Consider the following 144,179-nt stretch of genomic DNA (forward strand, 5'->3'; position numbering starts at 1 on the left):
TCTGTACCCAATTTTCTTGGGGTAATTACATTTAACCGACACAGCCTTTTCTAGTGCACAGCAGGAGTTTGCTAATCTGCCTCACCTATGGCCACGCCTTGCACCCAACAATGCACAGGTGACCAATTATTGCACATATCCTTTGACTGTGTGCAGAGGTGGTTGGTTGCACAACAAGACCTTGAGCCAGGACCTGCACTGAAATGTCCATGAGCACCCAGTCCCAGCTTCAAACAACTGTTAGCCCAGCACAATTAGGACTGTTGCAAGGCCTGACCTATGACCAGGCCCTTTTCTCAACACTTTTCAGAAAGTAAACCCTCACTATGTATGGCCTTTGGCCTTGCACAGCAGGAATGCTCTGTACTGCTCCACAGTTGACAGATAACAAATGGCATATGCCATAACCCCTTTTTTCTGTTTCTTAATGATTCAAAGTGAGATACCAACATCACTATCATAGATGATGAAATCAGTGATGTAATATTTAATGTCTTTGAGATGCCAACACTGATATTATCACATCATGAATGATATAAGAAAGGTCGGTTTATGACGTGGGTGCAAGTTATGGCTAGTTTACTTAAAAATTTGTAACAGATTTCAGTGTTCTTTACTTTTTGCTTCAAAACTATAACTGCACTTTCACTGTGGTTTTATTAGTGAACTCCCGAGTTTTTTTTTTTAAACCAACAATAATGTCTAATAACCAAAACTAACCATAACTTTATTTTAACCTTTTTATTGGGGATTTTCGTGGTTTGCTTGATCATAAACCATATACAACTCTTCCTTGTGCCTAAACATCTGTTTATTGCCAATCTCATCAGTGCACAGACTTCACCATGCACAGTTAGAGTTGCCAGAGGGTTTGGAATTCAACTAGGCTCTTCACACAACCTTTGTGGTGGCCAAATGCCAAGCAAATGGCCTTTGGCAAAGTGCTGTGGGGATTTGGGCAGGGGACCTGGACTTCAACAAGGCGCTGTACTCAACTTGTCATGGGTTGCTAACTTCCCAAAGTGCATCGCTTTTATCCAGGCCTTGAGCTCAAGCCACCTTTAGTGGCTAGCTCCCACCGCACATGGGTCAGCCAGGGTTGGCCAAGCCAGCTATTGTGCACCACATCCTTTTTAAAGTTTTTTTTCTCAGGAATTGCAAATTTTGTAATTATTATTTTTTTCTAATATTAACTTCAATGCTGTGGGAGTTCCTTTGTCATGCCCCCTGCAGAAACATGAGGGTCAGTGTTGGCTCACCCTACAACTTTGTGCCCTTTTTTGTTTTTATTCTTCTCAAAACAGTGCTAAGTGCATTGTGTTGGGTAATGCTAGCCACAACAGAAATTTCTCTGTGATAGCCAATGAGAGCAAGGCAGATTTGCCAAACTCCAATTAATGAATGGAGAAAAGTCTCCCTTATCAAGTGGTGTGTCTCTAATTTTTTAGTTGGATTCATGAATCCGAGGATTTGTTATTGACTTTTAAATTTAGCCTATTCATGTCCAAATCGGAACACTTTTAAATGCTAATATTTCAAAACCAAACCAAGAAAAGGCAATTCCATGAGAATAATTTAATTCTGTATCGAAGAGCAAAGAATCCTTGGATTCACCCCTCTTTTTTGGCACTCGCTTGACGGTCTGTATATTGATAACATTTACTTCACTGACAATGACTTAAATTAACATTTGGAAAGAACAGATAAAATAGTGACCACTCTAGGCAAAAATGAAAATAAGAATAATTGTATGAAAATTATGATTTCTTTCCTTAGTATGACCTTTCACATTCCATTCACATACCAAAACATCAAATATCAAACTAACAATATAAGCCAGACCTATTGTTCCACTGATGCCTCTTTTTGTGTTGTAGCACTACATCACAGTTTTATTTTTTAATAAATATTTTCACATTTCCCGGTCACCTCTGAGTCAGTGTGGGTGACTACCTGAGTCATTTCCCATTGATAGGATTACTTTGAGTGGCTTTAAAGCCGTTGGTGCTTTCCCACTGTGAATACAGTGGGACAGCACACACATCTTCCTACCTATGCCAGTGGTGCCGACCAGTATGTGCACATATGCATACTGGTGTGCCCCCTATGTTCTTCGCCTGCTGTGGCAGGCCTGAATGGGCGCACTTGCACCCATGTGGTGTCCTTTAACTTGGGTCCAGCCTGCCCCCGCAGGCTTGTGCGTGCACCCTGGCACATGTGCCCATGTAGTGAAAGGACAACCATGTGTTTTCACTACACATGAGAGCTGCTCTGCCCATAGGTTAACATGGGGATAGGTTATAATTGATCCTGAACTGCAACAGTTAATTGCACAGGAGCAGCCTCATGGTGTTTAATGTCATTGAATTCACAAGGACAAACCTCTTCCCATGGTCAAGATGATTTTGTCAGTAATGCTCTAGAAATGACACTTCTAAGAAGTGGCATTTCTATGTTCTAAAAACTCTTTTGGTGTCTTTTAATTCAAACCACATCTGTGCATTCCCCAGTGCCAGCCATAAATTTTGGACACCCGGAACCTGGCTGGATAGATTGGAGGGAGAGGTTTAGACACTTGGCCTCTCTGAGCCAGTTCGTGGCCCACCTTTAATATAACAATCTGCATTCCAAGGCTGCATGGCAAACAGGACTGAAATTTAGGGGAAACATCTGTGGTTCATCGAGGAAGCCTTTGAAGCAACTTCAACTTTAAAAGCACACTTCAGTGTATCTACTGGTAACACACGTCAGCAACTTAGAGTTCTGCTCGCACGAACATGGGATAGAGATGCTGGGCTGCGTGGTGCACACTGCCAGAGGAATCTGTGTGCACAAGGAGTACTTACACCCTTCTGACATCGTGGTTGGCCTGCGCAAACTGGTTGCTGCAGTGTGGTACTCTGAAGTGTGCTTTCCAAGGGAACAACGGAATGCCCCCTCTTCTCTTGTGGAGGTCTCGGGAACATCAAAGAACTCCTGTGAGGGACCTACGCCTTCTACTTGTGTGATCTGGCGAGCAGTGCCCTAAAAAATACTTTCATAGTCGGCTGGACTTCATTGGACAGAAGTGGTGCGAGAGCTGAAGCAAGTATACTATCTAGAGGCCGGATTTGCCTGGTGTGGTGCCTTCAAAGTACTGCCTGCATTTCAAGGAGTGTGGCCCTTCATCATGGGGCCACAACACGCAAAAGCAGCTGCTTTGTTGTGAGTGTATTCACTGGTGCAGGACCCCATGTGGCCCACCTTTGTCGAGCGCGTAGCATTTCTCGCATGTGACTCCTGACTGCATGCTCATTGTGTGAGGTGTCTGTGGTAAAGGTGATGACCCTCAGAGGTGTGGGTGTCCCAGGATCAGTATCCTATCTTATGTGGCCCGCTGAACTTGTGTCTTTTGTGTGTGTAGCCAAATCGTCTGGTTGATTCAGGTCATAGCGCACCAGATGCTGTGCCACATTCCAGGAAGGTACGACATTGAGCACTTTGTGTTACCGATCGGGATTTTCTGGTGTGACTCAAATCATTGCATACAAGACTTTGTGCCCCATTCCAGGGAGCTATGACATTGAACACATTGTGTTTGCGATCAGAAGTGTCTGGTACGACTCAAGTCAAGGCACGCCAGACGTTGTGCCTCATTCCCGGGAGGTACAGGAGTGGAATCCTTTTTAAGTGTTTAACTGGATTGTCTGGTGCAGCTCAATTTATTGCTCACCAGACGTTCCAGGAGGTACGACATTGAGCATTTTGTGTGTGCAATCGGAACCTGTCTGGTGTGACTCGTCAGAGGACTTACACGGTTGACATTAGATTTTACCTGTGCATCTCAGGCCGCAGACCTAGTTTAAAGTGATGCATTGCTCTATATGTACATATTGTGCTATCGTACTGAACTGAGGTGCACCCTAGGACTGCATATAATTTCACTGGGGTAATCGCTAAGGTGGGTATCAAGCTGACAACGTTTGGCAACTCATGTGGGTGCTGGGAGGGAATATATGATTTTTATCATGTGTGCATACTGCAAATGTCATTTTAACACAGTTGGGCCTAGTAATGCTGGTGCTGTTTCAAATGGTGATTCCTGCTTAGAGTTACATGTTATTCATGCTGTGTTAATGTGTGTGTTGAATACAAAACTTATTTACATAAACCTCATATGAAGTCTCTTTTGTGATGCTCAGCATAATTGTTGTGTGGTATTGCTGTGCTATTGCTTTACACATTGCCCCTGTGATAAGTCTGACTGCTCTGTGCCAAGCTACCCAAGGGTGAGTGCAGGAATTGTATATGGCTGGGTCCAAACTGGGGTGACGTGCTGAGCAAAATAATGATGGATTAAACTCAGATCTGTGACCGGGGATGAGTCCATCATTTTATTTTGTTGTGTGATTTTGCCTCATCAAACAAAAATGTCATACTTTATATCTCCGGATGATTCTCTTCTGGCTTAGGCCTTGATTGTGAGGTAATAATGATGCAGCTAGTAACAGGCCTGTGCTAGAATGATACAGAGGGAGGACCTGTCTATAGTGCCACCTGGAGATCAAAACTTGCATAGTAACCTTAGTATAGTGTGCACAAAAACACAACCCCTCATGGTATGAAACAGAAACAGTCAATATACAACCAAAATAGCGACTATCTCAGTGGTATAACAAAGGCCCTGCCCCCAGTGCTATAACATAGGCCCCCACAGCCACTGAGGTGCAGGGGCCCCCTCAGCACAATACCCTGGCCTGAAAGCTCCTGAGTGAGTCCGAGAGGTGCCACTCCAAATACTTTGCCGGGGGGCTTCCTCACGTTTCACTACACCACTGAACTACCTTGAAAAAGCTACATGCAGGGAATCACAAAAGCAGGGCCGGATTAAGATCTTTATTGGCCCTAACCACTTAAAAGATTTTGGTGTCCCCATATACAGCTAATTCATAATATAAACAATAATAAACCATCATTTTTGTTTCTCAAAAACTTATAGTAAGATGGAAAATAGTGTTTATTTTTGCATACTTCCACTTTATTATTATTAGAAAAGTTTGTTCCTACTTTTTCTAATTTCAAAGTTTTTGATCAGATCCTCAAAATGAATCTTACACAACACATCTGCTCCTATACTTAGACATCCAGCCTGCCTTGTTGCATTGTTCTGTTGGGATTTTTAATATACTTTAACTGAGAAAATGAACGCTCAGCTGAGCAATTTGTGACTATTAATGTAAAACTTGTATGAAAGCAAATGTCTACATTTGGCAAGGCACACTCAATATTGTCATCTACAATTATTTTTTAAAGTTCAGCATGACTGAATCTGGTTTTTAAATTTTTTGTTGCACTAAACTTATGACACACATATAAGTAAAACTGCTGAAGCTGAGCTGAGAAATTACTGTTCACCTCCTCTAGGTCAGCATCAATCAGCTTTTGACAACACTGAAAATACCTTTCAATTTCAGTAGATGAAGAAGTGACATTGTGTGGCACATCACTTAGAAAAGGAAATATTTCTGCTGTTTCTTTGCATATCTTTCCTCTTCTCATCTCAGTTTCAAGTTTGTCATCAATTGTGTAGAAGGTGGCGATGCTAAATTTATCTCTGACATTCAGATACACTTCTGGGGCAGCATCTTTGTAACTGGGTAGCTTCTTTCTGATACACTTGTGAGTTTGAGCTGCCTTGTAATCAACATCTGGTAGCATTTCCTTTGTACTTGCTTCATATCTTTCGAATTCATCTTGTGAAGTGCACAGTTGCTCAACTAATGATCCATACACACAGATCTGCACGTTTTTAAGTTTGCAGATTCTAATTTTGCTGTATTCCCAAGTTTAATGCACATCATTAAACTCTATTATATATATATATATATATACATATATATATATATATATGTATATATATATATACGTATATGTATAAGTATATATATATATACATATATATATATATATATATATATATACACACATAAACACACACACACATACATAATTATTGTAATTTATTGTGGAAGACCCTTTTTGTGGAACCTGGTTCAGCTGCACCATCTGCAATTTTGCACCATATGGTCCATGGTAAATCCGGCAATGAAAAATGTCTGTGGTGCCCCCCACCTTACACAAAAGTAATGTATGGAAAACTAGCTGCTGTCTAGCATTCCCTGATGTTGGTGTAGCTCTTTGCTCCATTCATTTCAAAATATTCCTGTCAAATGGAGAAAAGAAGCAGAAGGAAATTCAGAACAACCATATGTTTAAATAGATATGCAGGTTGCTTTCTGTAAAAAACAAAACGAAAAAGTTGAGACGAAGGGACCTGATCAAATTGGGACTCGTTATTTTTCTTTTTCGTTGGGGAAATTGTGGGTTAAACGTGGCCTTACATCACATAAATACTGGACACATACCAAACTGTGAAAAAGAAACTTGCATTTATGTAAAGTAAGGCCACGTTTAACCCACGATTTTAGCAACACAGAAGCTAATGAACGTAGCATTCAGGCTAAAATACCCTCTAGTTTAGTTGGCGACAATATAGTAAATGATAAGAAGAGTTTATTTTTCTCTCCTTCAACAGCTATACTAATATAATAGCTTGTTGTTTGTACAGCCTTTACACCGAAACTGTTGTCGTTTCTGAACTATGGAAACCGGTGCTACTAACCAAGTGCTTGAAATAGGAAAAACATGCAGGAACGCACCAAATGTGACCCAAGGGGGCATGGTCAGCAGGTGGATTTATGGGTAGGGCCAGGAGCGAAGCTACTGGGAACCACAGGATTCAGGTTTTTCATGGTGTGAGTTATAACAAATACAATCCTGCAGACTGGAGTGTATTCTGAGTGCTCTCATGCATATAGAAAAGACTTTTAATATTCACTTTCAAATGTCACCTATGTCAAGAATTGCCTCAGCACTAATGTGCTTTCTACTCACCCATTCAAAGACGCAAAAAATGAGATTGCAGACCAGCCCTTCAGAATTAGGAAAAAGTAATTTTTGTTAGACTGGCTACTTCTAAATAACCAAGAAGAAAGTAGATATATTCTTTATGAAAAGATAATGTGATGCTTTCCAAGGCTGGTGCAAACACAGCTCTTGTAGGGGTCACCTCATGAAAAGTACTTCAAGTCCATGGCGTTTTATAACAGCCCAGAGATCTATGGGTGTTGCAGTCAAGCTGTGCCTCCTAAGAACTAATGGGGCCAACACATCTGGTAGCAGTGATGTGTTGGCGAAAAGATCAGAACTTCACTGTGCCCTCGATAATAATAAAATAAAATATCCACATGAGCATGGACCTAATTTAGGGGTCGACAGGGGTCACAGCTGTCTCGGCTGGCTTTGCCCTTGTGACCCTTAAGACTGCCTTTGCGACCCCTGGCCTCAGAAGTGGCAAAGGCAGTGCCTAGAACACAGCCGCAGCTCATATTTAAAAAAATGCTTTCAAATGTATGTTGTGTGCGTGCTTGCAGGTGAGTGTGTGTGTTTACATGAGAGAGTGTGTGTAAGTGTGGCTATGTAAGCACGTGTGTAAATGAAATTTAAGGACAAAGGGAGTGTGATGGGTGAGTGATGTCACTTCCGCTACACCTGGCATTTTGGTGAATTTACATAATGCACATGAGCAGCATGTGAAGGCAGGCGGATGCATATGCTGGGTGAATATTAAGGCACTACGGGGTATTGTCATGTGCTGAGTGCACTAAAACATTGAGCACATTATGGCATCAGAGAGGTAAGGTCGAGTGATGAAGTTATTTTAGAATTAGTAGGGATGGATGCACATTGTTTTGAACCAACAGAGCCATGGGGTGGAACACAATTCAGAAGTCACTATGAGCTCAAGCCCATCATCTGATGGTTCAGTGTAGGTAAAGCAACCCCATCACAAACTAGATGGTGTCAGCAGCACCAGGCTTCTCCTCCTGGGTGATGTTGCAGGGACCGGGTCACTCATTTGCACACACAATTATTCATATAGTACTCAACACTGTACATACCATTATTATTATGCCGTTGATAGAGGTATTTATTCTATTGACATTGAAAGGATAAAAGACTGAGGGGGTGATTCTAACCCTGGCGGTCGGTGTTAAAGCGGCGGCCAACCCGACAACAGGCTGGCGGTAAAAAATATGGGATTCTGACCCTGGCGGGAACCGCCAACACAGACAGCCACTTTAACACTCCGACCGCCACGGCGGTACAAACAAACAGCGCGGCGGTCACCGCCAACAGCCAGGCGGCAGACAATGTACCGCCCACACTATCACAACTCACCAATCCGCCACCTTTTCCGGGGCGGGAGCACCGCCGATAAAAACACGGCGGAAACAGACTATGGACGGGAAAACGCTCACCACTACGCACTCCAGGAGGAAGGAGGACAGCATGGAACCCGAATTTAACATCCTACCTGCTCTCGTCTACCTTCTCATCTACCACGAGTACGAAGTCCGGCGCAGACGACAACGGTGAGTACTGCACCTACGACACACGGGAGGGGGAGGACGAAAGGTTACGGGCACACACATATGCGACCCCCCCCCCCCCAACTATGTACACACCAATGCAGAGCAACAAGTCACAGTGACACCACCCAAACACCCCAGAAAAATGCTAGGACATAATCAAATTTGGAATAAATATTTATGTACCAAAAAGCTCCTGAAAATTATCGTACAACCATGAAAGATATTCACAACAAAACTAATGACATACACATCAGTGTATAACTGAAGTAACAAGTCCTGCACATTCTACGAATTCATCATGTCCGTGGGCCAAAGTTTTGAGAAACAAGGGCAAAGCCCACACAGGAGACCTGAGTCCTTTGGAGAGAACACTGCAGGGGCATCAGATGTAAAAACTACAGGCACCTCAGGGGGAAGGGAAGGGGGGGCACCACAGCCACATGAGTCCACAACGCCAGATCCACGAGGAGCCACCATGCCCACTGTACCATCCTGGGGAGTGCAAAGCCACAGTCTCTCAATGTCTCTACAGTGGGTGGGCTGCCCACTGGACCATCCTGGGGAGTGCAAAGCCACAGTCTCTCAATGTCTCTACAGTGGGTGGGCTGCCCACTGTACCATCCTGGGGAGTGCAAAGCCACAGTCTCTCAAGTCTCTACAGTGGGTGGGCTGCCCACTGTACCATCCTGGGGAGTGCAAAGCCACAGTCTCTCAATGTCTCTACAGTGGGTGGGCTGCCCACTGTACCATCCTGGGGAGTGCAAAGCCACAGTCTCTCAATGTCTCTACAGTGGGTGGGCTGCCCACTGTACCATCCTGGGGAGTGCAAAGCCACAGTCCATCAGGTGGATGACAGTCTCCACTGGTCAAGGAGGAGGCATGGTGGGCACAGTGAACCATAAACAGTGATTGAGACGGCGGTGCCCAGCGGAGCGGTGCTTGACAGGAAGGGCCCAGCGGAGCGGTGCATGACAGGAAGGGCCCAGCGGAGAGGTGTGTGAGACAGCGGTGCCCAGCGGAGCGGTGCTTGAGAAGAAGGGCCCAGCGGAGCGGTGCTTGAGAAGAAGGGCCCAGCGGAGCGGTGCTTGACAGGAAGGGCCCAGCGGAGCGGTGCTTGAGAAGAAGGGCCCAGCGGAGCGGTGCTTGACAGGAAGGGCCCAGCGGAGCGGTGCTTGACAGGAAGGGCCCAGCGGAGAGGTGGAGAGACAGCGGTGCCCAGCGGAGCGGTGCTTGAGAAGAAGGGCCCAGCGGAGCGGTGCTTGACAGGAAGGGCCCAGCGGAGCGGTGCTTGACAGGAAGGGCCCAGCGGAGAGGTGGAGAGACAGCGGTGCCCAGCGGAGCGGTGCTTGAGATGAAGGGCCCAGCGGAGAGGTGTGTGAGACGGCGGTGCCCAGCGGAGCGGTGCTTGAGAAGAAGGGCCCAGCGGAGCGGTGCTTGACAGGAAGGGCCCAGCGGAGCGGTGCTTGAGAAGAAGGGCCCAGCGGAGCGGTGCTTGACAGGAAGGGCCCAGCGGAGAGGTGTGTGAGACGGCGGTGCCCAGCGGAGCGGTGCTTGAGAAGAAGGGCCCAGCGGAGCGGTGCTTGACAGGAAGGGCCCAGCGGAGCGGTGCTTGAGATGAAGGGCCCAGCAGAGCGGTGTTTGAGACGGCGGTGCCCAGCGGAGCGGTGCTTGAGATGAAGGGCCCAGCGGAGCGGTGTTTGAGACGGCGGTGCCCAACGGAGCGGTGCTTGAGATGAAGGGCCCAGCGGAGCGGTGTTTGAGACGGCGGTGCCCAGCGGAGCGGTGCTTGAGAAGAAGGGCCCAGCGGAGCGGTGCATGACAGGAAGGGCCCAGCGGAGAGGTGTGTGAGACAGCGGTGCCCAGCGGAGCGGTGCTTGAGAAGAAGGGCCCAGCGGAGCGGTGCTTGAGAAGAAGGGCCCAGCGGAGCGGTGCTTGACAGGAAGGGCCCAGCGGAGCGGTGCTTGAGAAGAAGGGCCCAGCGGAGCGGTGCTTGACAGGAAGGGCCCAGCGGAGCGGTGCTTGACAGGAAGGGCCCAGCGGAGAGGTGGAGAGACAGCGGTGCCCAGCGGAGCGGTGCTTGAGAAGAAGGGCCCAGCGGAGCGGTGCTTGACAGGAAGGGCCCAGCGGAGCGGTGCTTGACAGGAAGGGCCCAGCGGAGAGGTGGAGAGACAGCGGTGCCCAGCGGAGCGGTGCTTGAGATGAAGGGCCCAGCGGAGCGGTGTTTGAGACGGCGGTGCCCAGCGGAGCGGTGCTTGAGAAGAAGGGCCCAGCGGAGCGCTGCTTGACAGGAAGGGCCCAGCGGAGAGGTGTGTGAGACGGCGGTGCCCAGAGGAGCGTTGCTTGAGAAGAAGGGCCCAGCGGAGCGGTGCTTGACAGGAAGGGCCCAGCGGAGCGGTGCTTGAGAAGAAATGCCCAGCGGAGCGGTGCTTGACAGGAAGGGCCCAGCGGAGAGGTGTGTGAGACGGCGGTGCCCAGCGGAGCGGTGCTTGAGAAGAAGGGCCCAGCGGAGCGGTGCTTGACAGGAAGGGCCCAGCGGAGCGGTGCTTGAGATGAAGGGCCCAGCGGAGCGGTGTTTGAGACGGCGGTGCCCAGCGGAGCGGTGCTTGAGATGAAGGGCCCAGCGGAGCGGTGTTTGAGACGGCGGTGCCCAACGGAGCGGTGCTTGAGATGAAGGGCCCAGCGGAGCGGTGTTTGAGACGGCGGTGCCCAGCGGAGCGGTGCTTGAGAAGAAGGGCCCAGCGGAGCGGTGCTTGACAGGAAGGGCCCAGCGGAGCGGTGCTTGAGACGGCGGGGCCCTGTTCAGCGGTGCTCTTCTCCACGGCGGGCCCTGTTCAGCGGTGCTCTTCTGCACCGCGGGCCCTGTTCAGCGGTGCCTATCTTCACGGCGGGCCCTGTTCAGCGGTGCTCTTCTCCACGGCGGGGCCCTGTTCAGCGGTGCTCTTCTGCACCGCGGGCCCTGTTCAGCGGTGCCTATCTTCACGGCGGGCCCTGTTCAGCGGTGCTCTTCTCCACGGCGGGCCCTGTTCAGCGGTGCTCTTCTCCACGGCGGGGCCCTGTTCAGCGGTACTCTTCTGCACCGCGGGCCCTGTTCAGCGGTGCCTATCTTCACGGCGGGCCCTGTTCAGCGGTGCTCTTCTCCACGGCGGGCCCTGTTCAGCGGTGCTCTTCTCCACGGCGGGCCCTGTTCAGCGGTGCCTATCTTCACGGCGGGCCCTGTTCAGCGGTGCCATGTCTAAGGGAGAGGACTACACTACAGAAAGCGCCCTGGCCTAATGTCACCCACAGCCCTCCTCCCCCACCCAGACGCCTCCACTGCGCAGAAAGATAGGAGAATGTGCTGATACTCACCCCCTTGTGTCTGCTGTGATGTCTTAAAGCGCCCATCCAATTCAGGGTAGGCCACCGCCAGGATCCGGGACATCAGGGGGGTCATGGTGCGACTGGCACCCCTCCTAGGTTGGGAGGCCATCCCCAGCAGTGTTTCTGCGGTCTTCCTTGTTCCGCGGCGGATGTCCTCCCACCTCTTGCGGCAGTGGGTGCCCCGTCTGTTGTGGACCCCCAAGTTCCGGACTTCCTTGGCGATGGCACGCCAAATCTCGATCTTCTGATGGGCGCTGACCTATTTGACATGTACAGGGTGGAAAGGAGGTAATCATCAATGACCTGCATGTTAGATGTGATTGGCCCCCCCCACCAACTTTGCCATATGGCACATGCTCTCATCTGTCGGGCGTTGCACTCCTCATTCGCCCCCCACCCCACCAACTTACATCCACCCCAATCCACACAGGCATAGCCCATTCCATGTGCACCCGGTGTACTCACTTGTTGGTCTGGAGGACCGTAGAGTAGCGCATACTGGGGGAGGACCCCATCCACGAGCTTCTCCAACTCTTCAGACGTGAAGGCAGGGGCCCTTTCCCCAGTCGCAGCAGCCATTGTATCTTCCAGACCGAGGTCACAGCAGCACTTGCAGTATAGGTCCTCTCCTGTGGATGATCAGGTCTCGAGTGATTAAGCAGATAGAAAATGGCGGTCACGCCCGCGGCGGTGCGTACCGCGGCGGTGCGTACCGCGACCGCCGGCGCACTTCGTCATTGGCTCCTGAAACCCATAGGCTTCAATGTTAACCAATGCGGCTTTGCGCCGCGGTCTTCGACCGCCTACCGCCACGGTGTGCCCCGCCAGCGCATTGACCTCACATCCCATTGTCCCACTTCACAGGTCAGGCAGCCGCCAATTCAAGGGCCTACATGGCTTAATTTTGACTGCGACACACAGGCCTAGGCCTTGCATTGCCAAACATACACGCCTTTCAACCCATTGCCATTCTTCAACTGTGCAAGCTGTCTGTACGTACCTGTGGTTTGGCTGACTCTGTGCTCCATGTTGTCCTTCCTAGGCACCGTCCGCTGGGACTTGGGATGAGAAGGAGGAATCCTCGCGTGTACCGACCGCTGGTGGACCTGTCGACAATGGAAGAACGCCATATATTACTTCGATACAGACTTGACTGTGCCACTATCCATGAACTGTGTGCCCAGCTGGAGCCAGCCCTGATGTCCCCCATCCGCCAACCCACAGGGATTCCCCCTCTGGTGCAGGTTTTGTCAGTCCTCCATTTTTTGGCAAGTGGGTCATTCCAGACCACAGTGGCCATGTCATCTGGAATGTCTCAGCCTATGTTTTCAAAGATTTTGAGTAGAGTGTTGTCTGCCCTGATGAAACTCATGCGGAGCTACATCATTTTCCCAGAGGAGGGTGACTTGCCTACAGTGAAGGGTGATTTCTATGCCCTTGGACATATCCCCAACATCATTGGTGCCATTGATGGGACCCATGTGGCTTTGGTACCCCCAAAAGACGATGAGCAGGTGTACCGAAACAGAAAAAGTTATCATTCGATGAATGTCCAGGTGGTCTGTTTGGCTGACCAGTACATCTCCCATGTAAATGCCAAGTTCCCAGGGTCAGTGCATGACGCGTATGTGATGCGAAATAGCAGCATCCCCTATGTGATGGAGCAGCTACAGAGACAACGTGTGTGGCTAATAGGTGACTCTGGTTACCCCAACCTGCCTTGGCTACTGACCCCAGTAAGGAATCCCCGGACCAGGGCAGAGGAACGGTACAATGAGGCCCATGGGCGAACTAGGAGGATCATCGAAAGGACCTTTGGCCTCCTGAAGGCCAGGTTTAGGTGCCTGCATATGACTGGGGGATCCCTGATGTACTCACCAAAGAAGGTGTGCCACATCATCGTGGCCTGCTGTATGCTTCACAATCTGGCATTGCGACGTCAGGTTCCTTTCCTGCAGGAGGATGGTGCAGATGGTGGTGTTGAAGTAGCTGTGGAGCCTGCGGAGAGTGAAGAGGAGGAAGACTCAGAGGACGACACAGACAACAGGGACAGAGTAATAGCACAGTATTTCCAGTAGCACACAGGTAATAATCACCCATGCCATTTTACATTTCCTGAAAGCCTCCTGCATCTCAACTTTGTCGGTTTCCCCCCAGACCTATGAACATGATGTTTGATTTTCCCTTCCCTTTTCTGTGCTGTATGAGCCACTGCGTGACCTCGGCTTGGTTGGCCCATGGACTAATGCTAAGTTACCTCGGTATGTGTAATTCACAATGTTCACAATACGTAATTGATATGTAATGTGTCATACATTTGTAAATAAGACAGGCTGAGTCCTGATTGATTTCAGTGCAATGTGTGATTTATTATTAGTGCATAGATATTGGTACATGATAGTGAAACAGTGATGGGTGGGGGTGGAGTAATGTCCATGGCGGAGTCCAGTTCTCAGTCTCACAGGTGCATTGTCCATATGCCTGTGGCAGGATGGAGCAGGGGCAGTTCAAGGTTTGACAGGGTGGCAATGTGGGACAGTGGGAGGACTTCAGGGGGTATGTGATTCTGGCGGGGGACTTGACATTCTACTCTGTCGTTTTTTTTGGTCTCAGGCTCCTTTTGCGGGGCGGTTGTTCTTCAGCAGGAGGTGGGGTTCTGGTGGGCTGTCGTTGTGGTGGGGCCTCCTGTCCACTAGCACCGGCGGAGGTGGTAGGCTGTTCCTGTTCCTGGCTAGTGACAGGGGCCCTGTGTGATGCCACATGGTCCCGAAACGTGTCCTCTATGCGGTTCAGGGCCTGGACTATGCTCTCCATAGCGGTTGAGATGTTGCTGAGTTGGTCGCTGAACCCCATGTAGCGTTGCTCCTGCTGTGCCTGGATCTCCTGGAACCTGGCCAGTACCGTCGCCATCCTCTCTTGTGAGTGGTGGTAGGCAGCCATGATGGTGGTGAGGGCCTCTTGGAGAGTGGGTTCCCTGGGCCTCTCCTCCCCCCCCTGTCGCACAGCAGCCCTCCGAGTTTCCCTGTTTCCCTGGGCCTCTGTCCCCTGGACGGTGTGCCCACTCCCACTGCCCCCAGGTCCCTGTTGTTGTTGGGTTGGTGGGTTACCCTGGGGGCCCTGTAGTGGTAGACACACCGCTGCTTGACCTGTCCTAGAGACAGAGGCATGGGCCCGCTGGGTGGGAGCTGTGCGGTTGTCCCCAGAGGGGGTTGGGTCTGCAGTGGCCTGTGTCTGGGTGAGGGGAACCGACTGCCCAGAGGTCCCCGATGGTCCGGGCTGGTCGTCAGGTTCCAGGTCGACAGAGCTGCTGTCATCACTAGTGGCCTGTTCCGGGGGTGGGATGGACATTTCTGGTCCCTCCTGACCGGTGTGTTGTTGTTCGGGTCCTGCATGGGGTAAGAGGGTATGGTTATTGTTTCTGTGTGTGCATTAGCTTGCGTTTTATAGGTGCCCTTGTCCCCCAGTGTTGGAATTCCCTTGGGGGAGGTGTTGTGAGGGTGTTTTGTGGGGGGGGGTGATGGGTATGTGCAGTGGTCATGCTTAGGTGATGGGTGTCCATAGTTTGGGGGTGGCATGCAGGGGTTGGTGTTGGGTGGGTTGTGCTGGGGAGACATTCTCAGGGAGGATGTGTGCTGGGGGGTTGGGGGTGAGGGTGGGGGTTAGAATGCTGGGGGGGGGGGTGAAGTGGTTGGCCTTGTACTTACCAGAGTCCATTCCTCCGTGTACTCCAGCGAGGCCATCAGGATGCAGGATGTTGAGTACCTCTTGCTCCCATGTTGTGAATTCGGGTGGAGTGGGTGGGGGTCCCCCGCCAGTCTTCTGCACTGCGATGTTGTGTCGCGAGACCATCGAGCGCACCTTCCCCCGTAGGTCGTTCCATCGTTTGCGGATGTCCTCTCTATTTCTGGGATGCTGTCCCACCGCGTTGACCCTGTCCACGATCCGCTGCCAGAGCTCCGCCTTCCTTGCTATGGTGGTGTGCTGGACCTGTGAGCCGAAGAGCTGGGGTTCCACTCTTATGATCTCCTCCACCATGACCCGGAGTTCTTGGTCCGAAAAGCGTGGGTGCCTTTGTGGTGCCATGGGGTGGTGTGTATGAGGTGTGGGGTGGTGTATGTGATGATGTGTGTGTTGGTGTGTGGTGCTTTGTGCCTCTATGTGGTGTGTGTGATGTTGCGGTGTGCCTCTGTGTGTCTGGCTATCTATTCTCTGATGTGTCTCTCTCTCTCCTTCGTCTCTGGTTTTTGTGTGTAGGGGTTTGTGGGTGATGTGGGTGTGTGTTTTATATGGTATTGGATGTGTGGGAGTGGTGTGTGTATGTGTTTCAGGTGTGTGCCTTTCAAATTGTCCAATGTGGTAGGGGTTTGTAAAGGTGTGTGTATTTTGACCGCGGCGGGGTCTACCGCCAATGGAATACCGCGGTTGAATGACCGCCGCGTCGATTTGCCGGTCATAATGGGATGGGCGTATTTCTGTTGGCGTGGCGGTGGAGGTTTGGTCTTCTCCAGTTTACCGCTGGCCGCTGATGTGGCAGACTGCAGTGGAGGGCGGATTTTCGGAGGTTTTGCAGTTGTGGGTCAGAATGTCCGTGGCGGCTGACCGCGGCCGCGGCGGTATTGTGGCGGCCTTCTGACCGGCGGTAAGCGGCTTTTACCGCCGAGGTCAGAATGACCCCCTGAGTCCACCTTGCAGGGATTCAACAAGTGGCTTTAAGGTCCCAGAAAAAAGTGCCATACCTGCTCAGCTACCCAACTGTTTGATTCTAGTTTTTCAAATTGTCCTGAAATACTGCCTTTGAGCGGCTCCTACACAAAATTACTCATGCAAGACGCAAGTAGTGTGCAAGCACCATAGCGAGCAGATAACGGCCGGACTTCTCTGTAACTTCTTTATTTTTTTTTATTCATCATTTGGCTGATTCTCATGCCCACATTACAAAAGAAAGCCACTCCCCCTCGTTGCCCCTTCATTGCTGGCAATTTCACCCCGTCTATAAGTAATATGTAAGACAGTGGCTGTGTTTACTTGCACTAATGAGACTATTACTATCAAAATAAATCCTTTTTAGTACCCGCTAATATTGCAAGTTTGCATAAAATAATAAGGCACAATACCTATGCCTTGAAATTTGCATATAGTTGTTTATGGCTCATTAATGCCAGTTCAGTGGGGCTGGTTAAACTTTCAGGGTGTGGATGCTGCCATCAATGTTACATCTCTGAAGACAGAGGAATTGTGAAAAATCCAAGCATCATCCAAAAAAAAAAAAGTGTGGCCACATCCATTCAGTGTAAAAGTAGTACAGATGTGGTATGTAACTGGTGGTGCAAGGTATTGTAGGACAATGTAATTTGGATACAGCACAATTAACATTGACATGACCACTAAATTTGCACAGCCATACAGTTTTACTGACAAAATTATACAACGCACCAAGGATAATTTGTGGCAATCCGATTCCAGCCAGTGGCGTAGCCATTGTGTCATTGGCCTGAGTGCAAGGAAGGAAATGGGCTCCTACACTCTGTTTGAGCTGTAAAATAAGCAATAATCAGGGCTCAGAAGCCTCCCCCCCCCACTCCAAGGGCTTTGTGTCGTGTCACAGCACCTGCTGGACCAATTTAATATTTATGTTTGCGCATTACCAAGTAAAGTACTTTGCTGTGCTTTGATACTATTGAAGATGTCCATTACACTTCACAATTACAAAAATAAACATGCTTGCATTTGTGATTTATTAACTCCAAATTTGAAATACAAAATGCAGTTAATTCATAGATTGTTAGACCTGATCGCCATAGGGTGGTTTTCCCCCCATATCTTTGCCTACCTCCTCCATTTTCAGACCTCCTTTGTGCTGGTATTAGGACTCTATGCACCAGAGTTAACTAGTGCTAAAGTGCTTGTCTTCTCTGTCCTAAACATGATGATATTGGTATATCCCCATCTGCATATTTAATTTAATTATAAGTCCCTAGTAAAGTGCCCAGGGCCTGTAAACTAAATGCTACTTGTGGGCCTGAAGCACTGATTGTGCCACCCACGTAAGTAGCCCTTTATCTGTGTCTCAGCACTGCCATTCCAAAGCCTGTTTGTGCAGTTTACACTGCCATGTCAACTAGACAAAATAACCCTTTTGCCAGGCCCAAACCTTCCCTTTTTATATCTATTAGTCACCCCTAAGTTAGGCCCTGGACAACCCAGAGGGCAGAGTACCATATATTTAAACGGCAGGACATGTACTTTTTAGCTGTACATGTCCAGGTAGTGAAAAACACCCAAAAAGCCATTTTCACTAGAGCAAGGCCCATCTCTTCCGTAGGATAACATTGGGATTACCGTAATATGATGAAGGTTGAGGTAGGCATTAGATTATTTTTATAGAGCCCGAATATGAGGGGAGAATATGCATGAGGTGATTGGAGATACATTAGAATTTGGAAAAGGTAAGCCTGTCTGGATCTAAAGAGAAATTTTATTTGAATTATGATCAGGTTGAGGCAATGAAGTAGTAGGGAAAATGTAAAATTTCTTTCAGTAATTTTTTATTATTTTGGCAGTAATACGGAATATTAGGCGAATGAGAACAAAATAGGAACATAAATCGAACAACAACTTGATTTATATATGCAAATACTAAGGTGCAGGTACTTCACATGCTCCATGCTGTAATAACACGGGGACGTGTTAACAAGGAAGGGTTTCACATGTGTGTGCTTGAACATGAACACGATAGGATATCCTAAATACTACATATAAGATTCATCATGTGAGGGGATTAAGATAAAGGTATCTGTTATACATTACTCTATATATGTCTTATGGTGACACAATACATGGGGATGTGGCGAGAAAATTGTGGCATGAATTAATTAGAGGTTCCCACTTGTGTCACAGGGGAGTGGAACATCATTTAGGATAATACTATTGATGTGGAGTAGAAAGTATACAATACTATGTATGTGTGTAATTAAAGCCCTGATGAAGTCACTGGGTGATTTCCCAGATGAAACACGTGTTGGCTGGAGTGGCTGGAGTCTGATCTGAAGCTGACATTCTGATTTGAAGAAGAAAACAGAAATAAACCGTGAAGATTGTAATATTGGACAACTGTGGGACGTGTGCCTTATTGTGTATAATTGGTTATCAATGATCATTTATTGTTGATGTTCAGGGATTTGGGGTGTTTTTCCCTGTTAAGGGCACCGTCTGAAAACGAGACATATATTGGGATATAATGTGAAAACATAGGTGACAGGAAGCACCAATATTTCCTCTCAAACAAGCCATTGATGTAATATTACTGAATTACATCTCATAAGTGTAATTCACAATCAAGAAGAGATAAACATTTCGAGTTTGGTATCCCAAGAATCAACTTAAAATCACAACTTATGGTGAAGTTGGATTTTAAATTCCAATTCTAAAAATGCCACTTTCAGAAAGTTGCCATTTTCTTGCCTTAGTCATTTGGTGCCTGCTGCCTGTCTCTCAACACTTGTCTGTGGAGGGTGACTGCTGGGCTTTGTGTATTCTCTCTAGACAGCCACACACAATGGGAGCTTAGGTGTGACTTGATGGCCATCCTGGGAGGATGGGAGTGAGGATCTCACTGACAGTTGAATAGGCTTTGTCCTGTCCCCACACGAAGAGCTGCATAACCACATGTAGTAAGTCTGGAACCAGGGCAGGAAGGTCAGGATCTCTGTGCACTTTAAAGGCCTGTTGTTGATGTAAAAACTCAGTACACTTCTCGACCTGTGAAGATTCTGCCAGGACGAAGAACTGCTGTGTTCCCGAAGGACTGCCACTCTGCTGTTGTGCTGGACACCTGCTTGCTGTGCTGCCCTGCTGCCTGCTGCTCTCTTGCCTGGGTGAGAAGGACTGAACTGCACCATTTGAACCTTGAGAGACTCCAAGAGCTAGCCGGTTGGCCCTCCTGAACTAAAGATTCAGGGATATAAAAGACTTCCAACAACCCTGCTCCTGTACCTTGACACTCCCATCAGTCAGTATGCCCTGCCAAGTGATGCCACCCCAGTCCTGGGCCCTTGGAAGTGGGCCTAAGGTGTTTGTTCCAGTGGACCCAATGCATCCTCTGCTGCTGGAGCAGAACCAATGCATTGCCACTGCTGCATGGATCAAAACTGGTGCATTGCTGTTACAGAGTGGGTCAGAACTGATGCAACAGACTTGCATAGCCACATCTTCAGACCACCTTTGAAACCACCACTGCACAATGCTTTCCCCAGTGCCAGCTCCTACTATCCCTCGTCTTTGGCAGCCTCAATGACAATGCTACTGCTCTGTGTTTCAGCCTCAGCAGTCTTTGGAACTTACACCTCACCTGCCCAACACATACCTGACACCAGCCTTCACATTGCAAGTTCCATCAACAGGATCCTCAACGACAATGCAACAGGACCTTGCAGCACAGCCTCGTCGCATCTCAGAACCAACTCATCCCATTGGCTGCATGACACATCTGTGTTTCAGATCCAGGCAATGCTCCACAATGAGGATGTAAGGCAATTTGGTTAAGTGGGCCTAACTGGGTAACTGTAGCCAGCCTGCGCTCCATCACAGTCAGTCTGAATTTTGTCCCAGTCCAGTGTGACCAGATATACCTGGTTGGCACTTCTTTCTTTTAAGTGCTATTTTACAGTTTATTCTTTAAAAAGTCATAGCTCAAGTTCTACTTATTGGCTTTTAGTTCTTTTGGTCTTGTATTTATAACACCAAGTTCTAGATTTCTAACATGGCGTGGAATATTTGTTTGTGGTCTTTTCACTGTTTGAAGTGTTGCACAAATACTTCACACATTTGCCGCTAATTTAAGCCTGACTGCTCTGTGCCAAGCTACGAGAGGGTGAGCACAGGTTAATTTAGGGTTTGCCTGACACTTACCATGACTAGGATTGGGGCTGCTGCTTGACCAGGGCTTAAACTATAGTCAACCACCAACCCAATTTCTTACACAGGTATTTACATTTTGTTATGTGTTAGCAAAAAATGACATCTCACTAGCTGCCAGAAACTCTCTCCCTATGCTGTCAGAAAAAAGGCTAACATCAATCTATGTGTTAAAAGCATAAGTAGGAATTTATTAACTATATCATCTCATATTTGACCTCTGTGACAGGAGAAAAAAACCCAACAAATTATCATCTTTTTTGCTCTTTCGTATTCTGAACTCCAGCATGGTTATTTTGGAGGTGCTGCAGCATCCCCACACCCTGTACTTCCAGCACCTATGCCACTTCCCAGGGAAAGGTTCACAAAAATATAAAAAATAAATAATTAAAACCAGCCTGAAAATAACTCAAGAGATTATTCTGCTGCAAGTGCTGGAACGTTGGAGGGACCCGCAGCTGCAGAAATCAAGCCTTGGGTCAGGAACGACCTAGATGGAAGGGGATCCATTTGAAAGAATCTGATTCTTGCTTCCTGGGCCCTGGGGGCCCGGGGTGCTTGGACAAAGTACAGAATTATGAACACCAGGAGACAGATTTATCAGGTATAAAATATTGTGATAAAAAAATATAGTGATCAAAAATATTGTTGTGAAGATAACCTTTTTTAGGGAGTAACATCGTTTTTAAGGATAATATTGTTTCAAATATTCTTTTCAGTGATATAGTTGTAAAAATATTTTTTAATGTGTTTTAGGATTTTTAATATAGTTTGTAAATTTAAGTTATTTGGACTTTTTTAATGTAATTGTTAAAAGTAATATATAGTGTCAGTGGGTTGTTGATTTGTTAATATTAATTATGTGCTTGATATTAATTTTGTAAATTATGTAATACTGATGTATTTTAGTTATATTTAAGGTACTGGGTACTAGGTTTGTAGTGCTTTTATTGGGACATCAATTAAGTAATAATTAATTTATAATTAAGTATTAATTTTGAATTTATAGTTGATTATTAATTATGTAAATTGGATACTACTTACATATTTTTGTTATATTTTAGGCTGGGGTTGATAGGATTGTAGGTGTTTAGGGTGGGGAGTTAAGTGATTATTAGCATTTAATTGTTAATTATCATGAAATGATTATGTAAATTGTGGTGCTGGCTGCTGGGTTTCTGGGGTAAAGGGTGGAAAGTTAAATAATTATTAATTGCTAATTATGTATCAATTACATAATCTGTGCTATATTTATTTTATCTTTATTTTAGGTATGGGCTGCTAGTTTTGAAGAGGTACAGCGCGAAAAGGTTATTAAGTAATAAATATTGTAATATTATTTTAAATAGAAAATAATTAAAATTATTTTTAAAATAGTAAATTATTAAAATAGCAAATGCTTTTTTTAACTTCTAAATAATTGAGTAAGCATGTCAATTGTTTTTTATTTTGTAATATATATTTGTATTACTAAATAATGTGTAATTTAAGAGTTTAATTTTTTTCTAAATTAATAGGGTTATTCAAATATGTAATGAGTTTGATGTCAAGTACTTTCCCTACTGTTGCTTAGAATGGAGTGAGAATAGTAAAGGCAATCCCTATAAATCTAGTGATTTCTCTACTGTTGCTTAGAGTGGAGTGGGAATAGTAAATTTAACCGCTCCAAAATCCAATGTTTTCCTTGCAGTTGCATACAGCAACTGTGTGGTGCCTTGAAAAACATTTAATACGACCTGAGAGTTTAAAGGCCTCTGTCTTTGTTTTCATCTCTGAAGTACAGCCCAACCTTCATGAGACCGAGCAGACCTACAGTCCACAAGAGAAAAGTGAACCCACTCTGCTCGTTAATTTACCAGGTGACCACGTGCTGTGCTAAAGATATATAGAGGGTCATAGGCTAGATGCTTTTATCCTTCTCAGGGATATGTGTCAGAACAATAAGGCAGAACAATGAACAGAATGGGCCCAATTACCACCAGCCGCCATTGATGTCAAAACCCTATGAGCATTTCTGGGAACAACAACCATCCGCTAGGCTGCCCTGAGACATGTGCTTGTACTTTCCTGAGGCCATGGCTCTTGGTACAAGCCGGGGTGACCCTGTCCAGCAGGCCTCTCTCTGGAGTGTACACCCTCATTTCCTCGATTCTTCCATCTGTGCTTGCTTCTTCCTGGTCTCCAGTCAGCTACCCACGGGGCTTGCTGGTCTCTCCCAGCCTCTCCTTCATGTCCTTGCCTTCTGCTCGCTCCAATGGCTGTGACTGCTCTTTGGCTTTACCTTTCTGTCCTCGCCGCTAGTCTTGGAGTGGCCTCCCTTTGCTGCTCCTGCCGCTCTCTCTTCCTGGGTCTTCACCACCATTGTGGATGTTGCTGCCCCCCTTTAACCTGCTCAGGGGAGGTAGCATTCAACATTAGAATACCAACAGGATAGTCAGCAGTGCCTCCGGGGTCCCACTCCACTTTGGGACACATGTCCCCCAGGAACTCCTGTTTTATTAAGTAGTAGTAAAATGATCATTGCCTTCTCTTTAAGGAAAGGATTAAGAATAGGATGCGGAAAAGGAAGATTTAGTGTTTTAAAGAGTACTGCTGAGTAATACAGCTTACAGTTAAGAAATCAGACTTTTACCCTTTCAACACTTTATATATTAACAATCATGAGACTGCATGCATATAAAAATGCATGTTACAAATAATTAATTTACCGTGGTTGGAAGATTCACTGTCTTTACCATGTTAATAATGCTGGTTACTTTGCTTGGTTTCATCTGCCTACTTATCGCAGCTCATTCTCTTTATGAAAGAATATGATTGTTTCAATGAATGTATTGAAAACGTCCCATAACTCTCTAGTGTTTGGCTTGGGCATGCATGAGTAATACAACAAAACTGTGAGATCTGTTTCTGCAACTTCCCTGGGGAGTCAGGGTGTCATTTTTAGGTTGCCACAATCACCTTTCATCCTGACAGGATTTGGGGTGTAGGTGAGGCACTGTGAGGTAGCCAGGAGTTGGGCCAGTGGTTTCCGATGGTGTGGAACAACTCAGTACCCTACATTCTGAAGTTCTTTCATCCTTCATACACAATCCTAATATCTTAGTGGGAACCATATAACAAGGTGCCACCAATGTTTATAGGTCATTTACTTACTTAATGGGTCTCTTGAGTAGTTTTCTCATGTATGCCCTAATACAGAGACATGTGTGGTGTTAGGGATTCTATTCTATTCAGCAGTATAAGAAGCACCTCTATTGATCTGTAGGTTGGTCAATGTTGAACCTTAAAAAGATACCTCACTTTAGTACTTTCCATCTCTGCATTCCTTAACTAATATGGTGAATTCAATGAATATTCTTGCCAATTACAGACATGCGGTTATACAACATTTACTTCAAAATGGGCTAGCTAATGGGGGTGGAGGTGTTACCTTCATGGTTGAGGCACAACATACTTATAAAACTGAAATATTTTATTCATGGGTCACTTTTGTTGCAGTTGAGGCAAATACAAATACATTTCATACATATACAGTGGTGAACATACCAGCCCAATGCAGACCATATCAACTCTTAGAAATACCTTTAAAATTTCAGGATCATCGTAATTGGTTCCAAGGTGCCCTACCACACATTGTAAATAACATTAGATTGGGTCCTCTCAACAATGACAGGGCCACATGGACAGTTCGAGCTGGCCACAGACCATATCCAAACCTATCAAATTTAGCAGTGGATGGTCTGCCCCTTCATATAATGATCTAGTTAGACTATATATACTCTAACACAGTTTGTTATGTGTACCTTAATAACTGTCCAAGCAAGGACTGCTTAAGCTATCCAACCACAATTGGCTACACCTGGAATAAACACAGCAACAATTAATGCTATTATGAGTAAAGTACCCACCAGGTGGGAGGAAATTCTCTTCTGGATTGCCCAAACAACAAACCAGCTTGAAGCAGTGTTTCCCCATATGAGAACCCAAGATAAACATAGAATTCTTGCAATGTTCTTGCCACTTGGGATGGTACGTTTTGTTGAGAATTGTGCCACATGGGATAGTGTCTTTGTTGCTATCTATACCATAACTCATGGTACACCATCTCTTGCTGTTTTGCAAGATGTGTTAAAACTGATACAAAATGAACACAGGTTTTCCCCGGCCCTGGACTTGGGAATGAATCCAATTGGCAACTTTGGGACAGTATCCTCCGTTATTTTAGGAAATATTAAAGGGGAAACAGCAGCACCAGTAGTTCACCAATGCCTCATGCAGGTTCCACTAACAGAAGAGGAGCACAAATTACCAAATATTTTTGCAGAAGCTTATACATCTAAAGTTCACAATCTTGAGGCCAGACCAAATAAGGCTTAAGGGTAATCCTGAAAAGAATAATACCAAGCAAGCTCCAGAGTTTTCTAAGAAATGCTGGGATAAACAAAGCAATAATAAAGAAAAAACAAAAACACAGGGAGGATCTCTGCAGCCGAAGAGCTCTGGTGACCCATGTCTGAGCAAGCTGTTCGGGCTGGACTGTTCCCATGGAAAACAGGGTCAAGACTAATTTGCATATGGCTTGGTCCAAACTGGGGTGGCGTGGTGGGCAAAAAAAAAATGATGGATTAAACACACATCTTTGTGACTGCGGGTGAATGTTAGCACTGTTCAGCATTTAGTTGTTCATCTGTTCTTTTTGCTTTTGTCACACTAAGTGGAAAGAGTATGCCCAGACATGTGTCTTGTGCTCACTGCACCACTGGATTCAAGCAAGTCTGGCAGATGAGGGGTGATACGCAGAAACTGGTCGCAGGATGCTTGTTTCTGATACAGGAAGGACTTGGCCTGGCAGTTCAGTTTGGACTGTTCCAATGGGTAACAGGGTCAAAACTGATTTGCATATGGTTGGGTCTGACATTTTGGCTCTCATTGTACCACTGAGACTGCTGGATTCGGGCAGCAGCACCATCAGGTTGTGGGGAACGTAGTCCAATTCCACACCATGTGACAACTGTTGGCCTAACCCTTTTGGACAGCTAGCAGCACCTCACCAGCACATGGAAGTGGTAGTGATTTGTGGCAGCCATGCGCATGACTTTCTGACTTCTCAGGGGAAGTCGTTGTGGAACAGATCTCATCCTTTTCTCTCAGTTACATCTGTCTCACACATGCAAAGACAAAGAGAAGCAAACATTGGTTCAATATACTTTATTGAATCAATTGTGTTAAAGATAAAATAGCATGTACTGAAATGAATAGGATGATAAAACAATATTAATGCAGTGAGAAGAAAAGTGAAACATAAGAAAAGTCTCACCACAGTGTTAAAAAATAAGTGTTAGTATTCCTACCTATGCCACTAAAGTGATATATTAGAGCACAGCAGTGTTATCCCTAATCCACCCTTCAGAATACCAAGGAAAACACCATCACCCATACCTGGATTTGGTAGTAGCAAAGAGGGCTGTTAGTTTACTGAGCATCCTGTTAGACCTGACAGCCTTAGGTGGTCATCCCCAAACTTTTTGCCAGCCCCCCTCCACTTTTGTGACACTGTTTTTGCTGGTTTTAGGACTCTGCTCACTTTACCACGGCTAACCAGTGCTAAAGTGCATATCCTCTCTCCCTACAAACATGATAACATTGGTTCATACCCAATTGGCATATTTGATTTACTTGTCAGTCCCTAATAAAGTGCACTACATGTGCCCAGGTCCTGTAAATTTAATGCTACTAGTGGGCCTGCAGCACTGATTGTGCCACCACATAAGTAGCCCCTTAATCATGTCTCAGGCCTGCCATTGCAAGGCATGTGTGTGCAGGTTCACTGCCACTTCGACTTGGCATTTAAAAGTACTTGTCAAGCCCTTAACTTCCCTTTTTCTACATATAAGACACTCCTAATGTATGCCCTAGGTAACCCACAGGACAGGGTGCTATGTAGTTAAAAGGCAGGCCATGTACATGTGTGGTTTATATGTCCTGGCAGTGGAAAACTCCTAAATTGTTTTTCCACTACTGTGAGGCCTGCTCCTTTCATAGGATAGCATTAGAGCTAACCTCATATACTGTTTGAGTGGTAGATTATGACCAGAAAGGGGTAACCAGGCCATATTTAGTATGGCCAGAATAGTAATACAAAATCCTGCTTATTGGTGAGGCTGGATTTTATATTACTATTTTAGAAATGCCACTTTTAGAAAGTGGGCATTTCTCTGCCCTTAAAATCCATCTGTGCCTTACAGCCTGTTTCCAATCCACATCTGGGTTGGGCTGGGCTGGTTGACAGCTCCCTTGTGCACTTCACCCAGACAACCACAAACACAGGATACTCAGTCACACCTGCACTCATCTGCATAATGATTGTGTCTTCCTGGGCTGGGAGGGTGGAGGGCCTGACACATATTTCAAAGGCTAGTGGCCTGCCCTCACACAATGGACTGCCATGCCCCCTACTGGGACCCTGGCAGACAGACCTGTACTGAAAGGGGACCTTGTGCACCTCAAAACAATTCTTTGAAGTCTCCCCCACTTCAAAGGCATTTTTGTGTATATAAACTGAGTCTCTGACCCCACCAAATAAGACACTTATGGACCTGAACCTGCACCCTGTCAAGAGGAACTGCCTGGCTGCCCAAAGGACTCACCAGGACTGCTTTGCTGAGAAGGACTGCTGCCCTGCTTGTTGTCCTGCTGCCCTCTGACTTTGCTGAGAAGTGCTCTCCAAGGAGCTTGCCTCCTATTTTCTGAAGTCTCAGGTCCAAAAAGACTTCATCTCTTCAAGGAACTCCTTGTGTGCTGAAAACAGACACACAGCCTGCCGGAAATGATGTACAGCCGTGGTGTGACCGAGAAATTGCCGTACTGCTGAACTGGAATGACGCAGCCTGACTTCCAGAGTGAAGAATTGACACAGAGCCTACGTTGTGACCAGAAATTCAACGCACAGCTGAACCGAAATGATGCAGCCAGACTTCCTGAGTGAAGAATCGACGCAGCGGCTGACGTGCTACAGAAAATTAGATGCATTGCCTACCAGCTGTAACTTCGTTCCACACTCCCAGGATTTCCATGTATCATCCCTGGGCGTCAAAAAGATCCCAGCATTGCAGTGAGGAACCAAGACTGCATGTCGCAAATTGTCGCAAAGCCCCTTGTATTGTGGAAAGAAACTACACATCGTTTGTGCTGAGCCGGAAATTCTGATGCACACCCCATTTTTCAAAGCATCTCCTCCTCTGCGATGTCCATGCATGTTACTTTTAGCGCAAACCAGGAACTTTGTGCAAACAAGAGACAACTGTTGATTTCTTAGATTTAAGACTCTTTTTAATCTTGCAAAAGTGATATCTCAACTTGTGCTTATTGCATCTTTATTGTTTTGACCTTAATTTAACCAGATAAATATCATATATTTTTTTTAAAACCTGTATGGTGTATTTTTGTGGTACTTTCATTGTGTTACTGTATGATTTATTGCACAAATACTTAACACATTGCCTTCTAAGTTAAGCCTGACTGCTCAGTGTCAAGCTACCAGAGGGTGGGCACAGGATAATTTGGATGTGTGTGTGACTTACCCAGAGTAGGATTGTGGTCCCTATTTGGACAAAGGTGAATACCTCTTTAGAGACCCCATTTTTAACACGTCCCCTCTCATGTGGGAAGACATAGACGTTAAGTCTCAGCAGATAACTGCTATGAAGCAACAGCATGCGGTGGCAATCTTCTGGCTGGAACTCTCCCTCTAACGTATAGGGGGCACAGAGATGTTTTATAATAAAACAGCAAATGTTTTAGGAAACTGCCCTAATGTGAAACATGCATGTTTCCATGAAGTAACAAAGATTGCGATGTTCCACTTTGTGCTGGCAACATATTGGAGACATGCTTGAGCAGAGCACAGAAAGAGAATGTCAGAGTACAAAGAATGAAAACAATTTTTGTGCTAAAAGTATACAAGATAAAGGAAAATAAAACAACACTGCAGAAGAAAGCTTCAGCTCCAAAAATAAAAATGAATAAAATGAATTGCAACTAAGTTAAAGGGCACAGGCCTATGGCTAAAATAACATGTCCATATAAAGCTGCTAAGGTAACCTTATGACACCCTCCCCTTGTTGGTTTAAAGTGCAGAGGTAAATTCAATCAAACTACATTAAAATTGCATAAACAATTTATTAAAATATATGTTCAAATGCCCAAGTTGACAAACAAGCATACTTGAAGCAGGCCAAATTAAAAACAGTCAGTTAAAACAGACCCATTTTGGAGATAAAAAGCTTAATGTCAAATTTAAAAGTAAGTGTCATTTTGAAAACTGCCAATTATATCCAGGACAATTGAACCAAGGAAAGATCCCACAAATCAGTGCCAAGGAAAACCAAAGAGCACTTGTGTTCCAAGACTTCAGCTCTTCAGCTCCACCCTCAACGCGCATGTCTGGTAATGAGCCGACATCAACAGCATCAACAGATAAGAGTCCAGTGAAAGTAAGCGCCGCGTAGAAAGACACAGTTGTAGTGCACATTTGCAAAGGCACCAAAAGCAATGAAACACAGGCTACACACAGTCCAGTACCGGTCTGAATGACAGATAACAGTTGCACCACATTTCCTCAAGGAGTGGTGCTCTGAAATTCTGCATCATGTATTCACGACACAGTTGTGTTGGTGGAAGCACCATTAGTCCTCTTCGCTGAGATGGAGAAGCCATGGCGGATGAGAACTAGCAACAGCAGAATGCCTCCAATTAAGGCAAAGTAATTGGGAATCCCCTAAATACACCCAAAAGTATTGAGTTTATGGCTGAAGGTATTTTGCCAACTATAGATGAAAAGGGGCTGACAAATCCAGAACCAACAGCCTGAAAGAAGTGTACAATCCCAGCAGTACTGGATGTATTAAATATTCATTCCACAAGTTTACCAAAGTGTCTTGGAAAGTTTGTGTTTAAAAGGGACTCTATTTCCGTTGAGGACCTTGCTACTTGAAGCGCAACAGTTTTCCGTGCAGATGTTAGCACTTAATCTTTCTGAATCAAAAGAACTTTTAGTCTGCTCAGCTCATCAAAATTTACATTAGAAGTAGCAATATGAGGCCAGATGTCTGCTACTTTCGTCTGTTGCGTAGGGGGGAAAAGGACATTACAGCAACAAGTTACAATTTGGGGGACTGAAACTACGTAGACAATTCTGGCTCGCATTCCACAACAGCTCTCGCTGTTTAGAAGTACATAACTTCCATTTGAGAACACCTAGAATGCTAGTTGAATCAAGGGGACAGGAACTCCCTTCAAATAACATGGTAAGTTTGCTGTCGAAGCGTTACATGCTCCATGCAAGGAAAGCTGTTTACAAACCTTTGAATGGCTCATAGAAGTCTTGCATTTGCTGCTGCTGAGAAAGACCTCTTTCATGCTCTTAAAACATTTGCACAAAAAGGGTAGCTCCCTCACCTCATGAATGTAACTATCTCCCAGTTTTTCATATCTCCCAACAGCAATGTGTTTCAAGTAGGATGTGAATTGAAGTGTTGAAACAAGCAGATTGAAAAACCCATGAATTAGCCAAACTGCAGATGGTATTTCTGCCACAGTAAAAAAGCAACTCTTCTAATTTTTCGATGTTTAGCACAATATATGTTGCTTCTTTCTTAGCCATTATTTGTTGTTGTCGCATCAAATTAAAAGCAGCAAACAGGTCCTTGGCCATAACATAATGTCATGGAATGCAACCATTTTTCAGTGTCTGTAGTGTCCAACCTATTTGCATAATGGACCTAAGTTGACTCTGTTCAAGATGATGAGTTAGTTTGCATAATGTAAATTGCAGAGGAAATTATGTTGTTGAGAGTGTAAATGTGTTAATCCCATTATCTACAATGGCTAATGCTTTCTGTAAGTTTTCCTGATCTATTTGCCTTAACCGGGCTGCAGATTCTTGTTGTGAAAGTTTCCAAAACTCATTGTAAATTGCATGTAAGAAGTGCTTTTTACGTTGTCTTCTGCAGCATAACAGAAAATCTTGTAAGTCTGTGTTATTAAACAGGAGATTGAGGTGTTCTTTTACTGCATCTAATGAGGAACGTTTTAACCATTGCTGACATATTTTTCCTACACAGCATGTTGTCACATTACCCGAATGTTCTGGTGACACAAAGCGAGGGTCCGGTCTATTCACTGTAAACCCCTCTGTGGAGTTTACAAAATGTGCATGACAACCATTTGTGTCCACAATAACCATCCGACAGGACTTGAAAGTGATGAGTGAAATGTTCCATTTTGGACCCACCCGTCGAGCTAAACTTCAATTGCACTAATGCATTTTTTCCTTTTGTAAAATTTTGCCGAAGTGGGAATACTGGGTGCATTTATTCCTTAATTCTTTATAGTTAGTACAATATTTGGAGTCTAGGTAGAAGTTGGAGAGCTGGCAGAGGTCTCTTTCGGTGGCTCCTAGTGGACAATTCTATCTGTTTGAGTTGCGTTTGTGTAGTAGTCTTCATTATTTCTCTTGTTTGTTGTTGTAGATGAGGATAGTGGTACTGATGAAAAAATCATTTTCCACCCTCCCCAAGCTCGGAGAAGTTTCAGCATTGCTGCTTAATATCTGCAGAGGAACAACCTGGTTTGTAGTGAGAGGGATTTGGGAACTACCCAGGTGTCCACTAGGTCTGCTGGGGAGGATTGGCCATGTGGTGTAGCTTAGCATTATCAATGGAGACAAAGTGATTTTCTTTTGATCCAGGCAGCAGTGGTAGAATAACAGTTCTGGTACCATATATTCCCAGGACTGGAACTGGTGCAAGATATGATGGACCAAGCTCCTTTTTCACAGCAATCTTTTCTCGTACAAGATCCCCAATTTTCTGAATCCAGCCAGTTGCTGTTATTGATGCATCCATTAGTCCCAAGGAGGAGGCACAGGCAGATGCATTTTCGCCTTGAAACTGTTGTAATTCCTGTAAGACAGTGACATGTTAATTTATGTCAAAAGGTGTGTCTGTTGCCTCTGTGCCAGAGCCATCAAAATATGGAACATACATTTGTGTCCCAAACAGCACCTCATATGAGGTGCGCCCTCCCAAGGACCTTGTGGGCAGATTATAAAGGGCCCCCTGGACTCCACAGAGGTAAATCAACAATGACCCATGCCGAATACTCTTGCTTTTAAGGATTGCTTTAAGTCTTGATTCTTCTGCTTTACTACACTGTTACCCTCAGGATGATAGGAAGACAAGAAATATAGTAGGACCCCTAACAAAGCCATGCTGTCCCTGAATGCCCTTTAGGCTAATACAGGGCCCTGGTCTGGTCCGAGTGGAAAGTTGCAACTGCATATGTACCAATAAAGACATGCACATCTTTAAAAACAGTTCGAGCATCAGCTGATTTCTGTGGCCATACTCCTAGAAATCTGGAGCATGAGTCAACAGTGACTAAGATGTATTTGTATGCACCATCAGGTGTCAGGGGACCACAATGGTCCAGGTACACACATTGTAGTGGTTTGTTTGAAATTAGAAGGTGGGGGTTTGTGGTGGGTGTTTAATGGTGGACTCTTATATTTGCTGAAGATGTCATAGCAAAGGGAATATTGTTTTGTCTGTTTATATAGATCTTGCCACCAATAGCATTTTTGGAGTAGACAAATAGTAGTTGCCACACCAGCATGGGCAGAAGCAACTCTCTCATGTGCCGCTTTTATCAACTCAGAACTTTGATCTTGGTTGGAGATGACATGATTATCCACCCCTAGCATTGTTACTAAGGCAGTGTTTAGGCTAGTTTTGCAGTAGGAATATTTGTCAGGATATGCCTTTGGTAATGGCTTGCCGTCAGTTAAAGCTTTCACTGCAGCAAGTGTTTCATCATCTAACCTTGTTCATGAACGAGTTATTGTAGCAACAGAAGCTGTAGCTACTGCTAACTTGGCCACTTCATCAGTCAAGGTTTGTGCTACAACGTGTACTCCTACACGTTGATGTCCCAGTGTATGAACTACATGGGCATTGGGTAGCATTTCCTTCACGTCTGCTACTTTCCTGCACAGTAACTTGTATTTAATGATGTTGTCTTTTGGATCTCTGAACCCATTTGAAGCCATTACTGCAGATATTCAATGAAGGACTGAACATCGTAGTACGAATCACAGACTATCAATGTTAGTTGTTCTGGATCCGTGTGTTCCAGTGCCATCACCAGAGCCTTGAGCTTTGCTAGTTGTGTAGTGCAGTCCCCTACGGTCTGCTTGTAAGTATTTTGTGGATGGAATTCACCATATTTCATGCAGTCACTCACAGCCGCACAAGCAGTGAAGAATTGGTGTTTTGTGTCTGTGGCTGACTGGGCTGAACCATCAGTGTAAATGATTGTTTAATATTGATCAATTTGCAAAGTATTTGCTGGGATTCGATATTCTATTTCATAATGAAGGAGTTCTTAAATTTGTAATTTTGGGTCGACAATGAAGTCAACACTAGTGGCCGTCAGAGATGTTGCCCATTGGATCTAACGTGTATGTAATGCTTTTGAATTAGGAAAGCTAGCCTTTGTGACAGCCCGGAGGGCTGAAAGCAGAGACACAACAATAATGTGTTTCCCCTGAGCCAGAGTTCTCTTTTTAATGACAATCATCGGAACAGAAGTCAGAATTGTTTCTGTGGAAGCAAAGAGTTGTTCAGCTGTAGAATACAAGTGTGATTTGCGTAAAATAGGGACTGTGTCATCATCATTAAATTTTACATAGGTGAAACTGATGGCACCAGCTATTACTCTGATGACCAAATGTGTTTTGTTGCCCCTTGTGTGTAAATATTTTGCTGCAATCATGTCTTGCTGTAATGCTCTGAGAATGCATGTGTGTTCGACTGTCCAATATCTGCTTGAAAAGTCAGGGTGTATTATAATTATATGATTTATCGCATTGTACATAATCTGGAATGCAAGTTCTGCCAAAGTTTAAAAGCCTAATAAAGACTGGAGCTTTTTTATTATGTTTGGTGGTTGCAATTGTGCGCATGGGGCGCTAGGCTCTTGCCTTCATCCGATAACTCATATCCCAAAAATATGACACTGAGAAAGGCAATTTTTGTTTTCTTAAACTCAAATTTGTAGCCAAGTTCAGCAAATCCCACAACAATGCAGGCCACCTGTTTCAGGTGGTCAATGAAATCATCATCCATTAGGTAGATGTCATCAACATTGGACAACGCTTCAGGGTCAATGTCGTGTAAAATGGATGTTACTCGTGCTGAAAACAACAAAGGGCTGTTTTCATACCCCCGAAGGAGCCTACAACTTTTTTTTCTGTGAGCCTAAGACACTTAGGGGGTCATTCTGACCCTGGCGGTCATCGACCGCCAGGGTCGACGACCACGGAAGCACCGCCAACAGGCTGGCGGTGCTTCAATGCCCATTCTGACCGCGGCGTTAAAGCCGCGGTCAGAAAAGGGAATCCGGCGGTTTCCCGCCGGATTTCCCCTGCTTGGGCTGAATCTCCATGGCGGCGCTGCAAGCAGCGCTGCCATGGAGATTCCGACCCCCTTCCCGCCATCCTGTTCCAGGTGGTTTTTACCGGCAGGAACAGGATGGCGGGAACGGGTGTCGTGGGGCCCCTGGGGGCCCCTGCACTGCCCATGCCACTGGCATGGGCAGTGCAGGGGCCCCCTAACAGGGCCCCATAAAGATTTTCACTGTCTGCATTGCAGACAGTGAAAATCGCGACGGGTGCAACTGCACCCGTCGCACCCCTGCAACTCCGCTGGCTCCATTCGGAGCCGGCTTCATTGTTGCAGGGCCTTTCCCGCTGGGCCGGCGGGCGCTCCTTTGGCGGGCGCCCGCCGGCCCAGCGGGAAAGCCAGAATGGCCTACACGGTCTTTTGACCGCGGAGCGGCCAAGTGGCGGTACCCGCCCGGAGGGCCTAAATGCTGTTAAATCCTTGCTGTCAGGTACTATATTTTGGCAGAAGAAGCCATTGGAACTATGCAAAGTTGTTTTGTATTTTTTGTGTACTATATTGTTAATGAGTGATATTCTATGTGAATTTTGGATGGCAAATGTGCATGTATGACTGTTTAAGTGTCTGTAATCTAAGACTATTCTATATGAATGGTCTGGTTTTTCAACAGCAAATAGAGGATTGTTCATTGGCGAGACACAGGGCTCAATTACACCTTGGTACTTTAGCTGTGCGAGAATCTCTCTCACAGGAGCTTTAGCCTCATGTTTAATAGGATACTGAGGCTGAGACCCAATTGGCATCATGTGGTAGGGAGAATCCTTATCCCACCAAACATGGTTGGGGTACAGTTTGGGAGCCTGTGATAATGTCTAATCAAATGAGTATGACTCAACTAATTTTATAGGAGCTAGGGGCGACAAGGAAGGCTTAATGATCTGTTCCCCCCTGCAGGACTTCAATGACAAATTCTGGTGGCAAGTCTTTTTCAGCCAACAAAATGCCAGTTAATTATTTCCAAAATATAATGTCAATTGTGCACTCAATGTCTCCCTCTAATTGTATTTTCATTTTCTAACCCTATTGGGAGGGGAGGCACGTATGTCCGCACGCTAGACTTCTATGAAGTCATCAGTTACTTCCACCTCCAGATGCTCTAGAAGATTTCGGCAAACGATTGGGACCTCTGCTATGTTGTCTAGCAGGGCCATGTCCATTTCCTGTTCTTCAATAAAACTCTCATATTGCATGGCATTTAGTGCAGAAATAGCTGCCATCTTCTTCTTTTTAAAGTGGGGTTTTTGTTGTGGAAGTTTCTCTTCTTTTGTTATTGAACATCAGTTGAGCTTTGTGAATCTTTTTTCAGTATCACGTACTCTGTGCATTGTTCTGATCGCCCACCTCTCTCACTACGTTTATCCGGTGAGTCCTGAAAGGAATGAGATTGGTGTGTATCAGTATATTCTTACCTATCAGGAGTTTTTATATTATCCCTATTTCACAGGTTATAACTTTTCTCATGGGTCTGAAAGAGATTCTCCCCTGTCCTTTTTAAATGTGTGTTTTTCTTTATCCCAGTACTTTTAGAACCCTTAGGTGCTTGCTTGGTAGAATCCTCATTGGATTTACCCTGTAGTTGTGGTTTACCAGGTCTGACTCCCAAACTATCCCGACCTATACTTAAATAGGTTTTAGCAATAATTTCAGGCAGCTTGCGTTCTTGATCCTGTACAGGATCATCCCGGACCTTCATGCGCAATGCTAGTGCTACTGCTTCCCCTTTAAGTTTACTTAATATTGTTGAGGATACTGTGGCAAAATTGCCCATCAATTGCATCCCCAAATCCAGGCCCGGGGCAGCCTCATATTCATCTTGAATTTATTTTAAAACTTCCAGAAGATTGGCAAGCGTTGATCTACTGTGTGCAGTATTGTAAAGCGTGGCAAATACGGTGCCCCAAGTGTTGCAGTTATTCACTGCAGGGATCATCCCAACTGGCAAGCACAAAGTGAGAATTCTTTGTTTATCCTGAGGTCCCATATGGGGAAAAACAGATTCCAGTGAGATTATCTTTTGAGCTAACCAAAACAGAATTTCTTCATGTTTTGCAGGTACTTTACTAAAGATTGAATGCACCGTTGCAGAGTTAATGTCTGGTGTGACTGCATGTGGTTGTGCTGGAGCAGGACGTGCTGGATTAGTGTTTAATGTTTGCATGACAAACTGTACTAAGAGTCTATATGTTTCCGCATGCTCAGTATAAGTGGTGAACCTCAGCTACAGCCAAGGTGCCTTCATCTGGATGCAGTGTATATGTGGCCAATAAAGGCTAGGTAGGGCCATCATTGCTCAGAGGACCTAGCCCAACATGAAGTATTGTGTGGGGTAGGATGCCATCAAGCCAGTTCTGGTAGTCTTGAAAAGATAGAGATACCTCTATGCATGTGTATGCTCTGTATTGTGCAGGTGCAATAGCATGTGCATAGTGATGACATGTATTAGTGTTCCCATCAATTGCAGGAAAATTGACCCAGGAGTTGAAAATGTCTGTCCTTTATGCTGGATGAGACTCAAGCACAAATGTAACAGCACCCCACTGGACCATAGGCCCATTAGCTAATAAGTGATTAGTTGGGGGAGGAAGCAGGATTATTGCAATTACCACCAGCTGTGCGTTGGCCATGGTAAATATCTTTTCAGAGATAAGGACACCAATTTGGGATTAATCCTTTTAAGGTTCAAGCTTGAACAACCTTCAGCCTAAAATAGGTACTACCTATCTAGCCGAGGAGGAAATCCGTAATACTAGATATAGCGTTGGGGTGTCTTTAGCACATAGTGAGACAGAGATACTCGGGGAGATCCGCAATTCAGTGCCTGACCCAACGTTGGTGACACCATGAAGTGTTGTCTCGCATTTGTACCAATGAGACTGCTGCATTCGGGCAGCAGCACCACCAGGATGTGGGGGAACTTAGTCCAACTCCACACCTTGTGACAACTGTTTTGGCCAGCTATCAGTGGTCATGGAAGTGGTGGTGATTTGAGCAGCCGTGTGCATGACATTCTGACTTCTCAGGGGAAATCGTGGTGGAACAGACCTCATCCTGTTCTCCCAGTTTCATCTATCTCACACATGCAAAGACAAACAAAAGCAAAGATTGGTTCAATATATTTTATTGAATGAGTTGTGTTCTAGATAAAATAGCATGTACTGCAATGATTAGGATGATAAAACATAATAATAATGCAGTGACCAGAAAAGTGAAACATGAGAAAAGTCCCACCATAGTATCAGAATGTTAGGTGTTGGAATTCCTACCTAAGCCACTAAAGCACTTTATTAGAGCACAGCAGTGTTAGCCCTAATCCACCCTTCAGAATCCCTAGGAAGACACCATTCCCCATACGTGGACTTGGTAGTAGCGAAGAGGGCAGTTAGTCTACTTAGTATCCCCTCTCATGTGGGAAGAGAAAGACGTCAAGTCTCTGCAGACAGCTGCAATGAAGTGACAGCATGCAGTGACAATCTTCTGGTTGCAACTCTCCCTCTAATGTATAGGGGCACAGATGTTTTAAAATAAAGCAGCTAATGTTCTAGGAAAACTGCCCTAACATAAAACGCACATTTTTCTGTGAAGTGGCAAAGATTGCGGTGTTCCACTGTGTGCTGGCAACATATTTGAAACAGCCTTGAGCAGAGCACAAAATGAGAATATCAGAGTACAAAGAAGAAAACAGTTTCTGTGCTAAAAGTATATAAAATAAAGGAAAATAAAACATCACTGCAGAAGAGAGCTTCTGCTCAAAAAATAAAAATGTATTGCAACTAGGCCAATGGCTAAAATAACGTGCCCATAAAAAGATGCTAAAGTAACCTTATGACAGGTCCAAACTGGGGTGGCGTGTAATAAAGATGAATTAAACCAGATCTTTGTGACTGGGGGTGAATGATGGCACTGTTCAGCATTCCATGCATCATTTTTTATTTTTGCTTTTGTCACCCTAAGTGGAAAGTGTATGCCCAGACGTGTATCCTGTATTCACTGTGAGCTCTGGATTAAAGCTAGCCTGGCTGATAAGGGGTGATACCCCAAAACTGGTCCTAGGATGCTTGTTTCCAGTCCAGGGAGGGTCTGGCCTGGCAGTTCAGGCTGGACTGTTCCCATGGGAAACAAGATCATAACTGATTTGCAAATGGCTGGGACCAAACTGGGGTGGCATGGTGGAAAAAAACAAAACAATTATGGATTAAATCCAGATCTTTGTGACTGGGGGTGAATGTTTGCACTATTTAGCAACCCATCCATCATCTGTTCTTTTTGCTACTGGATTGACTTATGTCACATTCAATGAAAGTGACACAGTGCCAATTGCATATTTATCTCATTTACTTTTAAATGCGGAAATGCATTTTGCCTCCACCGAGAAAATTCTGACTGCTGTCCAGATAGTTGTCATCAAGGAAAGACCACTGGCTCAAGGGAAACACATCATTGTCATTACTTCTGTCCCAGCCTTAGATGCGGTCACAAATGCCAGAGTTCCAAGTGTGAAAGCCTTACATCCCAGATGGATACAATGGGCCACTTCCTTGACTGCCACTGATGTAGATTACATTTTTGACCCAACAATACAAACTCACACATTTCTCCAATATGAACAGAAATACCTCATGCCCACTAACATTTTGCTTCTTCATCAGTATAAACACTGATGGTTCAGCTCAGCCTGTAATAGGCACTAAACATCAATACTCCACAGCTTGACCAGCTGTTTATGGAGTAATGAGGGATGGAGAATTCCACCATCAACAAACCTTCCTTATCGATTTCGTACAAACTAACGCAAAACGTCATGCTTGAGCCAACTCTAGAGTTCCAACAGGCTCACAGGATCTGATCCAGACACATGACAAATATGATAACACCAAGTTCAGATATTTTCTTATTCCCTTTGCTACCAACATGTGCATCTGATCATCACAGAAGTAAAGAAAAGGTGGCCCTAGGAAGAACAGATAATATTCATCTTCAAAACATTCTCACAGGAAACACTGCATAGACACAAATGAGCCCTGAAGCTATGGTCCTGTCTCTAGAAGATGGACATCCAATATAGCATGCAAGACCCTAAATCAATGTTAATCAGTCATGTGAACAAGGGAATAAAATATGATGACCCGGGCTAGCTGGAAAGTTTCTTGACCTAATTGTTTGACACAAACATGAATACTTCTAATGGACAAAAAAACCTCAGCCAGCCCCCAACTCAATATGACAGATTCCATTTTCATCAGTTAGTAGATGAAGTGAACTAGCTGGAAGAAGTAACAATGCAATGTTCCATTGGGAACAAATTGAAGCACCAGCAAATGCCTCTTTCATCCAGAGGCAAGTCATGCTCACAGTCAATACCCTCAGAATATGACAAAGGGGGTGCTGCACCTTGATGATTAGGATTCATCAATCACTGACCCTGGGAGGTCACTAGTCAATGAGACCTATCCCCACAGCTCATGTATGATCAGATGCGAAATAGGGAAAGTGATAGAGGACTTCCCCCCACAGTATCACAAGGATCAATGGATACCCTGCAGAGTATTACCAAGTAAACAAAGTTTCTTCACTCTATAAACCCTTAAAAGAGTCACAGAGAAATCACACCCTGCTGAAAGAAAGAAACTAAGAGAAGAAGCTGGCGATCTTACTCCACATGGAGAAGAACATTTCCCGTGTTCCATGGGAATAGCTGTTACGGATCATGGAAAAAGTAGGACTAGGAATGCAAATCATGGTGAGAGTTAAATGGTTATACAAACACCATCCCTTAAATGTAAGTGCAAAGGTTCTATATACATCCTCAGCATTCAGCATCAAGTAGGGATTTAGATAAGGGTGCCCTCTTTCTCTCTTGCTATTTATACTTGGTATTTATACTTAAGCTAGAATCCGTGGCAATGCTACCTGAGATTCTAAAGACAAACAAATTATCCCAATGCCGGGGAGCATACAAGGCACTATTCTATGCAGATGATATACTAGTGACCATAACAAAACTTGCTGGTGTTCCAATTGCCACAATTACTATACATACTCCAACAGCTCTGTGAACATACTATGTTGAATAACCTTGGGTCCACAGATGTGAAGATGAGGGATACAGTAGATATAGTAGCCGCCTGACAGCACAGACAGTTATTGTATGTCACTTTGACCTGTACACAGAGATTACGTATTGATGGACAAAACAGACTGTAACAGCATTAGCCACAGCTGTGGTCCACATCCTTAGACTGTGGAAGACAAAACATAGCCCTACCCATCGAGTCTTGGTTCCATAAAATGCACAATGTTGTCTCTCATGAATGACCAGTTAGATAAAATCCAGGTTACATGGGTTATTTTTGTGGTTATTCTCTGCCTAATCAAAAAATGTACCTAGAATCTATCCCTAGGCTAAAGCTATGTGTTTGATGGTTGCCGAATTTCCTGGTCCCCCTAGAAGGGTAAAAAAGAGAGAGAAAGTGCTTACAACCAGCCCCGAACTAAACATTCTGGGTACAGACAGCATAAACAAAATGAGAGAGAGGTTGCCTTGAACCATCTGTACAAAGTGGTGCTGTGGGTCTCCTGCCAGCAAACGCACCTCAGTAAGGGCACTGGAGAAAGGCAAACTGCATAGAATTAACCTATAAACTGTCCCTAGGCTAAAGATGTGTAGTTAACGGTTGTTGAACATTCTGGTCCACCTAAAAGGGGAAAGAGAGAGAGTGTGCCTACAACCTGTCCCTGAACTAAACCAACTGGGTAAAGACAGCAGAAACAATGAGAGCAAAGTTGTCTTGAAGCAATTGTACAAAGTGGTGCTGTGGGTCTCCTGCCAGCAAACACACCTCATTGAGGGCATTGGAGGATGTCAAACTGCAAAGAATTAACCTACAAACTGTCCCTACGCTAAAGACGTGTAGTAGACGGTTGTCAAAGTTCCTGGTCCACTTTGAAGGGGCAAAAGAGAGAGAGTGTGCCTACAACTTGTCCCTGAAATAAACATTCTTGGTACATACAGCAGAAACAAAATGAGAGCAAGGTTGCCTTGAACCAACTGTACAAAGTGGTGCTGTGGCTCTACTGCCAACAAATGCACCTCAATGAGGGCATTGGAGGAAGGCAAACTACAGAGAATTAACCTATAAACTGTTCCTAGACTAAAGATTTGTAGTTGATGGTTGTCAAAGTTTCTAGTCCATCTAAACGGGGAAAAAAAAAAAAAAAGAGAGAGCATGCCTATAACCTGTCCCTGAACAAAACATTCTTGGTACAGACAGCGGAAACAAAATGAGAGTGAGGTTGCCTTAAACCAACTGTACAAAATGGTGTTGTGGGTCTCCTGCCAGCAAAAGCACCTCATTGAGGGCATTGAAGGATGTCAAACTGCAAAGAATTACCCACAAACTGTCCCTAAGCTAATTCCATGGTTAAATTGCCAAGTCTCTTGGTCCACCTGTAAAAAAAAAGGTATGCCTCTAACCTGATCCTATGCTAATTATGTTGAAATATTCAGGAATACATCTGGATTCCCAGAAAATATACCAAGATACTTTTTGTGGGCTTCCCAGGTGGTCTACAGATTTGGCATACCTTCTAGTCACCGGCTTACCTTAATGATACCTCTTTGACAGCAAACACCAGTCTTGCCTGCAGGGCAACATGTTTGTTCATGTTCTTCTTCACTGTGCCTCATTGTCTTCACAACTATAGTAGGTGTTAAGTGTTTCAATTATCACTACTGTTAAAGAAAGCTTTGTAAATAAAGCTATATCTGAATGTGCTGTTGAGGTGTCAAACACTTGGAATCATAGATGTTGAGATGCCACTGCAGATAATTATACTATAGTGACAGAATTGTGATTGAGGTTACGTTTCTATTCTCCCTCCAGGCTGCTCATGAATATGAAAAGCAGTTTTGGCCTCCCTAAACCCACAATATGTGTATGACTATGCCCATGTCTATGTTTATAAATGTGTGGGTGGTTAAGTTAAATAAGAAACTAATCCCTTACTACCACAGATGACATCTGCACGATACTAGACAGAGGAGACATTGCAACACTCATACTTCTAAACCCCTCTGCAGCATTTGAAATGTTTTTCCACCCTACCCAACATCTACAAGAGATTAGAGTCCAGGGCCCCCTCTACTCATTGGATGCCTGTAAACTCATCTGTGGTGCACCACAAGGCTTGTCTCTAAGCCTGACCCTTAAAAAAAGTGTTTTTGTTTTTAATGTTAGCTTTGAAGTTAGCTGTGAAATATCAAGTGTATAGATTAAAATTGTAGAGCTGCTTTGGCTTAAATGTAACTTAGAAAAGAGAAAAGAAACCCTTTCAACATAACAAGTGAAGGAGTAGTCTTAAGAAGCCTACAGTCCTTAAGAAACTCCACAACATCTGTGAGTTAGTGTTAAAACAGGAATGTTGTCTGCTTATATACTTGTGTGACTCCCTGTCTTGAGTGCCTAACTGTATGTCTATCTAGTATCAAGACTTTTTATTTTGTCTTTGGCATAACCATAATCTGACTGGAGATCAATAGATCAACCTTCTGATCTGAAGAGACAAGATTTTCCATCTGATACTCTTCTCTACCAGGAAAACAGTCACCCAGACCCAATCTCTAGCCGCCTCGACTACGGGAACACAATCTACGCCAGAACCACTAAGCAGCTTACTAACTGCCTCCAGATAATTAAAAAACACCACAGCAAGACTCATCCTCAACCTTCCCTGAATAACTAGCACCACACCACACCTCAGGGTCCTCCACTGGCTCCCCATCCAGCACAGATGTCTTGTCAAGCTCCTCACCCACACCTACAAGGCCCTTCACAACACGAGGCCACCTTTTTCAACAACCGACTCATTTACCACCGAACGTCCAAGGAAGTCCAATCAGCCACCCTCGCCCAGACCTACGTCCCCCGCATCCGTTGCAAACGACTTTGAGGACGCTCCTTCTCCTACCTTGCTGCTAAATCCTGGAATAACCTCCAACTACGCACATCTCCCCGACTGGAGACCGTCAGAAAACAGCTCAAGACCTGGCTCTTAAAACACCACCTCCACAGCGAACGGAGACCCCCGGGTTTACAAGTCAGCGGTCTACAAGAAACTCCTGATTGACTGAATACGAACACCAAGCATGCTCTCTGGGTTGGCTTTAGGGCAGTGCAATCAGTGCCACAACACTGGGCGCAAATCTCAGGGGGCCCTTTGTTTTGAAATATCATATGGGTTTGAAGAAACCTGCTGCAGAGTTTGTTGTGTTTTTCTTCAATCTTTAGGAAACAATAAAAATGTCAAGATAACTCTGTTGGTTAATGTACCTGCTGGAGATTTATTGGAGTTTTGACTAGTAGCAGTTATGATTCCTTATAAAGTTGCACAAATGGTTATTGTGCCTGCTTTAAAGAACGTGTACCATGCTGATCACAAGATTGTATTTCATGTAAATAGCTCAGTGAGTAATTCTATTGTCACAGAAATACTTTTGTTACTGTGCAGTTCTTAAGTTACAACCATAAACTAGCACAGTGAGCTATGAACTGTAATCAAAGTGTTGCTTGCAAATTTAAAGGTATAGGTTAGAATGTTATGTTTTTCCCTAGTCTTTTTCTATCCTAATGTTGCTACAAAAGGTTTTTTTGGATAGAAATAATTATTTGTAAAGTCACCCTCAAACACTGTTACATATTAAAGCACAAGTTTGTGCTTCTCCAAACCAAGCACACCCATAATGCTCTGGATACCATTAGGAATGTCATGAGACTCCCACACCTTGTAGTCCCCATTGTCTTAAGTGACATATTCTATACACTGATTTACACAAGTATGATTCATTGTCAGTGTGTTTGTGAGATATAAGGTGCACTGACACTACCTTGGTATGAGTAGCACTATAAAACAAAGGAACTACATGAGAAAGAGTGGCTATGGAGAGATGAGAAGCACTGTTGGATGGTGGGAGTCAACAAATCTGTGGAGAAGGTCAGTGGCAGCACTAACAAAGACTGTTGTACTTGGCACCAACAGCCCTAAATCCAGCTCTACATGCCTTCAATACTCACAGTGGAATACTGTGCCTGCCATAAATATAGTGCATAGAGCATTGGTGGCATTATAATGTGGTTAAGTGAATAAACAGAATGACCAGAACTTTTCATATGTGTCACTAGGGTTGAGGCCAATGGCCAACCTGTGTAAATGTCTGCTTTTATGATCATGCTCAGAGCTTTGAACCAGGAACAAGTGCAAGTGAAACCTTTAGCTCTCATATATCTACATTTGAAGAATGAACATCAACAGCGTGAGTAATCTTTATTGTTCAAAAAGAAACATTTCCAGCCAAGGTGAGCTAATCTAGCATGCCTATTTTCCTCTCAAAATAAAAATGTGAAAGAGCTGGAACTTTGGTTTGTTCTTTCACAGTTGAAACTTAGCAAACTCCAACATACTAGAATGGGTTTTTCAGACACATCCCAGTGCTCTATTGCTGTATACAAAGAGGGGAATTGGGCTTCCTCTGTCCATATGCTTACCCTGACCAGTATACAAAAACATCAGACTCTGTCCCTAAATCTTGATAAGCATGACTTCAAATTCAGGGAGAATGGTACAATACCTAGCAGTCATTGGAGCAGCTGAGATGAGGGTCAGGTTGTGTGCAGGCCTGACCTAGGTTCATCATTAGGGCAAGCCACTTGCTGTACTGTCTCTGGGACTGTTAGCCACCCAGAGCACGCTTTGTTCATCAACAGCTTTTGTCAAAATACTACTCTTTCCACAGCTCTTGACTAATCCCCTTTCCACACTGAGGCCCCACAATAACTTTTCTGCAACTCTCACCCTCAATCACTTCAGATGTTCTGTTTCTCATACTGCATTCCTTTGGCCCTCATCTCTTGTGTGAAACCCCTTCTCGGTCCCCCATGCACCACAGCCACAATCTCCATGTAAATTCTCTCTATCAACACCTCAATTCTCCATCTTCAGCTCTACCCCCCTTCACCTTGAGCTCTCATGGCAACTACTAACCTCACAAAGGTGGTCATTATGAACATGGCGGTAGCGGTCCATCCACACACCGCAATTTTTGTAGTCACCATGATGACAGAGGAGGCGTCCCACAGGCCGGCGGAAAGGCCCTACCTGCCCACCATATAATTAAACACAAGACCGCCATCAGTTCCTGGGGCGGGAACCACCGCTAGGCAAAGCGTGGCAGAAATGAACAATATAAAAGGACACACTTACCAGAGGCTCACACAACACACCGATGCAGACATGGAGAGAGAGTTGGAAATAATTCCAGTGCTGCTCCTTGCCATATACCTCCACAACCGTGACCGCTGACAAAGACGATGACGGTAAGTACTGCAACCTAGTACACATGGGAAGAAAGGGCACAGTTGCACACCCACCCCACCCACCCTGACACACACTACATACATACTAAAACAAGATGTACTTACCAGACACAAGGCAACAAAGACCTGCACCAAAGTACACACATGTGCACACCACACCCCCACAGTGAAACACTGAACACGTCACTATAATGTGCCAACAGCACTACTGGGCACTCAAATTTATTCATGTGGAAAAAACTTAATGTCCAAATAAGGCCATTGGCCAGTCCATTGTAAATACCCCGAAGGGCCAAAATAGGCCGAACTTGACTCCCACATGTGCAAAGGGTACTCCACTTGAAAGGGCCATCAATGAGGCCGCCAGGCACCTCAGGGAACAGGGGCAGGGGGTGGCGACTGACGTCAGGAAGGTGGGGGGCTTGGGCTTAGGTTTGGGAGGGGGAGTGGGATTGGACCGGTGGGGTGGAGAGGGACTTGGGGCAACACAGGGCTTCTTCCTCCCTGGGGAAGGGGCACGGGAATGGGAAGGGCGGACTGGTGCGGACTTGGATGTGGAAGGAGTGGACTGGGCAAGGAGATGGGCATGTTTAGGGACGAGACAGGGTGGGCCAGTGGGTTCGAACAGGACAATATGGGAGAGGAAAAGCTTCTTTGGGGCAGTTGGAGGGGATTTGGAGGCAGGTCTGGGAGTGGAGGTTGAAGGAGTTCTTGTATCAGGTGTAGATATGCCGTACATGGATGCAGGTACCTGTAAAGTATGCTGATGTGTAGTGGATGTGTGTGGTGCGGATGTCTGCAAACGTTTGAGTGTTTTGGGAGGAAGGGGGTGGACACAGTGGGACAAGACAGGCTGCCAGTGTACATGGATGTTGTCTGGGTGTCTGCAGGTCTGGTGAGTGTGTTGCAATGGTCTGTAAATGTAGTTGTGGTGAGTGCAGGTGTGGTGTCTGGGGTGCATGTCTGGATGTCAGATGTTGTGGTGACTGCATGAATGGGGGCAGCAGCAGTGACTGAGGGTGCAGTGCATGTGGGTGTGCATGGTGAGGTGACAGACAGGGTGGCAGGAAGGTTGACACACTGGGGGAAGTGGATATTGTGTGTTCTTTGGTATGTTGGGTTAGTGGCTGCCTGTGGTGGGAAGTGTGGTGCTTGCATTTGTCTGTGTGCTTCTTGTGTGCTGATGTGTGTGCATGGTTGTCTGTACATGTGCTTGGGATGGGTGAAGGGAGTGGGGTGCTGGAAGGGGTAGAGGTGGTGGGACGGAAAGACCAGGGAAACTGTCTGCCATCAAAGAGGAGGCAAGGGCCTGAAAAGATCTCTGTAGGCCAGACATGGCACCATGAATGCCTTCCAGGTATGCATTTCTGCATCTGGGATGCTAGCCCCTGGATGGCATTCACAATGGTTGTCTACCCTACAGAGATGGTTGTCAGGAGGTCAATAGCCTCCTCCATGAGGGCAGTAGGGCTGACAGGGGCAGTGGATGAGGTGCCTGGGGCGAAGGAGATGCCCACCCTCCTTGGTGAGCGGGCACCGGAACTGGGTGGGGAGCAACTGTTAGGGCAGTGATGGCGGAAGATGGCATAAAATGGGTGTGCCCAGTAGGGTCCACCACCACCAGGTAGCTCCCATCGGGGGAGGTATCAGAGTCACTACCGCCAGTGGTAGTTGCCTCCCCCATGGTATTCCCCTTGCCCGCCAACCCACTGATCCCCTTGGCGTCGCTCGACTCTGCCTCCTTGGAACCGTGGGCTGCTGCATCCCCACTCGTCGGCGCCTCAGCTCCCTCGCCACATGATGCTAATGTACACAGAGGACACAAGAGCATAGGGGTGGGGAAACAAAACGAGGGAGACCTTTGTCAAATGCTGAATAGATGTACATTTTGGCTCACGCACACTCCCATCCAGGTCACGCACCTACACGCAGCACCTAAAACATACGTCATGACTGTGCCCCGGACTAGTGGCCAGTACCCCAGAATACACCACAATTACCCACAGAAAACATGGACCTGATACACTGTGTGGAGTACACCAATGAGAGACCATGCCCAGCCAATGCACTTACAAGTCCATGAGGCCAAAAAAGCATACCAGATGACAGAAAAGAGACCCCCTCCATGTGCCTATGGAGACTGCCCAAACTAGCCCTCACACCATTCCAGGAACTTTGGGGGGGGGGGCAGGACTGTAGGAACACACCTGTCCAAGTGCCTGTCACTAGAATGCAAACATACCACAGCACCAACATCCATCCATTAAAGCAGTATCACAACAGTGTTGGTACTCACCCCCTTGTGGCTGCTGTGTTGCCTTCAAGCGCCCATCCAAATCCGGATAGGCCACCACCAGAATGCGGGCCATTAGGGGGGGGTCAGTGTCCAATGGACACCTCTTCCTTGTTGGGTGCTCCACCGGTTGCAGACACCCAGGGTCCGCACCTCCTTGGTGATGGCTTGCCACAGGTCTTTATTTGATGGGCACGGACCTACATGGGACACACAGAGCAAAAAAAAAAACAGATGTCAGTATGTGTGCACCGAATACAGGTAACATATTGTTCCCTATGGAATGGCCATTGTTGAAAGGCAAGTTATCAACTCACATACAGTACATGCCAGAGGGTCTATGGCTGTGCAGTCACACATCAAACCCACATGCATACAGGCATCCACCACAATCACATACATCTAAGGATGACAGATGCCAACTCACCTGCTCCTCTGGTCGCCCATACAACTTGGCATGCAGGGGTAGGACCCCATCAACCAGCTTTTCCAGCTCCTCTGCGGTGAAGGCCGGGGTCCATTCGCCTGTGGCCCACGTCATCTCAGGGTCCAGAGTCCCTGAGCAGCACACGCAGTGGAGTACTACCCTGCAGGTGAATCAGGAGTCAAGTGTCAAGGGTCTGACGAAATGGCGTAGGTACTGTGGTGGTGTGCTCCGTCGCTGCTGACGGTGATCATGATTGACCCAGGGTCCCCATTGACAACCATGTAACCCAATGATCGGGTGCACGGCGGTGAACACCGCCTTCTGCCATGATGACGAATGCAAGCGGAATGTAGTCACTTCCACTCTTTCATACCTAGATGGCAGGAGGCTGCCATTTTGCTACCACCATGTCACCATAGCCTGGCCAGAGGCCTCATTCATGGCCTCAAAATATCCAACCTTAGTCGCTTGCTGACATGAGTCTAGGATCCTCATGTACACCCATCTTTGGAATTGTGTCCACACTGGGATGCCATTATGACAGAGTAAACTCAGCACACATATGCCTCACGGTGTACTTCATACTTGGGTCTGTGTGTGTTACCTACGTGTTGTACTTACAGAGATACATTGACATCATGTGATGCAAGCGTATGTTTATACTCAATATGTGTTCTTTCCTCCCCAATAGGTACAGGCCCATGTGGCAAGGAAGGGCCCCATCTGTTTACAGACCTGTGGTTGATTTGGAAGCTATGGAAGAACATCACATCATTGTCACCTACAGACTCAATAGAGATACTGTCCATGACCTCTGTGCATTAATGGATCCTGTACTGACACAAGCTAATCGAAATCAGCATGCCATCCCTACAACTGTGCAAGTGCTATCTGTACTCCATTTTTTGGCTACAGGCTCATTTCAGGTGACAGTGGGCATGGGTGCAGGGGTTTCACAGCCAATGTTCAGCCTCATCCTGTCAAAATTCCTGGATACATTCATCCAACACCTGCAAACATATGTCCAGTTTCCCCAAAGGGCTGAACTTCCTGCCATCAAATCTGGATTTTATGCCTTTGCCAACAACCCCAATGTGATTGGTGCCATATATGAAACCCACATAGCTCACATACCCAAAAGAGTGAATGAACAGGTATACAGCAATCGGAAGAACTATCACTCCAGGAATATAGAATTGGTGTGCACTGCTGACCAGTACATATCACATATCAATGCCAGAATCCCAGGCTCAGTCCATGATTTCTTTGTCCTGAAAGACAGCGGTGTACCACACTTGATGAAACAACTACAAGGTGACAGAGGATGGTGCATAGGCGAGTGTGTATGACACTGGATCTGTACATATCTGACAGCCAGCCAATGTGCATGTGAAGTCAGTGTCTTAAGGTCCTGTTTCGCCCACTTTTGCAGGTGATTCTGGATACCCCAGCTTGCAATGGCTCCTGACACCTATGAGGAATCCCAGAACAGATGCAGAGAGGAAGTCTAGTACGTCCATGGGCCTCATTATGAGGGTGATTGAGCGCACCATAGGTCTCCTGAAGGCTAGATTTTGTTGCCTCCATCTTTCTGGGGGATCCCTATGCTATGTCCCGGACAAGGTGTGTAAAATAGTGGTGGCCTGCTGCATGCTGCACAATTTGGCTGTGAGGAAAGCTATCCCCCTTCTGGAAGAGGAGGGTTCTGTGCAACCAGCCCAGAAACCTCAGAGAGGGGATGAGAGTGATGGTGAGGAAGAAGAGGGGGAAAGATATCAACTCCAGAAACCAGCTGATCAGCCTATACTTCCAGTGACGATAAGGTACTGTTCAATGATGCTGATGTCTTCACTGCATAGTTTCAGTCTGACTAACGTAATTGGTAATGTGGTGTCTATAGTCAGTGACACTTAACTGATGACTGAAGTGGCATGTGGCAGGTAACAATATTATGAACAGTGTGACATACTTCAGACACTACAGTGTGTTCGATCCCCTCCTGCAATAAAGGTATGATTATCAAATTGACTGACTAATGCATACACACTCATAATTGATTTCTCATATTGACGAGGGACATACGATTTGAGTGCATAGGTGTATTCATTAAGTGACAAAATATACATATTTCATGGGACAGTGATAGGGAGTGGGCACATGGTACATATCCATACTCGGGTACATTTGCTCAGCTTTTGGTAGCACTGGGTTTTGTTCCATGTGGCAATTGGTAGATGGTGTGATGGCAGTGGCAAGTCAACAAGGGAGCACAGTGGCACACAAGGGTGACAGTTCAGGGCACAGTCACTTCCTAGCAGTGGGCTTGGTCCTGGTTGGTGTTTCATTGGCATGTCTGGGTCTGAGGGCACGTTTGCGTGGCTGGAGCTGGGCTGCAGGGGTAGGGGTGCTGATTTCCTGTGTGTCCTCTGGCAGTGCCACCAGTCCTGTAGCTGCTGCAGATGTAGAGGGCAGGGCAGTGTCCTGGCTAGTGGTGGGGGCTTGCAGGTGGGTGGAAGACTCAGGCTGGCTGTGGTACTGGTGCTGCAGCACCCCTGCAATGGGGGCCATGGGGGCATTAAGCTGTTTCCATTACTCCATGGCCTCCTGGTGGTGTGCTACCTGTAGCCTTTGATTCTGCTCCAAAGTGGTTAGGATCTGGCCCATCCTCTCCTGGGTATAGTGGTATGCTCCTAGGAACTCGGATATCACCTCCTGGGCTGCCACATCTATCCTTTGGCCACCCCCCTGGGGGCAATGGATGTCCTCCCACTGGCCCTAGCCCCCCTGTGCCTGTGTCCCACGCACACGCCTGGCAGTCCCACTTGCAGTTGGCCTTTCATCATCCTGCCTGTTGGTGGGTGGAGACTCTGGGCTCTGTACATGTCTGCCAGTCTGTGGCCAGGAGGCACTGGTGTGGGGTTATTTGGCCAAAGCTGATGATGGTGGCTGGGAGGTAGGGCTGTCATTGGTATCCTGGGTGGGACTGCTGGAGGGTGACAGTCCAGGACTGGGTGATGGGCCAGGGTATTCCTCAATTTCCAGACATCCCTCTGCACTCTCCTGAATGGGGCCTCTGTATTTGTGTGGGGCGCTGGCACTCCTTGACGTTTCCGTCTGGGTGGCATGGGTGGTGGTGCCTGGGGGGGCAGACATGTGGGTGTAAGGGACTTTTCCGGCAATTGATGCACTGCTCTGCCCTATTTTGTGCTTATATTCCCCTGTCATGGCATGCAAGGTCCCTTTGTGTACTCTTCTTTGCATTTTATGTAGGGTGTTAAAGTGCATTGTGGGTGCTGTAGTGCCACTGGGAATCCATGCAGGGGTAGGTGACTGTGCACAGGGGGAAGGATGGCGGTCTGTTTGTGGGATAGTGGCCATGCAGGGTAGTTGGATGTAGGTGTCGTGCACTGGCTGAAGATGGGGTCCTGGTGTGAGTGAGAGGGGTGAGGTTATGGATGTGGTGGATGTTTTGGTATAGTGGTTGACTTACCAGAGTCTAGTCCTCCAGTGAGGCCAGTGCGGCCCTCCGGGTGTAGCATTGCCAGGACCTTCTCCTCCCAGTCAGTGTATTCGGTGGGTGTAGGTGGGGGACCGCCACCAGTCTTTTGTATGGCAATGTTGTGCCTGGATGCCATTGACTGAACCTTCCCGTGCAGGTCGTTCCATTTCTTCCGGATGTCATCCCTTGTGCGTGGATGGTTTCCCACTGCATTGATCTTGTTGACAATCATCTGCCATAGCTCCATCTTCCTGGCCACGGGTGTCTGCTGCACCTGTGCCCCGAATAGTTGTGGCTCGACCAGGAGTATTTTGTCCACCATGGTCCTTAGCTCCCAGTCTATAAAGCCGGGGTGCCATGGTGTGTTGTGGGTCGGGTCTATTGGTGAGTGCTGTTGTGTGTCGGTGTGTGTGGCTTATAAAAGTGTTTGGGGTTTGTATGTGTTTTGGTGGTGTATTTGTGTGTGTGACTTGTGTTATGTTGTGTTCACTGTATGCGTGTTGTGTTGTCAATCTCGGTTTTGCTATTGTCGATGCAAAGGATTGTGGGGTATGTGTGTGGGTGGGTGTTTTATAGTATTGTGGATGTGTGTCAGGTGTGTGGGTTTCAAAGTTGACAATGTGTGCATTTGATGTTGGTGGGTCCCATTGCTGGCTGTGGCGGTCCATACCGCCAATGGTCGTTTGGTATCCACCATTCTCCACGCTGATTTGTGCTTCATTATTTGGTGGGAGGAGGATGTCTGCATGGTGGTGGCAGGGTGGGGTGTACTTTCTGCCATCATGGGCCCTGACAGTGGGTGGAGATTGCAGGATTTGTGGAGGTTTGACTTTTTGGCATCACAATTTGGCGGTGTCCAATCTACCGCCACTGGCGGTCTTCTGTTTACCTACGCCACAGCAGTAGGCAGTGATTGCCGCCAAGTTGATAATGAGGGCCAAAGTGATTACCCAGTAATTTATTCTTCTGAAGCTCTATCTCTACCACTTCTTTCAGCTGTCCACTCCTACTACAGTCCATTACCAGTCGACTGGATCTTATTTAGACACTTCTCATGCAGCTGTCCTCACTGTGTCACTTGTCCTATAACTGTACTCTCCAGCAATTTATGGGTCAGTGTGCTTTGAGACTCTAGTTTTGCACTTACCTTGCAGAAGCTTCTCTATGACTTTTCAGTACACAGTGGAACAGGATGACTGTAATCATTGGACAAGGCTTATTGCAGTAGGTTTTCTTCCTCTTGATCTACGCAGCTGCAGCAGCACCACCCTCTGTAAATGCTAGTGTAGGAGAGGTAAACCTCAGCTCAACAAGTACTTTTTAGCAAACTACCACAAAAAAATACATTTTCGGATATCAGTGAAACTGCAGATGCATTCTGAAAATTATTTTCTAAAGCAGATTCAAAACATTTGTCTGTGGAAGACAGTCACAAAAGAATGCAAGGTGCACCTTCCAAAGAATAATTTTGGAATTATAAAAAAATATGGAAAAATTATGTTTAATCTGTCAGGAAACTAATTTTAGTCGACTCTTGCCAGATCTTCTACAAAAGTGTGTAAGTATGAGAAGTGAGAATTTGTATGTTGCTTTTTTAACAAGGATGAGCTCCCATGCCTAGACTTACCATTTCAGTTTACCCAGGTTCTGGACATTCTGCACACGCACACTGTGTGGACACACTCAAAATGCCCTCCAACTCGCTTACACTCTCCCAAAAGACTCAGAAAGCCCTTTGACACTCTCCCAACTTGCCCAGACATTCACAGTCTACCAGCACATCCTAGTGTTCTGCACATGCAAGTTCATTCTACACCTTGAATTGCAACTGCCTCCATCCAGACACTATATATAACTTCTGCAACCATATAACATCCTAGAAGGTTAGGTTAGGATAGGTTACACACACCAGTCAACCCTATAGTGCCCCAAAAAGCTTGAACAAATAATCCTCATAAGGCAACATTCCAGATCCCCTCAAAACTCTGACACTCAAAATGCATCAAAGGCACTGTTACTCCCCTGGTCACACCTAGACACCCCCATAACGTACCCATACACCCTCCTAATGCCACTCAGGAATTCACAGTGAGCCTATACATCTTCAAAGCACTGCAGAAACACTCAACATGCACCCAGTCACCCTCAAAATATCCACAGGCACTCTACCAACACAACCAAACATCCTCAAAACTTTGCCTAACATTCATTCCGCTCCAGCTTGCAACATTCCAGAGACTTTGAAATCCCCCCAAACACTGACAATAACACCCACCCGCCAAGTGAAAATATTCACACCACATACCCTAAAAAGCTAATAGTGCCCCAATTGCCCTGAGGACACTAAGAGCCCAGACACCTCCTTACCCTCACTATCCAATGTACTCCCTCTTCCAAACCAAAACTGACAGAAAGCCACAGTTACCTATCCATACACTCATAGAAACCCTCATACATCAGAAAGTACAAAGGCCAAGGCCTCAGACACGACTAACACCATCACAGACACCAGATATGCATATACATACCCATACAGTTTAACAAGTTTAACACACAGTTTAACAAATCACAAACCAGTATATAGAAAGCAATACTTATGGAGATTCAGATACTCTCACAATACATATACCCTGCTATTCATAATGTGAATCACCTCCCACTCTCTGCCTGTGTCAGCAAAAGGGGAGAAAGAGGTTAACGGGGAGGGACACAAGATTACAAAAGAATCCCATGAGTGGTAAAAACCAGCTGCCTTTTCACCAGACTCTCCTCTCTCACCCTTATAATTACACTGCTTTCTCCAACAAGGAGGTCTGCAAATTTTAGTCTGTGAGGTGGTAGCTAAGGATGTTTGATTTTTGCAGTATTCTCCCAATGCCCATATTCATCTGATAAATGGTAGGTAATAGAAGCCAGCGCTGTGTAGCTTCACTGGTCTTGTCATGATGTTTTGTATAAGAAAACTATTTGGAGCTGCTAAATGGTGAGAGCTTGTGATTACTCAGACCTCCTTTCACCTACAATCAAGGCAGGGAAACAGGCATGTGATGCACTATTTCAGAAACTGGCTGAGCATTCTATGCCATTTTCGTTCCTCATCCGGTATCAGGGACACCGCTGCCTGTCACTGGGTGCAGGACTCTGACACTCAAGTATATATTTCATACATATTGCATTACTCAGCCCACCTCAGTCTCCAAATCCTTGCCCAGCTTGCCTGAGCCTGCCACCTTCCTACCCACGTCAACGCACTAATAAAGTAATCTTTTTCTAACAAATGTTGTCTGGAGCCTATCAAGAAACAGGGCCACAGCAGGAAAACACTTGCATTCATCAATCCATTCATCCATCCTGCATAAAAGAATCAAAATTTGTTACCTTTCCACATAGTGCTTATGTTGCATACTGTTGGAGGGAAAGGGAACTGCCTCTCAAACTACAGCTGCTGCAGAGCATTCATTTGCTAAAGCTGATTTATAGGAAAGAATATTTGCCTTGCACATTACGAAGCCGCAAATTTTGATATATTTTCATTTCAAGGTCATGCATTTTCCAGTGCACGGGAGATAAATTTACTCAAAGTTTTTTTAATTTTTTTTAATTAATAACTGTCTGAGAAGAACTGATGGGGAAGAAGGCACAATCAGGGGGCAAGGAGTTTGCAACATAGCTGTCACACTGAGTTGGTTGGTGTGTTACCCCTAGGAAACCTAGATCCAGGACCATCTGGGACCAATCTATGGTGATGGGGTGTCCGGTCTTTCTCATGTGTGTTATTTCCTATCTTGTCTGTTTGTAAGGATGTATAGTACTTTTGGCAAAGTGTTGTAGCTTGTGGCATGAACTAGAACTGCTCTGACGTACATCAAATACATTTGGGCTTTTATTCTACAGAAGAACAGGCATAATAGGCAGTGAGCTATGTCTGGTGGTACTTTCGTATAGTATAGTCTGTCTGAACCAATAGTGTGGGGAATCAAGGAGCACACAAAGCATGATTTGTGGCTTCTGTGCCTATTTCTGACATGCTGATACCACACATTGTCTGACAACTTAGCATGAGCGTTAGGGGTCACATTGTTGCTAGAGAGCTCTCTTCAGACAAGAAAGATATTAGAATTTGGGAGTACTTTGCTAGCAAAGAGGGATAGATTTAAGATTTAAAAGAGAAACACAAAAATACATATATCTTTGGCATTCAAAAGATAGTCCAAGGAGGGCTCTTTCAGGGTGATAATATTCGCCCCCCCCTCTTGTTTAATTTGAAATGTCCATTATTTTTGACAAGCAGCTGGGTCGAGATGCACATGGCTGTGATGGATTCCAGGCTTCTTACAATCCACTTTGGGAGCTGTATAACCATACTTTACTGAATAAGGGCCCTCTAAAAGTTTCTCTTTCCATTTGCAAACAAAGTTCTGTATGAACACATGATCTTCCACTTTTACTTCCAGGATTTAGACCTCTGCATTGGCGCACTTCTCTTTTCCTTTGGTTACGGATTTGGAAATGAACTTTACACATTTTGTTAATTCACACAGAATACATATGCATTTCATCACTCAGTGCTTGGGATGAACTTTCTCCTTGAATTTTATTTCTAGTGGCAGGGATCTGGATATTGATGGATCTTCCTGTCACTACTTGGTGGGGAGTCAGGTGATGGTATGAGCTCGGGGTATTCCTTAGGGAGAACAGTGCTGTCAGCAAGCACTGTAGCCACTTTTTAATTAAGGTGGCACACAACTTGCTGATTTTACGCTTCAAGAAGCCATTCAGCCACTCTGCGATACCATTACTTTGTGGGTGATATGTGGAACAGACAATTTGTGCTTTATCCCTAATAGTGTTGTTAGGTGTTAAAAAATTGTGTTAGAAGAATGAGTACCATTGCCAGATCTTATGGCTTCTGGGATTCCCCATCAGGGAATCATTTCCCGAACTAGGAGTATGGCTGCTGATTTGGCATCACATCGGATGCATGGTCCTGCCTCAATCCACCTGGAGAACTGGAAGACCACTACTATGAGACATCTGTAGTTGTGCACCAGTCAATCATATCCACAAAGTCCAAGTGAAGGGCCCTAAAGTGACCTTGTGGTCATCGAATGGTGGCGCTAACAAATTTTAGAGTGGGAAGGGGAATACTGCTGACAAATCATGCAGGTATGTAGGTACATGGTTATAGTATATTTCAAATGGGGACAAACCAGTCTTGCTAGATTTGGGTTGCCAAATGGCCCCCGGAAGTGTGAGCTCTTAAATGAAGCTGACCAAGGGCAATTGCAGGCAAAGCCTCTGGCATAACTGGCTTTCCCATAGGTAGCCATCTATACACTAAGTTGCTCCAGGACTGGACACACTCTCTATTTTCCTATAACTGCTTTTCATGTGATGATGCAGCTTTCTGTAATTTCCTCAGGTGAAACCTTGCTGACTCAGTGTAGTGGGGTGAGTCCTGGTCTATGGTAGACCTTGCGTCAGCCCATGGGGGCGGGGTGGGGAGTCTGAGCCACCAGGACAGTGGCAGGTTGTAGGTCTGATGGCACCTTTGGGGCATACTTCTGGCTTCATCCTTAGCTGCCGGATCTGCCAGCGCTTTACCCTGAAACACAAAATCCTTTCCGTTTGCATGCGCTGCACATTTCACAACCACCAGTGCCTCTATTAGGGCTTCCAAGAGTTGTCTATGCATCACAGGACTAGTATCTGCTTTAAGAAACTTTTGCCTACTCCATGTCATGGTATTCGAGTGCACAGTGGTTGTTACCTATGCAGAGTCTGAGTATATTGTCACTATTTCTTTTGCACCTGACTTAAGGGTCACTATTAATGCTGTTAGTTCTGCTGCCTGCACCAAATAGGTTTTGGGCAGTGGTAATTGTTCTGTGACCTGTAGTTTAACGGTCCACAATATAGAGAACGCTGTCTGGCATAGGGTCCTCCTCTAAGGTGTGACTACTGACTATCTGTCCCACAGTTGTGTTCGCCCTCCTCGGGGTTTAATACTGGGTGGGTGAAGAATATTGCAGGATTGACCATATGACACTTTATAACCATATAACACTTCATGACCTTCAAGGAAGGTAGTGACAGTATAACCTCATATCCTGACACTCTGAGTAGTCAGAGTGGTCTTGGCCTTCTGGATTATACAAACACTGCATGTTCTGCATAGAGTGTCATTGGTGCCCCCTGTACTAGCGAGCACTTTTGTGTGAGGATGGCTGTCATCACCTGGCCACTGCAGTGGCAGAATAGGTAGAATTCCTTGGTGTAATCTCGAGTTTCCAGGACAGGAGCATTTGTTATCTAATCCTTCAGTTTTGGGAAATTTTCCCTCATCTCTGATGTCCAAATTATCTTATCCTCCCTATCTTTTGCCTGCTTGATAGCCATCAACAATGATTTTATTAGAGTGCAATAATCAAATACCCATTGTCTCACGCAATTAGTGAGGCCCAGAAACTTCTGCATTGCTCTGACTATTTTTGGCTCTGACATTTGCCGAATGGCGACTGCCCATGTCTACCAGATGTTGATAGCAATTGTTCTAAATACTGGACTTCTTCACTGCAGTATTTTCCCCTTCTCGATTTTGTATCCTCTCGGAACAGGCATGGTTAGAAGCGAAATAGTGTCCCTTCTACACTGTTGCTTGGTAGGACTACAAATCAATATGTCAGCGGCATATTGCAACAGAGTGCTGTCACACTGAAAATTTGACAGACCATTTTTTATTGCTCTATTGAACACACTGGGGATTCACAATATCCTAGGGGTAATCGAGAATACAAATACTTAGTTCTGCGATGTAAGAATACTGTCCGATAGTGACTATCTGGATGAGAGGAATGCTGAAGAAGGCATTCTTAAGATCGATACCTGAAAAGTACCCAATGTCCTGCAGGATGTTTGTGAGGATGATGGAGGAGTCTGGGACAATTGGGTAACATAATATTGTTAAATGGGTGTAGTTTTTGAACTATGTGCCAAGTATTGCCTTTGGCTTTCTTAGCCTTGTATTTATGGGTGTTACAAGGTGACACTTCAGGGTAAATTACTCCTTGTTCCAGTAATGCCTGTATAGTGGGGGCAATGCCCTTCTCTGCCTCCTTGGACAAGGGGAACAGTTTTACTCTGGGTATGATGGTACCTCCCTTCAATGTAATCTGAAGTGGTGCGGCAGTGAGGGTTAAGCTGACATCATGAGGTCCCTTTGTCCACAGGACGTCTGGCACCTGTGACAGATTGGCTTCTTCTATTCAGTCCAAAGCTCTGCTCGGTGTTGGTGTTCTGACTTCTAACACACTTCTTAGTGGTATGTCATCCTGGAAAAGTAGAATCCCTTTCAAGGCACCATAAGTGAGTGTTAGTTCCAAAGCCTCTATCTGCAATCTTACCCCTGCTTTTGATAATCCAGGGTCCTGTCCTTGCTCCCTAAAAAGGAATTCTTTAGGCAACTGAACCTCCCTCCCCAATAACTCTGGTATCTCTGTTGTGATGGTGTATACTGCTGCAGTAAATGCCTTTATATCAGAAGATAGTGCTGTGGTCTAGTCTCTACTAGAAGAGTCTACTGTTTGTACCATGACTCTGGAGGGTGGAACTCCAGGTGTGTAGCAAACCATGCTACCGCCTTGCTTAAAATTAATGGTCATATTCAATTTTGCCATCAAGTCTCTGCCTCATAAATTCACTGGGGCAGCTGATGAGAACAGTAAGCAGCCGTCAACATGTCTCTCCCCCTACTTCCATTTCCACTGGTTTGGTAAAAGGAACCCTTATAATTTCCCCAGAGAATCCCTGTATGTCTATGGTCAATTGGGAGTCCTCTCTCTTTAATATAGGATTTTGTTTCTCTGATATCTATGAGGAATGCATAGCTCTTATTATTTAACACAGTCACAGTGGGTTTGTCATCTGGTCTGTGTGTCACTGACAAGCTTAGGCACACAGAAATCCTCTGCTGGCATCCTTACTGTGTGTATCTTCCCACAGGGTTCACCTGGAAAGGATTCCCCTCCCCCTCACTGCCACCCCTCCTTGTTCAGGTTGCAGTGGCATTTCCCTGGAAAGTTCTTGATAGCTCTGCTGAGGCAGTCCTTGCTGTGCTGGTGGTATTCCTAGTGAATAAACATTTTTTGTGGGTGCTGGAGTATATATGTGATCTGTGAATTCTGTTGTGGCTTCACTGTCTTTTTCCGGATGGACCATCATTTCTCTTTATTCCATTTTGCTCATCCCATCTCCTCATGTTACAGTCTCCAATAAGATGCCCAAATTTCTGACAATAACATCATACCTGATCTTTTCTAGGAGTACCTATCCTACCTCTTCCTTCTCCTCCTAGTCCACCTCTACTATTTCCTTGTGTCCTTATATTGTCCTGATGCTGCATGTGCTGTTGTTGAGTGACCCCTGGGACCACTTCCGCATTTTTGCAGTCATCAGAGTGGCCTTCCATTGCTCCCTTCTTCGCCAACGTCTGCAGCACCAACTTGGCTGCAGTTTTCTCTGCTACTTCCTCTTTACTTCTCTCCTTTTCCTGCTTCTTCTTGCAAAAAAGGATGATGTGTGCTTGAATTTCAGTCTAGGGCTCGGCTTCCAGTGTTACTATGTTATCTAAGCTATCCTGTACGTCAGAAGGTAACCCCTTCTTAACTAAACTGGGTGTGTCGGTTGTGGAGAGTAATTTGTCCCCTCACTTCACTTGATCCCATTCCAGGGTCCGGCAGGCCATGGGTGCTTTGGGATTGTAGTAGCTCAAGCGCTGTAGCTCGGGGCTTCCTGCGTCTAGGGGGCACATCTCGTTCTCTTCCCCTTGTATCAATTGGGTTAGGCAGTCTCCATGTGCCACTGGTGCAATCTAGATTAATTCAATGGGTTATCTTTCTACAAGACCGTAAATATAGTGGCTTGCTTCTTGGGCTTGGAGAAGTTCACCAATGCTTTCCACACGCTGTCATATGGATTCTATCCTTTCTGCTAATTTCCCAGGGCTCCTCTGAGTTTGCTCTGTACAGTCATCTCCTTACTTCACTTCTCTCTCTCTCCTGTCCTCACTGCATGATAGCTGGTCCTGCACACTCTGTGGTGTGACTACTATGCCCTCCCTCTCCTTCTGCCAAGGTGGTGGACTACTTTCAGTCTTTCTTTGAACCTGTTACCTTCCTTGGGATGTAACTTGTCCTGCCATCTCTACAGCCCCAGTGTTTTGCTTTACTTCAGACTGAGAAAAGACCAAATGAAAGCAATGCCAACACTTTAGCACTCTTAGTCTGAGTAATGCATTTATTAAAAGCACTTTTCAAGGTTTTATATGGGGAAAGAGTGCAGATCAAACGCAGAAACATGAATTCACGTCTGAAAATCACAGCAGTAGATCTTGGAAAAAAACAATGAAAATACACTACTTCAATCATGGATACTATATATACATAGACAGTAATTATATATTCATTCACAACACAAAGCTAAAAATAAGAATTAAAAATGCATCACCATGGGGTGAGGTCGGGACATCATCTCTTTGCCAACTTCAAGTCAAGAACCCAGACGACTGCTGAAAAAAGAGAAAATGACCCTCAATGGGAACCGGGCAAAGGCTTCCCTTTCTCTGAATAAATTCTGTCTAACCCCAGTCGTCAAGTTTCTCTCTTAAATACCTTAAACAAGCTAGAGAGGAGAATTCTAGAAACTCCCCCCTCCCATATTGTAAGTTGTTGTTCAAACGCTGGCTGTACCAGTCCGTGTTGAAAGAGCACGTTAGAGATTGGCCACATCCAGTGCTTAATTTGTAAAGAAAAAGGTCCCGGTGCGCAAAGCCCTCCCTGTAAACATGCAGCGGCTGCAATTAAATGCGTGAACATGGAATACTGAGGCAGTATAATCCTGAAGACATCTCGCACTTCTTCAATCCATATAAAGCCACTCGCTGCCCCTTCAGATCACTCTTGCAGCTTTCTACTTTCTCCCTTTACGATACTTTTTCGTTTTTCTCTTCCTCCGTCTTTTCCATATGTGTCTTTTGCTCGCAGCAAATGCTTGAGGCAGAAGAATAAGCCCTGGCCCTAAAAAATAAGTGCTGGTGCTCAGCACCGGAAATAACAAGCAAAAATTAAGCACTGCCCACATCCCAAGGTGCGCTCCCAAGACCGAACTGTTCCCTGTCGTACCATAAACATTCTTCTGGTACATCCTTATCTTTCCCTCACTCCTTGTTATGTTCCAGCCTTGGTGAGTAAGAGAGCGAAAACATGTTGCATAGGCTGTGTGCAGAAAAATACCGGACAGTGACAGTGTATGAAGCTAAGTTAAACACAAAATGAAGTCCATGGTCAAGATGGAGCTGGTGGTTAAACACGAATAGCGTTACACCCAGGCACATGGTCTCTCCAGCCTTCATTCCCTGCATCCATTAGTTTTGGGGTGGAATCTTGTCTCCCAAATATCTTACCTAAAGTGTCCCTTTTCTGAAGCAACTGTGACATTGCTGATGAAATATGCGATTGGTCATTGCTATCCCCTGAACTCTGCTCTTTGCTTTTCTCCTCTTGGGAAAGATTGGGCATAGATGCAGTGCGAACTGTGCCTCCAATTGCCATGAAAATTGCGGATCCCCTATCCTGGTTTGCTATCAGGAGTGCTTGCCCACTTTGGTTTTGGTATTCGTGGGGCCACCTTTGGGGTCCCCTTAGGAGAGTCTGAAGGGTTTTCAATTTCAGGGTTTTCAAATGCTACTGCGGCTTCTTGCTTTTGCACTAATGGTTAGATGCTGGGCACTGTGGGTGTAGTGCTTGTAGGGTCATATGGAGGTGGGGGAACAGAAGGGGTACTTGAGTTCTGTTCCTGTGAGTATTCTTGAATTTTTACTAAATAATTTACATAAAGCTCAGGTGGTTTCGCTGTTCTTTAGTTTGACTCTTGCATTTTATTGTGAAAGGTGTGTCACAACATGCTCAATTGCTGTATCATTGAACGTTCCTTCTTTTGGCCAAGGATACATATGCTTTTGGGTTGCTTTAAACCACTCTTGGTTATACTTATGTAATTTCTTTCTATCACTGGGGAATACCATCTGCATGTGTTGTAAGGGAGTCTCCATTTTCAGGTGTTCTTAATCTTACCTTTTCTTCTACCAGTTTAAAGTGCACACACACACAACCTTTCTGGTGGGAAATAATGTTGCCTACTTTTTCTACTGTAGCTTTTTTTTTTACAATAGGTTTTCAGTTTTATTTATCCAGTCTTATGGGCCACATTAGAATTCAATTTTCCATTACATGCAATGTACATAAAAAAAAAACAGTTTGCATATTTATACAATAGCTCACAACAACATCATACTTTGGTCACGGTTCATTCTAGTGCACGCAGTCGCCTTCAGTCACTCAACAAATCAAAACTTCAATAAAGATGGCTTACATATGTAACCTTACGGCCTTGCTTATTCACAAAGAAAAAACATAAAATCGCACACAAATGGCATGGGTTACATTTACGGCCTTACTGATTCACATAGAAAAAAAACACAAATCACACGTGTTACCCTTGCAGCCTTTAGGACTTAAAGAAAAAACAACAAAAAACAAAACACACAAATTGTATGCAAGTCATAGGCGTTATCTTTACGGACTTGCTGATTCCCAAAGAAAAAACAAATTGCATGCAAGTCAAATGCGTTACCTTATGACCTGACTGAGGTACAAAAAAAAAAAAAAAAAACCTCCACAAATCGCATGCACTTACATTACAGTTACCTCCGAGTTTAGTATTACAAAGAAGAGCGTCCTTATTTACTAGGAGGATCATGATTCGTTTTGTCCTCACGTTTAAGGGGATTGTGGTCCCTGGAGCCTTTCCAATCCCCCCATGCACAGGCAAAACTTCAAATAACTCGGCTTCTGCTCACCTCATCAAGTTTGTGCGTTTTGGTCTCTCTGCAGTGAAGGGCAGTCTTGTGGTGCTTACCATCAGGTAGGGGCACAGTGGAACTTCCTATCTGGCTTGCCAAATATTGCAGGGTGAACAAGTATGCACAGAAAGGACCACGCAGACTCTTCTTAACAGTTCCAAAGACAGTGTTTACTAACTGCCACAACAAGGGAGAAAAACACTGCAGACTGTACTTCAGCTCTGCACAACCTGCCTCTACTGTTTTTCTCACATGCCTGTTCACAGACAGGCTCTTATATACAAATCAGTACAAGACTTTATTTCATATGATTTACAAGTGATAACGTGCACGTTTACAGATTACCGTGGAAAACATTTGAAACCATGTGACCCCCATAACCCCGAATTTCTAGGTTAAGACACTGCTCGCTCTTTATTGTACATTCAACAAAGGTTTATTACTGAGCATTCTTTGGCCTATGAATGCGTAAGTGCTCTTTTGTAAATGTTATTTATTTGAAGTGTGTGCTGACAGCATTGTGGGTCCTTGAATCCCGAGCGTTTGGAATTTGGTTTCTTCCCTGCGCCCATTGTAAATTGCACATCTGTGTGCTTTGGGCTAATTCAATTATGTGACCAATATCCAATCAGTCATTGATCTGTTTGTAGGCACAGAGGGTGTGCTGGGGACTCATGTGCTAATGTCGTAAATACCTGCAGGTTGGTCACACATGAGTTGGCCTTTAACAGATGAACCGTTCATGTTTTCACTAAACTACATCCTTGAATGAACCTTTCACAGTGATGGTGTCAGTGTGAGAGTTTGGCCTAGACCATTTTTTCATTCTGAACAGTGGTGTAGCCTCCATTGATGCTTGATGTTGCACAATGTTTTCATATTTTCTATTCGCAGTAATGCATTTATTTTTCACATTTCCTACAACGTCCTCTTACACCCAAGATATCACCAGAAAGGCACAATTTATTTGGTGCATCATATCCAAATCTGCTATTTGTTGGGCTCTCCTCTGAGGATCCACCTTAATCAAGCCGTAGTCTTATCCAGATTACTTTAATGCTCATCCACCTTCCTCAATGCTCGAGTGAAGACTCAGACTAAAGTGCAAAATTAATCACAGATGGCATGAAAAATACAAGTACATTTCACCTTTCAAAGATAAACTAGTTGGCTTCCTGTGAGTGAACAAACCAATCTAACACCCCTATAGTTCAGTTGTAAATTACTCATCTTCAGGGTTGGACTGGGTAACCAAAAGCAACCGTGACAAAAATGCTCAAACACGCCCCACTCCCTTTCTGTCCTCATGTAATCTTTCTATCCATCTACACACTCTTTTCCCTTCTCTCCTCTCTATTCTCTCTCTCTCTCTCTCTCTCTGATCAATTGTTCTCTGCCTTCTCCCTCCTTCTCACTTGAAGCAACCCTGTGCCTGTTGCAAATAAGCTCAGAGTGCTGAGGAAATAACAGAGGCAACAGGAAGGCAATAGGCTTTCAAAACCACCATCCAAGGGCTCCAGCCCACCGGGGTAATGTCCGGTGGAATAAAAGCCTTCCCACAAACTCCTAGTTGATGTGTTTACCCTAAGTGGAAAATAAAAGAAGAAAGTGAAACAATGCAGAACTCCAATAAAAGTTGCTACCATGTATAGGAAATATGAAATGGGAGACTCTGAGACAGGACAGAAACAGGAAGTTCTGAGGAAATTAAGTCCTCTTATTCATTCTGGGAATGGGAGGAATTAAAAGTTTTTTTGGCAAGGGATTAATGAGAATTGCCTGTGGGGTAAATGGATAGGAAGTGAATGAAGAAGACTGAAATGGTCATTAGAGATATTTAGAGGTGTGGGTGTGTTCAGCCTTGTATTTCTTTTGATAATTTATTTATAAGGTGACACGTGTAGGGCAACCATCAATTACCCTTGGAGGTCGACGCAAATCTTTGGACTTAGAAATGAGTGAGATACCACTCTAACAGTCATCATCAATAAGATCAAATCAATAAGTATCACTTTCAATATTGGAGTCAGTAATGTATATGCACCATGACCTATGTGGTCATGAATCACCACACCAGTTTAATAAATTTCAAGCATTTGTTGCCATTTAGATTAACAATGCTAGGATCACGTAAATCAAACCCAAGACCAAATGATAAAAGTACAGAAACAATACAGGCTCACCAAATCTTCAAAAGAATTTTAACCTAAACAGAATATTTATCATTAAACATTTAAGAACCACCATGCAGAGTAACAACAATAATAGATGAACGATAGAGACAGAATACATTTAGTTATTGCAGATGAATTGTTTACAATCAAATTATGTGAAACAGTTGAAGTTAGCATCCTTAACTATTAATCTGATTCGATAAGCATGTTTGGGCTTCATGCAAAAAAGAAAAGAGGGCAAAAATGAATTTGGAAAACACCTGACTATGGTGCTAACCAAAAACAGCTGTTGGGTTTTCTAAAAGTGAAAACATAACAATCTGCAAGAAAGACCAATACACATTTGGTTATACTTCTCCTAAATGGAACAGCAAGCAAAGTTGTCTTCGTCAGAGAAGCATATTCTGGTCCTCTTCATTGGGTAATGGCATAGTAGGGAACAGTTCAGTAATGTTTGGCCTTAGTGCATCTGAACTGACAGATTCATAGACAAAAAGCTAAGAAAACAGGAGCAGATCATGTTGCCAGCTTAATAAAAGAAAATCTGCCCTTTCTTCACCTCAGTTTTGCTATATTAAATCCCTAGAAAGCGACTAACTAAGCTTCTAGTGGTCAGACTATGGGGTGGTTTAGTGCTCAGCCAATAACTATTGATCCATGTTTCAAAAGTATATTTTCTTCATTTTCTGAATTCATGATTGGCTCATCTCTCACTGTAGTCACCTGTTTCCGCAAAAGAATACAATTGTTGCAGGTTATTCATGAGAACTGAAGAATATTGTTCATGGATACAATTATCTCATTCCAGGAAGACAGACAAATGTTACAAAATAAGAACATAACTTTTTCACAGTGAGCAACTCTCCTTGATTCCACAGGATTTTGACTTTGACTTGATGTACTTGCAACATTAGGTAATTCAGGAGGAGTCAAATCTGCATAACTTTGATTCAAGTCCATCGTCAGCTGATTCGGGAAACGTGATTTGTTTCAACTGATTATCCAAATTGTCTGCTTCTGGGAGAGTCTTCCTCTGACTTGACTCTACTGCTATATTTGCTGATGCTTGAGCAACTTCAGAAAATAGAGGTTCCTCTATTTCATCTCTCAGAGGGGCACTATCTCTGTGTCTGTCTCCACAGTCTCTCTTCTTGCTCCTTGAGACAGTATAGTAGTTGTTGGTGCTCTCAACAACTCTTGTTCATCTTTCAAACAAAAAAGGCACTTTTGGAGTGTGGCTGGCATGAGTCCAATTTGGAATCCCAGCACACTTCACAGCAGTTTTTTGTAACCAGTATGAATTAATAGGGCTCTTTCCACCTATGAGCCAGGCAAGTTTCTCACATGCTTCTTGATGACTACCCAGTCATCAGCACGCAGACTGTGACATTGATCTTGGGATGGCAGCACAGCTGTAGCTTGCACCTGGTGAGAGAAAGAGCGAACCAGGTCAGCCAAACTCTTGCACTAATCCAGCACCAGATCATCAGTTATATTAACAAGAGCATTTGCAGGAGTAGCTGGCAATTTCATTGCTCTACACATGAGGATTTCATGGGGAGAAAGTCCAATCTTCCTTTCAGGTGTGTTTCTCATGCTCATCAAAACCAAAGGCAACACATCAGGCCACTTCAGATTTGTAGATGCACACATTTTTGCAAGTCGTGCCTTCAGAGTACCATTCATTTGCTCTACTCATCCAGAAGCTTCAGGGCGATAGCTACAGTACAACTTCTGCTCAATGTTTAAGGCTGAATATAGTAATTTTCTCATTTTTCCAAGTGACTTCCTCTGACTGATTCTAAAAAGGCCAGACACATGAAGCGAGGAATTAACTCCCTAAGTAAAAGCTTTGCTACTGTGAGACTATCATTTCTACGTGTAGGGTAGGCTTCAATCCAATGACTAAAAATACAGACAATCACCAATACATCTCAGACCACAACACAGGCATCTCAATAAAATCCATTTGCATTCTTTTGAATGGACCTCCTACTCTTCCAATGTGACTCAAATTGACAATTGTGCTCTCTCCCAAGTTAATTTGCTGGCATGTAACATCTGTGACAAATTGCTTCAGTAACCTGTCTAAACTTTGGAATGAACCAGGACTGTTTAAATGTGTGAATCATTGCATATCTGTCAATGTGTGCTTGACCACAATAGTATCTTGCCATTTGCGTCAATAAACAGGTTGGTAAAACCACTTGCCCTTCATTTGAAACCTTTATTTCATCAATGTCTCTTTGAAAACATTTAAATTTTATCCAACCTTTCTTTTTGTCTTCAGAAACATATTCCTGCAAACTTTTAATTTCCTCCCATGTATTAATCAATGTTAACATTTAGGCCCTCATCATGACATTGGCGGTAAGTGACAAAGTGGCAGAAATATCGCCAACAGGCCGGCGGTAATTACTGTCAAATTATGACCATGACAGTGAGAACTCTCATAGACGGTCAATGTACCACACCATTCACCAGGGCGTTAACACCAAGGACGCGGTCGCCATCAACAGCCATGGGGAAAACAAAGTACCGCCCATCATATTATGACACAGCAAACTGCCAGGATTTCCGGGGCTGTACCAACGGCATCAAAAGCCTGGTGGAAACAGAACACAAAATGAAAGACTCACCAACAAGTACAGAGAGGACTCTGCTGCCGCCATGGAACTGGAACTTCAAGTCTTCCCGATGCTCTTCTACGCCATGCTCCACCAACAAAGATGCTGAGTACAGCAGCCTGGCACACAAGGGAGGGGGAGGAAAACGAGAATCACACACACACACACACACACACACACACACACAACCAGTTGCAGAGGAAGAACAATGGCACACAACACAATAAAACAAGGACCAGATTTCAGAAGTACTGAAAATGTTTTAGCAAGGGAAAAGCCACCACATGAACCAGATATGTACAAATGTCCACAAAGGGCCAATGCCCAGTACAAAGGGCCTACATGGCCACAGGGCACAATCCAAGGCCCAACTTGTCTCCTGACATCAGCTGCATAGAACTCTGCAGGGGCATCATTTTGCAAGTGGGCAAGCACCTCAGGGGGATGGTGGTGGGGGGCACCTCAGCTGAATTCGGGAACTTTCCCACTGGTTCTGGAGGGGGCTCCATACCCATTTCTCTGTGCTGGGGAGTGCAAAGCCACAGTCTCTCAGGTGGGTGACTTTCCCACTGGTTCTGGAGGGGGCTTCATGCCCATTTCTCTGTGCTAGAGAGTGCAAGGCCACAGTCTCTCAGATGGGTGACTTTCCCACTGGTTCTGGAGGGGGCTCCTTGTACAGCAGTCCCAGGAGGGTAGCCTACATGCCATCTGCTGGAGGCGAGGGCTGCACTATGTCAGCGGTGAAGGTGCCTCCTGGGCAGCCTCTGATGGAGGTGAGGGCTTCACTGTCTCTGCAGGGGAATGTGCAGCCTCTGCAGGTGGAGTGGGCTGCACTGCCTCAGCTTGAGGTGAGGGCCTCGTGATCGGTGGTGATGTCACCCTGCCAGCCTCTGCTGGAGGTGGGGGCTGCACTGTGTCAGCAGGTGAAGGTGCCTCCTAGGCAGCCTCTGCTGGAGGCGAGGGCTACACTGTCTCAACAGGTGAAGGTGCAGCCTCTGCAGTAGGAGTGGGCTACACTGCCTCAGCTGGAGGTGGTGGTGGTGTCATCCTACCAGCCTCTGCGGGAGTCGAAGGCTTCTTCCCCTTCATGGCAGAAGTCGAGGGCTTCTTGCCCTTCATGGCAGGAGGTGCAACCTTCTTCCCCTGCATGGCAGGAGTCGAGGGCTTCATCTCCTTCATGGCAGTGGCTGTGGGATCCTTACCTTTCCTAGCTGGTGGAGTGGGATGCATTAGCTGGGCTAGATAGTTGGGACCCTGCTCTTATGGGCAGGATGGGGGGGAAAGGGAAGATATCAAGTTGGGAAAAGAAGAGCTTTTTAGGGATGGTGGGGCGGGAGGAGGGATGTGAGTGGAGGTTGAGGGAGTGGTTTTTGGACTTGGGTGGTGGTGCATGGTGAGTGTGCTGATGTGAGGTAGATGGCTGTTGGTGTCTGAGTGTTTGCGTTTGTGACCTCTAAGAGGGGTGTCAGACAGGGTTGGAGAGGACACAGGAGACGCGTGCATGGATGTTGTGGAGGTGTCTGTGCTGCTTGGTGTGGTGATGCTGGTGGTGGATGTTGAAGCAGTGCATGCAGGTGTAGACGTGGATGTGGTTGTTTCAGCAACTGTCTGGTGTTTGCGTAAGTGCTTGTGTGTTGAAGTGTTGTGCCTGTGTTTGACTGTACCACTCTTGTGTGTTGTCTTGTGTGCATGCTTGTCTGTATGTGCATGGGGTGGGTTGGGTTGAGGAGACTGGGACTGGGAAGTGGTAACTGGAGGGGGAACGGTAGGGACAGGGACAATGGCTGCCATCAGAGAGGAGGCCAGAGCCTGAATCGATATCTGTTGGGCCGCCAATCCACCATGGATGCCCTACAGGAATGCATTGCATTGCTGCATCGGGATGCCAGTCACTGGATGGCATTCACAATGGTTGACTGTCCTACAAAGATGGATCTCAGGAGGTCAATAGCCTTCTCACTCAGGGCAGCAGGGCTCACTGGGGCAGGGCCTGAGGTGCCTGGGGCAAAGGAGATGCCCACCCTCCTGGGTGAGCAGGTACGGGCAACTCGCTGAGGTGCCTCTGCTCCTCTGCCAGATGATGCTAATGCACAGGATGACAGATGATAAAAGGGAGGGAAAAGAGAAAGGGAACACTGGGTCAATTACTGCACCAACACCACAGTTGGCATACACAGCCCCATCACACACAGGGATCAAGATTGAGCACTATGCATTGTACTGCTATTGATTTGGATAGATGCCACAGCAAGATGAGGGCCAAACATCGCCAACTGCACACCTCCTGGGACCCACTAAGCCCCGTCGGACATGGAATTCAACCTCGCTAGGTTACCTTGTTTCCCCTTTCAACCAGTACCCTGGAGCTGGATCACACTGCAATGTATGGCCTGGCATTAAGGGGCACCCACTGACAGACACACACCACCCAGATCCCATGCCAACTACAAATTATTGTTGTAACGGACACTGTACTCACCCCCTTGTGGCTGCTGTGATGCCCTCAAGTGCCCATTCAGCTCTGGGTGAGACACTGCCAGTATGCGAGCCATCAGGGGGGTCAGGCTCTGAAGGGCACCCCTTCCTCATTGGGAGGCCATCCCCCCCAGATGGGCCTCCGGGATCTTCTGTGCCCAGCATCTCAGGTCCTCCCACTGTTTCCTACAGTGGGTGCTGCGCCTGCTGTAACCCCCAGGGTCCGCACGTCCTTGGCGATGAAATGCCATAATCCCTTCTTTTGATGGGCGTTGACCTGCAGAGGCGATACAGATGGGAGGACACCATTACACATACAATCCAGCCTGTCACACATATGGCCCACCAATCCCGCTTCCTTCACCATTGGCACACACATCGCCCAGTGAAAACTATGACCATCACATGACATCACCCCCCCGGATGACACGATGCTTGCACACACATCTCCATGCATCCTCCTCACACGCATCGTGCTCAAGGTGTTCTCACTTGTTAGTCTGGAGGCCCATACAGCAGTCTGTACTGGGGGTAAGACCCCAATCACCAATCGCTCCAACTCCTCCGAAGTGAAGGCAGGGGCCCTTTCCCAGGTCACAAGGGCCATGGTAGTTTCCAGACACAGGTCACAGCAGAACACGCAGTGTAGGTGTTGTCCTGTTGAAAGTAAGGAAACAAGTGAGGACTCCGATAGAAAATGGTGGTCACGTCTGAGGCGGTGTAAACCGTCACTGCTGGTGAAGATCCCTATTGGCCACTGTACTCCATAGAGCCCCATATTATCCAAAGAGGAATTGCATGGCGGTGCAAGACTGCCTTCCGCCGCGATGCCAAACGTCAGCAGAGTTACCTCACTTCCACCTGTCCCTACATACAGGACGGGCAGTCGCCATGTCATGGTGATGGACAACCATCAGATTAACCTTTACTGCATCACTGCCTAGATTTGCACATCCCTTGCCATTCCCACTGTCCCATCACATAAAAGCAACATGTACACTGAGGTTGTGGTTCCATTGTTCAAATTGTGACAGCCTACTTACTCTTGTGTCCCTTCAATACCGGCCGCTGCAGATGAATGGGAGGAGCAGAATAACCCCTGTGTACAGACCCCTTTTGGACATGGCTAAACTGGAGGACAGGCACATTGTACTGACTTATAGACTGGCAGGGCCACAATCACAGTGCTGTGTGCCCAATTGGAGCCTGGCCTGATATCAGCTATCCGTCATCCCACTAGGATCCTCCCTCTTGTGCAAGTGCGATCAGTGCTCCAGTTCCTGGCAACTGGTTATTTCCAAGTGACAGTGGGCTTGGCAGCTGGAATGTCACAGCCAATGTTTTCTATCAAGCTGGCAAGGGTCTTGTCTGCCCTAGTGAAACACATGTTCAGCTACATTGTTTTCCCCCAGGTGGAAGATTTGGCCATTGTGAAGGCAGGATTCTAAGCAATGGGCCATATCCCCAATATAATTGGTGTGACTGACGGTACACATATTGCGTTAGTTCCCCCCGCCAGAATGAACAGGTGATCAGGAATCGTAAGAGTTTCCACTCACTGAATATGCAAATGGTGTGCCTTGCGGACCAGTACATCTTTCACGTCACTGACAAGTATCCTGGGTCGGCGCATGACGCCTTCATCCTGAGGAATAGCAGAATCCCGACTACAGAGGCACAGGGTGTGGCTAATAGGTGAGCCAGATCCCCCCCCCCCCACCTACTGTATGTCAGTGTATGCCTTCAGATGTTCTCCCCATAGGATTGTGTAAGGCTTAATGTTGTACCTCAATACTTGCAGGTTACTCTGGCCACCCAAACCTATTGTGGCTGCTGACCCCTGTGTGGCAGCAGTGGACCCGGAGGACAGTGAGGATGAGGAGGCAAAGGATGAGGACAACAGAACATCAGTTATATACGACAATACTTCCAATGACATACAAGTGACCATTAGTCGGACTATTGATTTATCTGTGTGCTTGTAGCATGATGGTATTCACTTCCTTTGCATCTCAATTCACTGTCACCTATGGCTTCTCATTTTCCAGATGTTGGTGATATGACAACATTGTCCTGATGTGATCACTACAGACAGTTGCAGGTCATTTTTTTTTTTAGCTATCACAGTGTTTAGATAATTTGCACTCGATGTGACTGTTCCCACAAATGCACATTTAAGACACATAAAACAGTGTTACTCAAATTGTGTTCAAAGGTGTTTCTTGTAGTGCTATAAAATTGAGGGTAAACTGCAATGGAATGGAGTGATGGTGGAGGAAAGTTCAGGGTATTGTTTGTCTGTTTGTAGCACAGGTCAAGTGTCCAAGGGGTCATAGGAAGGGGAGCAAAGGCAGTTCAAAGTGGTCAAGTTGACAGTCTGGGACACAAAGGGGACAATCAGGAGAGTCTCAATTCCTGGCAGGGGTCTTGGTCTTGGCAAGTGTCTCTGGCTTCTGTCTGGTTCGCAGGGAATGTTTGTGGGGTGGTTCACCTTCTGCTGGGGGAGGGGGTGCTGGTGGCCTGTGAGTCATGTGGCGGGCCGCCTGTCTACTAGCTGCAGCGGATGTGGTGGGCTGGTCAGTAGACTGGCTAGTGGTAGGGGCCTGCTTCTGTGCAGTACATTCCCTCATGATGTTGGCCATGTCTGCCAGGACCCCTGCTATGGAGATCATATGGTGTTAAGGGCCTGCAAGCCCTCCCTGATCTCCTGGTAGTGTTCCTCCTGCAGCCGCTTTCTCTCCTGCATGCTGGTCAGGATCTGACCCATCGTGTCCTGGGATTGCTGGTAGGCACTAAGGACATTATTGAGTGCCTCCTGGGAGAGTCAGTTCCCTGGGTCTGTCCTCCTCCTGGCACACGGCGGTTCTCCCAGTGTCCCTGCTGCCCTGTGCCCTTGTCCCCTGAATGGTGTGCCCATTGCCACTGACCCCAGGTCCCTGATTGTCTTGGGTATGAGGTGTGGACTGGAGTCCCTGTGTAGGTGGGCACACTGCTGATTAACATGTCCTCAGGACAGAGGTGTGGAGATACTGGGTGGGTGCTGTGGTGTTGGTAACTGATGGGGGAGGCTCTGTGGTAGACTGCGAGTGGGCTGGGTGACCGACTGACCAGTGGTTCCCGATGGGCCAGGTTATTGATACAGATCCTGAAGTCCAGAGTTACTGTCATCACTGGGGGCATCTTCTGTTGGGGGACTGGATAGTCGTGGCACCTCCTCTCCACTGAGATTGGCTGGGGCACCTGTGCGGATGTAAGTGATGTATTATGCTTCATGCTGGTGACATGTTGTACTTCCCTATTTTCCCCCCCTATCATTGCTGTTGCCCTGTCACCTTTGTTTGTGTATGGTGGTGTATTGTGTGCTTGTTGGTTCTCCATGCTGTGCATGCTTTTGTGATGGGTGTTCATGCAGAGCTGTCCATGCAATGGTATGGCATGCAGGGCTTGGCATTGGGGTTAGTCATATGGTGTAGGTGCAGTGTGCGAGATGGAATGGAGTGATGGGAGTGAGGGTGGGTGTGTGAGATGGCATGCAGGTATGGAGAGTGATAAGTGGTAAATGTAGACTTATCAGTGTCCAGTCCTCCTGCCGCTCCAGCGAGTCCCTCAGGATGCAGTAATGCCAAGACTTTCTCCTTCCATGCTGTGAGCTGTGGTGGAGGAGGTAGGGGTCTACCACCAGTCCTCTGTATGGCGAGCTGGTGCCTTGCTGCCACAGAACGTACCTTCCCCAGTAGGTCATTCCACCTCTTGCTGATGTCGTCCCAAGGATGCCTTTGTGGGGCCATGGGTGTTGTGTGGTGTGTAAGTGTATGGGTGTTGGGTGGTGTGACTGGGTGTGCATAGTGGAGTGCATGAGGGATGTATGGGTGTGTGTATGTAGTTGTCCCAGTGGTCTTGATGTCTGTCTGGTGGCAATGATTTGTATTCGTAAAGGGTTGTAGGTAATGTGGGTGTGTGTTTTATAGTGGTGTGAGTGGGTGTGTGTGTGTGTGTCAGGTGTGTGTTTTTTTAATTGGCCAATGTTGCGTAGTTTAGTATTTGGGTGTCCATTCTGAGCGCAGTGATATGTACCGCCAATGGTTTACCGCCGTTGAAAGTCCGCCATGGGGATTCATGGGTCATGATGTAGTGGGTGGTATTCTGTTGGCGTAACGGTATAGGTGATTGTACTGACAGTTTACTACTGACCTTTGGGCTGGCAGATTTATGTATGCGGCTGTATTCTGTCGGTTTGGTGTGTGTGTCATATGCTGAGTGGATATTCGCCACCACAGCGGTATGTTGGTAGCCGTCAGCATGGCGGTAAGCGGTTTTTACCGCCAATGTTGAAATGACCACCTTAATTTGTATTCACTTCATCATCTTTTAGTCCTTTCCATTCTTCATTAAAAGAAATGCAGTTCAATTAGCAAAACCTTGCGACTTGATCCGCATAAGCATTTCCCATTGAAACAAAACCATTTGATTTCTGATGTGCACTGCATTTAACCACAGCAATCCTGTAAGGTAATTGTAGGGCTTGCAACAAATCATGAATTATATCACCATTTCTAATTGGTGAGCCAGAAGAGGTCATGAAACCCCTCTGTGACCACAACTGCCCAAAGTCATGCAATAGACTAAATCCATATTGATTGTCTGTGAAAATTGTAACTTTAAGCTGCGCAGAAATACAACATGCTCCAGTAAGAGCCACCAATTCAGGCACTTCTGGAGAAAATACTCTTAACCATGACGCTTCGTGTATACCAGAAATTGCGCACACAGATTATTCAGATTTTAATGTTCCCACATTACCTCTTAGACAGGAATCATCGACACAAATAATTTGATCATTTTTGTCTATCAGGGTATCCTGAATATAAGGTCTGGGTTTTGTGCACAGTTCAGTAACCTCCAGACAGTCATATTGAACTTCTTTCAGTTTCTCAAATTCAACATGGTCTACTGGGAGTAAGGTTGCTGAGTTAAGCATTGTACACCGCTTCAAAGTAACATTTGGCGAGCCTATAATCAACAGCTCATACTTTGTGAGCCTTACATTTGTCAAATATTGGGCCTTTGTTTGGGTGAGCAAAACCTCTATAGAATGTGGGATAAGGACAAATTTAAGAATGTCCCATCACAATACACTCACATTGAGTGAGTGACAAACCAACTGCTGCCACAGTCCGCAAACAGCCAAGTAGAGCTGCTGCAACTGGGTCCAAAGTAAAAGAAAAATATGCTACAGGGCAATTTACATCAGCATGTACCTGTACAAGAAATGAAAAGGCACAAAAATCACGTTCATACAAAACAACAAAAATAGTTTTAAATAATCAGGCATTCTCAAAGCTGGCGCTCTGCACACACTCTCTCTCAACTCAGTAAAAGGTTTCATACATGCTTCATCAAAAGGCACTGGGCCCTTTATATCTTTGTGGGTCAGTCTCTGCAATGGCCTTGAAATAACAGAAAATTGGGAATCCACTGACGACAGTAACTCACCATTCCCAAAAACATCCTGACATCTTTGTGTAACTGGAAGATTCATTTGCAAAAAAGTCGTAACTCTTTCTCTGGAAAAACTTTCCTTGCACGTTTTTCTATTTGGTGTCCCAAATATTTCACTTCTTTCTGGCAGTACTGTAATTTCACTGGGGACACTTTCGGCCACAGTACGACTTTGGCGGTCTTTTTGGAAGACTGCCATGGTGGCAGCTGTCAAAAGACCGCCATGTTGGTAGTCTTCCAACCGCCATATTACAATTCAAACCGTGAATACTGCCAAAAAACAGCCACAAACCGACACAGCCATGAGATAGAAGTGCGGGAAAGAGGCGGTTCCACCACCAGCACCTCCACGCCGATAAAAATCCACCCACCAGATTAGGACCCTCAAATCAGCCAGCGATTCTTTCATGGCGGAACACCATTGGCGGTGTGAACCACAGTGGTCAAAAACCACTACCGATAGAACACACCACCACATTGAACAGTTTGAATACCCCACACCTGACACACAAACACACACCTGACACACCTACCCACTGCACTATATAACACACACCAACATAACCCTTTGTGACAAAAGAGATACACACAAACACAGAGAGATGCAAAATACACATATATAGCACCATTACTCCATAGGCACATATACACATCTCATTCAGCACACACCACAAAACTCCACTACCAACACAAAACACACACAATGAGCACACACACTCTCCACAACTGTTCATCACCACCAACACCCCATCAACTACCCTACACTGCACCCTTACATACGCACACACCACCCCCCACACTCTCAACACAACCACCACCATGTCCCCACAAAAACACCCATGGTTCACAGACGAGAAGTTGACTGTCATGGTGGATGAAACCATCAGGGTAGAGCCCCAACTGTTTGGAGCACAGGTCCAGCAAACCCCATAGTACAGAGACCTGACTCGACCCCTCACACCCCAGACAATGAAGGTCCTACAGACACTGGGAGTGGGCACACCATGCCTGGGGTACAGGCATCTGGGGACAGGGGGTGTAGAAGGGAAGTTGTGGGCCAGAGGATGGTGCCTCAATGGGACTCCACTGACCAAGAAGCCATCTCTCAAGTCCTGGGAGCATACAAAAATTCCAAGACAGGGTGGGCAAGATCATAACCATGTTGAGGGAGAACCAAAGGCTGTAGAGGGAATTCCACCAGGAGGCTATGCAGCAGTGGCAGGCACACAATGCCACCATGGCCTCAATTGCAGGGGTGCTCATGGACATCAATACCACCCTGCATGCTTCCTCCACCCACCTGCAGGCCCCTTCTGCTAGCATCATAACATCTGAGCCATCCACATCTGTGGCAGCTAGTGGAATAGAGACCCTGCCAGAGGAAGCACAGGCCCCAGACACCCCTCCCTCTGTAGCTGAAACCCCCCCTGGAAACTTAGTCATCCACCTAGAACAGATGCCAAGACCCAACTGAGTGTGAGGTGTGTCACCTGTTTTGCCTCCCTTGTGTGTCACCGAGACACCCTGTTGACTGTTTAATGACACAACTCTATCTTCCAATTGACACATGGACAGTGGACCTGTTCAACCAACTGCTATACCACCTACTCCTGATGATTCAACTACAATGACCCCATTCATCACCTGTTGGACAACGTACGCACCATATTATATTGTCACATTTTACATAAGCACTATAAACACAAATGGAACACAGCTACTGTATGTGTGTCTTCATTACAATATCAACAAATGTCATGAATCCTATTACAGAACTGGTTATGCCCCCCTCCACATCCAACAGGCAGTGGAATGGACAGCAGAGGGAGCCTTCCTCAGCAGGACACAAAATACAACAGATATGTCCCAGGATGGATGTCAAGCAGTCAAATAATCCAGGCCCCCACAAGAGTACAGTCAGCATTCCAACCTGCAAAATTATAATGACGGAGAGTACCATCAGATTGAAGTCATGGAGCCACAGGAAGCACTTATGCAGTACATAGGTGTCGTACCCAGTGTAGGATACCTCCTAAGCAGGGGCCATCAGAGAATACCTATACATCACCAGTATATACATCTAAACTCTCTTTTGCTGCCATCTGTCAGGTACATCCCTCTATTCTAAAAGTAATCTAGCAGTGGTTAATGACTGAATGCCTCAAGCCATAGGTAGCCGAGGCACATATTCCAATACCACAGTCAGGGGGGTGGACTTACATGGTAACAGGTGAATGGAGCTCACATTGCTCAATAGTGGTCTACACATTGGGTCTGTGTATCTGGGTAACCTCAGTGAGTACACTTGCTGGAGTTTAGACACTTGTATTGTGCAACTTACAGGCAGGCAGTCAGCTCCCCCAAAACACACACATGGATAGGACCACATTCCACCCCCACTATTGAGTCTACTCAGGATGACTATTGTCAGCAAATCATGTGGATCTACAACACTTGCAAACCCACACTCAACATACCTGTATGTCACTGGAAGTACTGATTGATTAGCTCAGTCCTAGAGTTAGCTGCACCTACCTCCTCATCATTTGCCAATGTCAGCATTACCAGCTACTTGTCCAGCGGCCCCTACTCATCAGCTAGCAATGGAATCTGATGTCTCAGGGCTAGATTGTGGAGCATGCAGCAGTCAACTATTATCTGCATACGTTTTGGGGTGGGTAGAGGAGGGTACCACCAGATAGGTCCAGGCACCTGAATCTGGCCTTCAGGAGGCCCAATGTTCTTTTGATTACATGCCTCATCCTCCTGTGGGCCTCACTGAAACGGAGTTCCCCATCCATGTCAGGGTACCTCACTAGTGTCAACAGCCAGGGAAGGTTAGGATAGCCAGAGTCACCAGTGTGTATAGATATAGGTCCAGTGAATTGACAGGTACAGTGACAGGGAAGATTGTAATGACAGGAGCCATCATGCATACACAACTGCATATGCATACATACCAACGAGCCGGGCCCTCTCTCTGTGTAGTCGTCCCAATATGTGTGGGGCATTGCTGTTCCTCAGATCTAGCATACTTGGTTGTGACATGTGAGATGTGCTGGTCTGCCAAACACACCACCTGAACATTTATAGAGTGGAAATTCTTCCTGTTACTATACACCTGTTCATTGGCACTGGGAGGAACCAGGGCTATAGGGGTGCCATCAATGGTCCCTATCACATAAGAAATGTGACCCATATCATAAAAGCCAGAGTTCACATGGGCCAGATCTGCACCTTGGGGAACCGGGTGTAGCTGTCCAGGTGTTTCAAAAATACACACAGTACAGCCTTCAAGACAAGACTGACCATGGGCTGCGACATCCCTGCTGACAGGCTGTAAGGAAATGCCTCCTTGGCATGGTTACCCCCTGACTTTTTGCCTTTGCTGATGCTATGTTTTGAATTGAAAGTGTGCTGAGGCCTGCTAACCAGGCCCCAGCACCAGTGTTCTTTCCCTTACCTGTACTTTTGTTTTACACAATTGGCACACCCTGGCATCCAGGTAAGTCCCTTGTAACTGGTACCCCTGGTACCAAGGGCCCTGATGCCAGGGAAGGTCTCTACGGGCTGCAGCATAGCTTATGCCACCCTGGGGACCCCTCACTCAGCACAGACACACTGCTGCCAGCTTGTGTGTGCTGGTGAGAACAAAACGAGTAAGTCGACATGGCACTCCCCTCAGGGTGCCATGCCAACCTCACACTGCCTATGCAGTATAGATAAGTCACCCCTCTAGCAGGCCTTACAGCCCTAAGGCAGGGTGCACTATACCATAGGTGAGGGCACCAGTGCATGAGCACTGTGCCCCTACAGTGTCTAAGCAAAACCTTAGACAAGTGCAGGGTAGCCATAAGAGTATATGGTCTGGGAGTCTGTTTAACACGAACTCCACAGCACCATAATGGCTACACTGAAAACTGGGAAGTTTGGTATCAAACTTCTCAGCACAATAAATGCACACTGATGCCAGTGTACATTTTATTGTAAAATACACCCCAGAGGGCACCTTAGAGGTGCCCCCTGAAACCTTAACCGGCTATCTGTGTAGGCTGACTGGTTCCAGCAGCCTGCCACAACCGAGACATGTTGCTGGCCCCATGGGGAGAGTGCCTTTGTCACTCTGAGGCCAGTAACAAAGCCTGCACTGGGTGGAGATGCTAACACCTCCCCCAGGCAGGAGCTGTAACACCTGGCGGTGAGCCTCAAAGGCTCACCCCCTTTGTTCTAGCACCACAGGGCACTCCAGCTAGTGGAGTTGCCCGCCCCCTCCGGCCACGGCCCCACTTTTGGCGGCAAGGCCGGGGGAAATAATGAGAATAACAAGGAGGAGTCACTGGCCAGTCAGGACAGCCCCTAAGGTGTCCTGAGTTGAAGTGACTCTAACTTTTAGAAATCCTACATCTTGCAGATGGAGGATTCCCCCAATAGGGATAGGATTGTGACCTCCTCCCCTTGGGAGGAGGCACAAAGAGGGTGTACCCACCCTCAGGGCTAGTAGCCATTGGCTACTAACCCCCCAGACCTAAACACACCCTTAAATTAAGTATTTAAGGGCTCCCCTGAACCTAAGAATTTAGATTCCTGCAACTTACCGAAGAAGAAGACTGCTGAGCTGAAAACCCCTGCAGAAGAAGAAAGAAGACACCAACTGCTTTAGCCCCAGTCCTACCGGCCTGTCTCCTGCCTTCTAAAGAACCCTGCTCCAGCGACGCTTTCTCAAGGACCAGCGACCTCTGAATCCTCAGAGGACTGCCCTGCTTCAAGAGGAACAAGAAACTCCAGAGGACAGCGGACCTGCTCCAAAAAGACTGCAACTTTGTTTCAGAGGAGCAGATTTAAAGACCCCTGCAATCCCCGCAAGAAGCGTGAGACTTGCAACACTGTACCCGGCGACCCCGACTCAACTGGTGGAGAACCAACACCTCAGGGAGGACCCTCCGGCGACTCCGAGACTGTGAGTAACCAAAGTTGTCGCCCCTGAGCCCCCACAGCGACGCCTGCAGAGGGAATCCCCAGGCTCCCCCTGACCGCGACTGCCTGACTCTAAAATCCCGACGGCTGGAAAAGACCCTGCACCCGCAGCCCCCAGCACCTGAAGGATCAGAACTTCAGTGCAGGAGTGACCCCCAGGAGGCCCTCTCCCTTGCCCAGGTGGTGGCTAACCCGATGCTTGTTTCTACACTGCACCCGGCCGCCCCAGTGCCAGAGTCCCAGAGCATTGGTATTATCTCTTTTTGCCACTATCTTACCTCTAAGGGGAACTCTTGGACTCTGTGCATACTATTCCTTACTTTGAAATAGTGCATACAGAGCCAACTTCCTACACAGGCCCACTGTATTCTGAAAGGAGCCTGCAGCTAAGAAGTGTAGCACTGACAGGACCTGTACTGTGGGAGGGGTGCAATAGGGATTGCGTATTGCTGGTAAGAGATTAGGCACCAACTGTGTACAAAGATCCAGGATGGTCTAATGATAGGTTAGGATGATATGCCTCTCCTCCATGGTGGCAAGGTCAGCTAGTGGACGGTACACTGGTGATTGCCTCAATCTCCGCATGCCAGGATATCTAGGATAGAGAGGAAATAATGTACATTATGTATTACACTTCACACATGTATGCAGGACAAGTCAAAATAGCACACACCTAACACTGTAGGACAAGCGTTGCACTCCTGACATACTATAATGTGCATGCAGAAGCGCTTTGGACACCAGCCTTGATGCACAATGCTGAACCTGTAAGTCATATAGGACAGATATCACATGGGTAGTGTACCATATGGGGCAGACTGGGCTGTCCTGCACCTATCATTACAAAAGTAATGGGATACTTCAATATAGTGCCAGCACCAGTATGCCACTGAGCATCTAAGCAAGACCATCAACAGATATACTGGCATGTCACCTCACTGTGTTCTGCATGTCACGCATTCGCACCACCATGATGGCACACCATGGGGGGTACACCCCAATTTGGTCAGAAATGTGTATGGTACACATATTGGTATATCAATAAATCAGATGTGCACAAAATGGCATAAAAGGTACAAGGGTCCAAACGGGGAACTTCCTGTAGAGAATGCCGTTTTACAAGGCTGTGGGAACTTGTCACCGAAGGGCCTGGGCCCTAGCCCTCCTCATGTAGAAGTACTGTACTATAAAATGGTGAGAAACCCACTTAGACAGTGTCATAAGTCAAGTTCAACACATTGTTTATTGTGGAATATAGAGGCAATTTCTTCTTTAACACTTAATTATTCAGCCAGTGTTCATCGAAATGTCAGCCAACACGTGTTTCGCCCCTTATTGCAGATACGCCAGGGCTTTCTCCAGGCAAGTCGTATAAGGTAAGAACATCCTCAGATACAAATATCACTTTTGTTGATGGTAATCGGACTAGAAGTGGGAAAAGACTTTCTTTGCGTCCCGCGGTAAATCGCACACAATGGCAGCCTCCAGTCCTGCAGCACTGGATAGATGGAAGTGACCTAAGTCTACCGGCATAGGTCGTCATGGCGGTAGGCGGTCACAACTGCTGTGCAACTAGTCATTGCTTTACATTGCTGCCTATGGGTGATTGGGGCCAATGGAGATGACCGTCAGTGGAAATGGTCCTCTACACGGTGGCCGTAACCACCATTTTCTGCAGCCTTGCTCACTTGACTCTTGACACTGTTGTTGGCAATACCTCCACAACCTGAGCTGCTGTGTACTGTCTTTGGGAGCCCTCATGCCACCTCTTGCAGGTGATAGGGCCCCAGCCTTCACCCCAGAGAAGCTGGAGAAGCTTGTGGATGGGGATCTACCCCTGTATGGACAGCTGTATGGGGGCCCCAAAGGAGCAGGTGAGCCCTATGCCATAATCATGTGTGATAGTGGTGTGTGTGACAGTGAATGGTGCAAGTGAACTGGTGAAGAAGTAGAGATGCATGCAGAGGGCATCAAGTTAAGGTGTGTGGGCAGAAAGGATGTGTATGTGTGGGCACTTGGTGGGTGGGATGTGTATAGGGCACTCCTGTAGCTATCTAGCCAGTGTACATGACTCTCTCCTTTTGTTTGTCTTATCCATGTAGGTGAAGGCCTATCAGAAGAAAGGGATCTGGCATGCCATCGCAAAGGAAGTGCAAACCCTGGGGATTTATAGCCGGTGGAGCACACACTGTAGGAAGCGGTAGGAGGACCTGAGACGCTAGGCCAGGAAGACCATGGAGGCACAGATGTGGATGTCCTCCCAAAAAGGGAGGGGTGCCCATCAGAGCCTGACCCCCCCCAATGGCCTGAATTCTGCAGCATGTATGTAGACTTGGGGTGGAACAGGTAGTAATCACCCTGGCTGACTATTAATTGTAGAAGTGTATTGATGATTTGCTGTCAGTGGAAGTACATCTCCATACCCAGACTCTCCATGTCTGCATTGTGGAGACGGTCTAATCCCATTGGCACATGTGCAACTCCATCCTGCCTTTACTATGGAGGTGAGCTTGTGTATCACCCGACCCATTGAGTAGGACCAGCTCCATCTATCAGCATTTGGTCATTTGTTGCTCTAAGGTGTCCGTCAACGCCCATGTGTAAAGCACACTTATTAATGCAACTGTATGACATAGCTCATATCATTGGGACTAGGTACTGGTAATGTGGACTCTGTGTGAGGCACCCTTTACCTTTCCAGCACAGATATGTCTTGTATAGGACTGGAGTAGTGGATTCACTGTTGTATCCCCATATATTGGTTTTCTATTGGGTATGTGAAGGTTGCTCAAGTAGCCTCTTTTTCTATGTACCTTTCATATGTTCTGATTGCAATAATCATGCATTTCTAAGTGCTAGACTTGTGGGGTGGTAATGTTTTTACGCAATGGATGGTACTGGAGGTGGCAAGTGCCTAGACATACCTCATCTTGCACAGTATGGTAATGTTAATGCCATGTATGCCACTGTCCTAGCAATTCCAGTGCAACTTAGCTTATCAAATGCCTACATCATGTCTCAATGGTTACTTGGGTGGCACATCTGATGGTGTGGGAAAATGTTTGGCAACCTTGGCCTGGCTGAAGAGGGTGATTAGGAGAGGAATGGGCATAGTATGACTTATGAGATTTGGATGTGAAATTAATATTGTATTATCTCTTCTGAGGCTGCCCTATATAGAAGTGTAATGTGTTGTCAGTGCAAATGCAGTGGTGTTGGTTCATGTTTAAATAATGCTTACATGCATGTTCCATCTGAGATGCATGTTGTCTGGACTATGAGATATTCCCAAATATGGAATGTGTGAGTGAGGGTGGTGCCATCCTGTTGAGAAGTGCTACTGGTTATACTGCGTGTGTGCTGGTATTATATGTGGTCTATGATGGCATATGTGTGGAACTGATATTCATCAGTTGTTACACTGCACTCAGTGATTGGCTATGTGACATGAGCAATATGGGCCATTGTAGATGCAGTTCGATAAAAGAATAGTGGTGATAAATTTGTGTTTGGGCCAGACTAATCACATTCCTATTCCCATGACTTTTATAGTTCGCATCAGATGTCACCTGTATGGCTGTCTAACTTGTAGTGCCTTAAGCACTTCTTCGGTCTAAATAGCCAGTGTGTGTAGTAGGATTCAATGTGATGGATATATTTAAAAGTAAATGGACTGATTGGTTGTTGAAACAGTGCAGGCCTGATGTGTTTGGATCAGTCAACTGAACTTCCAATAGGTGATAGGAGTACGGAGTGGTTATATGTGAAATCAGGATGACATCTGTCCTTTATCCAGTGCATGCAGACATGGCTATGGTGGTAATCATGAGGATGACTCCAGTCATGCAGGCTTACTTGGATGTTCATGTAGGTGTGAGTGTCGGCACACAGTGGTGGGCAGTGGTGAAATGTTGCGACACAATTTAGGACATGTGTATGGTCAACTTAAATAGCCTAGGCAGGATATGTATTGTCACAGATATGCATGTTTACAAGTGTGTATGTGTTGTACAGGGAGTGCAGAATTATTAGGCAAATGAGTATTTTGACCACATCATCCTCTTTATGCATGTTGTCTTACTCCAAGCTGTATAGGCTCGAAAGCCTACTACCAATTAAGCATATTAGGTGATGTGCATCTCTGTAATGAGAAGGGGTGTGGTCTAATGACATCAACACCCTATATCAGGTGTGCATAATTATTAGGCAACTTCCTTTCCTTTGGCAAAATGGGTCAAAAGATGGACTTGACAGGCTCAGAAAAGTCAAAAATAGTGAGATATCTTGCAGAGGGATGCAGCACTCTTAAAATTGCAAAGCTTCTGAAGCGTGATCATCGAACAATCAAGCGTTTCATTCAAAATAGTCAACAGGGTCGCAAGAAGCGTGTGGAAAAACCAAGGCGCAAAATAACTGCCCATGAACTGAGAAAAGTCAAGCGTGCAGCTGCCACGATGCCACTAGCCACCAGTTTGGCCATATTTCAGAGCTGCAACATCACTGGAGTGCCCAAAAGCACAAGGTGTGCAATACTCAGAGACATGGCCAAGTTAAGAAAGGCTGAAAGACGACCACCACTGAACAAGACACACAAGCTGAAACGTCAAGACTGGGCCAAGAAATATCTCAAGACTGATTTTTCTAAGGTTTTATGGACTGATGAAATGAGAGTGAGTCTTGATGGGCCAGATGGATGGGCCCGTGGCTGGATTGGTAAAGGGCAGAGAGCTCCAGTCCGACTCAGACGCCAGCAAGGTGGAGGTGGAGTACTGGTTTGGGCTGGTATCATCAAAGATGAGCTTGTGGGGCCTTTTCGGGTTGAGGATGGAGTCAAGCTCAACTCCCAGTCCTACTGCCAGTTCCTGGAAGACACCTTCTTCAAGCAGTGGTACAGGAAGAAGTCTGCATCCTTCAAGAAAAACATGATTTTCATGCAGGACAATGCTCCATCACACGCGTCCAAGTACTCCACAGCGTGGCTGGCAAGAAAGGGTATAAAAGAAGGAAATCTAATGACATGGCCTCCTTGTTCACCTGATCTGAACCCCATTGAGAACCTGTGGTCCATCATCAAATGTGAGATTTACAAGGAGGGAAAACAGTACACCTCTCTGAACAGTGTCTGGGAGGCTGTGGTTGCTGCTGCACGCAATGTTGATGGTGAACAGATCAAAACACTGACAGCATCCATGGATGGCAGGCTTTTGAGTGTCCTTGCAAAGAAAGGTGGCTATATTGGTCACTGATTTGTTTTTGTTTTGTTTTTGAATGTCAGAAATGTATATTTGTGAATGTTGAGATGTTATATTGGTTTCACTGGTAATAATAAATAATTGAAATGGGTATATATTTTTTTTTGTTGTTAAGTTGCCTAATAATTATGCACAGTAATAGTCACCTGCACACACAGATATCCCCCTAACATAGCTAAAACTAAAAACAAACTAAAAACTACTTCCAAAAATATTCAGCTTTGATATTAATGAGTTTTTTGGGTTCATTGAGAACATGGTTGTTGTTCAATAATAAAATTAATCCTCAAAAATACAACTTGCCTAATAATTCTGCACTCCCTGTATGTGTTAAGCCTCTCTCTATCTCTCCCTATTTTTCTCTCTCTCTTTCTGTGCATCAGCACTGGCAGGAAAAGGAGACTGGGTACAGGCAAGTGGGGCTGCTGCAGGCCACAGGACCCAGAGTGCTGCCACCAGTGACTGCAAGGGACCCAGGAGCATGGATGCCCCTCTACCTGCCAAGAAGTCAACCCCTTCCAAGCCCAGGGACTCCCCCATCCCCCAACCTCTGAGATGCCTGCCTGCCCCTTTGATGCACTTACCATGTGGAGGTCATATAGCAGTCAGGAGTCAAGTAAGGGCACACAGAGGTACCATCTGTGCCTTTGGAATGTTGGACTTCGAACTGACCAAGTGCCTTATATTCGTACATGGTTCCTTATTTATTTATATGCTTTTTATATTATATATGGGACAACAAGTTGTTTAGTTCAATTGTAACATACTTGTCCTGGCTTTCATTCCACATGCTGTTGTGTAATTAGATGCTTTGGTTTGTGTGCTTGACATTTGTGTGTGTGTTGGTTGTGCTAGCTGTTGTGTATGGGCTGCATGTGTATGTGTGTGTGTGTGTGTGCCCCTACCATTTGTGCTACTGTGATGGGTGTGTAAGTTATGTTTCTGTTTGGTACATGCATGTATGTAGATGAATTGTGTATTGTTTGTGTTGACATGGGTAATGGTGGTATTGTGTGCCCTTGTGTGGTTGTGTGCATGCGTGTGGTGACGGAAATATCAGATGCATTGTGTGTTGTTTTAGTGTAGTATGATGATTGTTTCATTGTATGGCCATGTGATTATGCATTTTGATTGTTGGGTGTTGTTACGTGCTGTTGCATGTATGTAGTGTTATGTGGCGGTGTGTAATCTATTGGCTTGCCGAAGCATTTGTGTTTTAGTGTGGCTGTGGTGTCCTTGTATGGATGTGTGCAGTTGTGTATTGTTGTGTTGGACTGTGCATCTGCGGGTTGTTGTGTGCATAGCATGTAAGTGTTGGCCGTCGTGTGTGTAGTAAGGGTGTGTATGTGGGTGTGGGTGTTTGTATATGGATGAGTGGTTATGTACATGTGTTGCCGTTGATGGCCAACCTGGATGTGTATGTTGTGTGTGCATGTGTACTTTGGGTTGTCCCTACAGTGTCAGGTAGGTGTGTGTACTCACGGTTGTTGTCTTCATCACCGTCACTGATTCCGGAGTCGTTGTGCAAGCAGGAGCAGTGGGAGGACTTTCAGTTCAGGTTCCATGGTGGTTCTGGGCAGGTATGTGCTGCAGAAGGTGAGAGTCTCCTTTTAAAAAGTTGGTTTCTGCCAGGGTTTTCTTGGTGGTGCGACCACAGCAGAAACCTTGGCAGTGTGCCGCCCCGTAATGAGCCCGGCGGGAACATGGTCCCCGCCGGCCACCACTGTCCGTGGCAGCCTGTCCGCACTGGCATTACTTACGGTAGTTTGGTTGTCTTCTGTTGGGAAGACAGCCATGGTCATAATTTGGAAGTCTTCTCCACCAGCCCGTTGGGGGTACGCCCCCTGCCGCCACCATGGCAGTCCTGGTACCGCTAAAGTCTTAATGACCACTTTATATCCGTTTTTATGCAAATGATTCAAAAAGGCAATACTATCATGCCTGCATGTTTCCTTTTATCTTTGAAGCATCCAAAAGATCAATGTACTGAACTAATGCTGATTGGAAAGGCATTTCCAAGGACTCCAAATTATTTTTCAATGCCTGATTAAATATGGACGGAGACTCTGAGAGCCTTGTGGGATTCTTCACCAGGAATATACACAATTGCAGATTTTAAAACAGAAAACAAACTGACTATCTTCATGAAGAGGCACTGAGAAAATGCTTGTGATAAGTCCACCACCGTAAACCATTCTAAGTCACATGGATCTGAAACAAAATCACTGATGGATTAGGTACCACTGGACAACATTTGACCACTGTATCATTAAATTCCCTCAAATCTTGAATAATTCTAAATTTCCCACTTGGTTTTCGCAAACCCATAATAGAAGAATTACATGGGCTGCTCATTTCTACTTTTAGAACTCCCTATTTCACAAAATCTGCAATTACAGGAGTAACTCCTTCAGTTAGATCTGGTGCCATATGATACTGCAGAGTTTTCGGAAAAACTGCATTAGGTTTGACTGTGACTTTAACTGGTTCAACTCCTCTGATCAGACCAATGTCTTTCCCAGAAAGATCCCAAACTTTTAATGTAACTGTACCCTGTAGGTCAGTTGGCAGGTCCTGTATTGTAAATACAGGCTAGAAACTAATCAGTGGAAATTCTTTGTTAACTGAGTCACATTTAATTGGCATTGATGAATCATCATCACTATTCATCGGAATAGCAATTCTATAAGTTGTACAGGTAATTGAACATTTTGTTTTGCACAACAGATCTCGTCCCAGTAAGGAAACTGGACTGGAGTCACAGACTACAAATTTGTGCAAACCTTAAAAACTGCCAATTTTAACAGGAATCGGTTTCGCAATTGGGTTCACAAGGAATTTGTTTGCAACTCCTACAATCTGCACGGTTTCCCCAGAAAGTGCCACATTAGGAGCTTCTACAGTTCTAACTGTAGAGCGTGTAGCTCCTGTACCACTAGGAATGAAACATCATGACCCATTATTTTTCCATTTACATAAGGACCCTTTTGGTTGACTTCTAATGAAGCTGTTAGCACATTCTTCTTCATCCGAACTCTCACTCATCACTTCATCATTCGATTGATCCTCACTGTGAAGTGCGAACTGTTGTACTGTCGGATTACTTAGATTTAACTTTTGACCTGTTCTCTGCTGAGGAAGCATCACCTGCTGCTGTGCCATTGGAGCTCGAGGTATCTGCATTTGTTGCTTTATCATTTGCATTTGGGGCTGCACTTGCTGTAACTGTGGCACCTGAAAATGTTGCATACGTATGTGTTGCATCAGTTGGGGACTTTGCATTTGCTGAGGAATCTACATTTGATTATTATTATTATTCTCGAAATTTAAATTAGGACCCCTTATTCTGGGGCCTCTCAAATGTGGAAAAAGAGCTTTATTTTTATTATTCTGCATAACAACACCTTCCTGTACAATCATTTGACACTCCCGTTTCCAATGCCCGAAGCCCCTGCAAGTGTGGCAAGGTAACATCCTTTTCATTGTCTGCATATCACCTGGATTAACAATAGTATTCAAATTGACGCCCTGGTTTCCATTTCCATTTCCACCACGACCTCTTACTCTTGTCTCACCATCCTTTTGAATCACCTGCACGTTTCCCTGTTGAGGCCAAATTCCCTGCATTCTTGATTGTGCCGCTTTCATCTGCATCACCATCACCTTTACCTCCAATTTCTTCTGCTTCATTTCAGTCTCATCACTACAATATTTAGCAAACTGTAACACTTCATCAACCGGTTTTGCTTGCCAGCAAATCAAATGTCTCTTAAGCATCTGGCTAATTTTAGATCTCAATCCTTCAACAAATCTGAACACAAAATAAATCATGTCTTTGGGCTCAATTGTTTCTGTACCACCATAATGTTTAAATGCTTGCAACAACCTCTCATAATACATATGTATTGACTCTTATTTCCTGTGCTGTCCTATCAATTCTCTGCCAAATCAATACTTTTAGGGGAAATCCTTGTTTTAAAAACTCAATTACTTTGTAGTAGTATTTCATTACATCAGCAGATGGTGCACCTGTAACTGGGTCTCGCTGAGGTTCTCTTGTTGGCCAGTTAACACAAGGTATTCAAATCCTCCCACAGGCATTTCGCAAGCTTCACAAATCTATCTGCCTGAGAGAAAAGCCAGTGGAATGGTACGAACCATCTTGGGTAGTTATTTGTAAATGACAAAATATCACTCCAGCTCCCAGGGACATACATAATTCCCTCCATGAATTTTACTCATTGGTAATATCTTTACTGGATTATCAGCCTGCTGTATATCTGCATTTGATTTTGCAGACTCCTTTTTCCTCTTATCTGTTTTCTTTACTGTTAGAAATGGGGTCTTTGGTTGGCAGCCAGGTTACCCTCTGTCCAAGCAAGGAACCTCACTCTAGTCAGGTTAAGTCACACACAATCCAAATGATCCTGTGACACCCTCTGGTAATTTGGCACTGAACAGTCAGGCTTTACACATTGCCTTCTAAGTTAAGTATTTGTGCAATAAATCAAACAATACCACAATATAACACCACAAAAATATAATATTTATCTGGATAAAAGCAGGTCAAAACGATTAAAGATGAAATAAGCAAATGTAGGGATATCACTGACAGTGATATCAAGTGTCTTTAAAGTTAAAGTATTACTGTAAAGCAATAAAGAGTGTCTTAAGTTCTCCTAGAAACAACAAGTGTCTCTTGCAGGGCAAAGTACATGGTAGCATTGAAAAATCCTCGCAAGGGACCGCAGGAGGAGGAGGAGATGCGTGGAAAACGGTGAGTGTGAGTCAGTTTCGCCCTTTCACAAACGGACTTGCATTGTTATTTTCCACGCGGGAAAGACGTTTTGTCAATTTCTTGAGCACGGACTTGGATCATCTTGGGGTTGCGGGATTTTCAGATGCCCAGGGGACGATGTGTGCAATCCTGGGCTTGCGAAGCGAAGTCACAGGGGCTGCTTCAATTCCGGTAGGCGATGCATGGAATATTCTTCTGCACGGCAGACGCTGCGTCGATTCGTCTTAGGAAGTCGGGCGGTGTCGCCCTGAGTCAGCTTGCGTCGATCTAGTAGGGCTGTGCGAAGTTCTGGTCGCTGGTGCTGTGTCGATCTTCTGTCGCGAAGCCGGGCTACGTCGTTCTGGAGGAAGAGAGCAGCTCAGCTGCAGGAGAGAAGTCTCTCTGGTCCTGAGACTTCAGGGAACAGGAGGCAAGCTCTATCCAAGCCCATGAAGAGCACTTCTGCAGCGCAGCAAGACAGCAGGGCAACAGCAAGGCAGCAGTCCTCTTCAGAAAGCAGTCAGGTGAGTCCTTTGGGAAGCCAGGCCATTCTTATTGTCAGGGTGCAGGTTCTAGTTCAGGTATCTTCTCCAGGAAGTGTCTGAGGTGGTAGGGCAGAGGCCCTGTTTTTATACCCAAATGTGCCTTTGAAGTGGGGGAGACTTCAAAGAGTGGCTTAGAAGTGCACCAGGCCCCCTTTCAGTTCAATCATGTCTGCCAGGGTCCCAGTAGGGGGTGTGGCAGTCCTTTGTGTGAGAGCAGGCCCTCCACCCTCCCAGCCCAGGAAGACCCATTCAAAATGCAGATGTATGCAAGTGAGGCTGAGAACCCTGTGTTTGGGGTGTGTCTGAGTGAATGCACAAGGAGCTGTCAACTAAACCCAGCCAGACGTGTATTGTAAGGCACTGAAAGATTTAAGTGCAGAGAAATGTCCACTTTCTAAAAGTAGGATTTCTAAAATAGTAATATTGAATCCAACTTCACCAGTCAGCAGGATTTTGTATTACCATTCTGACCATACTAAATATGACCTTCCTACTCCTTTCAGATCAGCAGCTACCACTCAAACAATGTATGAGGGCAGCCCCAATGTTAGCCTATAAAGGGAGCAGTAGTGTAAAAACGAATTTAGGAGTTTAACACTACCAGGACATGTAAACTACACAGGTACATGTCCTGCCTTTTGTCTACACAGTACCCTGCCCTATGGGTTACCTAGGGCCTACTTTAGGGGTGGCTTATATGTAGAAAAGGGGGAGTTTTAGGAGTGGCAAGTACTTTGGAATGCCAAGTCGAATTGGCAGTAAAACTGCACACACAGGCCTTGCAATGGCAAGCCTGAGACAAGGTTAAGGGGCTACTGAAGTGGGTGGCACAACCAGTGCTGCAGGCCCACTAGTAGGTTTTAATCTACAGCCCCTAGGCACATAGAGTGCACTTTACTAGGGAGTTATAAGTAAATTAAATAGCCCAGTTGGGTGTGATCCAATGTTACCATGTTTAAAGGGAGAGAGCATATGCACTTTAGCACAGGTTAGCAGTGGTAAAGTGTGCAGAGTCTAAAAACCAGCAAAAACAGTATCTCAAAAGTGGAGGGAGGCAGGCAAAAAGTTAAGGGTGACCACCCTAAGGCTGTCAGGTCTAACATTTACCCATCTGTCTTCCCATGCATCTGATGCTCCCCTTGTTTGAATATTCTGAATTAATTCCTAAGTATGATTTTGCATTCACGGTATTCTTGTGTTCTAAATATTTTTTTGTCAAATTCTAAACTATAACTTCTTTTCAGTGGCTTTGATGTCTCAATTTCTACTTCATATTTCATCAGACTATGATGCTAACGAAAAGTAGTGGTTGGGTCTTCTAAAAGAGAAAAGATAAAAATCTGCAAGAAAGACCAATACATATTTGGTTATACCTCTCCTAAATGGATCAGCAATGCTGCAATGTCTTCATCAGTAGAACATCTTCTGGTCTTCTTCATTGGGCAATGGCATAATAGGGAACAGTTCAGTAATGTTTGGCCTTATTGCATCTGAACTGACAGAATCATAGACAAAAAGTTAAGACAACAGGAACACATCATGTCACTAGCTTAGTAAGAGAAAATCTGCCCTTTCATCACCTCAGTTTTGCTATATTAAATCCCAAGAAAGCAGTTAAGGTTCTATTGGTCAGTCTATGGGGTGGTTTAGCGTTCAGCCAATAACTATTGATACACGTTCAAAAGTATCTTTTATTCATTTTCTGCCTTCATGATTGGCTCATCTTCTCTCACTGCAGTCACCAGTTTCCGCAGTAGCATACAATTGTTGCAGGTTATACATGAGCACTGAAGACTATTGTTCCTGGGTACACATTATCTCATCCCAGGAAGACAGGCAAATGTGTTACAACATAAGAACATAACTTTTCCACAGTGAGCACGTCACACAGGATGCTTAGAGAAACATCATTTGAAGAGTTAACATTATTAAAACATTACCTCTGGAAAAATACTAAAAGGTAAGGCCTTTTAAAACCAATGCTAAAGCATGAAGAATAAAACATTTCATAATATTTAAACTATTAATCCTTTTAGTACATATTAATCTTTCAGTACATGTAATTGAATAAACAAAATACATTTTCATTAGACATTTATTTTAGTATTTATGCATGTTGTTTAAGGTAGCCATCATTTCACCTACACGTTTTTATTAATTGTTTTTAAACAACCTTTTATTATATGCTATTTCACACAATATTTAAGTAACACAATTTTATTAATAATGTTTGCACTCCAGCAGACATAATAAGAAATCCAATACCAACAGGTTTTGTGCTACATCTTTTTCGTTCACGGTTTTCGATAAGCCGTGGAAATCAAGCCAAGCACGCACCTTTGTCCAACGTCCTTTGGCATTATGGTACAGGGGAGTCTACTTAAAATCCGAATTATTCTTGTTTTCAGCAGGAGAAACAGGCGTTTGTTACTGTTGCACAATAAATAACGTGCCGTTTTTGCCTTCAGATACCACGACAGCTTTAAGAGGCAGATGATATGCACCAAATAAAGCAACATTAGTTTTGTGTTTTGCAGATTGACCACTAGGTGGCAAACAGGTATTACTTTCAAGTACAACTTTCGTTATCGTGAACGCACGTTTTATATTTTCATGACAAAAGTACACTTATCCATCAGAATAAAGAAGACGTTACCCAACACATAAAAACTTATTTTTGCGCCTCGGTGATATTTGTTGATGTTCGACTACCCCGTCATCCTGCCCACGTAACCGTTATTCATTAAACCCAATGTGTACCTACATGCCTATTCCTGCTCCCCTCGGTCTTTGAGCTCACCCTAAAAACAAGAAATTACAATGCCAGTCCCAGTGGATTTTGGTCATGGAAAGGGTTTTCTCAACCTTTTGTTAAACCACGTGGTCAGTCGCAGTACATGGTTGTCCTGCATGGTATATCTTGGGTTGTTGGCACTTACGTTGGCCTCATCTGCGGCCTCGTGCCTACTTTAAAAAGCTACAGCTTGTTGGGTTGCATCACACATGCGGCTACTTTTAGTGTACTGTGTGCGCTTCCGGAGGCCTCGCCTGGAGTGGCGAGTCCCATTTAGAATACAGTCAGGCTCTGCAGGCCTCACATAGGGTTTTGTATCTACCAATGAAGGCGGTCTTTGTCGTGCCGTGTCCAGTATTGGAGGCCTCCTCTGGAGTCTTGTGTCCAATTCTGGATGCTTTATTTGTAGTGGCCTCTTGCTTCGGGAATGCCATCAGGAGCTCTACGTATGCTGTGGAGGTGACCTCTGGAACTCTCGTCTGCTCATGGACGTCACCTGAGGTTTACTGTCTAATATCGACACAGTTAACTTTCTCTTGGGAGCGCCTCTGAATTACAGCATCTACTTGTTCAAGTCATTACCGAGACGGCGGGTGGAAGGGTTTGCTTTTTTAAAATTAATTAGGGAGACTTTTGTGTGCATGATCGAAGGGATGGGTGACTGGATACACACGTGAGTGAATAGAGAAAGTGAGTCAGGAAGAGGGTGTGTGCACATGGACATGTCATGGTGCGGCTGGAAACCAGGTGCATTGCTGAATTACTGTTTTACAAAGCACGTTTTACCGATATAAAGGTTACTCACAACAAACATTCCTAATCTTGGGGGCAGACAGGTAAACTGACTCAGGGTACAGAGCGCACGATTTGGCTAAGAAAGGACACACAAATTGAACTTCAGGTCACCTCACTACAAAGTGTATCAATTACACAACCGTAGCACACATTGGCAACACAATAACCAACCGCGATGTTGACATTCGGATATCTTACCTTGGTTTATGGCCCTTTGGGGAGAAGTAATAAACAACTAAATTCAGATCCATTAATTCTGTGATCGCCATCAACGCTCATCTCAAATCTTATTTGCATTTTGTGCTGCTGAGCAAAATGTCCTCTTCCCGGCCCCTGTGAGCTCTCTGCTTACAGATCATTACCATCACGCGTGCTAGTCCAGTTGTTTTAATGAGAGCAACAGAGACTGCAACTCCCAGAATTCAGAGTCAAACAGAACAACCAGCAGTTCAAAAAAGACGGTCAGGGAGACGCCAATTTGGCGAAAAACAAGAGAAACTGCAGGTGGGAGATAGAAAGAGGTAGTGGTAGGAAATGTTTGGCTCTGCAGGACACTGTCCGGGTACCAATTCACCTATCACACAATGGATGCCACCGGGAAATACATTGCAACGCATCATTTGCTAATAACGGAAGTCACCTGTATTAATTATAGAGCCATTATCTCCTGGGGGTTCGATGTTCCGCAGTAACACAAGGTACTCTTACTGAGCTCTGTAGGAGTGTGCCTTACCGGCCCTCTTCAGATTCGACCCTGGGACTCCCGCTATCACTCTTTGCTTGTTGTCCCTGTCTGCATTCTCTTATTTCCGTTAATGTTTTGCGGCTCTGTATGTTTACTAACAGTGAGCCCAATTATATTTCACACAAACGGGTGGGACCCAGGGATGGCTGGCTTAAAAATAAACAGTCACAGATCACTCATGCAGGGTCACGGTTTAATATAAAAGCAAGGGACCTGCAGGACAGGCTCCTCCGGAACTGGAACCTGCCTTTGCAGAGGTGGGCAGGTGGTGAGCAGCGAGGGGGCAGATCAAGGGTGGAAAGGGTAGACGCAGCACAAGTGGACATACCTGCAGGAGATGATGTGAGCAGGCAGGATGCAGACAAAAGAGAAGGGGCAGACTACTAGCAATATCATTAGATAGCTGTGCTCCACGTGTGTACCTACATGCCAGGGGCTCAACTAGACCGAACTTCGGGGGGGAGAGTGGTGGTCAACCAAACGAGGTATGGCTAGCACTTCAAACATTGGGGTGAAGCTGTTTGTTAGAAATGGGGTCTCTGGTTGGCAATCCGTTTGCACTCCCTTCAAGCAGGGACCCTCACTCTACTCAGGGTAAGGGAGATACCCAGCCCAGATAACCCCTGCTCACCCCCTTGGTAGATTGGCACAAGCAGTCCGGCTTATCTTGGAGGCAGTGTGTAAAGTATTTGTACAAAAGGCACACAGTAGCACAGTGAAAGCACCACTAAAGGATTCCACACCAGTTTAGAAAAATAGCCAATATTTATTTAAATTCAACAAGACCAAAACAAAAATCCAACATACACAAGCACATATATGAATTTTTAAAATAGACTCTTAAGCCATAGAAATTAATGGATGTGTTTGTTTTTCCAAAAAGTACGTGGTATGCGTTAAAAATAAAGCCGCAAGGGCGATGGTGCGTTAGACAACCAAGCGATGCGTCAAATCCTTACTCGCAAGCGAGACAGTTTGTTGATTCTTTTCTCACACTGGAGGCTGTGCGTTGATCCTTTTCTCGCAAGGGAGGTCGTTAGTCAATTCCGGGTGCACAGCCTTGGTCTGTGTGGGGATGTTGAAGACTTTGACGCCCAGGACCTGTGCATGGAATTTTTCGATGCACTGTGCGAAGAGTCTGCGGAGAGAACAGGCTCTGTGTCATTTCTCCAGCTGTGAGGCAAGTGCTGCATCGAATTATTAGCTGTTGGACGGGCTGCACATCTATTTTTCAATGTGCACACAGCTGTGCATGGATTTTCCCCCGCAGGTTACCAGCTTCCACTTCGAAGGACCCAGTGACTGCATTTAGCACCACTTAGCAAGTCAGGACTCCCAGCAGAAGAGCCCAGGCACTGACAGATGAAGTCTTTGATGTCCTTGAGACTTCAGAACAGGGGGCAAGCTCAGTCCAAGCCCTTGGAGCACTATCACAAGCAGGATTTCAGAAAGCAAAGTCCAGTTCTTTCCCACTTCAGGCAGCAGCAGGCCAGCACAGCAAAGCAACAGGCAGAGTGGCAGATCCTCCTCAAGCATCAAGCTCTTCTCCTTGGCAGAGGTTCCTTTTGATCCAGAAGTAATCTGAAAATCAGAGGTTTTGGGTCCACTACTTATACTAATTTCTGCCTTTAAAGTAGGCAAACTTCAAAGGAAAGTCTGTTCACAAGATCCTGCCTTGCCCAGGCCTGGCCCCAGACACACACCAGGGGGGGTGGAGTCTGCATTGTCTGAGGACAGGCACAACACTTTCAGGTGTAAGTGTTAGCTCCTCCCTCCCTACTCTAGTCCAGGAGACTCATCAGGATATGCAGGACATTCCCCAGCTTCCTTTGTGTTACTGTCTAGTGGGAATTCACAAACAGCCCAACTGTCAGTCTGACCCAGATGTGGATTCCACAGGCAGGCATAGGCACAGAATGGTTAAGCAAGAAAATGCCCACTTTCTAAAAGTGGCATTTTCAAACAGACAATCTAAAAACCAACTCTACAAAAAGATGTATTTTTAAATTGTGAGTTCAGCAACCCCGAGCTCCATTAATCTATCTGCTCCCAATGGGAAGCTGCACTTAATATATATTTAAAGGCAGTCTCCATGTTAAAGTATGAGAGATATAGGCCTTGCAATAGTGAAAACCGAATTTAGCAGTAATTCACTGTCAGGACATGTAAAACACACCAGTACATGCCCTGCTTTTTAAATACACTGCACTCTGCCCATGGGGCTACCTACGGCCTACCTTATGGGTGACTTACATGTAGTAAAAGGGAAGGTTTGGGCCTAGCAAATGGGTCCACTTGCCAGGACAAATTCGCAGTGCAAGACTGCACACACAGACACTGCAGGGGCAGGTCTGCGACATGTTAACAGGGCTACTCATGTAGGTGGCACAGTTAGTACAGCAGGCCCACTAGTAACATCTGATTTACAAACCCTAGGCACCCCTGGTGTAATTTACTAGGGACGTACCAGTAAATCAAAAATGCTAATCATAGATAAACTGATCACCAATGCAATTTAGACAGAGAGCACTTGCACTTTAGCACTGGTTAGAAGTGGTAAAGTGCCCAGAGTGCCAAAAACAGCCAAAACGAATTACAGCACAGGGTCCAAAAATAGGAGGTCATGAGCAAAAAGTACAGGGAAACCATGCTAAGAGCTGCCAGGTCTATGACAAGATCCCATACAAGAAAATGGAGTCATAAACTTTAGATTTCAATAACGAACAATATAGAGCCAGTTTTCACAGTCAGGTCAATTCTTAAAATGTTCTATTAAATGACAAAGTGCTCATGAAATATTTTAATTCCATTTTCAGAAAGCCATTTCTTTCTGATGTAATGACTAACAGTATGTTTTGTAGTCTGCTGATAAGGAGATATGCTTGTTTGAGACTGCACATATGTTTTTGTCTGAAAATATTGAGGTTACTGGGTTAACACACCTGATTTTGGGATCTGACAAGCATTGCTATACGTCAGTGAGGCAGGTGGGAATGCCATCATTGTAATCTTGCTTGATGTAATTCAGTACTCTATAAGGGCAGTCTCAGTTGCTAAACAAGGCCTAAACCCTATCCATCTAGCATCTACTCTTTGGTGTTCTTTAAGATATTTAGAAAGCCTGCGAGCCAGAACTTCTCATCAATTTTAATGACTGCTGGCATAAGAAAGATGAACCTATAGTTAGCTCTGCTCTGTGGTCCAGGTTTAGCTTCTTCAAAAGGAGCTTGAGATGCATTTTTTCCATCCACTAGTGATGGTGTAAGATGAAAACAGGTGTTAAGGATGAAGGAAAAGCAGATGCGGCAATCACAGATAAAGACTTTAGAGTCCTGACTGAACATACATCATCTAGGCTATAACAGGCTATGAAGTTACACAGGGCTGGAAAATGGGCAAATGAGGTGCGCTGGTTGACCCCAAATGAGACAGTATATTATAAGCTATGTACCTTTTTGAATATCATCATGATGGCAGCAAAAAGACAGCTTTGAAGAGTGAGGCTGTGGCCCCCATTTATGTAGAATTTGTGTGATAATGAGTGCATGTTGTAATTGATGCTACCCTGCTGTGGGGGCATTGAAAGGGTAACGTGTTTAACTTTTCCTGAATTCTCCACCTCAGAATAAAGCCTAACACATGAAATCAGTGTTCATCACACTCATTACTGAGTCTTTTGCATTTATGTCTTAGTAATTTATCCTGATAGATTTCCTCAGGCTTTGATAGGTGGAGTCCGTTGGGAAAATTTCAGAATGTGGTAATTGACGCAAAACTCAGAATTCCAATCTGTGCTCAAACATTCATGTGCACATTAATTGGAATTTATAAGACAACTTTGAATTAGGAACTAAGGCCCTCATTCTGAGTCTGGCGGGCGGCGGAGGCCGCCCGCCAGACTTCCCCCCTCCAAAGTACCGCTCCGGGGTCCAGAGACCGCGGAGGGTATTCCAAGTTTTCCCCTGGACTGGCGGGCGGCCGCCAAAAGGCCGCCCGCCAGCCCAGGGGAAAACGACCTTCCCACCATGAAGCCGGCTCGTAATCGAGCCGGCGGTGTGGGAAGGTGCGACGGGTGCTACTGCACCCGTCGCGTATTTCACTGTCTGCTACGCAGACAGTGAAATACTAGCGGGGCCCTCTTAAGGGGGCCCCTGCAGTGCCCATGCCATTGGCATGGGCACTGCAGGGGCCCCCAGGGGCCCCACGACAATCCTTACCGCCATCCTGTTCCTGGCGGGCGAGCCGCCAGGAACAGGATGGCGGTAAGGATTGTCAGAATCCCCTCGGCGGCGCAGCGAGCTGCGCCGCCTTGGAGGATTCTTAGGGGCAGTGGAAAACCGGCGGGAGACCGCCGGTTTTCCCTTTCTGACCGCGGCCAAAGCGCCGCGGTCAGAATGCCCAAGGGAGCACCGCCGGCCTGTCGGCGGTGCTCCCGCCCCCGTTGGCCCTGGCGGTTCTCTACCGCCAGGGTCATAATGAGGCCCTAAGTTTGGTCTGTGCATTTCTAGAAGGGAGGAAAATGTTATGTCTATAGTGATGTCTAGCTCTCTACTGCCATTACTCTAGTGTTTGAGTATGTTGTATTGTATAGTAATTGTAAATATACAGTGATTCATACTCTTAATGGGGCAACAAAATACCTTTGACTAGCAGTACCACGCTACTTTGTGAAGAACCATAGATGGGACAGTGGTTTTGTCGAGTGGTATATGTGGGAGTTTTATGATGTTATTATTCAGGACCAGAGTTACTCATTTAATAAGTTGTGTTGCTGTGCCTTTGATGAACTTGAATAGAAAATGAGTGAGGGATAGGCTTCTTCCTAAATTGTAACTGATGTACTTAAGTGTGTGAGTGCAGTCTAGCATGTGTTTGAAGTCCTTCTGTGTGAAATATGGCTGCAACTGTGTCATAAATGAGTGTTTAGCTATGCTTACGCATGGATGGACGAGGCACTCGTGAAGATGGAGGTGACCACTTATGTAGTATTCCTTCTCAGGATTATGCTTTGGACGAGGTCGAAAGATCTTTTCACCCAGAATAAGGGAGTAGAGACAAGGGCTTCAAAATTTACAACAGTCAATTAAAATAACAGGATGATGCATTTAGCCACACGAAGAATACTCCACACAGACATAAAGTCCAAGGGTATTTATTACAAATTAATTTTCGGAGTGACATAGATAATTCTCAAAACACAACTGTACAGGTACAGAATCATGATAGGCTGTCCAAACCTCCTAAATAAGTTCAAATAATTAACATTAAGAATATTAGACATTCGATAACTGCTACACACAAAAGCAATACAAAAAATGAAATGGAGGAAGCAAACCCTGTCTAATTCTGTTAATAATTTAGAAATTCTAATTCTGAAATTTAGTAACCTGGGCAAAGGGAAACCCTGCGATTTGGTAAGCCCATATTAATTTGTGCTGCAACAAGCACATGTGGGCAAAAAGAACGAAATAAATAATTTGGAAAAAGGAAATGTGTGGAAACAGGTGACTAACTAAGGTTTGAAAAAGTAAGTAAAAAGGGAAGGCGACAGCATTTCAGAAGCTCGATCAAGAGTCTACTTCTCTGGGTCAGGGGAAAAATCTGTATGTCTCAGCAAAGCATTTCAAAAGAGGAGTGGTAGAGAGGATTACACCTCTCAGAGTCCAAGGGGCATCAGTAAACAAAGTCTCTGCTCAAGGAGACTACTCTGCAGTGTCTGGAGTGGGATTCTGCTCCAAATCCAACTGGGGAGCAGTATATTAACATTCATAGGGTCAGATGATTCGTCCATCCACCACTATATATGATGCAAATGATGAAAATGTCCAATGGCAAGCAGCCATACTATACAGACTGCAACATCGGTGAAAGTTTATAGGTTCTTCATGTGAAACAACTTCCATCTTAGCTCATCCATGATAACGGAAGCATTTGTCTGCATAATAATTCAATGGTTCCTCAAGGTTGATTTCTCAAGCCTACTATGCATAAAACCATTCAATATCTATTTCCAAGCTAGCATTCTCATTAGAATGATGTCTTAAAGGAAAGTTCATGTTAGCAAGATTAAGTAAACATTTTCTGCACAGTCAGGAAACGGGGCCTTGAAGGTTTCACTTAGGCTAAGCAAAGTAAATTAAAACAGCACATTCATTTATGTATCTAATGTACATTTAACACACCAAACTACAGATTCAATATTGATAAGCTTCATCAGTCATCATCTTATAGTAAATCCAAAATTAAATGACTCTGTTAATCCTTTCATGTAACTATAGAGCAGAACTACATTCTCTACATTTTCATGTTACATTTAAAAACTTCTCTCATGAAAACTATTATTGTTTTAGGGCAAACTGTTAATTTACATCATGACTTTCAATATAGAAGTAAATTAATTCTTTAAACATAAACTTTAAAGGCTATGCCACATTACTTTTTGTAGCCTATTCTACAGTGAATGCATATTAATATGGCTTTTCAGTGCACCACCTTACAACCAAACTATTATTACTTTGATTAACATAATACATATATTTTATGCATAGGTGATCAATGTGACTTCAGGGGCAATACTACAATTTCTGCTAAATCAGTCCCCCTCTGACAGCGAATCAAGCCACCACATGAATCTCATTCTCTTATTTTCAAAATGTCAGAGGTTGTTCCAGGAAATATCTTCTAGACTCCTCTAACTGCTTAATCTCAATATAGTGTATGTATCATTTAGTCTCCATCTCAAACTCCTCTTGTCTTTCTTCTCTTCTTGCTCTGATTCATTTCAGCTTCTTGATCAACTTATAAAGACCAACTGCAACTAGGACACAGAGGGCTATTATCAAAATAGGTCTTAAGATAGTTTCATCAAGTCCTTTCCCTAGGTTCCCAAACCACTTTTCAATTGCTGAAAAACCATTACCTATTGCTTCCCAGGCAGTTGCAGTTTCTAGCTCCTACAGGTCCTTTTTCAGTTCTGTAAAGCTTTGAAATATACTTCCTCAGCTCCTTACTATTATCAGGAAAATAAGTGCAGCACTGTTGGCCCTGTAACAGTTTGCTTACTCTGCCCTCTTTTGCGAGAAGAATGTCTAACACAAGGCAATTTTGTAAAGTCATTGATCTTAAAAAAATCATTTCTGTGTCTATTAATAAGAAGGCGCCTGAGGTGTCTGTAGAAAGCTTATCTACAATAGTCGATAACTTCCTTATCTTGCGATCATTCGGGATAACCCCCTCCGATGGAATTATGGCTCCAAAAATATGATCCACTACTTCTGACCTCTCTTGACTCTGCGTGTTTGATTTCTCATCTCAAACTGGATCATTGAAATGCTCCACATGATAAATCTTTGGAAAAACTACTCTTAGATAAAATGTACAATACCAGCCTTTCGGGAGCTTGCAATAGTTGTTTTTCCCACAAATGAAATAAACATATGGTATGGTGGGGTCTTCGCCAGCTAAAATAGATGTCCATACACTTTTAAACAAACACATGTCTACATTTACTAGTCCCTACAAAAATTGGATCATTGATTCCCTCAGTAATTGATGACTTCAACTGTGTACAAACATAGCAATCTCTAACCTCCATAGTTGCTACATATTCGTAGAGCAACTTATAATACACCTTTGCTGGCAAGTTACCTCTTGATTCATCTGTGTGTACATCTTTCTCATTGTTTAAGATTTTCTTACCTGCTGTGGGGCATATAGAACTTGGGGCAATTGTGGATTTGACCTTCTCTGAACTGCTAAGTGTGGGTAAGCTCAATCCAATCAATAATAATATGATTGTGATAACTGTCACAATTACTAATCCTACATATATGTACCTAAGCTTGCTCTTTTTGTTTCCACTGGACTCCACATGTTCTCTAATTTCAGACCATTGATCAAAAATATAAAAAATGCAAACTTGACCACAACATATCAACCGTCTCTTTCAGTCCTTTACATTTTGATATTTGCTTTGCCCAACAGTAAGGTCTCTTATGCAAAAGTTCAAATTATTTACAAAAAGTTCCTTGATTTTCCAGAAAGTTCATCAAGAGTTTTTTAAAAAAGATGTTAAAAAAGCCTCTAATAAATTGTTAAATGTCTTTAATAAAGGCACGCCTCATTGTCACTATAGATCACTTCCAGACTATAGCCCTCACTATGAACCTGGTGGAAAAGACCGCACCACTGGCAGTCTCAGAAACTACTGCTAACAGGCTGGCGGTCTGGACCGCCATATAATGAAGCACATGAGAAACAGCCAGCGGGCCTGCCACTCACCACCATCTTAGGTGCGCCGTCGAAGACGTTGGAGGCCATCTTCAGCAGGGGCGGAAAGGCCCTACCTGCCCATCATATAATGTAGCACCGCACCGCCATCATTTCTGTGGTGGGAACCACCACCATGCAAACCTTGGCAGAAACGACTCATATAAAGAAAACAGGCACACAGAACACGCCGATGCCGACATGGAACAAGAGCTGGAAATCGTCCCAGTGCTTCGTCTTGTAATACATCTACAGGACCGTGACCGCCGCCGCCGACAATAAGTACCTCAGACTAGCACAAATGGGAGGAAAGGTGACAATTACACACCCAGCCACCCACCCCACCCACACCACAATGCACACCCCACTCCTCCCACCCCTCCCAAGCCTTACATACCCAAATAAAATGTACTTACCATACACATGCTATTGAATATCTGAACAAATACACACACCTGTGTACACCACTCACTCACAGTTAAACGCTGGACAATGGGACAAAATTGAACCAACCAGTCTGTTGACCAGATATATTATCTACATAAAATAAAATAAATTAACAATGTCCAAACAAGGCCATCTGCCAGTCCCACTGCAATGTCCTGAAGGGCAAATATAGCCCACACTTGACTCCCACAAAGACAGAAAGGCTCCACTGGGCAGGGGCATCAATGGGGCAGCCAGGCACCTCAGGGAGCATGGGGTGGCGGGGGTGGGGACTCTGGTTTGGAAGGGACGGTCTTGGCCATAGACTTACCAGGGGGAGAGGGTTTGGGTTTTCCCTTGGAAGGAGGTGGAGTGGGCTTGGACAGGGGGGTGGCAGAGGGACCTGGGGCAACATGGGCCTTGTTCTTCCCTGGGGAAGGGGCACGGAATGGGAAGGACAGACTGTGGAGGACTCGGAACAGGAAGCAGTGGACTTGCGGAGGCCAAGGTAATGTTTAGGGACAATATGGGGAGGGCCAGTGGGTTCAAAGAGGTCCACACAGGGGAGGAAAAGCTTTTTGGGTGCAGATGGAGGGGCTTTGGAGGCAGGTCTGGAAGTGGAGCGTGAGGGAGTACGTGTACGAGGTGTAGTTGTGCTGGAAGTGGATGCAGGTGCCTCTTTAGCATGCTTATGTATGGTGGATGTGTGTGGAGTGGATGTGTGTGATCGTTTGTGTGTTGAGGGAGGAAGGAGAGTGGACACAATGGGAGAAGACTGGCTGCCATTGTCGATGGATGTTGTTTGGTTGTCTACAGGTCTGGTGAGTGTGCTACAAGTGTCAGTGAAGGTAGTCGTGGTGAGAGCAGGTGTGGTGTCTGGGGTGCATGAATAGATGTCAGCTGTTGTAGTGACTGCAAGAATGGGGGCAGCAACTGTGACTGAGGGTGCAGTACATGTGGGTGTGGGTGCTAAGGTGACAGACAGGGAGGAGGTGGAGGGAGACAGTGGGGGTGCTGGATGTTGGTGTGTCCGCAATTGTATGTTGGGTGTGTGCCTGCTTGTGGTGGGACATGTGGTGCTTGTGCTCCTTTTCCGGCTTCTTGTGTGTTTATTTGGGTGCATGGCTGTCTGTATGTGTGCTTGGGATGGGTGAAGGGAGTGGGGTGCTGGAAGGGGTAGAGGTGGTGAGAGGGGGGACGGAAAGACCAGGGACACTGACTGCCATCAAAGAGGAGGCCAGAGACTGAAACGATCTTTGTAGGCCTGACAAGTCCTTGGATGACATTCACAATGGTGCAGGAGGTCAGTGGCCTTCTCAGTGGGGGCAGCAGGGCTGACTGGGGCAGGGGCAGAGGTGCCTGGGGCGCAGGAAATACCCACCCTCCTGGGTGAGCAGGCACGGGCAACTCGGTGGGGTGCCACTGGGAGGACGGTGATGGTTTGGAGGGTGGTGGAAGATGGCAAAGGTAGGCTGGGCCCACTAGGGTCCGCCACCACCAGGGAGCTGCCATCGGAGGAGGTGTCAGAGTCACTACCTCCAGTGGTAGTTGCCTCTCCCGTGGTACTCCACTCGCCCTCCAACCCACTGGTCCTGTCTGCGTCGGTGGACTCTGCCTCCTGGTTCCCGTGGGCTGCAGCATCCCCCTCACCAGTACCTCCGCTCCCTTGCCAGATGATGCTAATGCACACAAGAATACAAGAACACAGGGGAAGGAGATAAAACAAGAAAGACGCCTGTCAGCAACTAGGGCAATGTCATTTCGGCACACATACACTCCCATCCATCCCAGGAACTAATCCTCAACAAACCTAAATGATGTTAGGAAAGTGTCCCTGACTGGTAAGCCAGATCCCCCAATACAAAACATGACCTCCTGGAGCCCATATACATCTACATCCATGAAATGCCAACAAAGAGAGACAATGCCAAGTCAATAAATCAGCAAGGTCATGGGGCAAACTGAGACCAAATAGCCCACACCGGGGGACCATCACAGGCCTACCTTCCCAGCCACATCTATGTAAGGATACCATCCCACGGACATATAGGGGGGCAGGGAAGTAGGGACACACCTGTCTAGGGGCATCCCATCACAATGTATGCACCCCATAACTCCTAACTAAACACATCACAACAGTGTTGGTACTCACTCCCTGGTGGCTGCTGTGCTGCCTTCAAGCGCCCATCCAAATCCGGTTAGGCCACTGCCAGTAGCTGGGCCTCTCCGGTCTTCTGGACCAAGCGCTTCAGATCCTCCCACCACTTCCTGCACTGGGTGCTCAACCAGTTGTAGACCCCAAGGGTCTGAACCACCTTGGCGATGGCATGCCAAAGCCCTTTTTTTCTGATGGGCTCTGACCTGCATGGGACACACAGAGGAAAGACACAGATGTTAGTGTGGCTGCCCCATACACAAATGCCATGCCAGTTCTCCCTGACATAGCCCATGGAGGCATATAGATAGACCATAACTAACATATACACTACGGGTAACCAAACACACATCAAACAGAAACACCTACAACCATCCAACACAATCACACACATTTCAGATGTACAGAAATCAACTCACCTGATCCCCTGGTCGGCCATACAGGGGTAGGACCTGGTCCACCAGTTTGTCCAGCTCCTCCGCGACGAAGGCTGGGGCCCGTTCCCCTGTAGCACGCGCGATCTCAATGACCAGAGTCAGAACACAGCAGCACACTCAGTGGAGTTGTTGCCTTGTATAGGTGCAGAAGTGAAGTGGCAAGGGCATGGCAAAATGGTGGTATATACCGCAGCGGTGTACACAGTCACTGCCGGTGGTGATCATGATTGGCCCTGCTTCCCCACTAACACCAATGCTATCCAAAGATCAGGTGCACATGGTTAACACCGCCTACCGCCATGATGACTAACACCAGCGGAATGAGGTCACTTCCATCAAAACACCACCTGCAGGTCAGGGGGCTGCCATTTTGCACCGACCACGCCTTCAATGTATGCCCTGTCTCCCAGGCCATGGCTCCATGAACCCTTCCGTCTTTTGAATATAGCAGAAGTAATGCCCCTCCTCATATTCCCTAAGGATGGGAATAGTGCCTACACTGTGATGGAATGACACGTACACACCTCAATAAACATTACCCTGACAGGATTACCACATCACTGGTGTCTTTGTGAGGGCCAACAGTGTTGCTAGTACAAGATCAATAGAGGAACATTGTCATTGGATTGAATGTTCCTACTCAATGTGTATTTCTTCCACCCCCATAGGTAAAAACCATTTTGGCAAGGGAGGACCTCATCTGTTTACAGCCCCCTGGTAGATCTGGCCACGATGGAGGAACGTCACATCATTATCAATTACCGGCTAAATTGAGCAGCAATCTGTGAACTATGTGCACAAGTGGAGCCTGATCTGATGGCAGCGAATAGGAATCCCCATGCTATACCTACAACTGTGCAAGTACTGTCTGTGCTACAGTTTTTAGCTACAGGCTCATTCCAAGTGACAGCGGGCATGGCAACCGGTATGTCTCAACCAATGTTCGGACACATCCTGGCCAACTTTTTGAATGCATTTGTCCACCACCTGCAAAGCTATGTCCAGTTTCCCCAAAGGGCTGATCTCACCACCATAAAGTCTGGGTTCTATGGTTTTGCTAATATCCCCCATGTGATAGGTGCCATTGATGGTACACACATAGCCCTCATACCCCCAAGAACCAATGAAAAGGTGTTAAAAAACCATAAAGGTTATCACTCAATAAATGTAAAATTGGTATGTCTTAATGATCAGTACATTTCTCATGCTAATGTAAGCTTCCCTGGATCTGTCCTTGATTCCTATATCATTAGAAACAGCAGCGTGCCACACATCATGGGACAGCTACAGGGGGACAAAGCTTGGCTCATAGGTGAGTGTGTATGAGACTGAATTAGTTACTTACCTGACAGGCTGTATGGGCGTTTCAATTGTGTGTTCTGAACACTTTTTTTCATCCACCTTTCCAGGGGATTCTGGATACCCAAACATGCAGTGGCTAATGACACCTGTGAAGAATGCCAGGACAGATGCAGAAATCCATTCTAATGAGGCACATGGTCACACAAGGAGGGTGATTTAAAGGACCATAGGACTCCTGAAGGCAAGATGCCTGCATCTCTCTGGAGGATCCCTGTGCTATGCCTCTGACAAGGTGTGTCAGATAGTGCTGGCCTGCTGCATGCTGCACAACCTGGCCCTGAGGAAAGCCATACAACTTATGGAAGAGGATGATGCTGCCCACCCACCCCTGCCACCTCAGAGGATGGATGACAGGAGTGAAGAAGAAGAGGGGGAAGGCATCCATTCTAGAACCCAGCTGATCCGGCTATACTTCCAGTGAATATCAGATACATTTGCTATTGTGCATATGGCTTTACTGGGTTGATTCAGGATGACTGATGTTCTATGTACCAACACACTGCTGTGTGTCCTTGGGTCTGTGTCACTAAGGTGTTTTTTGGAGGCCAAATCTGAGGTACAATTGAGTATTAAGGTGTGTGTTATGTTAATGAGGACACCTCATACTTATCTCCTTTCTGTGTTGTTAGTATTTTGGATCAACATCCCTCTGACAGGCAACTTATCGGGAGCTGTTCTTTGTGCGTCATTGTTATACATCATATTATTTTGGACAGGGAAACACATTTGTGGTGGCATCTTTCTCTTCATCTACACTCTGGTGATGGGTACTGGAACCAGTTACCAAGTGCAAATCTACATTACTGTGTGAGAGGAACAGTGCTAGTTAACATGTAGACTATAGTATTGAGGACCTAGGTGACAGTTGTGTAGACTCCCCTAATTTCCCATTGCTGAATTGTGTGTGTCTGTGCATCTTTAATGGAGATTTTGAAGTGTTTTGTCAGAAGATGACTGTACTAAATTGTAACATTCCCCTTGCTGACAGATGCTGCAGTAGTGTCATTTGCCAGTGATTTGCAAACTTTGTGATAGAAGAAACAGATGGCTTAAACAGCTGGGGAATTAGCAGTGTGACATACTTCATACACTACAGTCTGTTAGTGCCCCTTCTGTTGAACATTTGGCATTATGATGGAAACAGGGTCACACATAGACTTTTACATTTGCTTGCATATTATAAATATGGACAGAAGTTTGGTGTGTGCTAATGTTTTAATTTGGAAATACAACATATACAAGTGATGGGATAGTGGAATGGAGTGGGAACATGGTGAACATCGTACTCTGGTACTATTCCACAGCAGTTGGGAGCACAGGGACAGAGTCCATGGGGCCAGTGGTGGATGGGGATATGGCAGTGGAATGTCAACAAGGCAGCTCAGTGGCACACAATGGAGAAGGTTCAGGACAGGGTCACTTCCTCGCTGTTGGCTTGGTCTTTGCTGTTGTTTCATTAGGATGTCCACTAGCCGCTGCAGATGTAAATGACAGAACAGTGTCCTGGCTAGTGGAAGGTGCCTGCAGGTGGGTGGAGGACTCAGGCAGGATGTTGGTCTGGCACTGCAGCACCCCTGCAATGGAGGCCATGGTAGCACTAAGCTGTTTCCATTGCTCCATGACCTTCTAATGGTGTGCTACCTGCAGTCTCTGATTCTCCTCCCAGGTGGCCAGGATCTGGCCCATCCTGTCCTGGGAATGGTGGTATGCTCCCAGGACCTCACCAATGGCCTCCTGGGCAGCAGCATCCCTCCTTGTGCCACACCCCTGGGCCACTGAAACCCTATCACTAGACATAGCACTGTGTGCCTGTGTCCCCTGCACAGGTCTGGCTGTCCCACTTGCACTGGGCCCTTCATCATCTTGCCTGGTGGGTGGAGAGTTGGGCCCCTGTACAGGTGGGCAGACAGTCTGTGGCCTTGAGACACTGGTGTGGGGGCGTTGTGCCAGAGCTGATGGTGGTGGCTGGGTGGTAGGGATGCCAGTGGTGTCCTGGGTGGGGCTTCTGGAGGGTGACTGTTCAGGGGTGTGGGATGGGCCAGGGGTTTCCTCTGTGTCCAGATATCCCTCTGCACTCTCCTGAGTAGGGCCTTCATCTTCAGTTGTAGGACTGGCAGTTCTTGGGGTATCTGTCCAGGTGGCATGAGTGGTGGTGCCTGTGTGTGAGGGAGTAAAGATTTCAGTGTCCTGCACTTTCATGTGCATTATGGTGTGTGTGTTAGTGTAGTATGGGATATGGCATTGGCAGTACTGTCCCTAGATCTAATATGGGTATTATGGATATTTGTCTGGGGTCCTGTTTGTTTTGTTTGGATCCTGTCTACCTCTCCCTATACATTCAGTGCCATTTCCCTTGCAGCACTGGTCACCATTAGTTGGTGGATACAATTCCCATATACTAGCATGCAGGGAACCAGTGTGTGTATTTTTATGCATTTGGTGATGGAGTGGTGGTGCATTCTGGGTGTTGCAGTGCTAGTAACATTACATGCAGGGGTTGTTGTCCGTGCCCAAGGGGTAGGAAGGTGATTAGTATGGGGGTTTGTGGGTATGCAGGGAAATTGGGTAGGGGAGTCTGGATGTTTGGGGCTGGGTGAGGGATGGGGTTATAGTGGTAGTGAGAAGGGTGGGGTGAGACATGCATTAGAGGTTTGATGACTGATAGGGTATTGTAGTAGACTTACCCAAGTCCGGCCCTCCAAGGAGTCCAATGAGGCCCTCCGGATGCATGATATCCAAGACCCTCTTCTCCCAGTTGGTGCATTCAGGGGGAGAAGATGGGGGACCACCGTCAGTCTCTTCTGTACCGCGATGTTGTGCCTGGATGCCATGCAACGCACCTTCCCCCACAGGTCATTCCACCTCTTCCTGATGTTATCCCTTGTGCGTGGATGGCTTACCACAGCATTGACCTTGTTGACTATCCTCTGCGGTAGCTTCATCTTCCTGGCCAAGGGAGCCTGCTGCACCTGTGCCCTGAATAGCTGTGGCTCGACCCTTAGTATTTCATCCACCATGGTCCTTAACTCCCTCTCAGTGAAGTGGGTGTGCCATGATGTGTGTTGTGGGTGGTGTGTTGTAGGTGAGTTGGTGACTGTGCTGTTGTGTGTTTGGGTGTGTGGTTTGTGATAGTGGGTGTGCAGTGTTGGAGTTTTGTTTGTGGTTTTGTGGGTGTGACTTGTGTGATGGTTGGTTTGGTGTATGGGTATCACTCTCAGTCGTGAAATGGGCATAGCAAAGGATTGTGGGGTGTGTATGTGTGAGCTTTGTAATGGTGTGCGTGGGTGTGTGAAATGTGTGGATGTGTGTCAGGTGTGGGCCTTTCAAAATAGCCAATGTGTTCTGTAGTTGTTGGCGGGTCCCATTGCTGACCGCAGCGGGCCTTACCGCCCCTGGTCATTTCCCATCCACTGTCTGTCGCGCTGATTTGTGCATCATTATTTGGTCAGTGGTGGGGTGATGTGTGAGGTGTTTTCACTGTTGTTGGCCCTGGCGATGTCAGATTTTTGGCGGACTGACTGTTTGCCTTCATTTTAGGGTAGGATGCATTCCGCCGCCACTGGCGGTGTTCTGTCGACCGTCAGTGGTCTTTCCCGCCAGGTTCATCGAACAGTAATGAGATTTCAAAGTTCAGCTCTACCACAATCATAAATTCAAGACTTTTGAACTGGATTCCTATTATTAAAGCAAAAGGTAGCAAATTTCTTCTCCCACTAATTTGCTGCGAAGTTTGACCATTCGGTTGCTGAGTATTTTTCAGTGGGTACTCTCCTCTATTTTTGAACTTCGAGTTACTTGATTCTCAGCATCACCGTTACTTTGATTTCACTCTTCAGTTTCTTCAGCAATCATAAGAGGCACTTGCACAGCTTGCATAGTTCGCTCACTTGGTCAATTGTCTCCATGCACAACTTTTCTCACTACAGCATCTGGTCCTTCCTTAGACTCTGAACTTTCAGGAGCCAACTGATTTTGTCTCAACCCTTCTGTACTAACCACTACTGTTGACTCATTCAGACCACAATTGTATTGTAGCAGCCACTTGTCCAACCCCAAAAGCTTGACAAGCCTGGTCCCTCTCGTTCACTGCATCCGACTCTTCAGGAACAGGTGCTGTGTTATCTAGAGGACCTGGAACTTTGAGTGTGGCTTGCATGCGCCCAGTTAGGGGGACTGGCACACTTCACAGCTATGGTAGTGAGCAACACTACCTAGTGGAGCCCCTTCCAACATGTTCCCAAGCAGGATTTCCTCACCTGCTTCTTAACCATGACCCAGTTGCCTGGACACAGGTCATGGCAGAGCTGATGAGACACAGAACGAACCTTGTCAGCTAGGCCTTTGCAATAATCCAGTACCAACTTAATTTTAATGTTCACAAGCGCATTCGCTGACACAGTTGGCAGCCTTGTGGCTCTCCCCATGATGATTTTATGAGGCGATAAACCAGTCTTTCTGTCAGGAGTACTTCGCATACTCATCAAAACAAGAGGCAATGGTTCTAGTCATTGGAATGTGGTGGATGCACATACTTTTGCAAATATGGTATTCAAAGTGCCGTTAACCTGCTCCACCAAACCAGAAGACTCAGGTCTGTAACTGCAATATAAACTTCGCTCAACTTGTAATTCTGCACATAGTAATTTTAGGACCTCACTGTTAAAGGGTGTCCCTCGGTCTGACTCTAGAGAAGACAGGAATCCAAACATCAGTATCAACTCTCTAAGTAACAGCTTTACTGCTGTGAGACTATCATTTCCCCTGGTCAAGTAGGCTTCAACCCAATGAGAGAAAATGCACACAACAACGAGATATATCTTAGTCTATTGCATGCAGGTAGCTTGATAAGGTCGAACTGCCTTCTGTTGAATGGTGCTCCTTATTTACCTATGTGACTTAGTGTGACTACTGTGCATTTCCCTACATTCCACTGCTGGCATGTGACACATGTGTTACACTCTGCTTCTGCTATCAATCTGAATCTGGGATTAAACCATGTCTGCCTAAAAGTTCTAATCAGTGCATCACAACCTATATCAGCCTGTCCATGATACCGTGTAGCTATGGGTGGTAACAGTCTGTTTGGCAACACACCTCTTCCATCACTTGAAACCCAAATATCATCCTTATCTCTTTTGACACACCCTGCTCTAACCCAACTCTGCTGTTCCTCTTCTCTCACTTCTTCCTGCAGTCTTTTAATTTCTTCCCATGTATCAACAGTAGTTAGCAGGAAATTTTGACTTGTCTCATCACTTGTCTCCTTGCCCCACTCTCCATTAAAGGAAGTGCAGCTTAGGGATCAGTATCCTGCCACTTTGGTTGCATAAGTATTTCCTAAAGTTACATAATCAGTAGAACTTCGGTGGGCAGCACATTTCACAACTGCAATTTTTGCAAGCAGCTGTAATGCATTCAATAAGTTATAAACTTTACCCCCATTTCTGATAGGCAATCCAGAAGAGGTCATGATGCCTCTCTGGGACCACAACTGTCCAAAGTCATGAACACCAAAGCCATATAGACTATCAGTGGAAATTGTCACCTTCAGCTCTTCAGAAACACAGCATTCTCAAGTAAGAGCAACTAATTTGGCTTATCGGGCAGAAAAGACACCTTGAAGTCAGAATGCAACAGATTTAAGGCAGCCAGGTAAAGTCAAAGCCACCTGATCAAATGTAGCAGAACAATTGAGTGCAACTGAGTCACAACTGTGAGCGCATCCCTCCCTCTCACAGCAATAGAAAGAACAACATTTGTTACAGTCAGGCATTCCTAGGCCAGGGGCACAACAGAGATTTTCTCTCAGCTCTGTGAAGGCAGATTTGCAGCTGTCCTCAAATATTACCGGATTAGACACATCTTTGTGTGTCAGCCTCTTTAAAGGCTTGGCCAAAAGGGAAAAGTCTGGAATCTACTGACGACAGTAGCCAACAATTCCTAGGAACATTATGACTTCTTTCTGAGTGACAGGTGGATTCATTTTCAAAATTGTTGAGAGTCTTTCTTGCGACACCTTCCTTGCACCTTTTTCAATTGGTGACCTAGGTACAGAACTTCTCTCTTACAATCCTGCAATTTTGTCGGGGAAACTTTGTCCATTCCGTCCTAAATCAGTCAAAAGAGCAGTTGTCTCTCTTACAGGCTTCTTGAGTGTTTGCTGCCACAAGTAGTTCGTCAATGTACTGGAACAAGACTGAATAGTAGGGCATTTTAAAGGACTTCAGATTCTTTTTCAAGATCTGGTTGAAAATATATGGAATCTGTATACCCTTGTGGAACTCTGCACCATGCCAAAACATGACTGCCAAACTAAAACCTGAAGAGAAACTGTCTCTCCTCATGCAACGGTATGGAGAAAACTGCTTGACAAGGGTCAATCACGGTAAATCATTCTGCTTCACATGGATGCTTGATTCGGTACCACAGTACAACACAAGACAATGATTTTGTTAACTTTTCTAAGACCATGGACTATGAGCTATTTTCCATTCAGCTTCTGCAGTCCCATAATGGGAGAGTTAAATGGACTTCCCATTATCTTGTTTAGAATTCCCTTTTCTAATCAACAGTTTATCAAAGGAGTAATTACTGGAATTGTCTTAGGCGTCATGTTATACAGGAGAATTTTTGGGTACACTGCATTTGGCTTCGCTGTTACTTTTACAGGTTCCACTCCTTTAATGAGTCTGAGCTGCTTTCCTGAAAAATCCCAAACTTCAGGTGTCAAAGTGTTCAGCAGATCCTCGCAAAAATCATAACATCAGCATTGGTCACAATGTGACACTCGAGTCCTGCTTTACAATTTTAAGACATTTCTTCATCACTTGTTTGGATCTCTTCTGCTGTTCTGACAGTGGACCATGTAGCCACAGTGTCAACCAGAAATGACACATGCTGGCATATACATAACTACTTGTGTGGGAAGGCTTAGTGCCCAGAACAGGAAACAGCCCAAGATGTGCTGTGGAGACATCAAAATTAATTATCAAAAAACAACCTGGTTTTGCAGGGGGGTAACCTGCATTTTTGGTCCCGGGCTCAGAGGCTTCAAGGGAAACCTACCAGACTGAGACATTTCTGAAAAATAGACACCCAGGAGAGTCCAGTGAGGTGTGGCTTGTGTGCATCCCTCAACGTTTTGTTCCCCAGAATCCCCTGCAAACTTCAAAAGAGCTTTAAAATCAGGTTTTCCTCACATTTCTGTGTGAGAGCCACAGCCAAGGATGGAACCTTTCCGTCCTTTCCACAGAAGGGGTTAGATCCTGATGTAGAGTTTGGTGAACAGGTTACTCTTTCAAAAATGTGAACATTTAGAGTTTGGCAAACAGCTTACTCTGTCACAAACATGACGGATATCCTCTCCTCTATATCACAAGTACCAATGGATATAATGCACTTGTTAATACAGCGGGCAGGATATGGAGTAATCTGCCCACCAACTCTAAATCAGGCCCTTAATCTCTGCAAATTTTGCAGCAGCCTTATACTGTGTGTAATACAATTTTTAAAATAGTGATGCATATTCACAGAGCTTTCAGTCACAGGCTGGGTCCTCCTAGTACTAGAAATGTGCATTTCACTATTCTCCAGTACACAAAGCAGGAATCAATTTTGCGAATGTCTGGTTGCACACAGACATCTTTAGTGATCACATTTACCCCAAAACTTTCACATTTTAAGCTTTCACAAAATAAAGCATTTCACATTCTTTAACTTAATAGGTATTTTTCATTGAGGATGTGTATGTTATATTTTGTAAGGTATTCACTTGAAAGGGGAAGAGCAACAAAATATTAGTAGAATATTTTGTTCTGATGGATGACCAGTAAAATACTTTGTAGAAAGCTGTCATGTAGTCTCCAGCACAGCCCAGCACACATCAGGTAAAGAATGGTGGCTGTCCTGGAATCTGATGCAATGAATATTAGACCATGATTAGCAATTAACCTGATAATTCCGCATTTAGAAAAGGCAGAAATGCTATTTGAAATCTAAATAAAATAAAACAACACATCTGTATTTAACCAGATGGCAACACAAAAACTCTCTTAATTTCAAATTTTAACAATATTGCAGTTATTTGCAACAAAGCACTAGGAAGTAAAATAAACCACACTTAAGATTTTTTTTTAAATATACTTTAATTTACCTTTCTTGTGATGGCACACTAATTGTCATGAGGTTATTGTTACATTGCTTTCACTGTCAAGTGATTTCATGCTGATGGAGCTAGCATTCTTTTGTTGTAGATAGTGTCGCATGACACCCCTTCTGTCTGTTTTTTCAGTTAATCGGAATTGGATGTAACAACAGCAAGGTTCACACCTAACACCAGACACTTAGGATATTATTGCAGGACATGAAGGGAGTGATGCCGCAGTAGTGGTTGAAGTGGGCTAGATCGGAGGGGCACACTGTGCCCTTACATTCTTAATTTATAAAAAAATAAAAAAGTCCCCTACTTTTTGTAACAGTAAACTCCAATTGTGCAAATGCTTCAGCAGAAGTGTCAGACTGAGGGAGGGGCAGGCAGCTTAACAATAAACTGGTATTCTTTTTTCTTTTAGGAAAACATTTTATTAGTTTACAATCAGAATTGCAAAATAACCAGTGAGACTTCTTAAACACAACAAGGTTAACAATGCCAAGGGCACCATGCAGATTCCATATAGGGAGCACATCACGGTCTGTAGGCGAAACACCAAGTCACAGTATTCATTGTCCATATCTAACATGCATAGAACAAATGTATACATTATTTCATGGTCCATAAGAGGCATCGCAATAATCCGTAAGGAGACTCCACTGTGTTCCGGGAATGTTCTTACCTCTACGCCTAAGCTGTGTTGCACTTCAGTCACAGGTGGTAAAGTTATTTACCTATAACCCCCCCCATCCTCTTGCTTTATACTGCTATTTCCATAGCCATGCAGTAGGCCATCCCTTTTTCTAGACCCGTAGTGATGGAGGAGGAAAGGCCCTCCATTCCTGGCCAATATCTCATTTAGCGAGTGTAAGTCCCACTCGGAGAAGGATTAGTTTGTGCTGGTTGCCCTCATTTCATCTGTGATGTGGAGTAAAGCCAATCTGGGAGTCGGAGGGAGTTGCCAGGACAGGACACCTTTCAGACATCAGAACACCCCACCCCAAAAATGCCTCAACTATTGGGCAATTTGAAACTGTATGAATGAAGGAGCCTTCTTCGGTGCTTCAGCAAAGGCACAGTGGTGAAACTATCACACCCATCCACCAGAGCCTATGACAAGTCAAGTACACCCTAAGGAGGTATTTGAATTGAGTAAGGTGAAGGTGGGCCTCTATAGCTGCCTATCGAGGAAACCCAAAGCCTCCGCCCAGTCCTCCTTTTTTAGGCTCCTGATGACCACTTCCTGTGTTGTCTGAAGAGAGCAAAAGGTGTCTGGAAGTTTGGAGATGAGTATTTGGTAGAGTTTTGCCAATTTGTGGACTTCCAGATCCTCCATTATAAGTTTCCCCTCTAGGGGGTTAATCTCTGGAAGATCTGATAACACAGAAATGTGTGTGGTCAGTGCGTGGCAGAATTGCAAATATTTGAAGAACTGGCTTGATGTAATTGATAGTCTGATTCCCAATCTCAAAATGATTTCAGTACAGGAGAGGCTCCTCCGTTAGGGTGGAGGAGCATTGCCCCCCGCCAGCAGGAGCTGCAAACTTTTAGAAAGAAAACAATAATAAACTCTGTTTATTATCATTTTATTTTTAGAGGGGCTGGACCATGGGTGTGACAAGCAGTGAGGGGAGTGCACAGATCACTCCCACATGCGCACAAGGGCTCTCTCCAACCTGACACTGTGTTGCTGAGTTGGAGCGCGCCGGCCCAGGCTCCCAGTCTGCGTTGGAGCACCCGGCCAGGGTGCTCCATCCAATCATAACGCTGCTTTGAGCAGCATCATGATTGGTGCAGCCCAGGCTAGGAGCCTGTGGCCGGAGAGTGGCGGCGGTGTAGCAGCGACTTTAAGGTACGTTTTATTTTTTTATGTATTTATTTTTATTATTTTTGTTTTGTTTCGCCCCGCCCGCCAATTAGTGGAGTCGTTGGCCGTGACTGTTAAAGTATGGAGCCTTGCATGACATCCCCCAGGATGGAGATGCCAATTAAGTCCCATTTCATGAAACCCGACAGACTGGCTGTCAACAAAAGGATGTTACCCCCCTTCAGGGGTGTCTGTTCCATTAGTTTTCCCCACCAATGCATCATCTTGAGAGATGTCTGCTGTAGGTTAAAGACTGTTCATGTTGCAGGGAGAAGGTCTGTTTGAGGGCCCCCGCTATGGTGATAATCAGACAAAGGTTTGTCTCCCATAGCCCGTTGTTCCAGCACACATGCATGATCACCACTCGCGTCGTTCCACCAATTAATAATAACCATCAGATGAGCAGCTGCACAGTAGGATTCAAGGTCAGCCACTGCAATATGTGAAGTGAAAACATTGAGTAACCACAACTCATTTGGTTCCCCCACCCCCTAGGAAGTTAGTAAGGATAGAATTGAATTTACAAAACAATGGTTGAGGAATCCCATATGGGTAATTCTGCAGTTGGTAAAGAAATTTGGGGAGAGAGACCAATAAAAAAAATGCAGAGCTTCCCAAGAGAGACAGTGGGAGTATCAACCATATTTTAATCATCTCCTCAAAGTGGTGAAATATAGGCTCGATATTCATGTTCTCCTAAATACTTGAACCCATCCACACCACGATGTAATCCCACTACCAATGATAGTCCATGAGGCCCCATGGCCACTGTGTAGACCAGTGATTTAGAAGCATTAACATGAAGACCTGATGTTTCACCAAGGATGTGTACAATCGGCAGTAATCTAGGGCCAGTAGTCTCAAGGGAATTGAGGAAAAAGAGGACATTATCTGCGTATATTGCAATTCTGTCAGATATGCCTGGCCCCATTCAAAGCCCCTTACTTATGCATCCATCCTCACCCAAACTGCAAGGGGCTCTGTAACAAGGGAAAACAAGAGCGGGGCAGAGACATCCTTGTCTTCCCCCCTCTGTACTGGAAAGGTGTGGGATCATGTTTAAACAGGCTTTCTTGTCAGGGTGCCTCCTCGCATGAAAGTAATGCAAATACGAACAACTGTTTTTACTCTGCAGATGAAAAAGATTTAGGCCCTCATTATGACCCTGTCAGTCTGGGCGGGCGGTGAAGACCGCCACATTATGAGTGAGAGGGTTGGCCTCTGCCAACCCGCCACATCCCCGCCTGTCATCTCCGATCCAGCGGTCCACTGAAGACCACCGGCGGTATCACGAGTCGGCTTTCCACCAGGCGGAAAAGTTACTAGTGACAGGGAATTTCTTTCTTGTCACTGGCAGATGACTCCCCCAACCCTCCCTGCAATCCCAATATCCCCCACCCTCCCTTCCAGTACAGCACCCCTCCATTCCCCAACCCCCTCCCCACATACATACACACAACACCCCCCACCCTCCCACTCCCCTCCCCAAATATACACACACACAAGATCCACACGCACCCTGCATACACTCATTCACCAACATTTACATACACGTATTCACTCACACGCATCCATACATGCATTCACTCACACGCATTCCAAACATTACAACATGCACTCACTTCAACAATCATACATGCATTCAAACACCCATACACACCCATACACACACGCATTCAAACACTCATTCAAACACCCATATACACACACAGTCAAACACTCATACTCACACGCATACACACTTACATTTACACACGCAGACAACACCCTCACAACCCCCCCTCCCCTGTCGGATGATTGGCCTACCTTGTCCGGTGAGGAGGTCGTCCGGCAGGGAACAGGCTCTTCTACCACCGGCAGCACCCGCCATCAGGACACCACCAGGCCATATTACAGGTCATAATATGGCTGGTGGAGTCCTTTCGGTGGAGCAGAGCCGGTGGTGCAACCACCCCAGCGCCTCTGATCACCAGCACGACTACTGGAGGATTTCCCCCCAAATTGTGGTGGAAATCCTTCAGTACTCGTAATATGTTGGTACGAAGACTGCCAGTACTGTCGGTCTTCTGGCACCTGTGACTTCGGCGGTCTTCTGAAAAGACCGCCGAAGTCATAATGAGGGCCTTATTCTTTTCCACCGGTAGTGCAATGGAGTTCACAGCTGAGCTTTTCAGGGCAGTTTTATAAAAAATCATTACGTACAGTCTGGGTATTACTAAAACCTACTTTTTTGAAGCACCATTGAAACCTTTTTAAACATTTGGTAGCAGTCTGTCTCATACTGTGTGTAATGCAAGTTCTACAAAATGGCTTACACGGTCTCATTGCTTTCTTTCACATGCTGGGTCCTCATAACATTAACAATACGCAAGCCACAATACTCCATTGCCCCAACCAAGGTTTTAATCTGTGGCGTTCTGGCTACACACGGACTTTTCAGTGCATTAACTAATTGAGCTTTCATAATACAATAGTGCACTTTGAACTGATCAGCTTTACTTTTTTTAATGGATTTTTCATTTAAGCAGTGAGTTGTTTTATATGTAGCTACACCTTTGACCCCGCCTCCACGCTCATTGACCCCACCCCATCACATGCAGCATCACAGTTCCGATACGTTTGTAATGCACTTCGACCGCTGTGACGCAGTAACTGGAAAATGTAATTGTTTTAAGCAAATGGGCACCTGTACCTGTAAATGTTGTTGCTTCCAGTGACAGAACAGTCAGATCCTTTGCTGAGTAAACCAGCCTGCAAACATAGCCCAGTCAACCTGGTCTGCTGTAGATGACGAGGGAAGGGGGGAGTGTTTGGGGCTAATGGGGCTAAAGCCCTTTCAGCTCAGTGGGTGTTGCACGCCTAATGCTAACAGACCGGATTCAGATGGGAAACTCCAAACTTTTTAAGCCCAGGAAGTTTTTTTAAAATTATTTTTTATTTTTTAGTTGTCCTCTTCCTAAAATTGACTTTGTTTCAGTGTACATCAATGGGGAAAATTAGTTGCCCTAATGATTTGTTCAACATCTCTCTATCTTAGTTTTAAAATGTTGATCTGTATAAGTTTGTAACTTCTGTGTGCTACTGTCCGCTGCTGAAGCTTCCATCACAAGAAGGCAAAATCTATTTGTGAACAGTGGATCAATATGCCATTCGCTTCACTGAATGGTGGTTTCACCATTCATGCATCATAACTGAAGCACTTAGTTAGAAATGGAGGTATGTGCCAGGCAAAGTAAAGAATTTTGTGAAGAACCCACAATCTTCTTCCTGCTGAGGGTTTTGTTTCTTGAAAGATTCACTCAAATATTTTTTGCCACTAGGCTAAAATGCTAAGGTCCAGATGTGCGAAGCTTTTGCAAAATACAGATCAGGTTGTAACTGTTTTGTGGTCATAAAAATTGAATTAAAAATTCCAAATAACGAATTACAAAAAGCAATCCAATTAATATATGTACCTCAGCAAACAGTTGTAACAGCTGCAAATAGCACTTGCACATTTCCATGCACTGGAAGCATGTGGGTACCAAGTGCCAACTATATAAGGAGAAACAAACTACAATACCAGTTTCCAAAATGGTAGCCTTCTATTACATGGTGAGACAAATGTGAATTTTGGAAACCATTAAGAGGAGGATTTGCACTATTTGGCCAAACAGAGGAGAAAATGTAAGGTAAATAAAGGCTTTCAAGGACAAAATCATCTTAGACCTCTTTGAAAACCTAAAGTCTTGCTAAGCAGACACTGCAGCCAGGCAATCTCCACACATGTTCAGGTCCTGTATGCAGTGAACCTGTTCTCAAAGCTACCAATCAACAATAATAGGTACTTCTCCCAGAGAAAATTATTGGATGCTTATGTAGCCCAGGATCAACACACACCACCTTTTATTTTTTTTATCAAGCCAGCCATTTGCAAGACATCATTGTGCACTTTTACTTTACAAATAGTATGCATAAAATAACACCCCGGAGACCAAGTCCTTCTAGAGGAAAGGAGACAGCACTCTCTGAAAACCTAAGTGGTGTATAATGATGTTTGCCTTATCTCAGACATCATGGTTGTTAGAGATTGGGCTTCTGGTTGTCAGAGGTATGCACCCTGTCCAAATAGGTAGCACAATCCTTGTCAGGGCAAGTCCGATACACACCCTAAACTAAATTGTGCTCACCCTCTGGTAGCTTGGTACGGAGCAGGCAGGCTGAATTTGAGAGGCATTGTGTAAAATATGTGTGCAACACTTGAGACAGTAACTCTGTGAAAATACCACAAAAAGACTTCACACAAGAAAGAAAAATTAATTATATTTTTAAGAGTTGCACAAGAGCAAAAGGGCAAAAATCCAAAAATGTATTAGTTGAGATATGAATTTTTAAAGACTATCTGCAAATGTAGTGCTCAGATGCTTAAAGCCCCAACCAGGGCTATCCGTTGCAGTAGATTGGAGTAAATCCAAAAGTTCAGGTTGACCTTGATGGAGCTGCTGAAAAATTACCTTCTGCTGAGGGTTGTGTCGGCATCAAAGATCTGTGCAAGGAGCAGAAAAGTCAGTCCGAAGGCGATGCTTCAGTTCTGATCTGAGCAATTAGGTATGCGTCATTGGTGAGCCGCACAGCCAGTAATGCAATGTCTTTGTCCTTGGTGGCGATGTGTCAGCATCGAGGGAAGATACTCTGTTCTGACTAGTGCAATGATGGTGATGTGTGGATTTTATTATAAACAGCTGAAGAACTCACTTCAAAGGGCCCAGGACTGGATTGGCACCACTTGGCATGGCAGAACTCACAGTTAGCAGAGCCCAGAGGCTGTGGCAGAGTTGAAGTAAGAAATGCCAACTTTTGGGAAAGTACAAATTAAAATGTGCTTAACCATAAGTTGAGATTTTAAGTTTTGAGTCCAGAGACAACAAACGTCGGGGTCCCATCTCTTCCCAATTGAAAATGACACTTATAAAAGGTAATAAGGCAATCCCAACATTAACCTATGTGATAGATAGACTTTGCAGTAGTGAAAAATGGATTTAACAATTTTTCACTACCTGAACAAGTAAAACTTGAAAGTACATGTCCAGCTTTTTAACTACACTGCACCCTGCACCCTGCCCTTGCGGGTTGTTTATATGTATTAAAAGGAAGGTTTGGGTGTGGCAAGAGGGTTAATGTGCAAAGTCGTCATGGCATTTTAAAACTGCATGAACAGGCTCTGAAATGGCAGGCCAGTTTCCCGTTTAAAGGTCTACTGGAGCAGGTGGCACAATCAATGTGCAAGCCCACCAGCAGCATTTAATTTAAAAGTCCTGGGCATGGGTAGTGCACTTTACTAGGGACTTATACATATATTAGATATGTCAGTTGAGGATAAGCCAGTGTTATCATGTTTTAAAAAGAGAGCACATGTCCAGAGTCTGAAAGCCAACAAAAATGAATTCAGCAAAAAAGGAAGGAGGAAGGCAACAAGTTTGGGGATGAGCAAGGACTAGGTCCAACAAAGGTGCATTACCATGGAAGTACACATGGCTAAAACATTTTCCTCCACTGTGTACTACAGTGAGAGGAAGGGTAAGAGTTGATCTTAATGCACATTTGTGTAGGGTGTGGAGTATGACTTTTCCAATTTTAGATGCAGCATTGTCTGCCTGCAACTCTTTCTCTGTTTATATTATCTTCATTAGACGCCAAGAGTCAGAGCTCCACTGGATTACAATTTTTAGCAAGTAGGTTGTCTGTGCATCTGGTCAGGATAGCAGATGCAGTGGCCAGTATGTCCACTAGCTTACCAGTGTCCTGAAAGTGACAGTCTAAAGAGCTATTCTATTGCTCTGTGATTCTGTGTGTATTGGTTGATTAAAGGTTTCTTTATGAGTTTCTGTAACACATTAGATTTATTTGTGTTAAAGGAACCCGCCGTTCTACTTATCTGGCTCCTCACTGGGGTTCAGGCACACATGTATGTGTATTGGCGATGAGTTTTCTGAAGGGAAGCCTAAGAGGAAGTCTGGAGGAAACTGTCATGTTTTGGGATAGAGGAAGCTGCCTAACATCTTATTTAGCATGTTGTTCCATCCAATCAATTGGGGCGAAGGTGGTCTGGCACCTAGCCCAAAAAAACTTATGATGTGCAGATGTTAGAGATAAGCTGTTGTGCAGAACTTAAAAACAAATGGTTTTGTTATATAACAAACTGGACAGGAGTGATAGCAGCACCCAAAAAACAAGTCGCCTAAACAGGCATTTTGTTTTCAGTTGATTTCTAAAATGTGCTGCACTCAGTTTATTGCCTGTGGGCACCCTGAGCCCATAAAAACAATAAATGTCTGGTGTCTCCATACATTAGAGGGCCAGAGGAACAGAACTGGGAGTCCACCTTTGGTAAGGATATGTTCCTGCTTGAGGGGAGTCTAATGGGAATTACCCTCTAGACAAAATGCGAACAATAAGGGTTAGGTCAGATACAAAGCAATTTCCCTGCTACGGAATTAGCATGAGAGACATCTGGCACCCAGCAAACAAAATCCCTAGGATGTGTAGAAAGTAAACAAGTATGGTTATGGTATGTTTTCATTGAACCCAAGAGTGATACCAGCGACCAAATGACAGGTAGCAGGTACACATAACCCAGTTTATTTTCTTTGGGCACACTACAACCATAGGAAATCCACATATTGTGGCTAGCCCTAAGCTCAGGAGACCCTGAGGAACACAACTATTTATCAAGCCTAGTCAGGGATATGGTTTGCATGTTTTGGAAAACAAATACTACAAATCTGACAAAGGTCATATTCATTGTGATCACCCATCAGCCATTTAGGGTGAGGGACATATGGCAATAGAAACATTATGATGTGCAGAATATATATATATATATAATAATAATAATATCATTTTCTAAGAGGGCTGATACAGATGACCAAGATACAGGTAGGCTAAGGGACATTCCCCTTGCAGTTGCTTGACCCTGTGCACTTTGACCCCATCGAAAACCCATATATATCTGGATTGGCTTTTCTATGGATAATAGAAATACAAAGTTAGTGGGGGGGATCTTACTTTGATAATGCATTTGTTTTTGTGTAGTAGAGGCTGGAGAGAATTTCCATGTTGTTAAAAATCTGACCCATGTTTTTCAGTGTGTTCTTTCAGCCAGCCATTGAGGGCAAGAGAGGCCTGACTTGCATCAATAGATTTCATAGACTGTACAGAATTGGAAATATGTAGCTTTTATAGTTGTCAACTTGATATCTATCATTAAATGAACAGTGCACCATAAACTATATGTCTGCCACAATTCAGTGATTTGGGGCCATCTTGTATAACTGATTGTGCAGACCATATTTCCTAGGAAATCCAACACATATTTGGTTAGTTTCTGGGATATATTTGTTTCTTTTTTAGAAATACATTAAGGTGGTCATTACGAGTTTGGTGTTCCGAGGACTGCCATGTTGGTGGTGGCGGTCGTACCTCTGACGGCCCCGCATAGAAGACTGCCAAATTATGACCATGGCGGTTTTCCCAATGGAATACAGCCGATCTACCGCCAGCGTGGACGGACCACCACGGACAGTGATAGGCATCTCCAGGCCAGAGGGGACCATGTTTCAATCGGGCACATTACGAAGCTGCACACCTCCAGTGTTTCTGCCACAGTCACACTCTCCACCAAAACCCTGGCAGAAACCAACATGATAAAAAGAGAAACTCCCCTTCAGGAAGCCATACATGTTCGGAGTCGCCATGGAACCAGAACTCGAAGTCCTCCTCCCACAGTTCCTGCTCGCACAACAACTCCGGAACCAGCGACGGTGACAACAATCGTAAGTACACATACCTAGCACACACTGGAGGGAAAGGCAATACAACACACGCACACCTAACACACATAGCCAGGATGGCATGAAGCTGACAAACACAGATGTAACCACACACCTATACGAACACGTACACACACCTACATACACATACATACACATAAGACACAGCCAATACCACACAAAGGACACACACACACAACAACCACACAAGGGCACACAACACCACCATTATACATGCCAACACAAACTACACCCAATTTGGCTACACACATGCAGGTAACAAATATAACCAAAACACACCAATAGCAGCGGGACCAATGGCTTGCACACACACACACACCTACTTGCTGCCAAGGCACAAAAGCTATCACAACCAACACACACAACTACCACACATACAAACAAAAGACCACAAATACAAAACAGCCATTTTGAAGGAAAGGCAGGACAAGTAGGTTAACATCGATACCAACAAAAGGTTGGCCCAGATGTTTTAAGATATTAAATAAATAAAAATAACTATGTACAAATGTAAGGTCATTGGCCAGTCCATAGTGTTTGGTGCCCAGGGCATAAATGGCACCTCACTGTGCCCCAACTTGACTTCTGACTGCAAATTACCTCCACAGGGTAGGGGCATCATGGGGGTTGGCAGGCACCTTGAGGATTGGGGGCGTTGGGGGTTTGGGCTTGGGAGAGGGGTCCTTAGGCTTGGGAGGGGGGTCAAATAGCTTGGGCTTGGGAGGGGAGGATCTCTTGGCAGAGGGATGGTCATGGGTACTAGCAGGGGCAGCAGGGGAGGACTTGGAGGTGGAAGGGCTGCACTTGGGAAGGGTCACAAAACACTTGTGGGCCTCATAGGGTGAGAAACTCCATGAGTAAATGCTTTTTAGACACACAGGATGCTCATAGCAAAGGGGTTTGGGAGTGGACGGAGAGGGAGTGGTTGTCAGATGTCTAGGTGTGGATGTCTTGGGTGCAGGTGCGTGCATGGAATGCTTGTTGGTGCAGGGCGTCTGTTGGATGGGAGAGTGCGGGTGTTTAGGTGTTTTGGGAGGAGGGGGCAGGAGGTGCTGGGAGATACCGTGGTGGATGGGTGACTCTGTCGAGGTGGTATCTGCAGGTATGGTACATGTGCTGCATGTTAGGTGTCGGTGGGTGCGGATGTGGTGACTGTGGTGGATATCTGCATGTCTGCTTTTGTGCTGACTGAGTAAGATGGGTCTGGTGGCTGGATCCGTGCATGATGCTGTAGTGGCTGCATGTGTGTCTGGTATAGTGTCTGTGAGGGAGGGGGTTGCAGGGGAGTCTGTGCAGGGAGTGGATGTTGGTGTGTCTGAAGGGGAGTGTTGCTTGTGTGCATGCCAGTGGTGGGTCTTGTCTGAGCTACCTTGTTCTGTTTGGGTGGATGCATGCCTGTGTGGACGTGTGCGTTGAATGAGTATGGGGGAGGGGTCTGGGATTTGGAAGAGGTAGTTAGAGGGGGGACGGGAGACAAGGGGACACTGCCTGCTGTCAGAGTGGAGGCCAGAGCCTGAAAGGATCTCTGTAGGCCAGCTAGGGCATCGTGAATGCTCTCCAGGAACACATTGCTCTGTTGGACCTGAGCTGCCAGTCCCTGGATGGCATTCACAATGGTTGACTGCCCTGTAGAGATGGACCTCAGGAGGTCAATAGCCTCCTCACTGAGGGCAGCAGGGCTGACTAGGGCAGAGGCAGAGGTGACTGTGGTGGAGGAGATGCCCACCCAGGATCGGGCACCTGGGTGGGGAGCTACAGGGAGGGCGGTGGTGGTAAGGGGGTGGCGGACAAAGATGGTGTTGGGGTGGTCCCAGATGGATCCACCACCACAAGAGGGTGTCCAGTGGAGGAAGAGTCCGAGGATGAAGTGTTAGACCCTGTCTCCCCTGTGGCACTCTCCTCGCCCTCTGTCCCACTGGGTCCCTCGGTGTTGCAGGTGCCAGCTTCCTGGGTTCCATGGGCTGTGTTCCCTACTCACCTGTGCCTCTCCTCCTTTGCCACATGTTGCTGATGCACAAAATGAGAGAGGGAGGGAGGAAGGGAGAAGAAGAGAGAAGAGATTTTATTGTTTAGTTACTTAAAACCATAACAGAAGAACTAAAAATAGATAAGCACTATATAAAAAGGTAAAAAAGAAAAATCATTGTTCAGTCATTTCAGTTCGGCTCCATAGGAGCTCGCTTTAAATGATGGTTAAGTGTTGCTATTTAAAAAATTTGCATTGCTCCAGTGTGAGTAGAGCAGCGTTTAATGCCATTGTAGTCCATTGTCAGGTATTAAGCCTGTCCTCCTCCTTTAGATTGACAGGGGGCAATGTTGCTCGTTTAACTCCTGCTTTTGTGACACCTGCAGTAGAAACTTTACCAAGGCACAGTTCAACTGTAGGTCACCCGGTGCAAAGCACGCCATTACTGCTTGTCTCCCTGTCCGTCTGCCCTTTTCATTAAATTTCCACTTCAGTAGGGCTTTTCGTTCTAGTGTGAGATTATTGCAAGAACAAAGGACGTGGAAGAGATCTTCCGTGTCCTCACCGCACAGGCGGCACATAGAGTTGGTTACGTCCCTCAACCAGGGGGCTGCATATAAGGCAAGTGGTAGGAGACCAAGTCAGTACTTTAGGAAGTTCGTTTCGAGAAGCCCTGGCCTAGGTATGGCTGTGGTGTCAAAGACCTGTAGTTGTGCAGGGTCATCCAGGCGTGAGACCTCCACAAGAAGGCTGCTTTGTCCTCCAGTAGTGACTGGAGCCTAAGTGATTTCCTAGCTGCTTTCTTAAAGGCATTGTGTGGGATTGAGGTCCTCCACAAGTCCGTTAGTCCGGTCTTTTTAAAACAGTCATCTAAGTGAATTCTGAATGGGGAGGTGTTCTTACGTTCAAGCTCTTGCCACAAATGATAGTTGAGAGTGCCCGGTGAGGCACAGCGGGCTTTGCTCCAAAAGCTTATGTAGGCGACAGGTCGAGCCAGGGTTTGGTTCAGCAGACCAAACTCCAATCTTAGTTGGGCAGGGGAGGTGAATCTGGGGATGTTAAAGATCGACCGGTAAGCTTTGCTCACTACATGATTTAAGATATCAGAGTCCCTGCCTCTTTGAGCTTCACTCCTGTATGTTATAGTGGGGAGGAGCTTGGCCTTTAGCACTTTTAAGAGGGGGGTGTATGAGGGCCCATTCAGAAGGGTTTTTAGTCTTTTTAGTGAGAGTGCTATGGCTAGACTTTTTCCCATTAGGCTTTTCCTTTGATGTTCAAAGTTCCCCGATTTGTCAACAGTGACTCCAAGATATTTGCACTTATCTGTGTGGACCAATCATGTCTCACCCTAAAACCAGGCTCTCGCGGATATCTTTGATCTAATTGACAGTGTGCGTTTTTTGCCAAAGTTTGCTGTCAAGGCATTCGTAGCTGTGTAGAGCTGAGTGGCGTTGAGTAGTCTGTGAAGGCCTACCTTTGTGTGGCTGAGTAGTACGAGATCGTCGGCGTACATGAGACATGGTAGCTCGAGGTCCCCAATTTTTGGAGGGTGCGAGTTTGTAAGGGTGAGTGCACCCGCTAAGTCTGCTAGATATAGATTGAACAGTGTGGGTGCCAGAATGCAGCCCTGTTTTAGGCCTTTGGTTGTAGGAATGCGCCTTGAGAGATAATTGCCTGTGTCTAGTTTTATCTGGACCCATATGTCTGTGTGGAGATCTATTATTAGGCGTAGAAGTGGACTGGGAAGCCCCCAGGTTGCAAGCTTCTTGCACAACCGGTTTCTGTCCACATGGTCGAATGCCGCCTCAAAGTCAACAAAGCATAGGTGGAGCTGACGTTGCAGTGTTTTTGCTTTGTCACTTAAGAGGGCAATGGCTGTGATGATTGTGATGGTGCCGGTATGTTTTGGAGAATCCTGTTTGAATCGTAGGGATTATTTCCTTTTCGGTAGCCCATGCCAGCAGATGATCCAGTAACAATCCTGCAAAGTACTTTGCGTCGTTGTCAATTAAGGCAATCAGAAGATAGTTATCGGGAAGCAACCTGTCCCCTGTTTTATAGATGGGGGAGATTATGGACCCCTTCCAGGACTGCGGGATCGTTCCTGTCAGAGCTATTTCCAGGTAGAGGGGTTCAAGAATCTTTTCCCAGAAGGGTCTATTGTGCTTGAAGACTGCGGGCGGGAGGCCATTTGGTCCTGAGGCGCCATCTCTCCGGCCCTTGGCTAGCTAGTTATGTATAGTGACATAATCTGTGAGTAATGAATGCTTAGCCTTTAATGCAGGCCTGTGTAGAGGAAGACATCCTGGTGTGATCATGCTTTGTGTGTCCATGCTAACTGATATTGGTCCGTGGAAATGCAGTCCGAGATACTTGGCCCAGACAGCGTCTGTTATATGCGATGTAATGGCACCATGGTATGGGCGTGTGAGGTTGCATATTGTGCGCCACAAGCGTACGCTGTTGTTACTCCTTGCATCCGAATGTAGCCTTGCCCGCAAGTCTTCATTGCGGCTCTTATTGATTGCCCATTTTAGTTTTTTCAGTTCCTGTTTGTAGTGCCTTAGGTTTGTCAGACGTTTTGGATTACCAGGGCTGCCACGGAGTCGCCTTATGCTGGAGTTTATTTTTCTCTTTGCATCTCGCAGTGCTGACCTGTGGGCTTGCGCCAGGTGACTTACTGCTGCAGGAGGTGGTGGTCGCCTGTTGGTAATTGGTACCGCAAACATTCCGCTAAGCCTGATTGTGTGTGGTTCCCATTTCTGTACTTCGCTATTGTTAGTTGTTTCAAGTTCGAGTGAGAGATCCGTTGCTGTTTTGATGAGTTGGTCAATGTTTGATTGCCCACATTTGATACGCTTGCAATTTGTGGTAAAGGTGGTGATTTGTGCAGTGTTTGTTTTCTCCATTTTGGTTATCCCCTGTTTGATGGATACTTCCTGTGGGCAGTGATCACTCTCGCACCTGTTGCCTAGCTGAAAAGAGGCTACCTGCTTGAATAGTGGAAGAGAAACAAATGTGTAGTCAATTGTGGTGGATGTAATTGTTGAAAAATATGATGCTGCGGGAGGCAAGTCTTCAGTAAATCTGCCATTCAGCGCTCATTGCTGTAACAGTTCCAAGCCATTGAGCAGCATCCTGCTGATCTTTGTTGAATGGCCATGTAAGTTAGCCCCTTGTGCAGGTAGGTCCCAGGTGCTTGAAAGAGCAGTTGTAACTTCATTTGTTGAGGTTTCGAGCAGGTGCAGATTGAAGTCTCCTGAGACGATGATGTCAGCCGCGTCAGCTATGGCGCTGCTGCTTATGAAGTCCTCGAGGAGAGCCACTAAATTATTGGCTTCACTGAGTTTAGTTTTAGGGTGAAGGTAGGTGTTTACAAGAAATATCTCTACTGCAGATGCGCTTGTTGTAGTGGCAATTGACACCGTATTGATGGAGTGGCAGGTGGAATGCAAAGGGGTGACTCTAGCCGATAATGCTAGGGAGACATAAGTGGCAAGGCCACCTTGCAGATGCCCATACTTCGCTATCCTGATTGCTGGGGTAATGAAACACATATAGCCCTGCAAGTGAAACGGTTCCTCCAGCCAGGTTTCCTGCATTAATATGATTTCAAAGGTGCTGATGTATTGTATAAAATCAGAGACCTGTACTTTGGAGAGGAGGCCATTGACGTTCCATGAGCACATATGGAGGATCTCCTTTATAGATGTAAAGCCCATCTTTTTATATAAGGTTTGTCACCCTTGCCTGCTGCAGTTGTTGATTGTTTTTGAAAACCACCTTAAGTCTTCATTGTTTGAGAAGAGGTTGAATGAGGTAATGGATTTTTGGGCCCAAGATTCCCCTCTAGCAGTCCTGGAGGAACTTGAGTTTACCGGGGAGCAGCCCCGAGCGCTCCTGAATACGGAGCTTGTTTCCCGGCACTGGGGGCCTGGTTCTAAAGAGGGATCCAGTGATAGAAGGGGAGTTGGGTAGCCAACCTCACAGTACGTGGTAATACAGATACCCCAGCGTTCGAAGGTTGCACTTTCTCCTAGGATTGTTTGGGCAATCAGGCTTGTCTTCCATGTGGCTTTAGTGGGTTCGGGAGCGGTGGTGTTAATTGGATGGAGAAATTCAACTGCTAGCAGATCAGTTGAATTAAGGCCGCTTGTGGAGGGGATATGTAAGAGTAGCTGAAGAATGTTCCCCCATTCAGAATGTTGCCAGATCCTTTGGATTTATCATGCGGGTGAAAAATTAATGAGTTGGTGGTGGCCGAATCTGCTGGAGTCTTGAATTTCTGCAGAGGATGCCGAGGGGACACTGGGGCGGGGTCTTCTCCCTGGTTCCAACAACTGTTAGTCCTGCTGATTGTAAAGTTTTCCGCTTGTGCATGATATGTAGGGCTAGGAGGCTTAATGGATGCTCTCAGGGCCTGAGGAGGAGTCGTCGTTGACTGGACCAGGGAGGTGATGGGGAAAGTTACTTGTGTGGGGGAAGTTACTTGTGTGAATTGACCGTGACTTCCACAAAGTGCAGTGCGGAGTTCCCCGGTGTTGTCCGTCCCTTCTACAGACCAGGATAGGTTGCTTTTGGCAGCGTTCTTCTGTTTTGTGGCCAAGTTCAAGGATGGAACCACCAAGATTATTGTTAGGGCAGGTGACCCGGGGACGTAAGTTGTTTTGAGGCCCAGATGTCCGGTATTGTTAGTTTAGGTGCTGCATCTGGGATTGCTCCGATCCCTGCGATACGCTTCTTGCGTGCTTTCCTCTGTTGAATGCATCTCTGCTTGGCATTGAGTTTCACAGTGGCGTTGCTGTCCCCAGGGCTGCCAGATAAGAGTATGTCCCTTGAAGGTGATGGTATGGTTGCTGTTGGAGTCGGATTGCAAGAGTTTGCAATCACTGGGGTCTCCTGGAAGGGGCCTTTTGCTCTGTCATCGCTTTTTGATCCCAGGACGATGTTTGTGGTCTCGAGTGACTCCGATTGAGTCTTTCCCTGGAGTAGTATGGTAGGGCCAGGAGAGGGATGCAAGTGTGGATGCTAGCTGGAGGCTCCCATCTTTAGAGATGCACAGAGGTTGGCTAGCATCAAAGGTAGCGTGGCTAGTTTGTCATTTATGGGGCCACATATGCAGCTTGCAGAGAAGTTTGTGGAGTTTTCTTGTGGTTGTATAAGGAGGGATTTAAGGTCGCCTAATTTCTCATCAATACCTGCTATGAATACTGCCAAGGTTTTGAGTAGGGTTACCTGAACATCCATTTTGTCCGATTGGTAGTGGAGTGCTTCGACTAGGAGCTGCAAAGTGTTGAGCAGGCGTCTGTGTGCGGTTTGAGGCAGGGTCCTGTCCAGTTGTTGATGTGGCGCTAGTGTTCATGCTATCACTGATCCTTGCGCCGTCATTGGGAGATGGTTGACTTGGAAGTGGAACGGCCTGGTTGTTCATTGGCTCGTTGTCTGGAGATTGCTGGCTAGGCTCTGGAGTGAGTCTAGTGACAGAAGAGGAGTCTTGAGAATATGCAACAAGCATATCTTCCCACTCCTGTGTGTTTAGGTAAGATAGGGTTTCTGCATCCGCTCCTGTGTGGAGCCCCTCTGATATAATTTTTACTAAGGGAGGTGAAGGGGAGGGGCCCGGAGATCCATCTTTTGATGTACTTTCCGGGCAGTCATCGTCGGAGGCCTTCAGAGGGAAGGTCAAACCATCTGTAGACTGCTGTCCCACCGAGTTGGGCTGTGCCGCTTTCAGTCCATGTAGCGCCAGGTGAATTTGGTGGGCTGCGCTTTGTTGGGGGGGAGGTCCACCATGGCTTTGCTGGAGTCCGTCTGGGCTCCTCGTACACATCTGCCCTGGTGAGTATGGCAGATTGCCCCAGAGGTGTTGAGACTGTGCTACCTGCGGGAGGTTGAGAAAACATTGGGCTTGAGGAAGCCCCCGTTGTGGCGGAATCGTTTCTTGGTAGGAGGGTTTCTGCTGTATGAGTGAAAATCAGTGGAATTAGTGGTGACTGTAGCCCCTGTGTGTCATTGCTATTGGGGACAAGGCCAGGTCTGCTGTTTTTAAAAAATGAGAACTTGGTGTAGATTTTCAGTTGGGAATTGTTGACACAAAATTTTTTGGATTGTTCCAGACTGTATCTTGGTTCCAGACAATGCCCAGCATGAGGTTGCTCTTCTGGACCACCTTGGAGTGGGTCTGAGTCGATCTCAATGAGGGGTGAGACAATCTGGGCCTCATGGTTGCAGTCCTGAGCTTGTGTTCTCCTCTTCCTTTTTCCCATAACGATTTTGTTGGGGGATGTCTTCCTTGTTTTGCCGGACCACATGGTCATGTGATTTCTTCCCAAAAGTTCCTTCCCTTTTTTGCCTCCTATAATGCCCTTAATTTCCCGCTAGTGGGGTGGTTGTGATAATGAAAGTGAGAGTGGAGGCGTGGGGAAGTTGACGGTTGGCTGTTACGCTGTCACTTGTGAGAACACTGGACTCCGCTGAGGTAGAGTCAAATGAAGGCTGAAGAGTATGGAGATCTCGATGCTGGTGGTGCTGTTGCTGATGTTGCTGAATGGCACGTGGGATCACCACCTGTCCGCAAGCCGCACCCACCCTATGGGGGTAATTTCTGCGAATTCTGGGGCACGCCCTTTGGGGTGACTGGGTGCAGTCACCGCACTTGCCTAGTAACATACGCAGAGGGGCCCGACCAGCCCTCCTCCCTCTTTCCGGCCCTGCCTGTTTGTTGATGCCGCCAGGGGCCTGGCCGGAGAGGGGGACTTAGGAGGACCAGGAAGGATCGAGGAGGTCAGATACTGAGGGCTGACGACTCCAGGGCACGAGGGGTACTGTCAGTGACAGGGCAGAGTCCCAGAGCAGGTGCAAAGGGAGGGCCCCCACCGCAGGGCGGTGGCAGGCAGGGCAGGGGAACGGGTGAGGGTGGAGGGGAGGAGGGCGAAGCCAAGAGGGAGGGAGGCCAAGCGGGAGGACCCAGGGGGAAAGGGGCAGAGGAGAGGTGCAGACGCTGGTGACAGGACGGTGGACCAGGTGGTGGCTGTAGAGTGGTCGCACCCCCACCCACCATTTCCGTTCACCCTGTACCACACGCCTCAGCACCTTCTCAGAACCACAGCGCCCACAGTGTCCAACCAGATGGACAGCCTAACCCTGTCCGTGGCCCGACACCAATCCAGGCACTTCTTGTGCACCCGTGCCCTACACCTGGGCAGGGCACGTGCAGTGTCGACCTATCCCCCTCACCACCTCCTCCCCACCCAGCGCCTCACACAGCACCCCCCTCACACCCCACAACGCCCCTCCCTACCTCCACTCCTCTCCATACCTTGACCACCCGTCCACGACACAAGCAGGCGAGGAACAGACATGGGCATGGCGGGGTGCCTGCAGCGCTCCAACAGCGTTTCCGGCAGTGCCTTCCGGCAGTGCCAACCCCCGGCACTCCAACAGGACACAGGATGCGGCAGGAGACAGTCGCAGGGGCTCCGCGTCTCGGAGCTCAGCACGGCTCGGCACAGCTCGGCGTCGGCAGCTCACTGTGCTGCTTCCAGGTCACTGTGCTCGAAGGGAGGGAGGGAGGGAGGGAGAGAGAGAGAGAGAGAGAGATAGGGGGCACAATGGTTAACATATACCTCCCATTTACACAGCTACTCATGCACATCTGTCATAGTATATAGCAAAACTAGGACATCGCTTTTGCCAGTACATATTACCTACATCATGTCATGCCAATGCACTACTACCAACACCTGTCTGCCAACCATCAGACCTATAACCATGCTTAAGTAGGACTGCACGCCTAGACTAATCCCCATGAAGCCAACCTGAGCCTTGTAGCTGCCACAGCATGGCCTGGATGCTGAAGCAATAGTGTGCCTGTATACACATTTTACCCCTCAATACCCCTTTCACACATTGGATGTGTAGCTGACTAGACACAGCACATGAGGCCTCTACAGCCACAACACCTGATAAGCCCATGTCCACCATAACTTGTCCACTACAGTGACAACAACTCCACTCACAGACAACACAGTACCTACCTGTCACCCCACATGGCTGCCCACAGTATACAGATGCCACTATGGAGGAGAATTCTGTTTAGGCCCATACTAGTCAGACACCCAAGCCGTTCACATCTGATGTGTACAATGGGATTCTGTGGTTTAGCCATGTGAATAGTTAGACACTTTCAGAGCACAAATATATCACTACTCAGTATACTGTTAAATGCATCTACAGTTGTCCATGTACCACTTGTAAAGCATCCAAACACATCCACTGAGTGCATTGTCGCAACAGAGGTACCTCAGGTACAATCACACAACTCCATGGACCACTTCCAATACCAACACACCTGCAGGTACACCAGTTGGACTACGCATCATGACGACTCCAGCCCCACACACACCATACCACAAATGGCAACACCTGTCAGTGAGGCCAGCCAACACACATTTCAGGGGGTATCAATTTGCATGCATCAGTCACAAATGGACAGACACACTGGCAGTACACCTAATACACATCTCACTACCACATAAGCAGCCCAAGGAGGCTGAATACAGATTACCCTACACATGAACACACCATGTGTCAAGCAGGACCCAAACCACTCCTATTCTGCCACTACCCAATAGCCAAGGCAAGCTGTAATAGTCACAGGCCATCACATGTGCCCCTACCAACCATGACTACATGATGTGTGCAGTCACTGTGCAATGCAGCATAACACTGGTTAGGACACATGTAGCATGGACCTCCATGACACTTTGCCTGCAGTGTGCCACCCATTCCCATGTAAGGCCAGGCAAGTGCCAGGATGCAGTCAGTATTCACCCCCTTGTGGCTGCTCTTATTCCCTCAAACGCCCATCCACCTCAGGGTATGTTACTGCCAAAATGCAGGCCAGCAGAGGGGTCAGGGTCTGATGGGCACCCCTCCCTCGTTGGGAGGACTTCCCCAGCTCAGCCTCCGTGGTCTTCTGGGCCCAGCATCTCATGTCCTCCCACCGCTTCTGACAATGGGTGCTCCATGGGGCATGGACCCCCAGGGTCCACACTTGCTTGGCAATGGCACACCAGATCCCCTTCTTCTGATGGGTGCTGACCTGCATGGGTGACACAAACAGAGGCAGACAATTATGTACACTGGCAACATATCAACAGCAGTGACCTATTAACAACAGACTCACCATATGCCCACACATACCCATCCTCACGGTTCATAAGCCTATACACCATGGCCCCTGCATGCATGTACTCCTTGACCGAAACATGTATGCTATCCACCCTCTCCCAATCACACATGACTATGGCATAGGGCTCACCTGTTCCTCTGGTGCCCCATACAACTGTTCATACAGGGGTAGGACCCCTTCCACCAGCTTCTCCAGGTCTTCTTGGGTGAAGACTGGGGCCCTATCACCTGCAGGGCGTGGCATGAGTGCTCCCAGAGACATCACACCCCAGCTCACATCTTGAAGGTCTTGCTTGCAAGAGTCTCAGGAGTCAAGTGAGCAAGGCAGCAGAAAATGACAGTTCCTGCCACCGCGTAGAAGACCATCCCTTCCGGCAGTGATGGCCATTGGCCCCAGTCCCCCATAGGCAGCAACGTTAACCAATGACAGGCTGCACGGCGGTAGCGACTACCTACCGCCATGATGATTTACTCTATTGGGCGTAGGTCACTTCCATTTATCCTATGCTGCAGGTCAGGCAACTGCCATTTTATGCACATTTCATGCTTTGCTGCAGTGACATAAATGTGCCATACAAGTTTTGTATCAGGATTGTGGAACAAGCCTATGTTCCGCCATCCTGGTTAGGCACAGACATGTGACATGCATGACACAGTGACATCCTAGTGCCGGTTTTCACATATGCAGTGAATGTACAGATACTGTGAGCCTCATAGGCAATGTTTCCACATAGGTATATGGCATTAATACATACATGGTTAGTGAAGGACAGGTCTTCATAGCATATATGAATCCTTCCCCATGTGTGTGTTTCTTGTGTCATGATGATTACATGTCAGGTCCATTTCACAATGTTAATCCTCTCCTCTCTAACCTGATATTGTGCCAAGAGGGGATTGAGACAGCCTCCTGTATACCGTCCACTAGTTTACCTTCCTTCACTGGAGGAGCTACATATCATCATGACCTATTGTCTGAATCGTGTGACCATCATGGACTTATGTACTCAGAGCCAGATCTGTTGCCTACCATACGGAACCCCTATGCCATCCATCCCACAGTACAAGTTCTGTCAGTGCTACACTTTCTTGCCACATGGTCCTTTCAGGTTACAGTGGGCTTGGCAGCAGAGATGTCACAGCCCATTTACAGTCTGTGTTGAAGGACGTACTGCATGCTTTACTGAAGAACCTGGACAGTTACATCAGGTTCCCCCAAAGTGGAGATATGGCCACTGTGAAGGCAGACTTCTATGATGTGGGACACATTCCACATGTGATAGGGGTCATTGCACCCATATTGCCCTGGTCCCTCCCAGTGTGAATGAACAAGTGTACAGAAACAGAACAAACTATCACTTTATGAATGTGCAGGTGGTGTGTCTGGCAGACCAACATATCTCCCAAGTGACTGCCAAGTTTCCTGAATCAGTGCATGACTCCTACATTCTGAGGAACAGCCGTGTCCCACACATGATGGCACAAATACACAGAGAGAGGGCTTGGATTATTTGTATGTATGCATTTGGATGTGTGTCAATGTTATGGCAGCTGCCAATCCATTCTGCCCTGTGTGTAAAACTGCTTTGTGGCAGGTCCTACCTTTGTGCGCACAGGTGACTCTGGATATCCTAACCTTCCCTGGCTGTTGACACCAGTGAGGTACCCTGCCACGGATGAGGAACTTCATTACAATGAGGCCCACGACAGGACAAGGTATGTGATTGAAAGGGCATTTAGCCTACTGAAGGCCAGATTCAGGAGCCTCCACGTCTCTGTTGATGCCTTCCTCTACACTCCACAAAATGTATGCCAGATCATTATTGCCTGCTGCATGCTCCACAATCTAGCTCTGAGACATCAGATACCACCACTGGCTAATAAGGAGCTAGCTCGACCAGTGGCTGGTGATAGAGACATGGGCGGTGATGAGGAGGCAGAAGAGGAAGGAGCAGCTGTCGTAGGACTGAGCTGATCAATCATTTCTTCCAGTGAATCACAGGTATGCTGTGAGTGTATTTGCAAGTGTTGCATTTCCAGAAAGATTAGTGACAATGGTCCTCCTGATTGGGGCCATCAGTGGAGGTGTGAAGTATTCCTATCCCTATGTGTGGGTTGTGGGAGGTGAGTCAATGCATGCATGGTGCAGTGCAACTGGTCAAATCTGTAACATGTGTACACTATGCAGTTTGCTAGTTTCACAGCTACATTGGACAGGCCTGCATGGTGCTATGCTCCCTGCAATCTGCTATCCTCAAGTCATTCCAGTAGGTACCTGTGTACTGTGACTTGTTACCTCTCTTACCTGTTACTTGAGGCATTCATGTACGTTGGCCTTTGTTGTCTGGTTACAGAGTGGAATTTCAACCTAACCATTTACAACTACAGCGTCTTCGAGGTGTATTACCTGAGACTGGTGATGCATATGTGACATCTGTGGTGGCCTGTTTACTTGCCTATCCACAGTGGGCAAGACATGAATGAACTACAGATGTGCTTTGTGTGCCACAATGCCTACTATCCTGATGTAAGTTTCTGCCATGGTGTTTGCAGGTTGGAAATGTGGATAAACTCTGGTGTTTGGCTGGACTGGTGACTCCCTTACATCTGCCCAGGAACATGTGTGTGGTAGTGTGTTTCCTGCAGAGGATGCTTCCGTCTGCAGTCTATTTTAGTGTGTGTTGGTTTAGGGCACTATTCACACATTACATATTGCAGTCAAGACATTTATAGATGCAAAAAAATAAACACACATATGCTGTTGCAGTGATCTAAAGTGTTTATTGTGCATTCATTGTGACATAGGTAGTGAGTGGTGTCATGGTGCAGAATATCATCAGAGTAGATGACCGAGCTGTAGATAGCACAGGTCCAGTGTCCAAGGACCATAGGAAAATGGAAAAATGACATTGAACAGTCAACAGATTGTGTGAGTGGTCCACAAAAGGAAATGGTCACTTCCTGGCAGTGGTTTTGGTCTTGGCTTCTTCTCCAGCCGGATGCCTGGATGGACAAACACGTTTGTGGGGTGGGGGTTCATCAACTACAGAGGGGGGTGCCAGTGGCCTGTGGTTCCTCTGGCAGGGCCTCCAGTCCACTAGCTGCCTCTTATGTTGATGGCTCAGATGAGGAATGCATAGTGGAAGGGGCCTGCTTGTGGGTAGAGGTGGCACGCAGGATGGTGGTGAGCTCCCTGAGCACCCCTGCAATGGAGGCTGTGGTGGTATTGAGTGCCTGCCACTGCTGCATGGCCTCCTAGTGGTATTCCCTCTGCAGCCTTTGGTTTTCCCCCAACATGTTGAGGATCTGGCCCATCCCATCCTGGCATTGTTGGTATGCTCCCAGGACTTAAGAGATGGTCTCTTAGTCAGTTTAGTCACTTGGCTGCCCCATCCTCTGGCCCACAGGTGCCCCCCTCACCTCCTTTCCCCATGTGCCTGTGCCCCTGGCACAGTGTGCCCACTCCCAGTTTTACCTGGTTCTTCATTGTCTAGGGTGTGAGGGGTCGACTCGGGTCCCTGTATTGTGCGGCACACTACTGATTGAACAGTCCTTGGGACACAGCTTGGGAACAAAGGGTTGGCTATGCTGTTGTTACCTTAGCAACAAAAAAGGATGATGGACGGAGTGCTGAACAATGCAAACACTCACCCCCCAGTCACAGATCTGGGTTTAATCCATTGTTCTTTTGCTCACCATGCCACCACAGTTTGGACCCAGCCATATGCAAATCAGTCTTGACCTTGTTCCTCATAGGAACAGTCCTGCCTGAACTGCCAAGCCAGGTCCTCCCTGGACTGGAAACAAGCATCCTGGGACCGGTTTCAGGGTATCACCCTTCGTCAGCCAGGCTAGCTTGAATCCAGTGACACAGTGAGCAAGGGACTGCTGTTGTTACCACTGGAGGTTGGACGGTTTGCTGTGTGCTGGGTGTGGCAGGGGGTGTTTTAATGTTAGCCAGGCACTCATCCAACTAGTCACTAACACTTAGAGGGTCGCCGCCAGGGGTAATGTAGCGTCCGTACCGCCAACAGGCTGGTGGTACGGAGGCCCTTTCGCACCGCCGGGGCCGGCGGTTTCCCGCCGTTTTAGCCCCGGCGGTGATAATCCGCCAGGGCAGCGCTGCGAGCAGCGCTGCCCTGGGGATTATGACACCCCTACCGCCAGCCTGTTTCTGGCAGTTTGCACCGCCAGGAAGAGGCTGGCGGTAAGGGGTGTCCTGGCATGGGCAGTGCAGGGGCCCCCTAACGGCCCCGGCCAGCTTTTCACTCTCTGCATAGCAGACAGTGAAAAGCACGACGGGTGCGCCTGCACCCGTCGCAAGGCCGCAACACCGCCGGCTCCATTAGGAGCCGGCTCCTATGTTGTGGCCTCAACCCCGCTGGGCCGGCGGGCGCAAACTTGGTTTGCGCCCGCCAGCCCAGCGGGGATGTCGTAATGGGGGCTGCGGGAGTGCGCCGGCATTGGCGGCCGCACGGCGGTTACCGCCCGCCAAGGTCGTAATGACCCCCTTAGTATTTTACACAGTAAATTAACAATATTACATCACTTGATAACGTGTTTATTACAATGGTTTTCCAATACAAATATGTGCTCAATTGACATCAACCGTGTTCCTATGTGTCCCAACAAAGTCCAACAAATTCCATTAGTTGCTTGTACAAATCCAGATCCTATTGACTCCACATTAAAACTCCATCAAAGTAACAGTTTGATGTTCCTTAATCCAGCCAACACGTGTTTTGTCAGGGATATCTCGCACTAGACTTCATCAGGGCTGTGATAATATATAACAAATAATTGTTTAGTGTAGAGTAAACCACAAAATCTGTAGATGGTATCACTAACTATGCAGTGTTGAGTGGGTATTAATATAACCTAATTGGATAAACAAAATGTTCCATCCATGCGGATTTCAAAGTAATGTTGTATACAGCTAAGTGCATTAAAGTGATTATGTGGTTTACTCTACACTAAACAATTATTTGTTATATATTATCACAGCCCTGATGAAGTCTAGTGGGTGATATCCCTGGCGAAACACGTGTTGGCTGGACACTTCATTTGATTAGGGTATATTAGGCATCAATCTAATTCCATCCCCTACACCATCATTTTTAATCATGACATAGGTTTAACTTTCAATAAAATACTCTTTCCATTCTACCTCTAGTCATTTTTAACAGCACATTTTTTGTACAAATCCCACATTCCAGCATTCACTAACTGGCAAATATCTATACTAAAAGATCTCTGGCAAAGAGCTCCCATGAGGGGCCCGTCAGGCATTGCAGCGCCGGCCTGACGAGGAGCAAAAGCCCAATGATGGAGCATGTCACCAATTGGTGAGTGAGGGCTCTTGTTCCGGCTTGATCAGACCAACAGGGACCTTTCTTTCTGTGCTTTATTTCGGGATTCATTCTATTCCTGAGTGGAACTGTGTATTGTTTGTGTTGTGCTTCAGAAAAGACCACCAAAGTCGTAATGAGGACCTAAATAATGAGAAAATATGTTAAAATATGAAAATATCCCCACATTATTCATTGTTCAGTGTAGGAAAATGCCTTTTTGCTTGATCACCACCATTGTTTTGTACTGATGCTGCTAATCTTTTGACTGGGTGCACTGTAACTGCATGCCTACTACTGCCATAGCGTGTCTATGCAGTTTTACAACTGCAAATTTGGCCTTTCAAAATAGCCCCTGTTAGACCTGACAGCCTTAGGGTAGTCACCCCTAACTTTTTGCCTGCCTTCCTTCACTTTTTGTACACTGTTTGTGCTGGTTTTTAGACTCTGCGCACTTTACCACAGCTAACCAGTGCTAAAGTGCATATGCTCTCTTCCTTTAAACATGGTAACATTGGATCTTACCCATTTGGACTATTTAATTTACTATAAGTCCCTAGTAGAGTGCACTATGTGTGCCCAGGGCCTGTAGATTAAATGCTACTAGTGGGCCTGCAACACTGATTGTGCCACCCACTTAAGTAGCCCCCTAACCTCATCTCAGGCTTGCCATTTAAAGGCTTGTGTGTGTGCAGTTTCATAGCCAATTCGACTTGGCATTTAAAGTACTTGCCAAGCCTAAAACTCCCCTTTG

Source organism: Pleurodeles waltl, chromosome 4_1 (assembly GCF_031143425.1).
Source record: "Pleurodeles waltl isolate 20211129_DDA chromosome 4_1, aPleWal1.hap1.20221129, whole genome shotgun sequence".
NCBI classification, from domain to species: Eukaryota; Metazoa; Chordata; class Amphibia; order Caudata; family Salamandridae; genus Pleurodeles; species Pleurodeles waltl.